The sequence below is a fragment of the Poecilia mexicana genome, unplaced genomic scaffold, assembly GCF_051168715.1.
Source record: "Poecilia mexicana isolate PSO_F unplaced genomic scaffold, ASM5116871v1 scaffold_2, whole genome shotgun sequence".
NCBI classification, from domain to species: domain Eukaryota; kingdom Metazoa; phylum Chordata; class Actinopteri; order Cyprinodontiformes; family Poeciliidae; genus Poecilia; species Poecilia mexicana.
Genome location: NW_028263371.1, coordinates 4,769,403 through 4,877,424, shown reverse-complemented (window position 1 = coordinate 4,877,424; position 108,022 = coordinate 4,769,403). Strand labels below are relative to the sequence as shown.

Sequence of the window (108,022 nt, the reverse complement as noted above, 5' to 3'; positions counted from 1 at the left end):
TACAGCAAGACTAAGCCTTTATAGTTGCGCTTTTAGAGAGTTGCGTCGAGCGAGCCGAGCAAGCGGCGAGTCTTTTGCACTTGACGTATACTTTGGTGCGGTACTCACTGGAAAGACAGCCTTCATAGAGGGATCATTTACAGGTGAAGCTGCTCTGCGAGAACACCTTCCAAACAGACAATTCTGAGGAAAAATTAGCCGATTACAAAAATGCAGAGGTGCACCACCAGAGTGTGCGAGGATGATTGGTCCACCATCTCTGCCTTGCACCCAGTTCAGTGCTTTAAAGGGGCAGTTTTATGTAAAATCTACTTTTTTGAGATTTACATCATGTTATAATATTCCCTCACCAAAAACATACCTGGATGTTGCTTTGATTCTTTCATGCACGTATGAGATATCCTTTGATCTCCATGGCAACCATTCAGTTGTGTAAAAGGGCTGGCTGAACCTAGCTCTGCCTTTGAGATGCAACTCCTCTGAGCTGCAGTTTCCAAGCTTCTGTCTCTCTGACTCAGCTCCTTCAGACTAGCCAGTCAGCAGTTAGCAAACACCTGGTGTAACTGCACATCTGCTGAGCTCATTGTGCTAGCTACTTCTCAGTGCAACACTGGTAAAAATGTTGTTAAAGTGTTAATAGAGGAACTATGTTGTAATGACTTCCTGAAGGAGTTTTTAAAGCAACAGAGGCCTAATTTCAAGGTGCTAAATTGCAAAGTAAAATTTCTTTTAAGTCATATTTGATATCATTTCTTTTAACAAGTAGTTAACACAGTTACTTGATTGTGCTATAATATGGCACTGTGAGTCTGGAAACACATAATACTGTCCCTTTAACTATAAACCCATCTTTGTTATCAATGTTATTGGTGTGTTAATAAAAAAAACCCTCCTTTTAAAATAAACGAGCAGCGCTTACCCTGGTGGTGGGGGACAAGTAAAGCCTGGTGGCCCGCCAGGCTTATAATACACTGGGGGAAACCCTCAAATATAATGTAACTAAATAACACCCAGCCATAAAATAGTACAAGAAAACATATTTTTTCAAAAAAAAAAAAAAGAAAAGAAAGAGGCAGCTTCTATGCCTTCTTGCCATTTAGATTGCCATATTACATCCAACTGGCGCCACACACATGCCAGAAAACAGAATTTGTTTTCTTTCACTTGATACACACATGCTGGGGAGATGGGGCTGCCTGTTTGTTGCAAATACCAGTTGTCCTAACAGCGCATCCGTCACCCATCTGCTCTCATCAAGCACACTTGCTGGAAGTGAAAGGAGTTTGCCCATTACCAACATAGACTCTCCGTTCCCATGTACGTCGCCATCGGCAACACGAGGGGGTGTTTGGTCAAGCTTTTGACCCCGCCCGACGTGATCGGATGGGGGGGTCAGTCAGCTGATGTTTTAACGAAGAGATGTGTTTTTTGCACGTAGACTCTGAAGACTGCGTCAGTACAGCGAGGTGAATGCAATGCACTTGACTGCATTGAAAAACACGTTCAGTGAAGTCGATCCGCTTCTCGAGGCCTTTCTTTTCCCCCTCTTCTGTCTTACACACATGCGTACAAACGCAGAGTAGGAACGTGTTTAAATGCAAAACCAACTTTTGAATTTGTAAAAATTCGTACTTCTTGCTTCAGTTTCTCCCAAACCTTCACAGCTTCCTTCTTCAGCTGCTTCATTCGCTCCTAGCCTCTCAACCCACGAAGGTCTCGAAGGTCCAGAAGCAACCAGCTCCACGAACCAACCACTGTTTCTGATTCTGTGATTTTTACGGCCCGATGTTTCACATCTGTGGAACATTAGAGGCGGCCGTTAGGTTTTTCCACATTTTCTGCCTTTAAGACCACAAACTTAATGTGTTTGGAATACACTAAAACAAAGTATGACATAATTGTGATGTGGGGGGTAAAAGAAGCAGGCTTTAGTACTCACCCTCCCTTGAGTCAGCATCTATTTCTGTCCAGCTCTGCCTGATTCTGCACATCGTTTCGTAGGTTTTGTCTCAGATTCTCTGTTAGGTACCGTTTAAAACTTGTGCATTTTCTTTCCTAAACCATCCAGTTGTAGTTTTGGCTGAACAATGGGGCTTGTTGTCCTCGTTTTCTAGCCTGTAGCTGGCTTTCCTTCAGAACCGCCCTGTATTTAGCTTTACCCGTCTTCCCATGTTTCATGATAGTAGCTGCGTTTCCATTACAAATAATATATATTACGACATACATGTGATCATAATGAATAGATAATACATCATACATAATTTCACTGAACTGATCCAGAATGGCACAGCATTCTGGGTAATGTAGGCAGAGCAAAGATTTTAGCTGCTCAACATTTCACGGCCAGCTTAGCAATTTTGGTGGCGTCAACTAACTCACTCACTCTTTGGTTTCCTAGCAACAACCTTTGAGTAACTTTTCTCTGAGGATGTATCAATATGAAAATTTGGGCCGATAAAAATTTGAACCGATATTGACATCCGATATTAACTCTCACATGACCAAACAAATACTGCATGACCAAACTCATCTCCCTCAACAAACAAGAGGAAATAATTAATGGTTGTTAATATTGGACCGACACCGAAATAATGAAAAATGATTAATATCGGCCGATACTGATGCTCTTGCTGATATATTGTCCATCCCTATAGTTATCTGCCATCAATAATTGTCTGAATGAAGGAGAAAGTGTAGCTACCTATTTAACTTTAAATATTTATTTAGCTCATTAAGTGGAAAGAGTTTGACCGTCAGACATTCATTTCACTCAAACTTACTCATTTCACTTCTTTGTGTTGCCACTTTTGTCCCAAATGATCCAAAATATTTTTTATTTGATGAACAGTTTTCCGCTCACATGATTCAAAATGTTTCTCGCTCTCTTCTTGTTCTTTAAAGCAAAAGAACCTCTGACGGTGATCATATTTTTGGACTCTCAGATTCTTTTTCTATGGTGCTTCCTGCTCTTCCCGGACCTTCCCAGTCCTCCACTCGGTTCTGTGTATTATACCTTTGTCCGCATGCATTGCCTTATAGCTGTGCTCCCACTCTTCTTGCTTGGCTCTTTGGACAGCTGTTAGATAGTCGCGACTTCAGCTTGGTGACTGTAAGGATCTCATTACTGTAAGAAGTTCACACTGTTTCTGATGTGTTGTTTTTTTATTTTTATTTTGAAGGCACAGACGTAGAGGTCGTATCTGTATGTTTGTTTTGTACCACCAGTACACCGCTGTTGGATTTATTCCGTTACACGAGAAGAAATAAGTTAACTACCTTAACCACGAATGAAGATGTCTGTCTCCTTTAATCTTTTATTTAACTCCAAACATGCTGTGAACTAAAAAAAAAAACAAAACAGCTTTTCTCTCTTCATGGAGGGATGATTTTCAAAATATTTCTCATGTTCTGTATCTTTCTTCTCTTTTAGGTGGTGGCGACACTAGCAATTGGTAGATGTTTAGTCTGGAAAGCGTTGCTTTTCTTCTCATACGGGGGTAGCACAACTCAACTTAGTGGCCTGTTATGTAACCAAATATAATCTCCTTAATTTTTTTTTTCTGCCCTTTTGAAATTTTTTGTAAATTCATGTTGTAATTTCCAAGTGCTGGATCAGCATGTATAGGACAAACTGAAGCATCCTCGTTTTAATGTATGAATCAAAAATACTCAATTACGGATTGTTGTTTTTTAAGGTTTTTTTTTTTTCATATTTGTACTGTATTTTAATACGTGTTTGAAATATGCATAATTATTTTTAATGTAAGGCTATTTGTTTGAATGAGCCATTGTTAATGGTCGTATTTTTTTTCATGTGTTGAGACTGCAGGTTTTTTTTAATTTTGTTTCGTTTTGTGGTTTTATGATGATTTGAAATGAGTACATTGTACCGATGGTGACGAGAAGAAGGCGGAGGGCGATAATGATATGAAAAAATGTTTGTGAAGCATGTTTTTGCAACCTCTTGCTGTACAGATAATGTATTCAGTGAACCTGTTACGTGTTGTTTTTGTGTTACTTGTAAAAGGCCTTTGAATAAAAGCGCTCTAAAAATACTTCCAAGGTTTCTTTAGTAAAATTTCTCAAACAAAGCCTGAAAGAATCATAGCAACGCTCCAGGTATGTTTTATTTATTTATTTAATAAATTCTTATAATTTTGGGTTGCATTTTATATCCAGCCTCCTAAAGTGATATTTTGTTGTTTTTTAGTAAAACTTCAGCTATAACACTGATTTTTATTTTATTTTGTTTATTGATTTATTTTGCCCATTCTTTGTAAAAAGGGAACAAGCTTGGTTAGTTTTAGAGCTTATGTTACATCAATCTCAATTGGTTATAGGTCTGAACTTTAACTAGGCCATTTGAGCACAAAAAGAGGCTTTAATCTAAACTATTTCACTGCAGCTCAGACTATATGTGATGGAAAACTGGGTAAAATAAGCACTCAGCATTTCGGTATTTTTCTCCAGTTATTTTTTTGTAAAATCGCTCAAGAATTACACACATAAATCAATGCAAATTAGAGCGCAAATGAAGAGATGGGTAAAAAAATAATACTACACAGATAATAAGTATTGAACACTCTTTCTTGTTTATCACCATTCGAAGACGTCTCCTGTATGGAGAAACTAGTTGGATGCATTGTTCAGACTTTCACACTAACTGTCTTCAGATGTTGATGGTTCTTTGGGTTCTTTCTATTCATTCTGGTTCTTAACTTCCTTTTATAAATCCAGCTGCATACAAATCAAGCGACTGACGGGGCTGTTGTCATAGTTTTGAATCTTTTGTTTGAAACCAGTGAAGAATCTCCTTGGCTGTGTCAGTTTGACAACTGTCTTGTGTGGAAACCAACACATTTATTTATTTATTTTTTTTGGATTCTTAGAATGTTCCATTACATTTCAGAACTCATTTTTTATTCAATTGTGTGAAGTCTACCAGGGAAATAGGCTGTACGACAGCCCAAACAATGTTGTTCCCATCTGCAGACCTCACTTGTTTTTGGGGACATATGTAGATTCAAAACCATCCTTCCTCCAAACATGTGCAGTGAAATCAAATGTTTAATTCTCTAGTGACCAGACTATAATCTCCCAGTATTTTACTGGCTTGTCCAAATCTAGAGCAGCACCTTTAAATCATGCTGTAGTAAGTTTTGTTTCTTCAGAAGTGGAGTCTTGCGTAACGCCTGTCCATAAAGGCCTTTTCTATTTAGCTTATGTACTTTTTTTTTTGCAGGTCTTTCTCAAGCTCTCTACAAGTTATTACTGTCTCTTAACACTAATAGTGTCATTTCATTTTGTAAAGTTCTCGGTGCTTTTACTAGTCATATCATTTTAATGTGTCGCATAGCTACATGAAAGCTTTCTAAATATTGACAGATGTCAACAACAACAACTATGCTGTATTATTCCAGCTATTAGACATAACTTTATTTTAAGATGAGTTTGTCATTGTGTGTGTGGATTACTTGGCTTGTTACCAACATCTGGTTGCATTTAATGTAAAAAAGGAAAAGAGAAAAACATATCTATGTTTTTATTATAATCATGGTTATTTTATCCATAGTATAAGCAGAAGTCATTAAAGTTCAACACCCAAATCCTCCACAGGGTGTCGCTGTTACACTGTTTTAGGATTGCAGCATTCTGTGTGTATTTTCAGGAGGACTGAGGCTTAGAGGGTTTTCATCTCTGTGTTTTGATGCTGCGATGAATAGTTCAAACAGCTCCTACCACGGCTGCTTGCTTTGTTCCTTTGCTGGTAGAGAGACGGTTTTGAAACATACTGTGTGTCATCTTTAGCTGTTTTCATTTGTATTTTTGGTCAGCATTCAGTCAGACCCACATGGAACCAAATTAGATGTCTCAGTAATAAGAGGCACCCTGAGTGACTCTGTCTATGTGTGTGTGTGTGTGTGTGTGTGTGTGGGTGTGTGTGTGTGTGTGTGTGTGTGCGCGCGTGCGCGCGTGTGTGTGTGTGTGTGTGTACCAGGTTTTCATATCCTTATAGGAACCTATTTCTTTCTACATGTGGGGTTATGGGGACCTTTGCTCCTTATGGGGACATTTTCTTGATCCCCATGAGGGAAATTGTTGTTTTTGGGTGAGTGGTTAGGTATGTGATGGTTAGGTTTAGGGTGAAGGTAAGGGTTAGGCTGTAGAAATTAATGGAAGTCAATGTGAAGTACCCACATGTGATGAAAACATGACTGTGTGTGTGTCGGGTTGGTTGTGTAAGTTTCTGTATTCTGAATTAGCAACTCAGTTCTTCTGATGTTTGTCTCATCAGAAAACATTTTGCAAAACTTTATAATACTGGGTGACTCATACTTAAACCATAACATTTAAATTACAGATTTTAGACTCTTTTTTCTATTCTGTTTTATTTTTTAGTTATTTCATTTTTCCAATCAATATGGTCTGTAAATAAAAAGCTATTAATGTGTAGAAACCCTGAATGTTTATTTCACTGTTACACATTACAAAAATTTTAAAGCATTGCTGAAAATATGTAGGTGTTTGTCGTATATATTGTTAATCTCGACAGTCATTTATCAAATACATGGCCTGGAAAACAGATGTGCTTGCTGTTGCTTCACATTACAACTAAATAAAGCTGCACAACCTGAAGCTCTTCATGTTTACGCAAAATCAATTTTAGGTTGATAAATCTTTGCAAATTACACGCGTGCAGTAAGTATGTAAGTTGTAAGCTCCAACTGTTGTTATAAGCTTGGTCTAAACAAACTTACAGTAACTCGTAGCCCTTCTTCTAGTCATGTTGCAGAAACGTTCTAGGAGGATAAAACAGAAAAAGCTGCTTGAGTTTGTGAAATTGGTATTATTATCTCCGTATTCCTCTTTCCCCCAAAACAAATTATGTGTCTGTGACCCAGTTTTGCATTAATTACATATTAGGCTTGTGTCACATCTGTGAATGCACAGACATGTGACTTGGCATGGATGTCGGCTTATAAAATGGCATGTGTGCATGCGGGCTTAAGGATAGGTTCAACTGTAAGTGAGCTGAGTCAGAATACAGATTATTTTGAGGTTTTGTCTTTGGTGCCTTTCAAAAGGTTTTGTGACCTTATTCTTTGGGGCCGGCCCAAAGAATAAGCTGCTTAGACATTGTTGCACGTTTCTCCTCAACTTTAATGCAGGATCTATGGAGAACGGTCTCGGATAATGAAGAATGAATAGGGGGTTCCCAATGAACATATTTATATGTGTACTGTATAATATGTCCACTAAACATATTAGTTAACATTTAGGTATATACAAATGTCAACAGCACTTCTAAAGTTACAAAACTAATCTTCATGTGAATATATCTGTGTAAATATCAACCTGACAGAACATTTAAACATTGACAGTTCTATTTTAGTCTGTACTGCTAAAGGCTTGTCATGTTATCCTCATGTGTTGTGTGATCATGTCGTCTTACTTGGTTCTCATATACAATATTCATTTTGTTGTTGAGGCATGTTGTCTTGGTTTGTGACTCCGGTTTGCTGTTTAGCCCTGTGATCATGTGATGTCATCTCCCAGGATGTATTATAATAATGCTTCTTTTTAATTATTTTTAACTGCTTAACACTAAACACAATATATTCACAAAATGAATGAAGTTGTTTGACTTTTGTAGAAAACGAATCTGTAAATCTTTGAGGGTTAGTTGTTTTCCATTTTCTTGGTATGAAAAATATTCAGTCTATTATCAGAAGCTACTGCAGGACATGGGACACTTTATGTGGTTTAATGAACACTAAGGTCCACTTTTAAATAAAAGTAAACCCTGCTGTTTAACAAGCTAATCTTGATTAATTAATTACACAGATTAATTGAACATTTTCTTTTTATCTTTTTTTAATATTCCGTAGTAACACTTTGGACACCTCGGTAGTCCCGTATTATAAACGACATGTCAGCGTTGATGCGGTGAGTGGTGGACGTCCCTCCAAATTAAATTCTGCTTAGGGCAACAACCTCAGTTCGGGTGACTAAGTTAAAAAAAAAAAAGGGTTTCTTTCCAAAACTCAGATTAACATTACATTCCACGTCCACAGCTAGCGTTTTGCTGTTTTTCGTCCACAGCCCTTTCAGTAACAGAGATGCACAAGGCGAGGCACGCGCTCTCACACACGCGCTCTCACACGCTCGCGCACCCACAGATCCATCACGGCCTTGTTTGTTTCGCGCAGCTGCTGGAAGCTCACCTCAACTCTCACCAGTCACGCTCCTCCTCCAGCAGTCGTCCTCATGGCAACGTACGCACGGAGGAGAGAGCAGCTTAGCAACGCAGAGACGGAGAGCATCCCCGTAGGTCGAGACAGCGCGGTGCCATCGATATCACACTCAGAGGGAGGAAAGAAAGACAGGACGCAGCAGCGCTACTGGAATCAGCTGAAGTCGACGTAAGCGTCATGTTTTCTCCTGAAAAAGAAAAATGACACCTCTTGTTTTCGTTAACACTTATTGTATTTGTCGTGATTGTAAGGCTCTTCGTGTAGCGCGTGTCCTCCTGCTCGTTGCGGTACGGAGTGATGCTGCATGTTTGTGAAGGCGATTGATCCGGTCTGTTTTCCTCGGCTTTCACAGGCGTGATGAAGTTCGTGGTGGTGCTGGTGGGAGCGGGCTCTCTCGCCTTCCTCGGCGCGGTCATCTGCATCATCGCCAGTGTTTATCCCCGAAAACGCGCCGTGACCGCCGGCGATAATGGCACCATGACCTCAGAGGCTCTGATCCAGCCTCTGGAGTCCGGGTCGGTGGCTCACGCCGGGCCGCTGGGAGCTCTGCACGGCCCGGGGTCTTACGAAGTGGACAACGGACTGGGCGGCATCGACCTGGAGGTCCCCACGCTGAACGAGCTGAATCTGGGGAAGGAGACGGCAGGCGGGTCGGCGAAGCAGTACAGCTTCAGTCGGCTGATTTGTACTCCTCTACCTGTTGGGGAGTGTAAGACCAAAGATCTGAGGCAGAAACGGGAGCAGAAGCAGCAGCAGGCGGATGAGCCTCCGTACGGGAACGGGGGAGACGAAGACCTCCGGACGACAGCGGAGAACCTCCGGCAGATGGTCTTACAGCAGAACGACCAAATCCTCATGGACCAGCGGACCATCCGGGAGCTGACGGGAAAGCTGAGTGAGTGTGAGAGTGGCCTGGAGGACGAGAGGACCACGCCGGCGCGGAGCGTCGGGGTGTGGAGCGGGAACCGCCGCGTGATGGCCGGGGACGACGTGAGCTCCACCTCGGCGGCGCAGCTGCAGACGGCCCGGGCGGTGGAGGAGCTGGCCAGGGCCATCATGGACCTGAAGGACCGGATCGAAAAACTAGAGGTATGTAGGCCTACGTTGGAGGGAGAAGGGGGTGGGGGGGCTTACATTTAAAAGAAATAAAAATGACAAAAACATGTTTAAAAGGTAGGCTAAACGTTCTTGTTGCTTTTCATAAAATATGCGAGTTTGAAAGAAGAACAAGCAGGCGTGTCTCTATAAAGTTTTGGAAAGGGACACTAATTACCCTGGAGCGACACTCTAAAACTAAGTCATGATATCATTTTTATCGTGGGAAATCAAAACTCTACACAACGCAAATCTGTTGGTTTCAGTAATTAGGTGATTGCAACAAATGGTATCCATAATTTTTAAATAAAGTCCTTTTTATTATTTTTCTGACCCAATTCTTGGTTTTATTCAAGTCATTTAAAAAAATATATGTTTTTTTATAACATGTCATCTTACCTAGTGTTTCCCGTAATTATTAATTACCAAAATTGTAATTATGAAACCTTTATTCCAGTTTTGAAACACAAAATGGGACTTTTTTAACTCTTCTGAGGCAGTTTCACCTCCTTAGAACTACATAAGCATAAAATCTACAACACAGTCAAGCCTTGACTTGATTATTCTACCCTGGTTATTAATTCTTTAGCTAAAATAGATTTTTAAAATTTCCCGTTTTGTTCTTGTTATTAGAACTGGATGTACAGTTGTGTTTCTAATCCTCGTTTTTAACATTCATAGCAAATTTTAAAGTTGGTTTATTATTCAAAAACAGTTTGATGTCTGTACTCCGCAGTGTCGAGCGCCCCCTGCTGGCCTGGAGGTCCTAAGTAGCATCCTAGTTTGCTTATTCATCAGGCAGCTGCTGGAAAAATGAGGCTAATAACTGAATCATCTCACAAAATGTTGTCGCACAGGCTGCCTGTCCGTCTTTATTCCTCCCTCTCCGCTCTACAAACCAACTCATATTGACACAAATGCTCATCATGCCTTGCTCCCGCTCCCACATGCTCAGGGGAAATCTTTCCACGTAAGCCAGTGCGCCCCACCTCCCATTATGTCGGCTGCCTGCTCAGCATCCAACACTTGGACGTTGTTGTAAATAAAACATGAAGCTGGCCGGACGGGAAAAAGGCTGCTGAGGTGGTTCGGGGTTTAGAGACCGAAGGCATGTGTGTGTGCTCTCAGATTGAGAAACAGAAGACATTTATCCACGCACATGTACGCATGTTTTGTTTTTCTACCTTCACATTGACTTCGGTTCATTACTAAAGCCTGACCTTAACGCTAAACCCAAAATAAACTAACATCAAAACTTAGCTGTCAACGTCACCCAACCCCAAAACTGCAGCTCTTCTTATCACGTCGGACCTCGTAAATCCATACAACGTTGGAAAAAATGGGGCCTTACAAGGTGCAGAAAGTCTTAAGCATGCACACACACACACACACCCCCCCACACACACACACACACACACCCCCCCACACACACACACACACAGAAACATCTGTGCATCGCTGCCAGCCCTCGGTAAGCGCAGTCACAAGGTTGTCTCCATCAGTGTGAATTTATATCCTTGATGTGGAGATCCACCACCTCAGCAACTCTCTTGATATTACACATCGCCCTCGCAAACGTCTCATCCACTGCATCGGATTTGCCTCTGTTTACAGCAGCCTCGCAGACACGTTATTTATTATTTTCTGTAGCTTATGCTCTGCATCTTATTAACGGCTTGAGTGATTATTAGTATGGCTGCAGCTCATTTTAAAACACTTACTTTGCAAAAAAAAAGCAGTTTTAGGAAGTGTTTTTTCCCCCTCATATCCAGAAATTGTAGACAACCACTGACCAGTAAAATGAGTTTATAATGTTGTTATGTGTAAGATTTTAATCTTAAGAAAGGCTTGACACAATGAGGTTTAATCCAAATCTGTCATTATAAGGCCATGGATCAGACCAAACAAATGGCTTGATGGAAATGAAATCCTAGAACATCAAATGAAGAGCCCATAAAAAACTTAGTTCTACTCCAGATACAATTTCTGAGAAATACAAATTTTAAAAACTGCCTTAAAACATTTTCACATTTTGTTATATCACGTCTGCATCATATAATCTCAGTATAAATCACAGAAAATTGACGCAGCATAATGGCATTATAGCATGTAGCACTGTTGAGATGATGAAGGCAAAAAAAGAACAGAATCGTCTTAAAGAGACACAGACCCGATTTCAAGGCATTAAATTTCAAAGTCAAATTCCTTTTTTATGTATGATACATATGTTTATGTAGCATATTTATAACAACTGAAGGTAGCATAGTTATTTGATTGTGCTATAAAATGGCACTAAACAAATGATACCTTTTAAAGGTTGTTCAAATCGAACAACTGGGGATCAGATTCAATGTTTAAAATAAGAGCAAAGATGCTGAAGGGTTTCCATATGTTGAGCCACACAGTTATGATTAAAATTAATATCAGTTTGTTTGTAAGGTTTGTACTTTTCATATCATCTATTGTTCAGGTTTATTATGTCAGCCCTACAGGCAAATGTCTTACAGAGCTAAATTGGGGCCATATGTTTGTTCAAAAGAAAAACAATTTGTATCTGAAAAAATAACTGAGACTGGAAAAAACATGTTTGAAATTGAAAAGATTTGAAACAGAAAATTAAGATTTGAAACTGAAAAATATTTTCAAAACTACTTTTCATATTCAAGTTTTTTTTCAGTTTCAAAATAATATTTCAACTTTTTTGTCTTTTGAACAAACTTTATGGCCCCAATTTAATGTCATAGATTCTTCTAAGTTTTCTGTTTGTCCTAGCATAAAGATAATCAAGCTGAAACTGCTGGTAAAAGCCTCGTCTTTGTTTCTACATAATATATGTCTTTTAGTACATCTGTTGTTTTCCCTTCTTCTTTGTTAACTTCTGTACGTGTCTGACCTTTTGTTTCTCTGCACTACTAAAGACTATTATCTTTCCCCTCCACTCTACAGGCGGAGATAGGTCCCGGAGCCCTGAACCTCACAGATTCATCGGTCGTCGGTAGCAGCAGCAGCGGTAGCCACGGCAGCGGCAACACCCAGACCGGGGACACTGGCAGGACTCCATCTTCGTCGGTCGGCGGCTCTCCATCCCCAGCAGCGGGGGGTGCCCCGGGAAGCCGTCGTCCTGCTTCCCCGCACTCCCACGGCTCCAGGCCGACTTCTTCCAAAGGTTCCCCCGGCCGGGGAAAGAGCGTCTGGAGGGTGGAGGACCTCGAAGGGGAACTGGAGAGGAAGATAAAACTGCTGAAGAAGGAGCGCCAGGGCATGAGGAAGGAGACGCAAGATCAACACGAGAAGATCGACAAGGGCATCGACTCCGTCAACCATCGCATCATGGAGCTGGAGCACAGTGAGTGTCTGTGGGAGTAAACCGATACCCACGAGGAAGCGGATAACCGCATCCGTGCGCTCTGACATGAAAGCACCGAGAGCGGCGCCCGAAATGAAAGTTTAACGAGCGCCGCGGGTGAACTGGGTCATCACAGCAGTGGAAAATACACCGTGTGGATGAAAATAAGATGGCTAATGAGGGCTGAGGGTTGGGAAATGTCAAGCAGGGACAGGGGGCGCGCAAATAATACAGCTATAAATAGAGTCCATTAAGTTTGGATTTAGTTTCGTCGTTTAAACCTCTGTTTCATCAAATCTCAGGGCAGAAAACCACTGGAAAACCGAAAATGATAAATAGGTACATTTCAAACAAAAATCTGGGAATTTAAAGGATAAAGAGAGAGATTAGCAAAGGCAGAAAGCTTCAAGAACACTTACTTAGTCCCTTTTAACCAAACGGTTTTATAAAAATCAAAGTTTATTATTTATCCAAACACATTTTTAGCACTAAACGTGGGCTGGTTAAGGTACAGCAAGGCTTTGTAAGTTTATAGTTTAAAAAGTCTTAACATGTTTTCATCACACCGTTGCTAAGATACAAGGCCTGAGGAGGGACCGAAGTTTTCTCTAAAAGTAAGAAAAGGACGTCTTCACCCTTTCTTTTTTTACTAGAGAGAAATTTCCAGCTCTTTGGAAAAGTGGTGTAAATACATCAGTTGTTCTGGTGTAGAAACAAAAGTAGCGCTACCAATCTCTCTTATCGATGATGTATCAATGTTTTGCTGCTACAGCTGATAAAATACCGGGAAGTTGAGCAGCTAGCTGAAGGTTAGCTACTACAGCAGATAGCCCAACTAATTAGCCACCCAATGTGTGTGTTACTCTATGAAGAGCAGATTGGTACACACATATAGGTTTGTCACTGAAGCAATCACCTGTCAGCCCATCTTTTTCATTGTTTCTTGCTTTCTGACGACCTCTCTTCATTTCCCCTGCTCTGTGTCTCCACAGCGCTGACAGAACCTTCGTTTCCCGACGGCTTCGTCCTCTCCTTCCCCATGCGGACCAGCTACATGCACGGCTTGGTGAGGAAAGAGATCACCGAGATGTATGCCTTCACTGCCTGTGTGTGGCTCAAGCCCAAAGAGGGTGGCATCGGGACCCCGTTCTCGTACTCCGTGCCTGGGCAGCCCAACGAGCTGGTCCTGCTGCAGGGAGTACACAATCCGGTCGAGCTGCTCATAAATGACAAGGTAGAGAGCTTTTCTCACACTCATCAGTCGTAAATGTTGCTTAACCCTCAGGGATGCAGCGATCCACTTTTTTCCCACTTCCGATACCAATATTTATATCTGAGGTTTAATCTCAACCGATACCGATCCGATAGGACTGGAAATGACACGCTACAGAAGAAATTTGCTGAAGTTGAGCGGAGTAAAAGTCCTAGAGGTTTCTTTGAGCTAAAGCTGAATAACGGTGAGCGTCACAGCCACGCTTTCCATGGTGAGACGTTTAAACACCCTCACTTTTCATGCAGTGTAGCTAAAAAAAGCTGTGTTTCTACGGCGTTGTCTTCGTGTCACCAAACTCAGTGTGCGGTGAAACCGATGTGAGTGCATAAGTCTTTGTAAGCAAACAATAACTTGCTGCGTCGTGCGTTTTAAGTTTCACATTCGGTTGCTAAATTTGCGTCTGACATGTTGCGCTCCTCTCTGACGTTCCTGCTTCTCATGTATGGAACACCAAGAGGGCCAAAAAGCTGTGTGATTTTTATGTCTCTGTTGTATGAAAAATATTTTGTTAACATGCAAGCAACTGCGTTCGCAACTTAAAGCGTAGGTAAATAAACCTCACCACCAGCTATTAGCAGACAGATCGTTTTCATCCAGTCAGAAAGACAAAAAAGTACTTGAACTTTGCAGCCTAATAATGTGCTGTTAAGCATGTTACACTTACTTTGTGCATTTCAGGTATCATCTTTATATTTAAGTTACTATACGATGTGATAGCCATATGATAGCTACCTGCCTCACTTTGATTAAAGTAGAAGAAAATGTCAACAAAGGCAACTGTTACTGTTTACAGCTGCAGGAGGTGAAACAAAAGTTATTCACCACCATCATGTGTTTTTCTTTTTGTGTGTGTGTGTGTTTTGTTTTACCTTCAGGTGGCGCAGCTTCCTCTGTCCCTACCCCAGAATGAGTGGCAGCACATCTGCGTCAGCTGGACCCTGCGAGACGGGGTGTGGAAGGCCTACCAGGGGGGCAAGATGAAGGGCAGAGGAGAGGGACTGGCTGCCTGGCATCCCATCAAGCCTGGGGGAGTCCTGATACTGGGACAGGAGCAGGTGGGCTGGACGGATGGATGGATAAAATGTTGGAGAACAGGCCATTTTTGTGGAAATGATGTTTTTGTAATGAATGAATGAATAATAGCTACAGACACAGTGTCTCCTCAGAAAAGTCTTACATTCATGTATCTAAAATTAAGGCTGTAAGATGTCAACTTCCACTTTTAAAAAGTGGAAGTTGACCTTAAAAATGTTAATCATAATTCTTAAATTTTGTTGTGGCAGAACTTTTAAAGCTGCAGTGTGTAACGTTCATAGAAATTTTTTTTTTACATATTTGTTGAAACTGTTCTATATCATTACAGAATGGTTTGACTTAGGTAATCTGTGAAAAGCTCCCGTGTCTTTTCCCAATGCTAGCTAGAAACAACCAATCACAGCCAGGAGGCGGGTCTTAGCACTCTTTGCTCTTTGCTGCACTGCAGCTAGCGTAGCATGTTGTGAACTCTCAGGCTAGTCAGCATAGCCACCGACTATGGTGGATGAACAGTTTTTCTGTGGCAGTAAGTTGTTTCTCTGCCATTAGCACATTGAGTAGCATTGACTGGCAGCGCTAAGACCCTCCTCCTGGCTCTGATTGGTTGTCTCTGACTGGGAGCGATGCATGTGACTTACTGCAGCATTAATCTGGTACATTCTATGTACTTTTTTCCTGTGAGGCAAAAGTTTGAATGCCACAGAAATCTTTAACTGAAAAAAACAATAGGTAGACTACGTTGATCAAACATGTAAACATGAGGCAGTTTAGGCAACTGGTAACTGGCTGCTAATATACCCTAGCTAGCTAGCTACCTTTTTATGTCTGTCATGAGGTAGCGTAAATTTAGCATCGGTTGGCTGGAGAACGTTCGTCTTCAACATTGGCTCACTTCTGTTGCCCATCCACACGAGGCTGGGTGCAATCTGCAAAGAAACCTTTTCACTATGTGGGTTAAGGCTGTAGAGAGAATCACAAAACATGCTGTTTTCTAATGTACATTTCTGTCACTTTAAGACCATTAAACGTCTGCAGAAACCCTGTAGAAAAGACTTCTGATCAGCAGATGAGAAGCTGGTGCCTGATGAACGTTAGCGATACTAATCCGTACAGCTGGTTGCCACCCTCCTTCATTAGTCAGTCAGCTACATTACATAACCATGATCAAATCTTGTGTTAACCCTCCTCGCTGCTGTCAAAGAAACAACCCAATGCTCATTCTGCATCGCATCGTCCTTTCTCTGAACATGTGAAGCACACAGCAGGAGCTTCCAATTCAATAAAGCGATGCGCCAATGCTAAACAAGTTGATTTGATGGGTAGGTTTTCGATGGCACTAGCACTTTATTAATCTCTGCTGTAAACAGCTGATGGATTGTTGTGTGGATGTGTTGACTAGATTTTATTGGAAAATCCCCCCACGCTCCCCCTCAAGAGGCAGCCCTGGAGTAGAATAAACATTTTTAATCTTATTTTTGTAGAATCATCATAAATCAGTGCTTCTCAGCGAGGCTTGGGATTTTGATCCCTTTTCATTACTATTTAACCAGGAACGAGGACACAGTAGTAGACCTGACAGCATTGCAGCTCGACAGACTTACAGTAGGTCAGTGTAAGCGTGAGCTGATGATGATAAAAAAGGATTAAAACACAGTTTTTTATAACCCCGATAATCGTCTTTTAACCTCTCTTCCTTGATGGTCACGTTTTTTTTTTGTTTTTCAGACAAAATGTATCAATGATCAATTCATCCACTTCTACTGTATATAAGAGTCGCAGACAAATGTTATACATTTACATCATTTCCTACAGTTTTTATGCTTTTTTATCATAACTGTTTATAAGTTTGTGGTGCTAAAAGTTCACTGGATGAATATATTGGCAAAGCTCTGCTTATGATGAAATAAGCAAACATTCAACTGACATTCAGCCATTTGTTGGTTACAGTGGTTTGTTTTTCTACTCCAGGACACGCTAGGCGGGCGTTTCGACGCCTCCCAGGCTCTGGTTGGGGAGCTGTCCCAGTTCAACCTGTGGGACCGGGTGCTGAAGCCCGCCGAAGTGGCCGCTCTCGCCGACTGCAGTTCCTCGGCACTGGGCAACATCGCCCCCTGGACCGATCAGGACATAGACGTCTACAACGGCGCCACCAAGGAGTCCCTGGACCCGTGCCACGCCGCCCAGAGATCCAGCCCCTCCGGCCCCAAGCAGTGAACGCTTCACGGTGGGGGGAGGGAGAAACCAGCCAATCATTGCTCTGTTTGGCGGTCTACATTCAGATGTTTAAAGGTGTACCAAACCGGAGTTTAGAGTATATTTTTGCTTCAAGGCAGGTCTTGCTGGTCAACTGAAGGGTTTGTGCTACTGAGCTGTAAAGAGTGGTGTATTCGTTTCGTTCTTTGTGTTGGTGTACAAGCACGTGTTTACTTCTGCAGCGAGATACGGCGCCTTCAGTCACAGAATCACTTGTAAAGGCAGAACAGTGGATGAACTTCTGGCTTTTACAGCTTCAATGAAAAAGCTGTAAAAGCAAAACTGCGTTTCCATTGACCATACAAGTGCGCAAATTGGAATTCGCTAAATGGAAACAAGAGGCAATTTCGATGAAGCTTACGTTTTTCAGTAAAAACGTTTTGCGATAGGATGAGTTGCAAAATTTCGCAAAACTACAGCAGGAACACTGTAGGTGGTAGGAGGACATATATGGCGTATCTTTTATCGACTTATTGTGTGAACAAACGTATTTGCGCGATTTCAATGCCGTTACTTATTTGACGGCAACACAAAACTTGCGAAATTGTGTTTCTTTTCCCGACAATTAGCAGAAAATCAAGAAATTTTTGCGCACATTTGCAAGGGAAACGCAGCCGGAGACACGTCTTGTCATTTAACACTTAGGGGATTGTACAGGCAGAAGGTCTGATGGCTTCGTGTTAGGGTTAACACGAAGGATTATATTATGTATGAAGCTGCAGTTGTTCCATTTCTAAGGTTTCTCAGACAGCACAGTGATGCCAGGTTCTGTCTCCGCTCATCATGGTCATTCAAAATGCTTCAAATGAAACCTGAGACGCTGTTGTGCTAATTTTTGACTTTTTCACTAAGATTATAAAAGAAGAGTCGTTTTGTTTTGTTTTTGTTTTGTTTTTTTCTTTTACCATATATGATTCTGTTGAGTAACTGTGATTTTAGGTTTTCTATAGTGCACACCACAATTTAGTAAAACATTTGACTCTAAATGTGCAAGTGTAACGTCCTCTTGGTAATGTTGCTCTGTTCTTAGTCCGCTCTCCTGCTTCGCTGTAAGAATGTCTCACACTTCACCGTCCCACAGTTCAGGGGACGAATTAAACTCTGCTGCTGCACAACACATATATCTCCTCTGACTTCTAAGAAATAAACACTTTGCCTCCCAGACTGCGCGTCGGACACAAGCGGTTACAGCGTGTTTGGTGAAACTGTGATGCTCCCTGAATGTAAACCAGATGAAATAAGTATGTCTGCATGAGTGTTTCCTGTTTGTAAAAAAAAGAAGAAAAAAAAAAAACACGAAAAAGACAAACTTGCAAATGAATCAGATTTTCCCATTAAGAAATATTTCAGTAGGAAATTATAACCTCTCAGAGAAAATGCTTAGTGGTAGTGGATTGATTGGATTGATTCTTGAGTTATGAAGAAGAAATCTGTTATATAATTGGCTGTTATGTGGAGAGAAAAAAAACGCCTTTATCTCATGCCTTTATCTTACTGAAGAAGAAAAAAAGAGAAAACAAGCAAATAAACAGAAAAGATGCTTTTGAAACACTGCAGCCTTTCGTCCTCCACTGTGTCTGATTTTCTCAGTTTCTCATTTCCACTGACTTCACGCTGTGATAGGAAAGTTGCATATTTATATTTTCCCTTGAAGTTGAAATCACACATAACCTGACAAAATTAGAACAATCAATTTTCAAATAATGTTTTAATTTATTCAGAGGTAAAACAAAACAAAACTCTATTACCTAGTCAACACTCTGCTGAAAAATGACAGCTCTGCTTTTCCACCCCAAAAAAAACCCTCCTCTCTTACGTTTTGTTCTAAATCGTCGCCTTCGCTTCTTTTACTCTTCTTTCTCCATCACCTAATTTGCATCATCGGGAACCTTTTCTGTATGTTCCTGTTTTAAAATAAACAGAAATTAAAATATAAAACCATCACAAGATCGTTTGCGGAGCTGCAAACATAAAAACAACAATGAGAATCCAGATGTCCGCTGCAGGCTTAGACGCGTGAGTAATTTCATTTAGCTGTGGTGGGATTACAACATAGACATGTTTAGAGCATGAGAACACATGTGCATATGTGTGAGATGGTAACAGCGCTCATTAGTGACAACCCCAGAAAGTCTGTCTGGTGCTGGGAGCAGACATACGCCGTTACTCATGACTTTAACTGGGACCATGTTGATTCGTGACTGCTGGTCGGCCCACACATTTCTTGTCCGTTGACAAAGCAGCCTCCCGCTGATAACACACCAGAAAATAATTAATCTCTCCCGAGATTAATATCCTTTTGTCCTTTGCAACTAATTGAAATCTTTCAAACGAATACATTAATACTTAATCTGTTTTTCCCAATATGAGGCTGCTTCTAGTCTTTGACCTTCTGAGCTCATTTCTTGACATTCTTATAGCTCATTACAGCAAAAGTTTAATGCTGCAGTGTAACTTTTATAAAAAAAAAGAAATGTTTTACATATTTGTTAAAAGTGCCACTATGTCGTGATAGTATAGTATGAGTCAGAGAATCTGTGAAAAAAATCTAGCTCCTCTGCCTTACCCCCAGTTCTCCTCACTCTCTGCTATGCTACAGTGTCTTCCCGGCGGCTAGCCCATCATGAATGCTAAGCTAGTTAGCATAGCCGCCCATGATTTCGATGAACGGTTTTCCTGTAATAGTAATTTCTTTTCTCCCTCCATTAGCACATTGAGCAGAGTACAAGAGGATGATTGACAGCGCAAAGACCCGCCTCCGGGCTCTGATTGGTTGTTTTTGGTCGGGAGCTGTGTATTTCTTCAGATGGTAACAGCAGCTCAGAAAGAAAGTGAAGATGATACATTTTTCATCACATATTATCTGTCATAATATAGTGGCAGTTTTAACAAATATGTGAAAAACATATTTTCCATAAAAGCTACGTGCGTCAGCTTTAAGTGTGAAGAAGAAGCGTCTAATTCAGAAGACAAAAAAATGAGTTAGTCACCTACAGTCATCAGCCAGTCACTCGGTTAGATAATCAGTCATTGCAGATTTTATTTTCTTCACAGCCTGGTTGATATTCTTGGCTCCGTCTTTCTGTTTATATCGCCTTTGTGACAGCTCGCTAGCAGAGTCACATGGGGTCTTCCTCTCCCCCTCCCCAACAATCTGCTTCCTCTGCTGCTGAATTATGGATACGGCCCACCTTCATTACTTCTCCGAGGGAGGTGATTCATGATTTTAAAAAAATATGCTTGTCGCCTCACCCAGCTGAAGGAGCTCAAATATTCATTTCTGCTGCAAATATTCATCACTGAGTTTTCTTTCATATTGCCTGCGGCATTTGAATGGGGCATGAGGAGTTGAAGCTTCCTTCAGATTACGAAGGTAACAGATGGATTTTAGTGCCAGTGAACACCTTACCTCACTGCTGTAAAACCTGCTGTAAAGCTGCTGTTATAACTATGGAAACAACTTCAGTGAGACACTTCTTACAGCCGTCTACCAGTCTCTGACTGTGGTCAGAATCTCATTAATCTGGGCTTTGACTCACCCAAGATTGCAGTCCAGCCCTTCTCTGTTGGACTTCCTGGTATGTTTTGGAATATTCTTAGTGAGGGGTACCAGAGTAAAGGGGCCTGAATACAATAAAAAAAAATTTCATAAGACAATAATCAATAATCAATAATTTTGTTTTTCTTTTTGCTTAAAGTGATTATTGCACAAAAAAACCCCACCAAGTTTTTTTTTTTTTTTTTTTTTTTTTGAAAAAGACGTTTTACGGGGGACAGGGGAGGGAAGGAATCACTTTTGGCAAAAATTACATAAGACTAAGTTTTAGTCCCACTTTTGAAGTCGTATTCTCAAAATATAAGCCATACCCTTCATAGCAGGTTTATACCACTTGGGGACCTGCAAACACCTTCCAAATCGTTCAGTATGTGCGGAAGGTGGCGCGCGCCCCTCCGCGCCCGGTTTACCGCGTCAACTATAAACATAGCTTTAGCTTAATGCCATTATTTTGGGAAGGTGGCGATATTGAAGTTTGTTTTAGCATCAGAACATGTGGAAAAGTTCAACTTTGTATATTCTTTCAAAAACAATCCTTACAACAATCTACTTTTTAACGTTTATTTCCCTCGCCACTGGATTTGTGGAAGTGCATAGAGGTCGCTGCAGAGCCACAAAATATAATATACACAATAAAAATGGGACAGTGGACTCCATCGCCTAATTTAAATTGGACTTGAACCAGTGAGTTTGTCTTACCTCGAAATGAAATTTGTTGTGACGTCAGTGTCACATTAGGTATAGCTTGTCATTGAAAACACAACACCATACAGTCTGTATTTGTATTTGTGCTGTAAATAAAAGTTGTATTGACTGTAAACACACATGGCTTTGTTGATGTCATATAAAGCAGAAGTCAGCTGATGGAGATTCCTGATTTCCTCATATAATGCTATTCATCAGAGGTGTACATGAGAACACAGTAAATGAGACTGGTGGAACTGGTTTATGAAGGCAAACTGCAAAAACTGGAATGGTCACATGTCATGCTAAAAGACCTGCGGTGGTTAATGTGTGCCAAGTTTTCCGAAGCCTTTCGAGTCCCAACAATGTCCTGTTGTGATCTACAAAACTGCTTAATTATTCACCATTACTGCTGAAAAAGATAATCAGGCAGCAAGATTTCTCCTGAGCCCAGCTCGACCCATTAGCCAGGCAATGGCTTCACAGCAGCCTGTTTCATTAGCAACGCTGGAGAGAGGAAGTAAGAGAAATAGCATTTCCTTCTGGAGCTGAAGAGACAAAAAATTGAGTAAGTCTAAATATATTTAACTGAATTCGCATTCACTGTCAGGGTTCTGGTATGTCACAGTGTCACACCAGGGTTTGTGTTTTGGTTTTGTTTTGTGTTACGTACTCCAGAGTTTATCACTGATAGAAAACACCTTACCGTATTTAGTTATTGTTGGGTTTTGCTGTATTGCTTCACTCTATTGTGTTTAGTTTCTTAGTTTCTTCCGGCATTCTGTTCTGGGTACGTTTGGATTGATTTCTCTTAAATCGGTGTTAATTTCCCCCACTTGGTGTCTAGTAAGGCTGGGAGTATTGATCTAAATATTGATACTACCAATACCACGTTGAGTATTGGTATTGGATCAATACTAGAGTGATAAGATCAATATATATTTTTTTAAAAACATTTCTTTTCAAGAAAATCGAGGTAATCTCTGTCAAGAAATCAGCATGTTACAATGACCAAGGTGTGAGGTAGCAAATTGACGATCTTTTCAAAATCCTACCTGGACAAAACGGTTTCGATTTTGGTCATTTGTAGACCGAACTATGTCTCAAATTATGTATAGAATTTAATTGAATTTCATCCTCAGACCGTAAGCAGTGAGTTAAAGAGTCACAATTCATATGGTGGGTGTCACAAGAGCCACTTGAGTAGAAAACTATTACCTCCTTTTTTAATTATTATTATTGAACCTCAAGAAATTCAGAACCTTGCACACTTTTATTCCACTTAGGCATTTCAACAAAGGATAAACTTAGTGGGAATTATGTTAATTGAGAGCATAGCAGTGAAATTAAATAGCAAATGTCCTGAAAATGGAATCAAAGAACAGGAGATATAGAGAAAAGAAAGGGTCTTAGTATTCAGCCCTGAGGCTCCCCGCAGTCACAAGACACTGCAGACTACAAAAACTCGCTCATGCGGACGTAAAAATTGTCAGTCAGGTGAAACCAAGTCCAACCCAAGGCTGTACCTTTAACACCAACGCAACTCTCACAAGAAGAATCTGAGCTAAAGGTTTAAAAGTAACATAATTACCAGTATCAGTTGGTAATTATATATCGTTAAAAGTTCTTAAAAGAGCAGATTCTCATTTGTGAATCTTTTTACAACCAGAGTAACACCTCAGAATACCAGATTTGTTTTCCTCTAGAAATTAATTTTATCATGTAAAAAAATTACCTTGTCCCCTGTATTACTAAATGGAAGTAAAGTTTAGAGATTGTTCTAAAATAATAATAATAATAAAAAATTGATCAAGGATTGTTTCTAAATCAAAGGCAGCACAACAACATGCTTTAAAGCTCCAGGGACTAAACCTGTGGCAATACTGCTTTTAAGAACAACCTGGAGGACCTTTAGTTTTAAAAATATCTTTAAAAAGGGGAATAGTAGGGAGGGGGAATCATATCACCAGGCAAATTTAAAGGTTTTGTTTGATCAATAAGCTCCTTCAGAACTGTGATAGACACAGGCTCAAAGCGGTTCAAAGCAGCAGAGCAAGAGGCTCAAACAGAGCATTTGTATGAAGCAGGTGAAATGAGTGATGTGCTTAAGGAAACTTGTTCATCAAAGAAAATTCTTACAGATTTCAGATGAAGGTTCAATCTGACAAACTTTGACCCATTAATGATGGAGTTTATAGTGTTGAGGACAGCACATAGCTTTTGACAAATAATATTTGAAAAACATTATTGTTGTTGATGAATTATAATATCTGTCTTTCAACAAGTCAAATCACACCTGAGGCTTGTCCCTCTTGCACCTGGGCTCAGTTCTCCTGCAGGCCCATCTGGCAGAACAAGTGATGTTGATCAATCATGGTTGATGTGTTAGTTTGGGATAATTGGAGTTTTAATGGTACCACACTATTACATGACAAGACACAAAAGCATAAACGCGTCACGCCAACTCTTCAGTATCTCTGAGAAAGCGAGAGATACTGAAAGCGATACAGACTACAACACACTTACTCTGTGTCATCCTTTTGTATTACTTCCATAATATTTGTTTCCCCCACTAAATTTTAAATAATAATAATAATAATAATAATAATAATAATAATAATAATAATAATAATAATAAAATCTGTGTTCATAATATGCCACAAAATTCGTACCAATTCATTCTAAATTTTGGGAAGGCCACTAGTGTTAAATATTTTTGTGAAATCTTGTGCGGAAAATTTTTATTACATTGCTATGTTTTTATTGTCGGTAGAAAATAGACCACTGGCTAGTATGATTCATTAAAAGCTGCATGTCATTGCCTGGCGAAAAATAAAGAACGTGTGCATTTAAAACATCTTTTCCCCTTTCCTTCTTATTTTTTTTTCTTTCTAACAACAATATATTCTACTTATCTCAAATAACTACATTTAAAAAAAAACAAAAAACTTTATTACAAGTTTGGGGACGACGGAAAAAGAGGAAATCCGCAAGAGAGCGTTGCTTGTAAAGTGGGGCGGGGTTTGATTACGTTGACTTTTACGTTGAGTGACAGCGTTTTAACCAATCAGAACCACGCATGGCTGTAACGGGCGGGGTTTCCTGCTTGCTCCCTGTACCATGTTTGAGATGTCTCCTTAACAACCGATGCGAGTCAAACAGGAGAAGTTTTCTTCGGACAAACGTTTGGTACGTAAACCTTTTCAGTCACACATTACGTCAACACTCTATGTAAAACATGAGCTAAGTCCTTATGCTGCAGCCAGTTTGTTTAAACTTGACGAGTTAGAGGCAGAAAATACCCCCCTCCATCAGCTGTTTGCTCTAAATACAAGCTAAGCTAATTAGCTAGCTAGTGAAACCTTCAGTTACTGTTATTGACATGTTACGGTCAGTCCAGCTTTACAAATTATCAGTTGTATTGGCATTGTTAAAGCCATAGACCGTAAACAAGTGCGTAATGTTTATTGTTACTGGCTTGTTGAGACTCAGTATTACAAGCTAACCTGTCGGCTCATGTTTTAGCATCGTTAGCTTCTAAATTCTCTCTGACTTCTGTGTTGCCCAGTGAGTCCATATTCCTTATATTATTAGTATTTCTGTAATAAGACAGAACACCTGTTATTTCAGGAGTCGGAATGGCTGGGACTGGTGAGGGAAAGAAGGAAGAGGCCGACTACAAGAGACTGCACAGCTTCCCTCTCATCAGAGTAAGACAGCACTGCAAACTTCTGCTCATTTTTGCCTAAACACGGTCAAAAATAACATTCGATACATGCATGTTTACTTTTGTTAATAAGGCATTGCAAAGCTGTATGAACGAGCTCTAAAAGATCCACGTCTTTTGGTTTAAAACTGACTTAATTTAGGAGCAATAAAAAAAACAAACATCTTGCTGCAAAGCATCCTGGACAGATCCATTCAATAAATTAGACATCAGAATTTAATATAATAAATATAAATGTATATCAGGAACATTACATATAGGTCAATTACACACATATGAATTAGTATTCACATGTATTCAAAAATTGCCTAAAATTATGGCAATTTTTCCACTTAAGGGTAATGAAAACATGACTTTAAACATTACATCAGACCAATAAAAAACTAAACATTAATGCAGAAATGCATTATCTTGAATAGGTTTTGCTTCGCAGTCCTCTCAAGGCTTCCCTATTTTGACTTTACAGTTATATGCTAAAGATAATTTGCATGATGTTATCATTCGCTAAATTTGACATGGTTGTGCATAATTGCGAACCAGTGAATTGAAACATATTTAAGTGCAAAACGTAACTTTATTTTGGAAAAAGGAAGGGTTTTATTTTGAAGAACGCTCAACAGGATCTGGTTTTGCCTCTTGTCGCCATCTTCCCACCTGTTGTTTTCAGTTACTAGGATACAAACAGCTGTCGCCGTTGTTTCTTCAATAAAAACCGACCATGAAATGTTCAGCAAAGATATCTGAGCCTCCGTTATGATCGCAGAAGCTTTCACTGCCTAATATTCCCCGTATTATGTGAACCTTTTTTTAGCCGGACTTTTTCCTTCCACCAAACTATCTGTGAAGATGCTTAAATATGCATATGGTGAAAAAATGTTTCCATAGTAAAAAAAGAAAACATTTTTTCCCCCTTTTTTATGTTGTTGGTGTCATTCAACATTTTAATTGACATTGAAACTAAATGAGGGTTTGCCATCTTTCCTGCACCAGCCTGTAAAGCTCTGTAACGTCGTGTTTCTCTCCAGCACACAGACATGCCAGAGGAAATGAGGGTTGAGACCATGGAGTTGTGTGTAACAGCCTGTGAGAAATTTGCTACCAATAACGAAGTGAGTGCATTCTCCTGTTGTTCTTTGATATTCCGATGTTGACCAGAAGTTACTGTTTTTATGTTTTTGATATTGGTATTAGCCATTCAAATCACACAAACCCAGTACTTACACAGTTAAGCTTAATGAAACTTCATGAATTGATGGAGCACAATATTTTTATATTTATGTACAAATGGGCGTGTCACAATAACAGATTTTTCTGGATGGCAAATTGTCCCAGAAGTTATTGCAATAAACGAGAAAAGCATTACAATGAAGCAATTATGACATTGAATAAGCTGCTTCGTTGGGTAATTTTCATGTGAAAAGGGAGAACATAAAGTTTATGCTTCTTTCTGCCCCTTTTAATTTCTGATTTATTTTTTGTTACACAAGCTATTCATATTTGTTATTGAGTGAATGAAATAAAGAAAACTGTAACAAAGCAGAAAAAAATTTAATTGTTTTTTTTCCCTTCTAGAGCGCGGCTAAGATGATAAAGGAGTCCATGGATAAGAAGTTTGGAAGCTCGTGGCATGTGGTGATTGGCGAGGGCTTCGGCTTCGAGGTCACACACGAAGTGAAGAACCTGCTCTACATGTTTTTTGGTGGGAGCCTGGCTGTCTGCGTGTGGAAGTGCTCTTAGTGCCGGTCCACTCTCCGTGCCCTCCGCCCCGCCGACGCGCTCACCACGCTGGGAATCGACGCCGGCCCAGACGCCGGCTCCGTTTCACCCACGGCAGATCAGTTCGTCCGAGCTACCAGCCACTGTGGCAGAGAAAGGAAGTACTTGTTCATGAATAAAATATCGTTATTTCACCTTTCACCTTTCAGAGTTTGACTGCCACTTTGGTCTGGTAGAGATAAAAAAAAAAAATAGCTTCCTTCCCTCTTTTTTTTTTACCACTGTTCATTTTTTATTCTTTTTACCCTTCATTTAAGCCATCTTCTGTTCTTGAACGTCATTTTGAATGCTTTTGAGCTTGCGTGTTCAAGTAATTTAAAAAAAAAAAAAAAAAGAAACACAGCCAGCCAGGGTCTCCAAAGTCCTTCTTCCTTCTTTTTTCTTCAGGGGAGTGCACGTGAGTGAATGACTGATTTCCACGATGGTGTGTGCTGGACACACATTTTTTCCGCCTCTTAAAAACCTTATATCGCCATTTTCCTCATTAGTTTCGTGTGGCATTTATTTAAACGATTTTCCCGTCCACGTCGTCCAAAACGTTTCACACGTGTCTTTCTCTCTACAATGGCACTACTTTCAATAAATTTTGTAAGATTTTTTTATGTGTACATATTTTAATGCAACTTGAGAGGCATCTTTTTAAAGACCGCTGTTGTTTTTCTTACGACTAAGGGCTCAGAGTCTCCTGAGCCAAACAAACACTAAACCTGATTCACTTTTTCTCCTTGCTGAGGTGTGTGTGTGTGTGTGTGTGTGTGTGTGTGTGTGGCCGCGTGCGTGCGCGCGTGCGTGTATATGTGTGTGTGTGTGAATAGCCTGATTAATATCACCCGTCTGAGTGACAATAGCATTGTGATTGTCTCATGTTGATGCCAGTTATGATGATCCAGTGCAATGGACCATTATTTGTGAACCTACTTGATTGTACAATAAACTGAAACTTAGAGAAATTAGAAGTCAGAGTATTTTTTTCCTTGAAGTGTTAATTTTAAAGGTATAATTGTATGGATTTTTTGGTGCACTGATCTGACCTGACAATTCCACTCTTTGCTGATACCGATTCTTTTTTTTTTTTTTTTTTGTCTCTGAAAAGTTGCTAAATACAACTTTATTTTTCCTCAGTGAGGAAAAAACTTTTGATACATGGAAAAGAATATGCTGCTTGAGTTTGTCCTCCTTGGTGGGTAATGTCACAGTTTTAAATAGGGATACATGATATATCGTCACTGACATCGGTATCGCCTGATGTAAATAAAACCAGGTTGATATTAATCAATATTTATTTCCATCTTGTTGCTATTTGTTTCTGGAGGCGTGACGGTGGTCATGTGGTTTTTGTTTGGGAAGTTTGATTGAATTATAAATGCAGTGGTAAAGTCAACAGAATAATTTGGTTTTTTTTTTCCTTCCACGGTGTCGAAAGGCAGGTTTAAAAGAAATGTATAAAAATATCAGCCAAAACGGCAACATAAAATATCGGCTATTGATATCGGCCCAAATTCTCACATCGGTGCATTCCTAGTTTTAAAGCGTTTCCTCCTTTGGTTTTATAGTGCTTTATGTAAAATTTGCCGCACCCACTGAACTTTTTCACATTTTGTTTGGCTGCAGCCACAACTTTCAGTGTATTTTATTAGCATTTTCTCCTGTAATTATGAATTAGTTGAAAAAAGACAGGAAATTTTAGAGCGTAACCTTCAGATATTACCCAAGTATTACACAGAATCCACCGGAGTGTCGTTCAGAATCAGTTTAGCTAAATCTGTTCCGTGAAGCAGCCATGTTGACTTTGGAGGAGCTGCATAGAAAGACCTAGAAAAGTGGGTGGGGTTTACAGCAGGTCAACAAACCGCCAACAGAAAGCAGAGTCACAGATTAGAACGGTCAAGTCAAAGTCCAGACCGTAATCCAATTGAGAATCTGGGGAATGACCAGATCACAAATGCTTTTGATTTAATCTGAAGTATTTAAGTTGAAATGTCACATTTGAAAAAGAAAGCACGCGCTTCAGAAATCGAACCATACCAGTATGTGAAACGGCTTTTTTTTGAAAAGAAGCAAACACAAAGGACTATTTAAAAAAATAATTATAAATGTTTAGAGTACAAGCAGGAAAACTGTGTGAAAGACATGCCAGTGAATGAAGAGAGATTTATTTTAAACTTGTTTCAAGAAGCTGCTGAATTTCAGAACATATCATTTCAGTTCAGCTTTTAACGACCTTGTAAATAGAGAGAGAGAGAGAAAAAAGCACAAACACCTGCCATTTAGATGAGGATGGCTTGAGTTCAACAAATCTGTTTCTTTATTACTGCTTGTGAAAAATGTGCATTCCTACACAAAATCAACCCACCTGCAGCACAATCGAAAAAAATTGCATCCCTTAACCCCCGCCAAACCATAAATGATGAAATGTGACTTTATTTGATTGTGTTTTTTTTCTTCTTCTCAAAGACAGGAGGGCTTTGCGACCCAGCAGTAAAGCTGCCGAGGCCATCAGTGTTGACATATCAGCAGAATTTGCCAACTTCTGTCATCACCATAAACGCAGGTCAGGGCAGGTCAGGTCAGGTCATCCTGCTCTCTGTGCTCACTATCTCTTACCCTTTTTTCTGCAAGTCGCATTAAATGTGATCACAAATATCCTGAACACGTTGGGGTGAATTTATTGCCACCTCTGAGGCCAATAACATGCCATATTATCTGGATTTCTTCTTCTCTGCTTAATTCAGAACCTTTAAAAGTCCTCATTGTTTCTCTGTTTCTACCAGCTTTATACATTTAGAGCATTTTGTAGTTTTTGTTTCCTTTTTGTTGTTGCAAAATTCAGTCAGACTGAATGACAGGTGACTTTAAACATTAGTTTTCATGTTTATACAATTAGATCCAGGTCTGACTTTGAATAGGCCATTCTAACGCATGAATATGCTGCAGTCTAAATAAGTCTGTTGTAGCTCTGTCTGCATTTTTGTAGGTAATTGTCAACTGGAAGCTGAACCTTTAGTTCAATCTCAGCTGTTTTGAAGCTTAAATTGTTTTTTTTTCTCCTAGAACGTTTAATAGGATAACAGAAAAAGTTGATCCACTGGCTTTTTTGTAATGTTTTGGATCGGTTAAACCACTCAATTTGAATTACAATCAATCAAAAACAGATCCTTACTTCTCCATATTGCTTCTGATAAAATGCATGTCCATGGCTCACAGCGTTACTGTAAATGGAGGACAAACATATTATCAGTCTTGGTGATATTTGAAGAATGCCGTCTCCTGCTTCAGCTTTCTGTGCTGTGGGATTGACATTTGATCTGTACATGCTGATGGAAGTAGTTAAAATGGAAATCATAAGCTTCTTGTCCTTTTGACCTGCAAAAGGCGCCTGTAGCTCTGGGAGACTGAACAACCACTGCTGACACCCACACAAGGCACGAAGCGCCAGAACTGGTCAACAGTTTGTTCTTGTGGTTTACTCGCTCCACAAAGTTTATTGTGAGTTTATTTGCATCGACAAAACTTTGTGGGGACACTTAGACTATCTTTATTTGTTAATTGTGAACAAATAAAGATTACTCTGTAGTAGTGATAAAACAATGAGTGTCAGAAAGAGCAGGAGCTTCTTAAAGAGACAGATGCCAATTTCGAGACGTCAAATTGTAAAGTCAAGTTTCTTTTAAGTCATGTTTTATATGTGCAGCATTTCTATAGCATCTGAAGGCAACATAGTTTCTTGATTGATTTAACATGTAGGGTGAATATCCAAGGCTGATGAACTCCACGGTTTGGTACAGTTCTGCTAAAAACAAGTTCGTTCACCAGATTTTGGATGTTGACTAACAGCCCCAGTTTTCCAATCGCTGACCCAATTCTGCATACAAACACCCGAGCGTAATGACTGAGCGTGTTTGACAGGGATACCGTGGGATTGATGGGATTGATGCCAGCATAATACACTGATAGCTTTCACCTGGATTTACCTAGTTGACCTATTTCACGGGGAGAGGCCATTACATTCTGCAATTACTGTAACAGCGCCGAGACTAATCCGGCGAACAGTGTGTCAGTGAACATGCCTCCATCACAGGCGTGGCCTCATCCATTATTAACCTCAGAGACTTTTTACGTAAAGCCCCACCTCTTCCTTGTGTCTCCTCCACGTGCTTAAATATTTATGCAGAGAGCCACAAAGTCACACAAAACACTCTAGTTTGTTTGGTCTGAAAATCTCTCCCCAGTGTGAGTGCAGAGAATGGAAAATCTTTCTGAAAGAGGCTCTTTGGGGCTTTCATTGAATTAATAGTCACATTTCTGTGTAGGGGAAATGCTGAAAGGTGTCCACACTGCTCTGCATGGTTCTATTTCTGCTGCTGATCTTCTCTTCCTCTTTGCTGTTTTTTCCCCAAATTCTGTTTCACTAATGTTAATATTTCTGATTTGACTAAAATTTGCTAAGCAAACCTTTGTCTCAATAGGCAGTCAGATAAATAGATATAAAGATGGAGCACTACAACAAAAGCTAGCTTAACATTCAGCTAAGTTGCTACAAAGATGATAAGGTAGGTGTTCAGTGGGATAATTAAAGATATTATCTTATTGAAAAATCCATCATGTACCATTATCTACATTCCCTGGATGTTTAACCTGTTGTTTGAAAGTGTATTTGCTACTATGTTCAGTGGGTGAGTAACTTTGTGCTCTTGGCGTGAGAAATAGCGGCCCTGTTTCCTTTGTGCTAGCTGAAGTTAGCATAACCGTAATTTTAAGCTGACAGCCAGAAATAAATATCTATTGTTTTCTTAGTAGAGATGCTGACAAACATGTTAGCTATATCACTGCTGTAGAGGAGGACAGAGGTAAAAAATAACATGTAGTTAACCCAGGTGTTACTTATTGTTCCAGCTTACAAGCTATCGCTAGCACTACAGGAGGTTAGAATGGGTGAGAACAGGCTTAGGCTGTTAGGCTCCTTTTTTTAGAGGAGCCTAAAAAAAGACTCAGTTTGGAGTCATAACTTGCTTCAAGACATGTTCATTATTTATTGCAGTGTATATTGTTATTGTTTAAAACTGTCGATTTAGCCACCACGATTAATGCGCCTTGGTAATTGGTTATATGATGTTTCTTATTCTCCATCCTTATCAGATGACCTTGTTTCTCAATTTGCAGTGGACGGTCTCAATGAATGTCAAATGTTATTTTTAGCATATTGGATTTCCATGCAAGGTGTTATATCAGTATATTTGAGGGAGTTTGGGATGCAATGTATGGAAGAGTACAGATGGAAGGCAAGCTTCGTGAGATGCTGCTGAAAACACAGCATGACCGAGCAAGGAGGTACAGAATGATGTGTGCAGTGAGGCCGGTAGCCAGACAAAGGTTTGGATTGATCTGCACGTCTTAACTGCACTAACGTCTTTCCTAATTTGTCCTCTGTAAAACTGGTTGGAACATACAGAGACAAGTTCACCTGCAAGAAAGTTTGTGTTTTGATCTGCTCCATTGCAATAAGTTGTCTGAATCCAGATAAATGTGCACTGGCACTAGCAGTTCACCACCGTGACTGAAAGCAAGACGGTAGACAGACATTGCTGACTAAGGAGTCTCACTGTTTGTTTGTTTTTTGAACAAGACCTCCTGCTGCTCAGGTTTGAAAAGACGAGGCAGCCTCTCCCCTCCCAAACACTGTCTGATCTGGCACATTTGAAGGAGGTTAAGATTTCATCAACATCAAGACAGCCACTGTTTTATAGAGTTTTAATATAAAACCATAGAAATGAGAAATGAATGTTTCTCGTCAATTACTCAAATTTTGGGTTAAGACTAATTCCAGGCGTGGTTGTTTTGAAGGGTTGCGATTGGCTGACATAGGTTTTAGCTTTGCCCCACATTGCCCCCTGCGGGTTTGACAATGTTTAAAGCAACACTCGGTAGTGTGGATGAACACTTTAGTTGGGCCGATCGGGTGAAAACGAATATCTCCGCTACGTCGTCGTAAAAAGACCACGTGTGGACAAGGCCTCGAAAAGCAAAATGCCGATTCAAATGTCTGCACTGGTATCAAAGTTAGTCCTCTACTTGTTGATAGTTTTGCTTCGGTGTCCTTATTCAAAGCATGCCTTCGAGCAAGAAAAGCCTAGTGTTGTATCTTAGCAACCGCCTGACCACCTGTGATGACAAGTGGAGGTGTGGAGCTTTCAAGAGTGTGAGTGCAAGTGTGTTATTACAGCACAAATGGGGGAATGAAAGAAGATGAAGGCATCAAGGCAGACTAACTCCTACAAGTCAGCGGAGCGATTAAGGGGGTGGTGATTTCCAGAATATTCTGATTTTAGGGGTTGTTGGAAGATGAAGAGATTTTGAGGGCAGATGGCTAAGAGAAGATTATTTGAAGGCAGCCAAGAAATTGGAGACTCGAGGCATCAGAGGGGCAGAAATGAGAGGAGGGGATGAATCTTTCATCTGGATGCCACCACTGGGATTCTTTTTTTAAACTGAGAAATACAAAACACAATCCATTATTAATGTGCATGTCTCTTTCTCTGTGAGGGTGCATAAGGCAAATGCTATTTTTAATTTGAGTAGCTGTACCTGTGGAAATTTTTGGCTACAATGTCTACTGAGAAAAAAGGGGGCACAGAAAGCTTTGGGGAAATTGAGGGAAATAGAAGAACAAGAATATGCAGATGGAAGGAATAAAAGATGAATAATTTCTATGGATCAAACTTACCATAGCTTGTTTATAATACATCACTCTCTGTCTCTGGCGCACAGAGACAGAGAGTGCAGCAGACAAAATCTAGTTAGCAGTAAGTAGACTCCAGAGAGACTCATGGGTTATTTCATGTAAGAATTATAAAATACTGGAAAGAAAGACATTAAGTTGGCAGCTTTGATTCTGCCCGAATCTTATAATTGATTCCCCCCCACCCTCATGTCTGTGATAACTTTTTTTCTCTAAACATATCAAATTGAAAAAAATAAAGTGAAAAAAAGTAGAGAACAGTCTATTCCACTTGAAATGTGCTTTGGGCTATGATGAAACATGGTGTACTTTTAACATTATGCTGTTGCTTTAACCTTGAAAATTATGTAAGACATAAATCATTCGGGAATTCACTGAAACACAAACAAACAAATAAAACTCTTACTTCACCAGCAATCATATGAATAACACAACTCATAGTTCCACTGTCAGAATGAGAAGTTAACAAAAAACTTACAGCTTTAGTGAATGTTTGATCAGTGTAGTCAAATTATTTTAAGACTCATGTATAAATATGAGGGGCTTAAAAATAAGCTTTGGTGTCAGAAGGCGGCCATTCCTCTTGCCATACAAAGGTCTTAGGTTCAGATGTCAACCCAGGCCTTGAAGCTGCATGTTTTCCTCTCACAGTCAATAAAATACTTATGATTACTGTCAGAACCACATTGGCTGTATGATGGTTTGAGCTACGTCTCAAAATATATCTCAAACCATCATACAACCAGCATGCATACTGCTTGGCCTGTCAATGCATATTCAACACATACCAAGGATCTCAATGGAAGCCACCGTCTATTGGTTGGATTTACATCAAATGTTTTTAGGTAGAAAACACTGGAGTCAAATGGCTTAATTGCCTCCTTATTGTGTAGATCAGTTCTCCAGAGTCCTGCTAATGACCTAATTATTCTATCCAGGTGTGGTGCAGCAGAGGCACATCTAAAGGTTGCAGGACAGCGACTCTCCAGGCCTGGAGTTTGACACCTCTGGCCTAGAAGAGAAGTCATTCAGCTGCAGTTGTTTCAGAACACTGCTGCTGGTGTTCTCATTAAATCTAGGAAAGTGGAGCAGATCACCTCAGTTCTAAAGTCCTTAAACTGACTCATAGAACAGACATTGTATTATTTTTTTTACCCTACTTAATCTAGAACAAACTTCCAGAAAACTTCAGAACAGACAAAACGCTGCGTCCCTTTAAATGAAAAGCTAAAATTCCACCTGTTTCGTGTTGATTAATGACAACTGGACCAATGATCAATATTTGATTTGCTTGATAATTTTGATGATGGCATTAGACGAAATGCAATGTTTATTGCTTGTTTCATAACTGTCTTATGTTTTTATGGTGTAAAACACTTTGAACTGCTTTTTTTTTTTGTTTGTTTGTTTGTTTGCTGAAATGTCCAATACAAGTAAACTCCACTTGATTTAATACTTGAGGCATCCTTCACTTTATCAGCTTGCATCATTGCTGCTGGCCACCCACAGGCGTCTCCTTTGCTGCCATGGCAATGACCTTCAGGTCACATGTCCTAAACATGACCAAGCCATATAGTATTACAGTATAAAGAGTTTTCAATGGCTACTTTTTATTTGCACTAAACTCCAGTGCACTTCTAGAAGCTCTAGAAGTGCCTGTGTAAATTTCAATGCTCATATTTGGTTATCCTACACAGAAACCCAGCGCTGCTGGAAACTCTTAAGCCCATAGATTTCTCTTCTTGATATCGACTTGTTTTTTTTGTTTTTTGCAAACACTGAGATAATTACCAACCGAGTTCTCGCGCTGTTTTCACAGTCCTACGAGGTGAGGAGGTGTTTGTGAGTCCTTCAATTTTGTTGGTTTTATGGTTTGTTTGTTTTTCAATGGTATATTTATTCAAATCTCCTGTGGTTTCGATTAGTTTGCATTCATAACATGTTGTTACCCAACATCATTTATGATGTTTCTTTACAAATGTCGGTGAATAATGAATGAATGTGACCAACTGTGAGGAAGAAAACCAAGTCTAGTGCTTTGAGCTGATATTAAATGAGTCACACGCTGTGATTTTTCATCAATTTATTCTCAAGAGTGTCACATGGCTACGACACACAGCACGTGGAGCGGGCTGAGCGAGCACGCGCACAGTTATAAAACATGCAGACACACACGCACACACACGCACACACACACACACACACACACACACATGCACACTTTAAAGAGCCCGACTTCACAGGAGCGCCATATCTTTAGGGATCCTCGAGGCCTGGCGAGCCTGATGAAGTCTCAGCGCAGAACATGAAACCTCTGTCTCCCAGCTCTTCTGGTTGACAGCTGCTTCGCTTACATGCTATTTTTTTTAATATATAATAATAATATAATTTTTTTTAACTAATGTTTCCTTTCTTTTTCTGGTTTTATGGTTTTCTCTGCAGCTGCTTTGAAAGCTGCAGTCATTGCAGTTGCTCAGCAAAGAGGAAAAAACCAAAGTTTTTGTTTGCGCGTGGTTCGTGAATGGAGCCGATTTAAATTCCTGTACGCATGCGAGACTGACCGTGAGTGGTAAAATATTCATCGTTTTGTCAATGGTTGCTGCGGAAGCTTAAATAGATTAAATCAACTAGATTTGCATTCAAATGTAAATAATGTATCTTTTAAGGATGAAAATCTTCTTCTGGTCTTATATGTTGGGTTTAAAATATGAAATAAGTTGTGTGTTCAATAATTCATATGTATCAGGCATTAAAAAACAAACAAAACAGAGAAAAGTCACATTACATAAGACAAACAGTTTTAAAGAGTAATGAGCAAACACATTGATCTGTGCCCAGATCACTCTAACCTGGCAGCCCTCCCAACATGCAGTTCTGTGAAGTTAGAGAAACAAATAGAGAAAAACGTGATGAATGGAACCCGGGTACAACACAGCGTCTGGTCTGGAAAAGACGCCGACACGAGCAGACAAGTCGCAAAACAAAGAAACATGTGAGTATGTCTCCTGCAGCATGCCTTGCCTTTTTACTCTAAAATATTATTTACAAGGAAAAAAAAATCTTAAAGACCTTGTTAAAATTCTGATTACAATTTTGGTTTAGAAGTTTGTTTTTCAAGTGTTAACTACACCATGGTTGCTCTTTCTGTTTTTATTCAAACATTAGGCGCTTTGCTAACACATCCAGAGAACATGAACATTTACAAAACTTTCCAAATCGCAACCACGATGCAGCATATGGGGATTTTACATGATAAATCAACACAAAACAGTGAAAGTTTCTTACATTGAATGAATATATAATGTGTGAAAAAGGAGGCATTCATTTTGGAGAACTTACTGCAAATATTAATGAAGTGTTTTTAGTTACTCTGTGTCTATAGCTTTGTTTTTTTCTGCCAAACCTTTTGTAACGCGGGGCAAATTTGTCAAATCAAAAAGTTCTCGCAGGCAACGAAAAAATAAAGATAAAATAAAAAGGAAAATCAAGCAAATGAAGTAGATTTTTTCCCTTCTTTTTTGTAGGTAAGAGATATTATTCATCGTAAATTCAAAACCTGAAAGGATTTGGCACATTTGCTGTATTAAAAGAAAGACATCTGGTTTTCCAAGTAGTTTTTGACTCAATTGAGCAAATGATAAAAACAGGATTTGTTTCACTTTCTTTCAAAATGCTTACTATTCTTATTGTTAAAAAGAAAATAGGTTTTCAGTAAAAGTCTCTGGATAGATGTGATTCAACTCCTTATCAAAGCTTGGTTATAAAACCGGGGATACTGTGTGTTGTACTTAACATTCTCTATTTTCTGTTTTACCTCCGGTGTTCCCCCCAGAAAACTTGCTAAACCTGGTGCTTGGGGCTCTAGGGCATTCATGCAGCAGTTCGATGTGATTTTGGGTTAAAATTGTTTTAAAGTTCACAGGAAATTTGAAAATATCACTTCATAGTTATGTGTTATTGAAAGACTGGAAGATTAATACCTAAACTCCAACTATGAAAAGGGCAATTGTTTAAAAAAAGAAAAAAAAAACTAAATTAAATAAACAATACTAAGCCTGGTGGGGGCACAAGTAAAGCCTGGTGGCCCGCCAGTTTTAGACTGAGTGAAACCCTGACCCCGATTAAAAATAAAAAGTCTCCATTTGCATTAACCACCAGTGCCTGTACATGAATGGGCTAAACTGCAGCTGGCAGCCACAAAAAGTAATCTAAGGGGCCACAGATGGCCCATGGGCTGCACTTTGGACACCCCAGATTTAGGGTAATTGGAACATACAGTAATGCTAACACACTTTGAAAACCATGTATTGTTTTCTTCCCCTCCACAAGTATTCCAACGTCTTTGTGTTGCTCTGCCACATAAAATCCAATAAGGTTTTGTAATTCCGAAATGTGAGTTTAAAGAGGTATGACTGCTTTTGCTGTTTATTTTTATTCATTCAGACATTATTGTTCGTGAATCTTTTAGTGTCTGAGCTATTTCTTATCCCTTTGACCCTCTTGCCTGTCTTTTCAGGAGGATGACATGGTGCATGTGGCGTCGCTCCAGGACAATCTGTCTCTCCTTGGCTTTCGTGACCGTTTTCCTCCACCTCCTCCTGGCGCTCGTCACACTTTCCATCCCTCACCTGCCTTGTGACGCCCCGTTGCCACCCGAGATGCAGTTCAGGGTTTTGGCGCGCAACGCTAATGCCTCGGCGAAGGTCAGAGGTCACGGGGAGCCACCAACAGACGTCCTTCAGGGGGATTCTTCCAATCAAGACGGGAGAAGGGAAGTAAAAGCAAATGTTCAAAGGCTTCCTTACAAACGCTTGACATGGAAAGGAGACAAACAAGCGAAGGAGAACAACACAGAGAGAAATGCCAACCAAACGGAACGCTGGGAGTCCAACATGTTGAAGCTGAAGGCGCTGTTCGACCATCCGCTCTACAACACGCCCAGGCCAGCTGTTCCCGAGGACGACTGGCTTATGAAAGTGAAACCAAAGATCAAACCGAGTCAGAGGAGCTCCCAGATGTGGTCAGTATTATAGTGTTAAAAGAGAGAAAATAATCTGAGAATGTCAAGGTTGAAGAGAGAGAAAAAGATGAGTCAAATGAAACCTCAAACACATCTACTATATTCTTTTATATGTGTAATTTTGCTAACGCTTTTCTTAGTTTCCTAGCTTATTCCTAGCATGTACAGTAGGAGATTCTACCAGATGGGTCAGACTGCAGGGAGCAGACACAGATCTCTGCTCCATGATGGAGCAGTACACACTGCACTGAGAAGTAGCTTATATAAAGCTAAAAAAAGCCAATATTATACGACATTGTTCTTTTGAACAAACCATAATCCTATGCTGTATCACTATCACTGTCACATGACCAAACAAATACCAAATGGTCACATTCCTCTCCCCCGTCTGAAACACAAATGGCAACAAGATGGAAGCCAACATTGGTTTTTAATATTGGTCCAGTTCTACTCATCTGAATGATACTGATACATTAAAAATTGTCTGCGACAGACTGGCGACCTGTCCAGGGTGCACCCCGCCTCTCGCCCGGAACATGAGCTGGAGATAGGCACCAGCACCCCTCCCGACCCCACTGAGGGACAAGGGTGAAGGAAAATGGATGGATGGTTGGATATATATATAAATATATATCAGTGATTCTTGAGAATAGGGACAAAATGGGTTTTAATTTTCCCATATTTTTTTTTTATTATTTCTCAACCTTATGTATGCAAATATGACAAATAATGTTTAGAAAATATGAAGATGCTAAGGTACAGGCTCCCAGTTGCGAATTTTTTTAAAAAAAATTACATTTTTAATCGACCTGACCCAAAACTTTGTCATCACCATCTGACAAAAATAAATCTAAAATGATTTTTAAAATACCCCATTAGTGATATTTTTACTCAATTTACAGACAAATGCTTCTCAAGAAATAAAATAAATATTATTTAAAACAAAAAACAAGAAAAAGTCCATCTGATGGAGTTGACAGTGCATGACGGAGTTGACACAGAACTGAAGGTGGTGACAAACTAGTGAGTAAAATGAAAAACTTGGTACATGTGAAGTAATGCAATTCATGTAAAATACATTAAAATGAATTAGTTGCACAATTAAGTGAGATTTGACAACAATTTCACTGAAAGAGTCAGAAAAACTCTGACGGAGTTGACAAAAAGCCAAACTACCTCAATTTATATGATGTTATTCTGAAGGAGGCCATATTGTAGCTCGTCAGGTCCATGAAATCTTTACATTATACCAAAATTAAGCTTTTATTTCGCAAAATTTCATCAAAGTTTTGTAAATTGTCAGTTATGGAGTTGACACATCATGGTTGTGACAAACAACTTAGGAATAAAACAGAAGAAAAAACTAAAGAACAACTTAAGCTAACCGGAGCTAACTAGCCCTCCTAGCAAAGGAAGAGAAAAGACAACGTCATGGGGTCCTCAGAAGTTCTGGTGCCCCCCAATAATGCCTGATTTTTTTACATTCTTTTCATTTCTGACGGTGTTGACAAAAACTAAGGACAAATTTCAACGGAGTTGGAAAATATCTAACAATTATTTTTAATTCAATTTATTGATACTTTTATAATTATTTATATGACTACTTATACTTAATTGTCATAATATATAATTTTAGTATTTCTTTAATTGTTTTAAACTATAAGAATGTGTTGAGTTCTGCTCCTGGACAAGGGCTTTTACAGGCATCATCCACCGACTACAATGTTTAAAATAAAAAAATATTCAGCAAAAAAAAGAAAAATATACATTGTTGTGCTCACATGACCCAGGTTAGTTTAGTTAGATATTTGAAAAAAATATATTTTGTGTATATTTTATTCAAATTTCATGCTTTATCCATAGGACCCGTTTTGTCCCTATTCTCAAGAATCACTGATATATATATAACACTACAGGAGTTGCATGTGCCACTCATATGTGCAACCTCCATTTGAACATGTTTTAGTGTTGAAAGTCTAAAATGTAGAGTTTGTCTGTTATTAGCATGTTTTGCTAACATCCTGGTCATTGAGTTAAACAGTTGCTAAATCCAGCTGGCAAGCAGAACAAATCTTGGTTGGGTGTGATATTATTCCTTCATCTAAGCCAATGTGTCAAAGACAAATAGTCGACAGCATAAGTATCCACCAGCAGATGTTTTCAGTTCACATTCTGGAAGATTTTTGGAGTATTTTCCCATAAAACTACAGCTAGCCAAGTTTCACCAGTGGTAGTCATACCACAGTTTGACAAACACAGGCCTAAAATATTGTAGAAGTCTGCACAGCATGACAGATCCGAAACTGTTTGCTAGGGGTATGTTTTTTAATTTGTTTATTTTTACAGGGAAAGCGACACTCAGGACATATACGACAACGTCCAGTGGAACAGCAGCGTTAGCAGCCAGCCTCCATGGTTACGCTTTCATCTGGGCATCACACGCTGGGACCTCTACCCACACCGTGACCCCAACATGGAGCCTTTAACCCAGCAGCTCGCCACGCATCGCATCGTCAGCGCAGGTAGGGGCATGTGCACTGCTGGCTTTCCATATTTATGCAGTGTTCTTTTGCTCTCCTGCTGAATAATTAAAGCAGAGGGGCTGAAGCTGTTTTACACACCCAATCAGGCGTCTTGGCTGAATTTTTAAGTGAAGAACAAAAATGTACTGATTTTAATTCAGATGGATAGACCTTTGAATCAGACCCCGCTGTGATTTTAAACGGAAACATCATTGGTATTCTTAGCCAAATGTGTGGTGGCAAACTAGGGGCCGCAGAGAGTAAAGAGTCAGGCTGGAAAGGAGAGTTCTGGTATTCCTGCAACACCTGAGGGTTGGGGCTAGACTTTCAAACAGAGGATGACTTTGAAGTTCTTCTCAAATGAGAGAGACTGAAGCTTTGGGGGACCTTTGAGGTTCAACACAGATGGAAGAGGGTTCAGCAGATGATCGCCAGGGATACACGAGCTGCTGGCTTTGCAGCAAACTTCTCCATGTCAATCATGTGAGTTTCTTCACTGCTTAAGTTTTTTATTGTTATTATTTGGCTGAACCCTTTCGAGGTTAACCATGAAATCCAGATCTGGACCAGAGTGTTTCTTAAAAAGGTAGCTGAAATTATCCTCTGCATAAGCATTGCTATAGTAGAAAAAAGCTTTGAGAATCTTACAAGTGTTTATGGAATGGCTTGCAAAACCAAAATTCTTTGAGCTCCATGCAAAATGTGTGGATAGAAAAAAACAAAGACCTACATGATGCATCATGCTGTGTGGATGCAGGTGATGGGAAGATGGGTGGAGATGAATACAGTCAGAACTACGATAGAATGGCTTAAATAAAGATACATTCATGTGTTGAAGGCAACGTGTATGAAATGATGTCCTTAGTGCACATGCTGAATTGCTAGACTAGAACAGACTGCTACTTCTGTAAAGTTTTACTTAAACACATTTATCCACTTATGAAAAGTGGCGTAGTGTGTCATGAAAAACAAAAATAAATTATTAACACCACTACATTGCATTTAATATTTACGATGTAAATATTTGAACCCCCCAACAATCTTAAGAGATTTTGCCATGTGCGCAGCCTGGCGGGGTCACACTCTTTTATGAAGTTTTCTTTATGTGTGGTTTCTTTACGTCCCCAGTTTGCCTTGCTCTTTAAAATGGCCCAGTCAAAGTCCTAACTTGAGTTAAATTTGGAACGTCAGTCAAACCTTGAACATTGCTGCTCACAGACATTTTCTCTTTTCTATCAAATCTGACTGAACTTCAAATGTTTCTCAAAGATGAGTGAACAAAAACACGTTGGTCTGTCACAGTACAAAACCTGTAGTGTCACACTCCAAAACGTTCCAGAACATTATTATTAAAATAATAATGTCCCGATTAGGGATAGATACTGCACTGCAAACCTGCGGATACCTAAAGACTCTCCTGTTTAAGTTTATCTAGAAATATGGGAGCATCCCAAACCTTTAAACTGAGAGCAAAAGCAAACCATCTGCAACAATTATGTAACTATTGGGAATTAATGTGTTTGGGAAACTCAGGAGGAAATTGGCAAGAAAGACTCAATGAAAGCAGCAAAAAACCTGTGTGTGTGTGTGTGTGTGGGGGGTGTGTGTGTGTGTGTGTGTGTGTGTGTGTGTGTGTGTGTGCGTGCGTGTGCGTGCATGTGTGTGTGTTGCGATGGTAACACTCTCTGTGCTTGTTTTTCAGTGCAGAAGTCCGGGGGGACGCAACTGAAGCTGGTAATGTCGTTTCCCAACTACGGACAAGCTCTGTTCAAACCCAAGAAGTGAGTTGGAGAATGAAAAGAACAAGACAAACACAATGACCGTTTAGCAAAGCCTGCACTAAATGTAATCTTCTTGAAATGGCTCCAGTAAATAAACACCAGATTTAAGGAAGAGCATTGTTGGAAGGAAATCCAATTTCATGTATTATTCATTCACCAAAGGGAGGCTATATAGCTGCAGCATGCTGCATTCCAAAGACAGAATAAGCAAAGAAAGAATAAAAAACCCTGAATAATAATAATAATAATAATAATAATAATAATAATAATAATAATAATAATAATAATAATAATAATAATAATAATAACACAAAAAAGCAGTTAGAAAACTGCTGGACAGAGGAAGTGTCATGGAAAGTGCCCCCTTCACACGTATTGGCACTCCTAGAAAGTAAATGTATACAAGTATTTCTAGTGACATTTCAGACAAAAAATTAAATAAAATAAAATTGGTATTGGCAGGTAGGAAAACTGCAATTGGTGCACCCCTAGAATATATGGCGATAAAATATATTTCAAAATGTAAGCTCTCCTGGCACAAACTCAACAGGAAATCTTTAAAGGTAGAAAGCGAGACAAATTGTGCTGCAGTCTAAGGCCTCCGACTGTGACTGCACAGGCCCCGCTTTTTTCAAATGGCATAGTGTTCTGTCTTTAGGGGTTGTATACAAATTGTTGGATGAGACACATTCTGTCAAACAGAACCAGAAGAACTGAGTCGAACTTACTAGAACCTGCATAACTGAGTTCTTCTTTTCCCGAACAGACAGGAGAGAGACGAAGAGACCAACTACAACCTCTACTACTTCTCCGACTTTGAGCGACACAACGCGGAAATTGCGGCCTTTCATCTGGACAGGTAGAGAATTGCTTTTTTAAAGCCCATAAATCCGCCCCGCTGCCACAGTGAGTGTCGTCAATTAAACAGCAACGTGATGTATTGACTTAATGAACGCGTGTTATGTAACGCTGTGTCTCAGATCTTTCTGCTCTTTTCTTCACCCCCTTCCTTCCCCGCTTTCCTTTCTGTACTCGTCTTTCTTCTCGCCTCCCCTTCATCTCTCTGCAGGATCCTGGGCTACCGGAGAGTCCCTCCTGCAGTCGGGAGGCTGGTGGACGTGGTGAAGGAGATCAAAGATGTCACAACTGACCGCAAATTGGCTAAAACCTTCTTTAATTCCCCTGGTACACACACTCCTAAATTATTCATGCAGCCCGCTTGCAAGGCCTTTGAAATTCTGAATATAAACAAGTGGATTTGAACCACGCGAGTCCTCTCTTCTTTTTTTTTTTTCTCGCTTTGACATTGGTGTCTCTTTTTCAACACCGACCTCTATTTTTCTTGTCTGTGCGCCTCTTTCTCCCTCTAGTGGGCAATGTGTGCTTCTATGGCCAGTGTTCCTACTACTGCTCCACGGAGCACGCGGTGTGTGGAACCCCACAGGACCTGGAGGCCTCGCTGGCCGTGATGCTGCCAGACATGTCCCTGGCCAAACGCAGGAGCTGGAGGTCTCCATGGAGACGCTCATACAGCCGCAGCAAGCTGGCGCAGTAAGTAGACCCGGAAAGTCGAGCTGTTTACAATGAGGAACTTCAAATCATACCAAATGTATTGCGATTTCAGTCAGCGAGGATTTGTTTTAGAAGAATATTAATTTACAAGGAGTACATTTCTGACAAAATACTCAGAAATGTTGAGATTATTGTCAGAAATGTTCTAGAAAAAACAAGGACATTTCTGAGTTTAAAATAAAAAAAAATTCCATAGAACACAAGGAAATTTTCTGCGCATGAAAAGTCAAAAATTTTCTAGAAAAAAACTGAAATTTTGAGATTAATCTCAGAATTTTTCTAGCAAAAACTTGGTTGTAGAGTAAAACATGTTTCGACATTTTGGAAATTTTCCAAGATTCAAAAGTCTGACATTTTTAATTTTTGGAACTCCAAAATTTCCAAGTTTTTCTAGAATTTTTTAAAAGATTTATTTAAAAATATCCTTTGGGATTAAACTCACAGAGTTTTTTGTTTCTTTTGGCAGAATTGTTCCACGATTGCCCTAATGCTGAGGAAGTGTTGGTTTTTGGAAAATATGACTTTCCGTGTGTTTCAGATGGGAAACAGATCCTAATTACTGCGTGAACGTGAAGAAGACCCCTCCGTATGACAAAGGCACAAGACTGGTGGACGTCATAGATTTGGTCGTGTTGGATTTCTTGATGAGTATGTTTGTTCAAGACGGTGCTGCGTTACACTTCTGTTTAATTCTGTTTGTTCATATCACATCCAGTCACAACCAAACTCATCAGAACCTATCAGACAACTTTAATTCAGTTACTTGCTTTCTAGTTCTAGATACTTAGTATATTTTACTATAGATAGAAAGCAGTTAAATCACATTTTAATGTCAGTTGGAAAATGTTATAAGCCCAGTCCGTGGCATTGGGTCATTGGCTTTACAGCAACCCTCAGCAAGTATGAGGAGAGTGTGGAGAGGAATAACTCGACCCGAACTCAACTCAGGATAAGCCAACGTGGAGATTCCGGGATTTAGCATCATTGCCTCATAGCTTAAAAAAGAGCTGTAATTTTTATGGGTCGTTTTTCTCCAGGTATTCTTTAAATAGTCCAATAACATTCATTGTAGGTGGGTGACTCTTAAGTACCTTTGATATTAGTCAGCTTTTTAAGCGAAATGTTATCAAGAGGTAATATTTGTGTATTATTTTTTAAAAACACAGCAATAAGTTTGAATAATGAAACTTATAAATAATGAAACTTATAAAGCTAATAAAGTATAATAAGTATACTTTATTAGCATACTTCATTAACGTAACAGCAAAACATTACACTTTTCTCTTATTTACCCAAAGCAAATTAGATTGTGTTAAACATGTTTTTTTTTGTTTTACTTTTTGCTAGCACCACGACGCAGAGCAACTGCTGCATTTTTACTAAATGTAGAAGGTCAGTCTGACTAATGCCTGATTCCCTGATGGCCTCAGGCTGAAAATGACTTTTTACAGTTACTGTATTAAAAAAGAAAGACTCAAGGTGACAAACAGACTTGATCTGAATGCTGTCTAGACGGATGACATCAAAACATTTAAAGCTTTTTATACGAATCCATTTGGTTTTCGTGAACTTCATGGAGTGGTGGAGCAGTAATGAAAAGCTGTGTGTACATTTCATCTTTGTAAGCAACAGTGCAAAACTAAATGATTATAACAATATGGGAAAAAAAAGCATTCAATTTCTGTAGAGTTTAGATAGAGTCTGTTCTTAGCAACTTTTCATTATTACTCCATGCCTCCCTGAAGTTCACAAAAATAGAGTAGGATATACTTTACTGATCCCGGAGGGGAAATTGGTTATTAGTTGACTACTCCATCGAAGGTGTTAAATATTAATAATACAAATGCAACCATAAGAGATCAAATATACCTGTATAAAAAAATATAATATATAAATAAATAAATATACGACATGTCCTAATTGGAAAAAAAAAGAAACAACCCTCATCCTTTATGTATTTTTTTAAACATGTAAAATATCATGTAAAATCAACTTTTTATTTTCTTCTCACACTTTTCTTCTGATAAAAGGATTATGATAATGAGTGGGACTTGTTTTTAAAAGATTGTCTACATTTTTTTCTTAAAACTTTATTGATTAGCGTCTTCAAACAGTGGCTGTCACAGTAAAACGTAAATCACTATAAATAGAGAACGGTTTCTGAAAACAAATATACTTCAACTGTATGAGCAAATGTATTAAAATTCCAACAAGAGCATAAGGAAGTTCTCGAACAAGGGATGAAATTAGGTTTTGTTTAAAAAAAAATTAAGGCTACATGTCTGTTTTCACTCATCCTTCCACGCCTGACAACCTCCCGTCAACAGAATTCACTGCGCGTTACCATAACAACGAGCTTGTTGCCATGGTTCCCTCACAACTTTTTCCTGCGCAGGTAAGAGAGAAAGTTGCTAAAGTGTTTTCTTCATTTATGTATTTGTAATTTGTTAGCGAGAGTGCGTTATGTTTCAAGTAACCGTTCAAGTTCATAATAGACACTTTATTTTATTTTTTTTATTTGTAAACACTGATAAATTAAGAAGCTTTATTATTATTATTTTTCTCTGCGAGTCGTCGTCTGTCGTCGAAATGCTAGCATAGTTAGCTAACAAAAACGCAGTGAAAACTCATATTTAGCTTAGCATGGTAAATTTTGTCACGCAGTAGTGATGGGTAACAGACAAAACTACTGTAAACTACTGAAAAAAACAGCACTATTTAGTGGAAGAAACTTAATATAGTGGTAATACAGGTGTGCTGTGAGGTAATTAATGCTTGTCAATAATTTAACCAAACTCTGTCATCCGTTGTATTACATTCACTGTTATCTTGCTTAGTTGACTATTTATTTAATTTAAATATTTAAAGCCACAGTGCCAACAAAATTCTCACTCTGAACGTTTTCACACTTTGCCACAAACTTTCATGTATTTTTCTGTGATATTATGTGGTGCACTAACATGAAGTAGAGAAAGGCAAAGCATACGTGCTTTTTACCTTTTTTTTCCAAATAGCAATCTGGAAAGTGTTGTGTGGAAATGGTTCAGTATCTTTTAAGATATCTCAAAATCTTTTAAGATTTTGGGATATATATACCTTACTACCTCTGAAGGTAGTATTGCCAACTACCTTCAGAGGTCAACTAATGAATAAACAGAGTCCCTTTGTTAGAGAACAAAACTTTATGTTGGATGAAAAAATATCCCAAGCTTTTAAAAACACACAGGTGTAAAGGTGTGTTAGAATGACACTAGACTTGAAATTTGTGTTTACACACACTTTCCATTCAATCTGATTAAGCTTGGGCTTTTTTGAAGCATAAATTAGCAGGGATTTTTAGAGTGAAAAGAAACCCCAAAACACCTGCAGCTGCAAATGGCAATAATACAAAGTATTGATTCAGGGCAACCAAGTATAAACTTTTCAGATTTGTATTTGGTAAAACCATTGAAAATCATGTGTGCTTTTTTGTCAACTTCATCTGCGACGCTGTTTGTGGCTACTGCATGATACAGCATGGCTGTAACCTTTTCTCATTTCTTTAATTCCCTACAGAAACTCACTGTTGCAATGCAAGGTCGATTTTGTTATTCTTACACCAGCTAGTGGTGTACACAAACAAATCAGCAGCATGTTTGCTGGCTCTTCTCCGATGTGTCGTAGAGACAAATCAAAGTCTGGACCCATAGTTAAGAAAAAGGCCCACTCCCCTGAAAGAACTTTACTGCCTCGGTTCTCTGAGAAATGCTTCCCGACATCCTCCGGGTCAAAAGACCTTTTCAATTTCACGTCTTTCACCGAAAACCTTCCATCTAACAAACCCGAGTTGTTGTGGAAACCACCTCATTTCATCGGTCATGCTGGTTCACAGAGAGCCTTAGCTGAGGCAAAATGGGCTGAAGGACTTCGACCAGTGACCCCTGCCTTAAGAGCTGACACCCCCACTGCAATTGCTCAGCTGAAAGCAGAGAGGTAATATTGTTTGGTAGTTAAAAAAAAAGAAAAAATGAAATAGCATTTTTGTGTCTAAATGCTGAGCTTCAATGGAGTAACGCTGAACAGAAGGTTATATTTCTAACTGAAATCCTTTTATGAAAAACTGACCAATCTCAAAGGGTCAAGAATTTCCCCTTCGAGTCCTAAAGAAGTTTCTCTTTTGTTGATTCTTCTTTGTTGCTTCAGTCTTGCAGCGGATGATGAATCGATAGATGTGTCAGTGGGCAAGGGCAGAAGAAAAATGAAAACCGCTAAAGGAAGTAAACGAAATGCATATCCTCTGACCGGCATAGAGGTTTTTCAGTTGTTTGCAGAGAGGAAAGACCTGGAGGAACTGTTTTACCTGAAGGAAGTGCATAAGGATACATACAGGTAGAACTGACACTTGACTCCTTTTGTTGCTTGAATGCTGAATGTTAAAATGTAAATGAGCGTGTAAGTGTAATTTTGATTTGTAGGCCTTATGATCTGCGAGTGGTCCAGGCCACAGATGCTGGAATGGACCACTACGTCTTCTGTCCTAATTCTGTGGTTCACGTGACGACGACAGGATTTGGTGGAGCTGTCAGTCTTGCAGAGTGGTACAGAGAGTACGTGCTATGGACGACTTTGCAGAGAATCAGTTTTTTCAGAAACTTCAGAATGAGCAAAACTTTTTCCAGGTAAAGTGCTTCAACTATAATTTGCCTGTCTTAATGGGGGGTGCACCAATCGTAACTTTCTGGCCAATCACCGTCTGCCGATCTTTAAAAACCCCTATTTCTCACCGCTGGGCTATAATATGCAACATTATTTATATGTATTTTTTTTTTCATCGTCTCTTGCGCGTGGCAGATGGCGTAAGACAGTACGCAGGATACATTTTCGGCGCAAGTGCGACGAGCTTCAGGATCTGCTTCTGTTAGCTGTACCTCAGTTCAGAACTGCTCTACATCTGTTATCTGGGTAAGTTAGAAGTAACTTCAGTTTGAATAGTGATATAAATAATACTGGAACATTTGTGTTGAAGGCAAACTGTCTTTAACGCTTAGGTGAAGCAAACAAAATTGGACTTTTAAGCCACTTTGTACTCCTTGTGCCTACAGAGTAATTGAGGAGCTACAAGGAATAAACTGGATGCCTTTGGATGACTCTAAAAGCTTTTCATTGCTAGAATTCAACAAAGTACTGATGACGAAAAACAATGAGTGTTTTCTGACTCTACAGAAGTTATCCAAATATCAGGCCGCGCTTCTGAATTCGGTATGTCTTTGTTTTACAAAGACATCTAAAAAAAAATTCAATTTTTGGCTCAGCATGAGTATTGTTTTTGTTTTATTAATTGAAAAACGTCTAATCCTCATTTTTTTTTTAATCTTCAGGTAAAGGATGAGACTTATGAAAATCACAAGCAGCTCCAGATGCAACTAGAACTTTCCAAAAAGATCAGTAATTCTTCTGAACCCATTTATCGGCTCTTGGCCTGCCGACAAAGGATAAAGAAACAGCTGACTGAGTCGAAAAGCATTTTGAAGAAACTGGGAAACTTTGCGCTGCTGGTCCATCACATCATTATGCAGAATCTTGTTACTGTCGTTCAGCAAGATGCCAATTCTTTTCTCAAATTCTTTAAGGTATTAAGAGAACATAATACAAAGAGCACTGCAAAAGTATTCATTTAGCGCAAATGTTTTTATATGGCGTGAAGTTAAAAAGCACAAACTTTATCGTAAAAAGAGAGTATGCAAATTTATTCAGTCACTCAGGAATTTGTTTGAGAAAGGTAATGGACTAACAGCATTATGAATGCCAATGAACAGAGCAATGATAAAGTTGTGGAGCAGTTTAAAGTTAGGTCAGGCTATAAAATGGTATTCCAAGTTTTGAATATCTCAAAGAATACTGTTTAATCCATCAAATTATCAGGTGTCTGTTCTCTAAAAAGTCTTAAAAGTCTTAAATTTGTGTACATAAACATAAGGTCTTAAAATATCTTAGATTCATTTAAAAAATATATGTGTGCCTTAAATACGTTAACACAGGTTCTAAATTTTAAAGTCAAGACGGTTTAAACTAACGACTGCTACCTGCTAATATGTGCTTGCTAGATAGCTTTTTTTTTAAATCATGGCTAAGTGCAGACCTATTGCCATTTGGCTGGATGGCATTTTTTTCCTCCATTGGCTCACTTCTTTTGCCTACCATTATGATACTTGGTGTGCTCTCTGTGTTAAGGTTGTAGAGAGCCATATGCAGGGTGAGAAGCACAAAGCCACTGCCAAGAGCTTCAAACAGAGCCCAGAAATCTCATAGCTTTTCTATGGATGAATGATGGTAGTAGAGAGGGATCCCTCTAATATTCCATATATTTATAGTTTTTTTCAGTCTTAAATTTCATTCGTGGTGACATTAAAATGGTCTTAAGTTTGACTTTCTGAAACCTGCAGATACTCTTGTTTATAGAGTTTGGCACAACCAGTTGCAGAGATCCACTGCTTAGGTGGGGTAACATGTTTGTAGGACAGGTTTTTGTAATGCACTACCCAAATCTGGCCTTTGTGGAAAGCAGAATTACACATCAGTTTCATTTGGAATTAACACTGGACAAAAACAAGTCACCAGTCACTTTCACGTTGTCTCCTCTAAATTTTATTTTCAGAACTAAGACGCATTTTTCACCTGTTAACATAAACGGGGACGCAAAGCTATTATGAAGCTCATCTTTTAGGAGTTGATACGCTGATGTTTATTGTGTTATGTGTTTTTCAGAGAGTTTCGTCTAAGCGGCGCGGTATCTTCCACACTGAATTGCGTTTCACTACCAATAGTCAGTTAAGCACTGACCCACCAATCTCTGAGTTTCACAAAGCACTGACCACTTCCTTCCTGAGGGCTAACACCATTGTTCAGGTAGCTAAGCATTTAATTTAATACAAATTTTATGATATTTAAATTAAAATATGTATTGTATGGACATCAACTCTTTTCATCCCTGACAGATATGTGACAACTTAGGATTCTTCCTGGAGACCAGCAGCAAACCCTGTGACTCAGATCAGGATTTAACCTCTGATGAATGTTCTACTGTGACAGGTATGGTCATTTCTTTTTGTTTCTATTAATGTTGTATTGTAGTAACATCATGTTGCTTTGTACGGAAGCCAACAGCAGACATGCTCTAAATATACTTATTTTCCCTTGGTTTTCTTGTGATGACTTAATTTCCCGATGGTTTTCTCAAGTAAACCTTTCACCATTGGCATGAACTTGAAGGATGGATTCAGGTTTAACACACACCTCGATTAACTCGTTAATTTGAGAAAACCATCGTGAAATTAACTCACTACCTCAATTAAAACATTGTGAAAAATACTCATCTCAAGAAAACCATCCGATGAATTTTTCCCAAAAAAAACATTGGAAAAATTAAATCATCTTAAAAAAAACTTTTGTGAAATTAACTTATTTCAATAAAAACATTGTGAAACTAACTCGTTATCTTGAGAAAACCATTGACAAATTAATTTATCTCCAGAAAACCATCTGGAAAAAGTACATGCAAAAGATGTCCGCTCTCAGCTTCCATAGCTTTGAGTTGCAATTTTGTAAGAAAAACAAGTTTTTATTGTTCTCCAGAAGCAAATGCAGTTGCAGTGATTGATCAACCAGCCTCTCTCATTCAGCTTCTTTGACAGTGGAAGGCAAAATGGTGGATGGCTGCTACTATCCTCTTTCCAAAGCCCAGCTAGAGTGGTACATCAACATCAATGATGTTTCAAAGCAAGTTGACACTGAGCATGCCAAGATCATCAAGGTAAAAGTATCTGTTTTTATGACCACTAGAAGCTGATCTTAAATATTAGTAGTCTGCTCATATCTTCTCATGTCTCTTCGGACAGGACTCCAAACTAGAAATAGAACAGTTCTATACGTATTACTCATGGCTGAAGAACATCCATTTGTTTGTCAGTCAGTGGAGTTCAGCCTTACTGGAAACCATTAAAGATCAGCCTGTGTCTGTGTATGAGGAGCTCATTAAGCAGCTGCGCTGCTGGGCTCAGAGAGTCCAGACAGTGACTCCATCAAGCCGCACATCCAACAAGCTGATCATCATCCATGCTACCAGCACAAAGCAAACTCTAAGTATGTCACTGTGCGACAACAAAAAGCTTCCTTTTCATGAAACCTCAAAGTGCAACTTTTGGCTTCCTAAACTGAAAGTCAGATATTAATATTCTGGGGTTTTGGAAACCTTTCCAAATGTTAAATAATGTAAAGCACTGAAAACTGTAAAAAAAAAAAAAAAAAAAGAACAGGCAATACATTTAAACACCTTTCTAAATTGATTTGATTTTGCAAATTTGTGTGCGGTATCTGTGTCAAGCAATACATTAAACTAGATTTGTTGCAAAAATTGCACACTCTTAACATACAAACCACCAAGATGCTCTTTAAGCTTCATGAAAGGTCTGCTAATGTCTGTACGGTTTGAGAAATGTACTTTGTGTCTCATGATGAATCCTCTTCCTCTCTTTCCTGTTGTTTCATCAGTGGAGGTGCTTAGTATCATTAAGGAGGAAGTGCAAAGCCTACTTGTCGACCAGATGAAGAGGCAGTCAGAAACCCTCATGGAGGAGCTGGAGAGGATGACTGCTGAACTCAAAACAGAACCGGACGATGTGAATGACTTCTCTCAATTCGTCTTTACGGTAAAGAAACATTTTCAAAATAAGATGCTTACACAAAAGAGGACAATATTTGAAAGTAATGGTTGTATGCCTTATATCAACGTGAAATACAGTTAAAACCTGATACTTGCGTACACCCAATACAGATTTTGTTTTCTCTCACTGTCAGACGTTAAATCAGACCAAACTTCTCTTGTTCTAGGTGACTTGGAATGACCGAAAATATTTCTATTTGCTAAATCCCAGAGATGTTATGAAGTTGTTTTTACCTCTTTTTTCACCCACATTACTGTGTGTTCTGGCAAGATAAAATAATTACATATTATTGTACAATCCTGCTGGTTGTTGCTATGGAAACAGAAAGTTGTGGGTTATTAATTAGACATTTTTCATCATCTTAAAAAGTAAAAAAATAAAAAAGTGTTACTTTTATATTGACTTGTTTGTTAGAAGTACCAACAGCAACTCTGGTAAGTTGATTAAAAACAGTAATTTCTTCACCATGAATAAGCATATTCAAATTAGGTTGGATCTTTGCCAGGATGGCCTACAAATCTGTTTATGTCTCTAAATTAAAGACAATTTTGTTTGTTTTACACTTAAAAGAAAGGTTTATGAATAATAAGTGTCATTTTAGGCCATCTTTTTTTACACTTTCAACCCAAGTGAACAATTTATCCTAAATATGTCTTTATCTTACTGTGGCAGATGCTCCTTTATGCACTGCTGTTTCATATTGAAAACAAAGCAATGTGTCTATACATCTTTTCTCTATTTTTAAAAATTTTCCATTTCAAAGATTTGATGTTTTGCCACATTTATTTTAGCATCCTTCTGTCAACCGACATCTCAGCTATAGGGAAGTGGTAGAGGGAGGAGAGTATTTTAATCACAGTTAATGAAGTTGTGATCATTTAAAATCTGTTTGATAAACAGGTTGTTTGTTGCCCCTGTGCAGGTCAGGGAGTTGGAGAAGATACTGGCTGACATGCAGAGGCGTTTGGAATACATTCTCTCTCTACGTGACACAATTTGCATGATCTATAGGAAGATGACTGAGGAGGAGCTGGCTTTAGAAGAGAAGGTTAGTTGACAGAGATGTGAAAATTATGCCATAAATAAGGCACTTCATAGACGTGCTCTCTGTTTATGTGGATAAACTTGAAAACTTGCAACTTTTTTGGTCAGATCTCGAAAATATAACTTTTTCATTTGCATCCGTTTGTGTTCTTATATTTAGATGATGAGGATATGGGATAATTTTATTGCCCATCTGAAACAGGCTCATGCCCTTGTGTCCCAAAGCCTTCCCACTGTGGCCAACGCACTGGGCACAATGTTTTCATATTTGTCGTATGACCTTAGACATATAGTCCTTAAGGCCACCTCTGGGCCTTTCCTTGACCCGAGCCAGAATGCCAACGAGATGGTGTGTAAACTGAAATACATGGGGACACGTGTGCAAACACTCAGGACCAAACTGGAGGAGCTTAGTAATTGCAGTCAAACTATGCAAGGTGAGTCTAGATAAAAATATTTTGTATGAGAAAAAACAAAAAGAATAGGCATCTTTAATAGTTATGCAACTAATTGAGAAATAGATGTTATCAAGTTACTAAACCTCTGACTCTTTGTGCGTCCCATTAGAGGAGCAACTGGATCTAGCTAGTCTGGCAGTAGATGTCAAGAAAATCCTTGCCCGTGGAGAGTTGTGGCAACTTAAAGCTGAGTGCACTGCATGGATGGAAGAGTGGAATCTACTGCAACTCAATGATGTAACCTGTCAAGTCATTCATTTTTATTTTATTACCAGAGAAAATGAAATAGCTACAATATGTTTTTTTATATGAGTTACTCCTTAAGTCAATTTTAATGTTCTTCAGCCTTAAGTGAATTTGTGATTCTTTTCTGGCATCTGTTCATTTCTTTGGAGCTTAAATAACTTGTGTAAACCTACACCATATAACATTTGTGAATGGAGTTTAGGCCTGTTGTAAATGATTATTTTAGTAATTGAGAAATTTTTCCTATGAGAGTATCAATAGGTACTGAGCAATTAGAAAATATGATTAAAATATGACTAAATGCAGCTACCATGATACAAATCAGACTTCTATATGTGCCTGGTATCCTAAAGAAGTGTATTACAAATGGGTTTGTTTCTTAAGAGCAGTATTTGTTGTTCTGGGGCTGTGACTGCTCTGCCATGCAGTCACAGCCTTACACTTACCTAAAAAAGAAGTAATAAATAGTTCTTATGGCCAGTTTTATTATTATCACTATAGTACTACAAAATATAAAACTTTTAAGTCTAGAAATCCTTATTATTCTATGATGCTTCATTTATCTCCTGATTTGTTTTCATTGTTAGGTTTCAGTGCCACAAGCTATGGAGAAAATTATCCTTTGGAAAAACCAAGCACTGTCTTTGACCAGTATCATCCCTGCTGATGACGCAGTGCTGGAAGAAACATCAAGAATCCTGAAAAAGCTAAGCCACCAGGCTGAGGTCTTGGCAAATCTGAAGAAGTCCATGCTTAAGGAGAAACACTGGAAAATTCTTCTCCAAGGTTAGTGACTTTGTGTATGTATGTTTTACCACATGAATCACATCTTATACAGTGCTTTGCAAAAATAATCATTTCATGTGAATTTTTTCACTGCTCACTATTGTTTTTTCCTACTGAGATAATTGATTTTGGGTGGTGGGGTTGATATAACAGAATAACACCAAGTTGTGCATAATTGTGAAGTGGAAAAATAAGACTGTATAGTTTTCAGCATTCTTTGCTTATTGAAATTGAGAAAAATGTCCCATGGATTCATATTCAACACCCTTAGTCAATACTTTGTACAACCACCAACATTTGCCCTTCCGACTTTTCAAGCTAGCCATATTAAATGGACAGCCTCTCTAGGGCAAGTTTCAAAAATTGTCTCACATCCTCTTGATTTACATACAATCTTTGACTTTTCCATTCCAACACAAAAAATGCTTTGATCTATACTACTCCATTGTATTTTGAATGTGTGTTTAGGTTCATTTTCCTGCTGAAAGAATTGTTCTACATTGAGGCTATTTTGACTTCTGCAAGGCTTGTGTCAATCCATCACTCTTTTGTTTCTTTATTTTAACAATGACTTTCTTTTTGCTGTATGTTTTCAAATATTATTGTTTACTAATTTTTATGATTTTATTTTAAGGTTGCATTGACTTTTACGCGAGGTTATTTGAGTCATGGTAGTAAACACCTTATCTCTAAGGTTTTTATTTGCAAATTTAGAAAGCTCTATATAATTTTTTTCCCACTTTACAGTTAAGTGCTACTTTGTGTTTGTCTGTATCATATAACCGCTGTAAAATACACAAGAATTTGTATTTGGCAAAATGTGGATTTGTTTAAGGGATGTAAATACTTTTACAAGGTATATATGATTCCAGGGGTCATATAAAACATTAATAAAAATGTTGTGTCACACAGACATGGGCCTGCTTGATGTTCAAGAGAACAACCTGACTGTCGGTACATTCATGTCTTTCTTTGACTCTGAAACCCACCATACACTTTTGGAAAAGGCGAGTAAACATTTCAGATTATATGCAGTCTGGTACAGTAGTGATTGAATGGCAACAAAAGACAAGATAACATGTTTTGGAAATCAGGCTTAATAATTACTTAATGTAAACCATCCTTTTTTAAATTTTTTACTATTTTCAGACATGCAGGGACGCACAAAAAGAGAGGGACTTGGAGAAGGATCTCCATATGCTTTGTTCACAATGGAAACAGAGAGTCTTTCAGTTACATGAGTTGGTTCTCCCTGCTTGCTGTCATTGTCCGACTCCAAGTAGTTTCTACAGAGAAGAGATTTTCATAGGATCCATCCGGTTAACTGTTAAAACTACCAGCCAATGCTTCTGTAATGGTACCAGATTCACCATTGTTGGTATGGCCAAATAAATTTGACCATTTCGGTATTTCACTTGAAAACTTTGATTTCACTGCTTCTATACCTCAGGAGGTTACGCTATAGCAATATTCTCCTACTTTCTCTCTCAGGTCTAGAAACACACTTTGTTGAGATCCAGAAGGACTTGATAACACTTTCCACTATGATGAAGTCCCCACACAGTGTTGAGATCAGGCTACAGCTGAGAAAATTGGCTGAGTCTCTAAAAGTTCTTGGTGAAGTAGTGATTAAGAAAGTATCTTAAAAGATTTTCTGTTTGTCTTCTGCTCTTTAAAATAAGCTGCCTTTTTCCTCTTTATTTATAGATAAGCTGCTTGATTTATTTGAAAGATTTCAGCAAATTTGGGTCTTCCTGACAAAGGCATTCATAGAAACATCAAATTGTGACCGAGAAAATCTGGTAAGTTCTAATGCGTACACAAGTTGAACATGTCTGATTTTAAAAGCTTTGAAACTAAGTATGTTCATATGGATGTTTTTTTCAGCTGAAGCATTTTCAACCAGTTGACGATGCTTTTAAAAAAATTATGCAATCAATCTCAACGGACCCTCACATGTGGACCTTCGTGTGCTCTGAACTAAATCGCAAACATGACAGTGAAAGCCTTTGCAAGACTCTCATGGACGGTTTGTTTACAATGGAAGATATTTCCAACCAGATGGAGAATCTTTTTCAGAACTTTTGTGAGCAGTTTCCAAGATTGTCCTTTTTGAGCGAGAGTGAGATAATACAGCTCCTCTCTTTTCACCCATTGGTACTGAAACAGCAATTCTTTTTGCGCAAATGCTTCAAAGGCGTACATTTGCTTGAAGTGGATCTTAAAAGATTGTCACATACAAGCATTTTGGAGAGCTCTGGGCCTTCATCTGAAAATCCCAAACAGATAAAAGTTCTGGGTGTTTTTGGCAGCCTCCGGGAACACATTGCTTTTCAGCCTCCTCTGGAGTCGAACCCTGACATCTTGACTTGGCTATGTGAATTTGAAAAACACTTGAAATTGTCAATGGTAAAACTCATAAAACAGTGCACAGTGCTGAGAAGACAGCTTGAGCCGGTTGGTCAGGAGCTAATGTACATCAGTAACGTGGAAGACTCTGAGTCGGGCAATGCAGACGAGATGAACGATGCACACCCATTGTTAGATTTGTTTCTGGATTTTCCACTTCAATGTCTGCTTGTGGTAGAGGAGGCATTCTGCTGCAGTTGTGTTCTCAAGGCTTTCCAGGAAGGAAGTCCACAAGCGTTGAACGATCTCAAGACAAACAACAATTTAAAACTGACAATCCTTTGCAATGTTATCAGGAATAGAGTCCTGGGCTCTGAAAATAAATGTTTGATTTCCAAATATGCAATGATGTGTTTGCGGGCCTTGGTGCAACTTGCAATGAATCATGGACAGCAGCTGTCTCGACTCATGGACCTACCAGGGGTACCCGAGTCATCTTTTGAGTGGCTAAGCATGATGAAATATCATATCAACACAGAAGATGAGATTCTGGATTGCAGCGATAATCCGTCATGTTATGTGGATATTTTGGATCACCATTTCCAGTACGGCTTTGAGTATTATGGACCACATGACTGGTTGTTGGTGCATACTCCCACTACCGACAAGGCAACACTGGGGCTTGTTCTTGCTTTGATAAGGTACAGGTCTGGGTTCATGGGTGGACTTTCCATGTCTGGAAGAACAAACACAGTAATCCAGCTAGGAAAAGCACTTGGACAGCTGGTTGTGGTTAAAGAGTGCTCTCCAAGCATGACTTCTGCTGTTGTTAAACGAATGTTGGTGGGTGCCATTCAGGCAGGAGTGTGGCTTCTGTTGGAATCTGTGGACTTACTATCATATGGTGTCCTGACAGTGCTACAACAACTTCTCAGTGACATACACCACTGCTATGTGGATGTACAGAAAAAAAGGAATCAAAAGCTGATAGAGGAGTCAGAGTGTGGAACTGCACCCAGAGACACAGGTTTCATTGAGATTTTAGATCTAGAACATCATTCTGAGCTTCTAGGGAAAATAACATTTTTCAACACAAGCTTTGGATGTGTTCTTACCTCATCTAATCAATATGCAGCAAAGATTCCAGATTGCCTGCGATTTGCTGCCAGACCTATTTCATTAGCACACCCTGATTACAGAATTGTTGCTGAAGTGACGCTGGCTTCCATTGGATTTTTAGATGCATTGTCTTTAAGCCATCGTCTGTTGTGCCTGATCACCCTGATTAAAGATTCTGAATGCCTCCCTGATTTATTCAATGACAATCAAAGCTGTTTTCTTGTTGTCTTGCAAAAGCTCATCTCTGCCTCAGAAATATACTTACACCATGCTATAAGTCAGCGAGAAATTTCCATTCGGGATCAAGTAAGTGCTGCTGAAGAGAGTGATCCTTTGTCAGTGGAAATACCGCCTGACAAACATTTTGTGAAAGACAAAAAAGAAACTACAAAGTTTCCAAAGCTACGCAAGGCTCTGCTGTGCACTCTACAGGCTTTGATGGAGGAAACAGCGATTGTCAAAGCTATTCTTTCTGTTTTGACACCGGAGCACAGGAAAGCCTCCCAGTTCTACACTATTCTCAAGGACACATTCCCTTTAGCAGTTCAGTTTCCATATTTTCAAAAATTTATTCAAGAAAGCGAGAAAAGACAACTTCAAGATGCTATTGTTGAAGAGCTGCAAGAAGTACACCTCTGTTGTGACAAGGAAATAATAAAGCAAACCCTTGCTGTGTACCAGACCATGAAGTTCTCTCAAACGGTCATTCTTATTGGCCCATCGGGTAGTGGAAAAACTACTTGTTACAGCATTCTGGCTGGGGCATTAAGTAGACTGGCAAGCACAAGTATAAACAACAAAGGTACCTCACATGGAGAAGCAGAGATCATTTCATTGAAATGGTGCTATGTTGACACTGTGGTCCTGTTTCCTAATGCCATGTCCCACAATGAGCTATTTGGATGTTTCTGTGAAAAAAGAGGATGGAAAGATGGAGCTGCCGCAAAAGTTCTTAAAGATTCAGAACGATGCGATCGAGCATGCCTTGAAATCTTTACGGATGACGTAGACAGCGAAGAGACATCACTTGCGAAGTGGTTGGTGTTGGACGGAGAGCCTGTAGGTCAGCCTTGCTGGTTAGATTACTTAACCACACTGTGCAGTTCCCAGGATCCACATCTGTGTATGTCAACAGGTGAAACAATCTTATGTCCATCACAATTCAGTCTGCTTCTGGAGATGACCGACCTATGTGATGCAAGTCCCTCTGTTGTGACCCGGTGTGGCCTTGTTTATTTCACACACACTGATCTATGGAAGGCCATATGGAACAGTGAAATGGATGCTATCTCGAAAGAGTATAAACTGGATGAAAGAGTACAGAAAATGTGGAAACGACTGGCTCAAGATCTTTTCTCCAAAACGTTGAGTTTACTTGGGCAACATGGTTTAACTTCTGTCAATAATTTTGAAAGTGGATCATGTGAAAATCATGGCCTTCAAGAAATCACATCTTTTGTTAGGATCCTGCGAGCTCTTCTGCAACATTTTGTAAGGCACCCCCCAAAAGACAAAAAAGGTGTGTTAATCACAAAAGATGAGCTGATACACTTGTGATAGTCATGCTAGTTTCCATTGTCCATTTTGTGTGACTTACCTGTCTATCTCATGTGACTTTAGATGAAACCGATGACCGAAAAAGCAATGATCTAACAGAGCAAGAGCTGCTCTTCAGAAACTTTTTCTTGGTGGCTTATGTTTGGGCATTTGGTGGACATCTGCACTTTAGGTACACAGATCTTAATGGAGCCTTTGAAATGTAGTTCTTTGTGTGTTGACCAGTTTTACATTGCTGTGTATCTCTTCTAATATTTGTAACAACTTTTTTTAATCTGTTTGTTTTTTTGTTGTTTTTTTCAGGCATTGGCCACAATTCGACTTGTTAACCCGCAAAGTGCTGTTTGCTTCTCGGTACAAAATTCAAGTTCCAGAGCGAGAAAGTTTATTTGAACACTTTTTCAGTAAAGACAGTAAAACGGATCCCAGTGATATGCTGTCAACAAATACCGTTACTCCAAAGGTTTGTTCATTATATTGAACCAACAATTGTGAAAATGAATAAAACATTCAGGTTATCATCTTCTGGTTTTTGAATCTGTTTATTCTTAATTCCAATTTATTACAACAGTTTTGGACATACTGGCATCTGGTGGACACAATGTTGGAGGCAAACCAGCCAGTGTTGATCGCAGGAGAGCCGGGTTCTGGGAAAACTACTCTGAGCAACAGCTTGTCAAGTTTTGACCTGCCACACATTAACATTGCAGCAAGTCCACTCCTGACCTACAAAGACCTGCGCCTCATACTTAAAAATATCTGCAGGCAGAAATTTGGAAAAGATCATGTGTATTCAACCGCAAAACCTCCAAGTCTCTTTTTGTTTGTGGAGGATTTGCATGAAGCCCCCTGTGGTAAGTAAAAATAATGACTGTTACATTTCATAGATAAAAAGCTTTTGAAATTAATATATTTTATTTTTGTTTTAAGATGTCTTTGGGAGAGTATCAACGGCCTTGGAGGCACTACGTCAATGTATGTCAAAAGGAGAGATTGTGACACTTGACTCCTACTTTCTTGAGTCTCTGAACTCTGAAACTGTCAGCTTTTTGACTACGTCTAATATCTCCAGACTGGCTGATCATGATCGTGAGAGTGGTGGAATATCTTTGCGACTCTCAAGACTCTTCTCCATCGTTGTGCTGCCTAGCCTTTCTGAAGATGCTATTTTGTCTTTCCATTCTGCATTTCTAAAAAGGTGGCTTAGAGAAATGCCACTAGATTGCTCTGTCGAGAAAATGTCAACCTGTATAGTCACTGCAACTATGAGTCTTTACAATGCCGTATGTGATCATTTTCATCCCACTGGACAGAGGCCCTTCTTTATATTCTCTTACCATGACATTCAGAAGGTGTTTTCAGGGATGTACTTGTGGCGGCATGACATTTTAAACACAGAAAACCAGAAAGACAGAAAAATACTTTCAGGTTTCCTGCCGTTCGCACCAACTACTTCAGTACCTATTCTTAGCATAATACATCTCTGGATGCATGAGTGCATACGCACCTTCGGTGACAGGTTCTGCTCAGAGAAGGAAATGAATACTTTTCTGACACTTGTTGCCAAGACAACATTAATCCACTATGGACGTGAGTTTATGGAAGGAACCCATATAGACATTTTGGAAGCTGACGAAATCCAACAATTACTTGCAGTAGGTCAGAATGTTGATTCAACACAATTTCATCAGAGGAGGAGTACAGTTGGACAGTCAGCTCTTCAGAATGTCCAGGCAGAATCTAGAGCTTTCTCCACAGAGGAGACAAGCCTTGAAAGTTGCACTGTTGAACCAGAGTTGTTGAAGCTCATCGTGGAAGAAACAACCAGGCTTGTGTGTGCTCCTGAGTTCTATCCTGCAGCGGAAGCTGTGAAGCATCACTCAAAGATTAAACCCACCTCGTATCAGCAGCATGACTTTGATGTACTTCAGCAAAAGGTGCATGCGGTCATTGATAGAGAAGTCGATGATATCTATAGGATAACAAACAGATACATTTTGCACACACAGGGAATGATGCAGCTACTACACATCCTCAGGGCTTTGCTTCTACCTGCAGGCCATGGAGTGCTGATCGGCTCAGACAGGAAAACAGGACGTAAAACTGCCGTACGTTTAGCTGCGTACATCACAGGTTATGAGTTAATAGAGTTAGATTCTAGCAATGAGACCCAGTTCCATGACATCCTAAAAAAAGCAAGGCACAGAACCAATCTGAATGACACTAATGCCATCATACTGGTCCATGAAAACATCAGTCCGGCTGTGAGAGAAGAAATACTGATGCTTATGGCACAGAAGGCCTCCCCAGTGGATTACAAAGATGAAAAACTGAGTACTCATGTTTTCAGAGTGACTTCTCTGAAATACTTAAGTCGATACCGCATGGAAAGTTGGATAAATGAAAAGTAAGTGGAAGATAAAGTTTATCACTTAGTCATTGTGCGTCATTGTGCAAAAAGCAGTACTTGTTCAAAGAATAAAGTCCAGCAGCACACCAAGCATACCCATCTTTATGACTAAAATAGGCATCCTGATAGGAAATTGTGATGCACTGTTTCCTGACACTTTTTTGTCTGCCAGCTCAAATTCTTTTAGCAATTTAAGCTAAAGTACCTCTTTTTTGGCATGAAGGACAGCTTTTCCAAAGCTTTTCAGGGATGCTTTGTATCAGTTGTCTAGTCCTCACAAATTAGCCCGTTTTAAACTTGAAGAAAACATGCTAGCATGCTTCTTTTTCCTGCTCCAATTGAAGCTGCAGTATGTAACTTTTACACAAATGTCCTTTTCTATATTCATTTAAACTGTCACTTTGTTGTGACAGCAAGGTCTGAGACAGATAATCTGTTAAAAAAATCAATTTCTTCCACCTCTTCCCAGTGCTGCTTTTGCTGTCTAAAGAAGTGCTCCGCTCCTGGTCAAAAACAACCAATCAGATTCTGGAGGAGTGTCTTAGCGCTGTCAGTCACCATTGTGTACGCATCAAAAAATGTGCTATTGGTGGAGAATCAACTTCCTGTTAAAGTAAAACCGTTTATCCACCTTCCGTGGCCATGCCTTAGGACTTGTGGCAGGCTATGTTTTGGTGAAGTAGCTGTAGCGTAGCAGGAAGCAAGGCGGAATGGGTGAGAACAAGAGTGGATGACAGCACTGAAACCTTCCTCCTGGCTCTGATTGGTTGTTTCTTACTGACTGGTGTAGTTCTGCAGTTAGTATTTGGACCATTGGGAAAAGGCAGGGGAGATTAGTTTTTCTTTTTTTTTTCATAGATTATCTGTCTCATATTATACTGTTATGACATAATGACAATTTTAACAAAAATACGTAATTTTTTTAAATAAAAGCGATATACTGCAACTTTAAGAGGAAAAATATGAACTTTCTGCATAGTATTTTGTAACATTTAAGATATAGGATGATGTACAGGTATTTAGTTGGATGTAATTAATAATGTTGGATGTAATTTAGTGCCTGATAAATGTTCCTCTTTTGAACTGAGTTTCTATTTTGTTTTAATTTAAACATTTTTTAAAATCTTATAGCATTGTGAATATATATAAGTATATACATATACATGGCATGGAATTGTTCAAAACTTACTGGTTTTTGTGTATGAACTCTCATTTCTCTGTGATCCAAAGGTCTTTTGGTAAAGCTTACAAACATATCCACGTGATCCTGTTGATGTCTTTCACGAAAGTCAATGATTTACCTGAAAACAAAGAAACACAGCCCTGGAATGTAAGTGCTGAAATATTAAGTGTGTCAAGTAAACTTTGTATTGACTGTCATAAAAAATGTATTTTATGTTCACTTTTATAGATAAACAATCCAAAATACATACCTTATTTTAAAACATTGTAACAGTAACTTTATTGTCAAAGTTAAAGATGTCAGATCTATTGTATTTACTGTACATGCAGTCATTAGGAAGATAAAACCAACATCCTGGGCAAAAAAATGGAATGTTCTGTGCAACAATATTTAACTTCTTGCATATTTTTACATTCTAGGCCCAATTAACCAAGGCCCTGAAGCTCAGCTGCTGTGTGGAAGTCTACCAGGCATGGTCCTCTCAGTCTTTGGCAGAACTAGCTATTCAGAGCCTCAAAATGTGTCCTTTTAATAGTGAGTCCTGTCAATAGAACTCATCTAAACCTAACCGTGTTTTTTTCTTCTTTTTTTTTTTTGCCTTTTTTTGCTCCTTGTGAAAAATTAACTCTGGCTTTATGTGGTTGTGTTTTATCCTTTCTTTTTTTTTTTTAAAGCACCCATAGAGTTCTCAATGGATAGCTTGTCTGTGGCCATGGCAGGAATCCACCAGTCTTCTTTTAAGCATTCTTCTATCTTTGTTAAATCTCGTCCGTTGACCCCTACGACTTATCTGGAGTTCGTTACCTGCTTTGCCCACGTTTACAACAAACTGTACAGCAAATGGCAAAGCAAACATGACAGGTAGCTGTTCTGCAGTATTGTTGCAGCTTTTTATCATTTTAAGGTTAAACCTGAATTGACAAAAATATGACATTGACTCACTCAGCTACATAAAACATAATAAGGTGTATAGCTTTTCCAGAAAAAAAGATGTGCTATAAAAACATTCAAACATACTGACAATTCTGATAGCTTTGACTGCAAATATACTTAAGTCTTTTAGTATACTTAAAGTACAGTACATTTGTACTAGGGTAAAGCAGAATCAGAATATTTTAAACAGTTTCAGTTCTTGTGATAATGGATTGTAAACAATAATATTACACTTTGCTTTCCTTTTTTTGCTTATTGAGAACAAAATATAATATCAAACAAAATAAAGTGTTGTGCATCAAACCAGACATATGGTGACTGTTACGAGGGTAAAATATTTAAAATCAAACAATTCTCTCTCTAATTTTAATGCTATTTCCTTAGTTGCCATAACATTTGTAATTATGTGTATGCTGAGAAGTCTAACATTCAAGTCAGGTTCTGCTTTTTCCTTAATGGAGATAAATATAATATATCACACATGGTTTTTCTGGACTGAAATATAATGCAGTTCTATATATTTCTTCCAGATTTGCTAATGCTCTGACACGCTTGGATGATGTGAATAAAACATCTGAACTGTCTAAACAAATTTTACTGCGACTGGAAGAACAGATGGCTAACGCACGGAAGGTAATGCAAAGCAATTTACTGCACTTCTAATATAATTAAATTCTACTGCAGTTTTGTTTGTTATTAGAATATTTTTGAATGTTTATTATAAACAGTTGTTTACCTTTGGAGTTTACTCTAGTAATGAGTAGAACAGAACATTTGCAGAATTCGCTTGAAGTGACTTTTTTTTTCAAATTCTGTTTCTCTATTTAAAAGCTTGAGTCGGAGCTCATGGATATTTTACAACATTTGAAGATTGAATATGAAGAAGCTGTGGAGAGTCGCATTGATGGAGAGGAAAAACTGGGTCACTTTGAAGAGATGGTTTCACAGTTTGAAGATATGGTAATGTTTTTTTTTGTTTGTTTTAATATCATGGCAGCATTTTCATAAATATAGAGCTGAAGAGTCTGGTGTATATTCAGCCCACCTGAGTCAATACTCTGTTGAACCACCTTTTGCTTTGTTCGTTTTCCCTCACACATTCATGTAGGCCAGAAAATTCAGTTTCAAACATGGAGAACCACACTTAGTGTTATACCTCACTAATCGATAAACTCCAGTTAGAGTATGCATTTTGGAGTACTTATTACTTTAGACCAGAGGTTCCCAAACTGTGGGGCGCGCCCCCTACGGGGGGCGCTGTGTCATTGCAGGGGGGGTGCGGGAAGCAGTCTGGATGAAAGAAAAAACAACATGAACACTGTATGCGCTGGGTTTTTACCTTAGAATGACCAACTCTCTGTTATTCCTATGTCAATTTGATACAGTAGAGGCTTCCACACTTCCCATATTTGTGTCCTCTGTCACTTTTATCAGCAGTTAAAACTGTTTAGTCTGTTGTTAACATGTTGTAACCTGTTTTTCCGAGCCGCCTTTAAACGCAACATGAGCGCTACGACGCTCGCGCTGGGTTTCCACCTGTGAAGGAGACCTGCTGCTGCTGTGCGGAGCTAAGTAGGTTTGTGTTAGAATCACGGCAGCAAATCAGCAAAACGCAAAGAGCTTTTCACAGCTTTTCCCTCCAAACTAACCGACTGAGTTGAGTAAAGCTGTTGGATGCAGGTAATGTTAGCTAAAAGATGACTAGCTAATATCAATACAGAACCTTAAGCTTAACAAGTACCTTGTAGGCTACCGATGTTGGTGTCTATTTTCAGCTACGTACATTCATTTTGCCCCCAAAAAAGTCGATGCCCCACCCCTCCCCCCGTCACACGCGTCGTTTCAACCAGACAGCCATTTGTAATCCATAGGGGGGGTGGAGAAAATGTTTGGAAACCTCTGCTTTAGACCAACATTTAGCTTCATACTTTTAATATTGGAGCAAGACCCTAGAGAAACTCCTGTTAGTTTACAAATTGTGGAGTACTTAGTAACCCAGAACAAGAATCAAATATGTAGAACCAACATTTAGCTTTTTTTTTTTTTTTGCTACTCTTACCTTTCTGTCTTTCTTTTGGTTTTGTTGTTTGGTTTGTATTATTTTTTTCTAATTCATGTAAAGCACTTTGAACTGCCTTGTTGCTGAAAATGTGCAATATAAATAAAATTACCTTTAACTATTACTTCAAACCACCTTAAACATCTCCACAACTTTCTTTCTGAACTGTCTGCTGTGTTTCTTCTCCATAGCTCTGTTGTTCACGACTTTTCTCTGATAAACCTTTCAGGCCTTCACTGAACATCTGAATTGATACTGAATTTAGATTCTCTTTACAACTTAAGTGACTCTAAAGCAGAGATGAGTGTTTATTGTATCGCTCATCATTTATCCTGATAAATTTCTTATCATGATAAGATTTTAAACAATTGTTGCCACAATAAATTCAAGTCAATTATGTTTAAAAATGCTGTTATTGTTGGAATTCATTCTGCTATTTTTCTCCACCGTTCAACAAAAGGGGCATCAATAGATATCAAAAAATTTAAAATATGGTTAAATACAGTTACAAATCACAATTCTTTATGTGACTTGTGTCCTAAAGAAGCCTACGGCGATGATTGCTGTCATGCAGTCACAGCCATACAGTTACCTAAAAAAAAAGTAATAAGTACTTCTTATCGTCAATTTAATCGTTATCACAATAGTACCACATATCATATTGCCCACCCATATTCTGATGGCTTTGGCTTGCTCTGGATACTAAAGTTGGCTGAATACATACCAATTTCTTTCCATCTCGTTGCTATGCATTTCGGTCTAATAAAATTCACTTTTTATATACATGAAAATGTTTTGTTTAAAATGTAAGAAAATACCATTGCAAGACACTGTATAACATTTGTCCAAAACTACATTAATGCCCTTTGTTTTGTAACTTTGTGTTGAACATTTTGGGACGTAGTAGTTTATGGTTGTTCTTTTTTGATTTGTCTTCTTCAAGATACAATCAGTTTTCATGGCAGGCCTTGAGATTCTGAATTGCTTGAATCAAGCTGACCTGGAGGAGGTGCGTCACTACAGGGATCCACCAGAGGGGGTGGTGAAAATTATGGACGCTATGTGTTTGATGTTTAACCGTCCGGCAGGCTGGGAGAATGCCAAGCATCTCCTCGGACAGCCCAACTTTTTTCAGGTGCGTGAAGGGAAAGTGTCTTGGAGTAAAACCTTCTTAATATCACACACAATGCAATGCAAATCAAAGCAGTGCTCATTCATCATCATCTGTTCATACGCCAATGAGACAATCGTTTTTTTGCACTTTTGTTGAATGCTTTGGACAGTCTTTTTTTTTTTACACAGGAGCTGCAGTTCTTTGATCGTTCCAGTATGACCGGTAAGCAGCTGGAGCAGCTTAAAGAGATAATTGAGAGTCCTCTGTTTGAACCAGAGGCTGTGCGAGAAGTCAGCAGGGCCTGTGAGTCCCTGTGCCGATGGATCCAGGCCATGTATGAGTGCTGCCTTTTGCAACATAACCTGTTGCTCAAGAAACAATTTGAAGGTAAATCCGGATCTGCACGGCGTGTGCTGCACTTGTTGAGGAAGCGAGAGAGAGAGACCAACGAGCACTTGGAGAACTACGAGAAACAGTTTCGAAACATTCAAAATGAGCTGCAGGACCTCCAACGCCAGCTGTACAAATCTGAGGAAGAAGAAGAAGCTGCCAGCAGATGTGCTATGCGTGTGGAGATGCTGTTCCAAAACTGGAATGCTGAATTTCAGGTGATACAAACATGCTTTCTAAACCCACACTTTCTACGAATCATTTCCCCAGATTTTTAAAAAAAAATTTTGGCATTTATTTGCTATGTGGTGAAAGAGTATTTGTCCCCTTACATATTTTTTGCCTGCTTCATGTTGTCAGGCAGATTTAGTTTAAGTGATAACTTGATTCTGGGAGTAACAGTGTCATGATGTGGTTGTGGAGGTGGTGAGGAAGATGCAGGTAGGCCCAGGTAGTCATGATGAAATGATGTTTAATGGTGAAAACAGGTAACAAACTCAAGGCACAGGCAGAACTGGGAGCGGACAGACAACGAAACACGACAAGGACCCGACAAAGAACACAGACATCAGGTGGAACTAAATCACAGGAACAAGACACAGCTAGGATCAATCAGGACAGGACGGCACAGAGACTCACAGGAGAACAGAACTAAATACCGAAAAACCTCAAAATAAATACACAGAAAACACAGATACAAACAGGGTGTCCCCACATCCTTAAAAAGTCTAAAATTAAAACTGATAACTGATAATAAAATAATCAGTTATTACTGACAGTTCCTCGGACTCGACTTAAGAGGAAAAGGAGATCGAGCTTTTTCTGTTGCTCCTGTTTTATGGAATAACTTACCTTTCCAGATTAGATCTGCCCACAGCCTGGATCATTTTAAATCACTTCTTAAAACTCATTTTTACTCCTTGGCATTTAATTGATGTATTGTTTTGTGCTCTGTTTTGTCATTTGTGTTGTCGTTCTTGTACAGCACTTTGGTGCAATTCTATACTTGTTTTAAAGTGCTATATACATACATTTGACATTGACATTGACATAAAATTAAGCCCTTAAAATGTCTTAAATCAATTTAAAAAAATGTATGTTGGCCTTAAATACATTAACTACAGGTTTTTAAATTTGCTGTAACTATATCAGTTTTTTTTTTTTTTTGTTTTTTACGGCGCTTTTGTGTCAGGCCATCATTTGAGTCTCATGCTGATATCACTCTCTGCACTCTCTGTCTCAAGGCCATTAAAGCTACTGGTAACCAGATGCTAATACTTGCTAGTAAGTAACTAGCTTTTTTGCTCTTTTCATGGGTAAGCGTAAATTTATCAGCTGTTGGCTGGACGACGTTTGTCTTCAACACTGGCTTATTTCTGTTGCCAACCCATACAAGGCTACATCCAAAGACCACAGAAATTTTACTGTTTTGGTCCCCTGGTAAATAAAGCATTACTTTTGTACATTTCTGTTGTGACATTGATCTTAAATTTTATTCATAATGGTCTTAAAAAGTCTTAAATTTCAGCCGGCGAGACCTTTTGAAACCCTTAATTCGGTGTCTTGGTGGCTGATAAGACTGAACTGAAAAATGTGGTCAGTCATTGTTAATTCATTATTTAGCTTTGGGTTAGATATAACATTTCGCAAATAAATAAAATAGAAACTTTTCTCCTTTTTTTTAGGTTACCTTCCACTAATCTTAAAACTAGTTTTATGATCTGAAATATCCATTAAATCTGCAAGGAGGCAAAACATTTTTCACAGCACTGTTAGGAGCGGTAACAAATTTCTCTTTTATTTTACCTCAGAAATTGGACTCGCGTCGTCAGAAGATAGCTGGTGACGCCCTTATTATTTCGGCCACCATCTCATACTTAGGACCGTTTGGGGCTGCTATACGGTCAGATCTAAAGGACAAGTGGATGGAACTTTGCCGGACTCGACGTATTGACGTAAACCCCAAAGACATCAGAAGCTCCCTGTTTACCGACAGAGGCACAGAAACCATTACTCCCCCTCCTGGGTTTCCCATCCCCGTGACTGAGAGTATGCCGCTGCCTCTGGGTTGGCTTTTAGAAATAAACGACTGGCAGCTTGAGGACACGCTCTCGACCAGACTCAGAGTGAAGCTGTTGCTATGGGGCTACAACGAGGCCTGTGTTTTCCACTGGCCTCTTCTGGCAGACTCTTACCAACACCTCCAACTGAGCTCTGAGAAGTGGTTCACAAGAGGTAGGTCCTCTCAGTGTTGAACTTATTTCTGTCTAACCTGAACTGATCTAATGCAAGGAGTCACAGTCGTTAGGCACAAAGTTATTTTAATTTAATGGCATTAACATTTTTATGATCGGAACAAAGCACCATAAAGAATTTGCCACTTTTGTTTTCTGATTAAAAAAATCTAACTATATTTATTTTTTGATCATCTTATTTGCTGTTTCTTATGGAGGGAATGCAGTGCTTTTTAAAAATATTCATACCATTTGAACATCCTAACACTATCTCAATTTACAACAACAAACATCAGTATTTTTGCTACTTGTCAACATTGACTTTCAAGTCGTGCCACACTCTTAATTGGACCAAACGATATGCTTTGATATAACTTCAAAGTTAATAACGGCTCTGTGTTTGTCTGCTGGGTTAATAGTCACATCACATCTTGTGCAATTCACTGAGTCTCATTTCTAAGTTGTTTTGAAACCTATTCAAGTCTGTGCTAGGAGTCAATACATCTCACTTACCTCCTGTCCAGGAAAGATTGCAACTCTTGAGAGGGAGTTAGAGTGTGATTTGGTGCTGTGTGCTGATGATCCGGAGCTCAATGAGAAGCTGGATCTCGCTGCTGAGAAAGGTGATTCGAATAACCAAATAAAGCACCTATTGTTCAAATAATGAAGTGTTTTTTTATAAGTCAAATACTGATGCAAACCTTTCTTTTTTTTTTTTTTTTTTTCAGGATTGAATGTACTTGTTACTCATGTGGAACGTGCCAAACCTAGTCCTGAGTTTCTGGCAAAACTGGTGCCTCCAAATCGAATTTGGTTTTATAGACGAGAGCAGCCTCCTCAACCCGTTCATCCAGATTTCCGCCTCTTCCTCAGCACACCTCTGCCTGTCAGACTGCTTAACAGTGGTAAGAACATCTGCTGCAGGTGTCTCAGCTGATATCATCTGCACCAGCAATTTTTCTTACATTTAGTCCTGTCACGACAACAAATTTTGCTTGATGATCAATTGTCCCAAAAATTATTGCGATAAATGTTAATATTGGTTTTTTGAGGCTGTAACATATTGATAATAGAATAATGATGCAAGTACATGCTCTCTCAGACTAACAAAGTTTGATGATGTAAAAGCAGCTGGTAACACGGGAACTGGGAGATATTTTAAATATCCAAAATAAAACAAGCAACCAAAAACAATAAATAGAAATAAGAACCACAAACAGCTGAAACCTTAATTAAAATGGATTATAAAGTTTCTGTTTACAGAAGCTGTAAACAGAAACAAATTATAATCTGTTTACAATGTTGAGTTAAACATATTACAAAATATTAATCCTCAAAATAGAAATTATCTTGCTCATCTTAATGTATCATGAAATTAATTGATTAATTGATTATTGTGAACACCTTCCTTACATTAATATTAGACTAAGTGTGAAGACATTTGTTTTGATGGGTGGCTTTTATTCATGTCCTAACATGTAATAAATTCCACCTCTGGAGCTGTTTCACATTTTTTCAGGTAAGATCATAACATGAAAACCCTCAAGGCGTGCAAGTACTTTTACATAGAGCTATTTTTATAAACATGGCTGAATCTTGAAGGGATGATAAGGTTATAAGGACATCTACAACCCGACATGGATGCAGGAAACAGGTTGACTTTGTGGTGATGACCTCTTCCTGCGCATTTAAAAGTAATAACTCAAGGTTTCGTTTACTCCTGTTCCCCAGGGATCGATCCGTCCATCTTGGCTCAAGTGCTTGTGGTTGACCTTTCTCTGAGCTCAGAAGAGATCCGGGAGCTGCTGCTGACACAGCTGCTGCAGTCTGATTGCAAAGTGCTGCTGATGCAACACGCGCGATTCCAGAATTACAATCAGTTCCTGCAGGAGAAACTGGTCTCAGCCGAGGTGACTTAGGCAGACTCTTTGTTTCTGGGTGTTTCTGTTGTGTTGGCTTATTGAAAATTGTACAAATTTAGTCTTGGAAGTTATTTATTTAGAGGTCAAGCTTTAATCAAGGTTAAAGTAGAGATGCACCAATCTGACACTAATATCTGTATCGGTATTGAAAAATGTATCTATGCTTTGTCAGGGTTTCCCTCAGAAAACTTGCTAAGCCCGTTGGCCAGGGTGCCGAGGCGGTCCACCAGGGGGCAACATGTAAAGGCGCCGGCTGTGTGATTGGTCCGCTCTGCCAGCTTTAAATGTATCAATTATAAAACTCTCTTTTAGGAATACATCTGCTCTCCCAGTGAAACGCTCAGAGCAAAAGAGACGCTTTCAATCTGGCTTACATAAAAAAAAATATATAATTTTCCTAAAAACAAAAACGAGCAACGCTTAGCCTGGCGGGGGGGCTAATAATGAGTGACATGAGTGACATCATGATTTATTATTTATTTGAGTTTATTTTTTACATATTTGACCAAGATAGTTAACCTATTGGTTTTGTCAGTTTCACTTTGTCATTTATTTCACATTTGCTGTTCTACTCCTAAGTGCACTGACTGAATAAATTAAAGTTGTGTCGCTTTTACATATTTGACCAAGTTTGGAAGGTATTGGTGTGTTTAGGTGTGCTGAACTGGTGCAGTTAGCAAATGTGTAATTCAGTACATCTTTGTTTAAAGTAATTTGTTTTAAACCAGTTCAGCACTGATTTTCTGTATCGGATCAGTATCGGCCGATATTAAACCTCATATATCTGGGTTGAAAGTGAAAACCGTGGATCAGTGGACCCCTAGTTTAAAGACTGCCATTGTGCAAAACAATCATGTTAAATACTGATGAATTGTTATTCTGTTACGTTGTATTTGTACTTAATGTTCTAATTCTTCTCCTAGGAAGGACTGATAGACTACATTTTACAGAGTAATTGCGCGCTGTTCAAAGATCATAATTTTCTGCCTCGTTTGGATGTCTATGAAGAAGAAATGGAGTCTTTGCACGATGAGAAGAATAAGTTAAGAGAAGAGCTGGACTACCAGGAGTCCCTGTTGGCCGACCCTCGTCTGTTAATGAATCTGGGCGCCGCCCTCTACCAGACCGTCCAGTCTGTGTCCCGTCTTTCTCCTGCATATTACTTTTCCCTGCAAAAATTCCGGAAAGTGATGCAAGAGGCTTTCAACGAAAAGATCAGGCCATTAACATCCTTTCCAACTGGGAAAGTGGGAACGATCATGCTACCAGAGGTTATGAACATGATGGCGCACCACCTGCTGCACAACTACAGACCACGTCTGTTCAGGAGACACTTTGCCGTTTTGAAACTGTTGGTGTCTCTGGAAATACTCCAGCACAACCAGCTTTGCACTCAGGTAGAGAAGGTGATCTTCCTCAGGGGTATCAAAGACATTGCAGACAGAGATGCTGAAGTAAAATCCTTAGACCTACCCAGCTGGATACCTTCAAATGTTCACTCAGAGCTAATCTTGTTGGAGAAGATTCCCTGTTTCAACAAGCTAATTGATTCGCTCCGCATTGCTCCCACACAGTGGCAGGAATATCTGCGCTTCACTTCTTCTACTATAGTAGGGAACGTTCCGCGTTGCTCTCACTCTCACCTTTCGCTGCTGCAGAGGGCTATCCTGTGGAAAACCATCCGCACCAACTGCCTAAAGAAACTAGGGGACGCTATGAACGCCTGCTTGCTTTTACTGTCTTCAAAAACGGCAGCAGCTCCAACCTCTGGGGACCCAGATGTTCTCTCAGAATATGTGACAAGATTCAACGCACCCATCATCTTTACACTGCCAAGCACAGAAGGAGATATGAAGATAAGCATCGATCCTCTTGATTTCATACGTCGGTTGGCCCACAAAGATGGAAAAAAAGAGGTGAGCTGTGTATTTAATTAGTTAACTATTTTATCAGTTAATTATTTCAGTTTCTTATTTGCATAAATTCAATTCCTTTGGATAAAAAATATTCCCCTTGAACAAAGGCTGGGCAATGAATAAATAACAATACAAGTGTCAATAGATACATGATCGGTATCAGTTGGTATAATTTTCAATAATTTCACTGAATTCTGATCCAGAACTGCACAGCATTCTGGGAGATGTAGGCAAGCAGGATAAAAGCTTGGAAGGTGGAAAGAAATAGAAAAGGTTGCATCACTAGTTTGACAGTGTTTTAAAGTTTAAAAATAAAAAAAAGTATCAATAATTATCTATATCGACTGATCTAGAGCTCTTACATCATGATACGTTTTCCAGCCATGTTGTCCTGCCTGACGTTGAACTTTTTCACATTATTTACACTAAAACAACAATGTTATATGTTTAATTATGAGAGACCAACACAAAGCAGCACATAACTGTGAAGTAGAAGTGAAACTCTACATGTACATCTTTTGTTGCAGTTGCAGTAGCTGATCTATTGGTTTTTGTCACTATCAGCGTTAATACTAATATTTTTTTTGTCAATTGTTCTTTGCAAACATGATCACTGAACTAAGAACAACTGGAATCAACAGCTGATTGGGCCTTTTAAGAACAAGTGGATATGCTTTGATTGAAGATATTCCATTGTAGTTCTTGCTTAAAACTTCAGTGTGTAACTTTTAAAAAATACATATTTCTACGTCTTTGTTAAAACTGTCACTTTACGGTATGAGACAGATAATCTGAGAAAGAAAGTGAGCTCCTCTCCTTTCTCCCAGTGCTAACAACCAATCGGAAGCAGGAGGCAGATTTTAGGACTGTTAGTCGTGGTCTTGTACGTGCACAATATCTTTCTGCTATGCTATACCTTCTTCCTGGTTGCACAGTTTGTCATGAACACTAAGGCTAGTTAGCACGGCCATTGATGATGGCAGATAACCAGTTTTTCTGGGGCGGTAATTGATTCTCTGCCACTAGCACATTGAGCAGTGCATACACAAAATGATTGACAGTGCTAAAACCCTCCTCCTGGTTCTTATTGGTTGTTTGCAACCGGGAGCGGTGCATTTCTTTAGACGGCAATAGCAGCACTGGGAGGAGGTGGAGGAGCTCGACCATTTCACAGATTACCCGTCTCATATAAAACCGTCACAACATGGGGACAGTGTTGACAAACATGTAAAAACGTTACATCCTGCAGCATGTGTCCTGTCTTCCTTCATGAGTTGCTCTGTATCATTTCAAATCCCAATACGTTGGATCAAAATGTATGGCTTAATGTGACAAATGTGAAAAAAGTTGAAGGGCTGTGTGAATACTTTTGCGAGGCACGGTGAGTGCTTCATTAAAAAGTTCTAATTTCTTTCATTTATTTCTTTCACATCTGTTTCGGCCCAGGTGAGAGTAATTGCATTTGGGGGACTGTGTGATAAAGAAGAGATCCTTTTAATGTTGGACAAAGCCAGCAGTGAGGGCCACTGGCTGGTCTTCAACAACTGTCACCTGTTGGACAAGTGGGACAGTGAGGTGGTGGTGCGCCTCAGACAGCTGACCCCTTCCCTCAGAGGTAAAGTCGTTCAGCAGTTTCAGCAGCAGTCCATTTTATCCCCCACTGATTACAATAATTGCTCTCCCTTTCTTTCTTTTTTTACTTTTTGTTTTCAGATAGTGACATTTCCATTTCTTATGGTAAATGAAATAAATACAGACTTGTAGGAATGACTTCAGTAAAAACACAAAACAAAACAAAAAAAAACAGCCTTCATTAATTAGCACATGACAATCTTTTTCTTCTCTTTTTTCTTTGTAAGAATATAAATGATACAAAAGCCAGAGATATGAACCATAACTGGTGTCGCATTATGTGGAACTATAGATCAACAGTACAATAGATTGAGTCCATGAATCTTGGTAATAAAGTGGAAACTAGAATCAAGTGGCGTCCTTAATGTTTTATTATTGTTCATTTCACACAAACCTTCCAAATTATTGATGGCAAAAAACTCTAAATAAATGTTCTCAGTATGTTTTACGACATTTAGCAAATAGAAATAACTTAGGTAATTCTAAACCAATAAATTTGGTCTGATTTAACTTCAGACAGTGAGGAAAACGTGTGTATGCGTGTTTTTATTCGGTATTTGTAAATATATACTTTCAACTGTATTGTTTGGAAAATAATTTTATCTTAAAATTGACTGTGAAGGTTATTTCTTCCATTGTGTGAATATCTGCCATCTGCGCCTATTTCTATTTCTTTCTGCTCTATTGTAAATTCAGAACATATTTAATAGATATTGTGGCTAGTTCCTCTGTTAATCCGTCTGTTTTTCTATAAACATGCTTCCATGACTTCCAGAGGACACTCTCCTGGTTCATCCGTGCTTTCGGTTGTGGTTTGTAAATCGAGAAGATGAAGCCAAATTTCTACCAGGTATAGTTCATATATGTTTCATGATGGTCTGTTTCTTTATGAATATATTACAGTAGCTGCCATTCAAAACAATTCTTCTCTATAACCATCCATGGCACTTGGCCTTATGACGACAGCTATGTCGTCATAAGGAGTGCAGTTTTATTTACATTTTATTTTGTTCACAGTCCCAGTGAGAGTGGGGGCCCTACCGCTGTGCTTTGACTCCCCCTCGAATCTGAAAGAGGAGCTGAGTGTTTCCTTCAGGCAGGTTTTCTCAGTCAGTCAGCATCAGTCGTGGTCACATGATGCAGATGACATGAAGGTGCTTCTCCGCTGTGCCATTTTTCACTCAGTTCTAATGCAAAGGCAGACCTATAAATATTTGAGCTTTGGAAGAACGTATCACTGGTAAGTAACAACATTGTAATGAAAACGGGAAATTTTCTCAGTTCTGAATGTGCAGTTTTTTTAATACCTTTCATAAAGGTGTCAAGAGGACCTCATTGCTTTATTAGATGCATATATTTACTTCACCGGTCGGTGCCATGACAAATGGAACGTTTTACGCTACATAGCAGGTAAGGCGTGGAAGAATACAGCGGTCTCTCTAGTTCAGAGCCCGCTTTAACCGCGTTTTGCTTGTATTTGCAGCCGCTGTTGTTCACGGCGGCCACATAATAGACTCTGCAGATTCAGAGCTGGTGGAGAGTATCGCCAAGTGTTGCTTCACTATAGAGCCGTCCCTTTCAGGCAACGGACCGTGCATCCTTTCAGAAATGATCAAGGGCTGCTCCCATTATGGTAACTATGCAACCTTATTGAGATGCCGTTAATAGACTTTAAATATTTTAATATTCTTTCACCATTGAGCAAAAGTATTTTCAGTCTTTCGAAATTGTACACATTTTGTCTTGTTACATCCATGTAGTTTATCGCTGCGTTTTGTGATTTTACGTGATTTTACGTGTGAAACGAAAGGATAGCTTTTGGATGTGTTTTTTATACACTTTGTACACAATTATTAGGCAAGTGAGTATTTTGACCATATTAATTTTGTGCATATTTTTTTGCTACAACTTGGATAAACAAGTTGTATCAAGTTGCACCAATATGAAAATAATTTCTATCAATAACATAATTACAAAATGGCAAAATCAGGCAAAAGAAACACTTTTCCAAATTGATTTCTTTCAATATGCAAAACCTGCAGGTGTGTGTCAAGGTGAAGTTTTGGTTCTTCTTTCATTGAAGTTACTGAGAGTGGGTAGAGAATCCAGAAATTTTACTGAAGTAAGAGCATCGATATTTCATCATATAATTATTTAAGCAAAGGTAAACAGTGCAGCATTGTAAAAAGACTCCTATAATTTCCCTAAAGACATGAAGGTTTGTGGCTGTAAAGTGACAAAACAATTTCAAGCGGCAAAGCCCTCTCTGTATAAAGCATTATAAATGAGCACAGCTCAAATGTTAAGAGTCTACTTAAATAACTTAGACAAGAAGTAAACATGTCAAAACTATTGTACTTCTGGAAATATGCTCAGCATTAACACAATGTTATTGTCTTCCTTTCATAGATCTACCAAGCCTGCTTCATGTTTTGGATCGACGTTTTCTGGATTTAGCCATCAGCAACCTGGTGATGCTCGGCTTCAGTGCCGATGTGGCCCCCGAAGTTGACAAAATCAATAGCCACAATCTAAACGTATTCCTTCAGGACTCCCAATCACCGTTGGGAACAGGGAGGAGCCTCAGCCCTACTCAGGATCTGACTGCCAAACTGCCAACAGACATAGCAGAAAAGAGACTCAAAGATCTGAAGAATTACCTCACACGCAAAAAAGACAGCAGATTTAAAGAAGAGGCCGCCGCTTTCCGCAATCCTGTCCGTGACTTTCTCCAGGCCGAATGGGATGATCTCATTGATTTGGTGTCCGTGCACCTCTCACAGATCCAGCAGTCTGACCAGTACACTGCGTTCTCTGCCTCCCTGTTGAAGTTGACCGACTTGTCTCGGTTGGAGGAGAGGGCAAAGCTGCTCAGTGCTTATCTTGGCTACGACCGCGCCTCACATCCACCAGATGCTTATCGACTGGCAGCTTTCAGAAAGCCCAGAGGCTTTCTGCTGGCGTTGATGCGAGAGGCTGCTCTGGAAAATTACAAATATGTCAGCGATATAATACTACATTTTCAGGTTGAGGATAAAGGTTTCAGATGTAGTGCAGGATTTTTAAAGTGAGTTTCTTGTCTTTAAAGTACTGCCACACGTTCAGGTTAATAATTCTGAACACTTCAACGTAGGATGATGTCCACACTTTATTCATTACTTATTTTACAATTTTTTTCCTACGTTTTTAACTGTAAAAGATACAGTTAAGTGTCACAAGTTATATGTCACATTAAAGCTGCAGTGTGTCACTTCTATATAAAAAAAAAGTGTTTTCCATATTTGTTAAAACTGTCACTAGAAACCCTCACCTCTCAACAGAACCTCACTTCAAAAATTCTGAACTCCTGCTTCAATAAATACAATGGATTTACACCCAGGTGACTCATCGCCGTAACGTTTGTTGTTTTTGCCTCCTCAGGTTCTGCCTGAGGGCACGTTCCCCGTCTTGCTTCGTGCGGACGCCGTGCGTCTGTGTGGCTTGCAGCTGATAGGGGCGTCGTGGGACCCAGAGACGGGAGCCCTGCAGGAAGCCGTCTCCCCTCTGCCGTGCGCGATGCCGTTTCTCAGTGTCAAGGCTCAAGTCAGGAGCAGAAGAACTGCAATAGATACCTTGTCTTGTAAAAGTTCATTTTTAACAGATGCAGGCAATCTTCAAGCCACGCCGACTGCCTCGCATTTGCCAGTCTACTACTGTCCCATCTATGTGAGCGAGGAGGGAGAGAGCGGGACCTGGGAACTGAGCGATGTTAACATAATCACTAAAGTTCCTCTTTGTGCCAAGCTCAATCCTGCTTTGTGTAGCTTGAGAAGGGTGAGATTAGTGAGCACACTCTGACTCTTCTGAGCCGCTGTGACTTCTGTCCCAGAGTGAGGTCGCCTAACGTCTGCTTTATCGTGATGGGATTCATCCTTTTAACTTAATGTGAAGTGTCAAAATCTACGGTTATGTAGATTTCCTTCAACTTTGTAACGTTTTAAAAGGAGGGTTTAATTAAATTTTTTTGTTAAAACTGGGAGTTTCTCGTTGTTTTGTTGAGTTTTCTTTAATTCCTCTACAGCAAATGATTGAATGGTGCATGAGTAAATAAATAGATAATTAAAAGAATCACCAAAAAGCTGTTTTTTTTTCTTAAACAGGAGAACATTATATGAAAAACAATGTATATCCATTTTGTAAAATGAGAAAAATGGAACACATCTTTCTTCTTTCCTAGGTAACCTTGACAGGCATCATTATGAAACCTTCGAGAAGTTTGGCAACAATACTTTCCTGCTGCATCTCGACAATGGGAGAGCGTGAGTATTTTACAGGTTTTTAATGCAGATTTTAGCAGTTTTTTTTTTGTTTTGTTTTTTTTGCCAGAAACATTTTTATTCACATTTGCTACTTTTATTTTCTTGTGGATTCAGATTTGGGCGTCACTCAAAAGATGAACCTTCGATTCTAGCCCCACTACGACAGTGCTGCAGGTATGACAAGAAAAGAGAGAAAATGATTAAATCTTTTAAGTTTGTCCAAATTGGGGGAGCGGGGCGGGGGAGTGGGGGGTATTATATAAACTCAACTTTTTCCAGCAATCTCCAAGCCGTGCTCCCGCTTCACTCCCCCACTCAGCTCCATCAGACTAGTGGCAATTAGCAAACACCTGATGGGACTGTACAACTGCTGAGCTCCATAGGAACTACTTTTTAGTGCAGGGCTCCTAAAAACATTGTAAAAAGCTTTATGGAGGCCTTCTGTGGTGACGACTTCCTGGAGGCAGACTGTCAGAAAGAGCAGAAGCTTCTTAAAGAGAAAGAAGCCCAATTTCGGGGCATTAAATTGCAACATCAGATTAATTTGATATATATACAGCATTTTCATATCAATTCATGGTAACATAGTTACCATAGTTGATGGCTCTATGTGCTTGAAAAATACATAATACAGCCCTTTGAATAAAATTTTCTTGTCAAAATCCAATTAAAAATTTGTGGCAAGACTTGAAAAGTGCCGTTTACACACACTGTCCATCTGACCTACCTGAGCTTAGGCTGTTTTTTTATGGAAGAAGAATAGGCAACAATGTCGGTCTCCAGATGTGTAAAAATGCTAGTTGCAGAGAGCGCATGCCACACCTTTCGTTTTTTTTAATTTCCGATCAATCTTAAAAGCCATGTATTTTCTTGCAACTCTACAATTATGCATCCAATCACACCTAAACTCATTAAAGTCTTTGTCACACCATAAAATTGAAAGGGTGGAAACACTGTGGAACATTAAATATCTGGTTTATTTTCGCTCCCTATCTAACCTCACTACTCTCCTCTTATTTGTCCCTTTTGTTGTGCCGTTCTCAGAATCCGCCGCTCCACTTGGCTGCGCCTCTGTCTTCTGTCTCTGCCTCAGTACCACATTAGTGACGTCATGAGGGCGTCGCTGTCGCAGGACCCGCTTCACAAGGTGGCCCCGCTGCTGTCCGAGCCTCACCTCGCCGCTCTGAGTCGACGTTTGAAAACCGTGCTGGAGACTGTAAGTCGTTGCCAAGAGCAACATAAAGACGACCCGGGGGCCGAAGATGTCATCTACGACGACCTCGCAGATGTGAAATAAGAGAATGAAAACATTATAAGGACACAACCCATATTATTTCCAAACATAAAGTCAGGATTACATTTTGCAATTCCCACAGTTGCAGTAATGTATATACATAATCCATGGACAGAACACAATGTTGACCATGAAATGCTTTTATGATCAGTATTTGTCGCACCTTTTGCCATAAAGCCACTATAATACGGTAGAACTGGAAGTAACAGTCTGGTTTGTAGGTTGCAAAATACTGCCACATACTGAAGTCACACAACACCCCTGAGATTTGATCACTCTGTCAGCGGCGCCTCGGTTATTGTTTGGAAACTCTGACAAGTGCAATGTGCAATCTGACAAGTCTGGACCTCCAGCGTCAATGTGCCAACTCATCAAACTTTCATATTATGGATAGCACTCTGCTGTCTGCTTCCTCTGCCCACCGATTGTTTTTTTTATTGCTATGTTGTGGTTCAGTATTGAAAATACAGCTTTCCTGCACAGAATGGCAGGATTTCACCTTTCAGCCGTACTTTCTCAACGAGTTAGTGGGTTTTATTCTTATGAGTCTTTGTCTTGTACATTTTGTGTCGTTAAGATGAGATTTATGTTTTAAAATAATGACTATTTAAACGGGGGCTGATATTCCTTCCATGACTTGTACGTTTTCAGTACATTTCATTTAGGTTTTATCCTGTTAATTTGTGTGCTGTCCTCAGAAAAAAGACCTAAATATTTTGATGTTTGCCTGCCTGATGTATTTTGTCAGTATTTATTACCATTAGATTTATTTAGGATTATGATGTTCTCTTAATGCCTGAAGGAAATGTTCTAATATGTGTTAAATAATTGAAACACATTAAAAGGGGATGTCAAATTGTTCTTTTTGCTCTCTATTTTGTGTTATTTACATAAAATATCAAATATATAAGCAGGAGAAAATAAAGACATTATGAAAGATGTTATTTTTATAGCACATGGTGAGCATTTAAAAGTTCCACTTTGTCTGAATTGATTGCAAGAATGTTACTATTACCACAGTATCCACGGCAACATCACATCTGAAGTTTCTTTTTTCATCTAAGTCTGATTTGATTGTTATTTTAATTATTGCAAAGGACTGCTGTGGTGCAAGATTTGCTGACTAATGCTATTTTTAAAATCCGCTTGTGAGCAACAAAGTTTCCCGTCTAGTAGAACTTTTTTTCTGCCTTTTATGAACCCCAAGAAGCCAAATTTCAAGGATATCAGTTGATATTGTGAAGAGAAATTAAAGGGGTTGTCATGACGATACTGCTTAATCACAGTTAAAATCTTTAGCATAATTTTGCAATTTTATTTCTGCTTGTATGTTATTGAATTATTATATTTTTCATAATCATACAGTAGTGAAGACAGAAAACATAAGTTGCTTAAATTAAGTTTTCTTAAATTTTGCAAACCACTGATCTGTTTTTGGCGAATTCCAGCTAATTTCAGGCTACAATTGAGGAAAAATCTTAGCAAGGAACTGTTTGAGTGACTCGTTTTCTGCCTCCTCATCGTGTCGCCGGCTGGTTCCACTCCACTGCAGGTCGTCCCTCAGGTGAGTGGATTCATATGTCATAGAGCGCTCTCCTCTCCTCTCAGGTCTCAGTTTAATATTTCATCCAGTCATATGGCTGCCACCTCCTCCCTTTTCTCCTCTACACACATGCTTGCTCTCTCTTTCCATGAAAACAGGCTCCCAGTTAAGAAGCTCACTGCTGAATGACTAAAGAAGGGACAGAAAAAAGTGCTGCCAGCTTTTAGCCAGCAGAGAAAACGGGTGGAACTCCAGTGACTTTCTCTGTAGACGTCTAGAAAGGGCCTTCAGATACTTTTTTTTTAGAAACTTGAATGGGAGTGCAGACTTTTTACAGCTGACAGTATTTTTGGTGTTTTTCTGTTCTTCCATACCTAAAGAATCGGTCACTATGTCGGGAGTGAGCAGTGATCAATTGCACAAATCAACTTTGAGTGTCTACTCGGTAAGTTTATGATTTTTTTTTTCTCCGTTGTGAAATAACAGCTAAGTGTTGTTCTGTCTTTCTGGTTCATAACTATATCTCTGTTCTAGAGCCTGATGGAGCATTTCAACCCGGGTCTTCAGAAGCTTGTTGCTCTTGGAAACAGCTATGTTAAAGCTTTTCAAGGTCAGCGAGTTGATCAGTGCTGGCATGGAAATAAATATGTGTCTTTGTTTTGGTGATGCTTTACTCTAAATTTCCAGTTTCGTGAAAACAAAACTTTAAAAAAAATAGTAGAAATTCATGATAAAATACAGAGTTAATCACATTTTACACAAACTATAGTCACATATAAGTTAGAGAACCAAGCAGGGAGAAAATTGGCTGGCTGGCCTTTGTTTTAAATTTTATCCAATAGCAGAAGACTGCTGATAGTTATTATTTTATTTATTTATTTTTTCATATCAGGGCCCATCCTCTCATGTTTCTTTGAAATTAGCTGATCAGAATAAAGATCTGAGCTGCAATTAACATAAAACAGGCTTAATTTGAATTAATTTAGAAATATTAAATAATAAAATCAAATTATGGGCAAAATTTTAGCATTTTATTTTTAAAATTTCTCCTAATACTTTAAAGAAACTCAACAAGTAAATCAGCTGATATGCAGTGCTTAAGTCTATGGATAAGAATGAGTTTGTTTTGGGGTCAAATGAAACCAAAAGACCCTCAGACAAATTCAACAAATGGATTCGCTATAGGTTAGATCTAATCTGCATTAAAAAAAAAAAAAAAAAAAGGATTTTAAAATGTTAACTCGTGCTTGGTGCAGGATTTTAACCTAATTCTGCACCAGAATTGATCTCAACATGCTAGTTTAGATTTAATTTCGTGGCCTTCCTTTAATCTGGATCGTAAGTGAAACACAGGTAACTGGGAGAGCGGCATGCATTGTTAATGCGCCTCTCTTCCTCCTCTTGAAACAAGAACAGGCCTTCAGTCGCGGCGGAGTGTTGTAATACAAAACCCTTTGGCACGAGTCTATTCCTAGACCAGGAGCACGGATCAGGTGTCAGCACTTCAGGGTGTATTTTCCTAATGAGTAAGAGCAGGGCTGCCAGGTGACCCAATAAAAAAAACAAAAACGTGTGAAGTTACAGAAAAGCCGATATGTCTGTCTGTAATGTTTCATGTGTGAAATGTTTGCTTCACTGTGTGTCTTTTTTGCAGCCTTGTCCGGTTGCAGTGAGGCCTACTTCAGCGCTCTGGCTAAGATGGGTGACCAGGCACTGCACACGCTTTCCTCTCATTCTCTTGGTGAGACAGTTGTCTGTTTTAACTTGTAATGAATGAATTGATGTATTTTAACATAATGCATCACATTTATTCCCACGAAGTTGCACTATGGTAACGACGCCGCACTCCATTACAGTAGTTTTATTAGTGACGGTTGTTTTGTTACTTCTTTGTTTGTATTGATTGCTTAAAGGTTAGCGCAGCATGACAAATGTTGTTCTGCTTTCTAAGGTCAGTTAGAGGACCACAGTCACCACACACCCTATGGCGTCCTTTGAATTATAGATAAAGACAGTTGTTCAGTTACACTCGGTTTAGTAACTTAAGCACAATCTATAAAAGCAGAGATACCTTGACTGTAAATGCTTTGGGAACGTGGCATTGTGTCGACATCATATGTTGAGTCTTTACATACGGACAAAATGAAAACCACAAACTTCAGTTTGTTTTATTGTAACTAATGAACTAAATTACTCCTGGATATCCAACATTACAAAGGTATGTTTGTACTCAGCTTCCCTGAATAAATAATTTGTAGAACCACCAATTTTATTTATTTATTGCAATAATAGCTTCAAGTTTTTGGGGTTTGTATTCTTTAACATTTTGCACATGTGGATACTAAAATTTTTGTGCCTTCCTGTTTGCTAAATTTGTCAGGCTCAGTCAGATTGGATTAGTCAGAGTGTCACCAAACAGCAGTTTAGAGTAAAGCAAGTGTCCTTCAATCACAGTCATCATTTCTAATTTGTTGTCCTGCATTTAGTATTATAAAAAAAAAACAAATTACATATACAGATTTTTTTATTTGTCAAACCTACATGCCCATTCAGTAAATTAGGATATTATTTAGAAGTCCATTTATTGCAGGAACTTTATCACTAAATGAACAACATTGTATAGATTTCATTGAGATTTAGTGACACAAAGGTGAAATCTGTCTATCAACTAGAAGAAAGTGATTTGTTGTTATATTTATAGGTGTCACAGTAAATGTTGCTGACTACAAAACCATGCAAACCATTTTAGAGAGAAAAAAAAGACATTTGATGTTGAGTGACAAAATAAGTGCAAAGCATATAAATACATCCATAGATCACCATTAGAGTACTGAGATCCTCATGAAGAAAAGAAACATTTTTGCTGATAATAAAATGACGTGTCAATGTTTGTTCTGTTGGAAATATGAATTCAACATTTATATGTTTTCTAACTTGGATAAAAAAAACCATCTTAAAAATCTAAGCAGACCTTAAAAAGGGTCATAGCATTAAAATAATCAATCTTTAACACACATATTTAGGATATTTTCTGTTATTCTTTTAAACAGGCGACGTCCTGGTCCAGATATCAGAAACACAGCGAAGGCTCACTGCAGAGATGGAAGGGTTGGTGAGTACATTTCCCATCAAAATAATAATAATAAAAAAAAACCTTAATCTTGAAAGTGTCTGCAGAATTAGGTAATTCAACACATTTTTTGAAAATACTGGAAAACAAACGCCTGAAGGTTTACCAAACCTTTGTAAGCATGGCTGACGTAGATTGAGCAGCGCCGCTTTTCTTCCTGCATCAGTTTCAGTGGTTCCAGATAGAGGTGCTGCAAGCCATGGAGAAGAACGTCAAATTGGACGAGGAGTACATGGAGGTGAGTCCGCTAGGCCGTACTGGACGGGACAACATTTTAAAATGAGGAACTGTCACTAGAATTGTTTTTGCAAGAGTTAGTGTTTAAATTGAAACTAAATGAATAGTTTGGTCAAGATCAAGTTTATCTAGACGGTATGTAGGGGACCACCAGATTCAGCAGCAGGTTTTCTGTAAATGTGTGATAAATGTTATATCCAGCACAAATCACTGGAGTTGAACGAACCCAAAAAAGTAACAGAACCACAATCAAATTTTTGTTTATGATCAAGTTCCAAAAAGACAAATTAAGGAGTGGCAGAACTGGCTTTCCGCTGTTGGTTTGTCATTCACTGCATTCTGCCAGCCTCTTAATGAGGGAAAAGTTTTTACAGAAATGTTGATTACATTTGGAAAACTTGCGACGTGCAGCCTCACTGGGATTAATGACAGCCAAGAGGAGCTAATCAACACGAGCATGAGCATCACTCATTGGACCGCCATCGGGCAGATTCAGGAGAGTTTAACTGTTCAACTTGCTGCAGGGCAGCCGCAGAGTGTATGAAATGGAGGTGAGAAACCAGGCCGAAACTCTGGAAAAACAGCTTAGAAGAGGAACCTTCAGAGACTCTCTGGTACGTCTATGATGCGCAGAGACGGTGCCAAAGCGAAACCTCTGCGCCACTTTATCAAAATATTTTTCTACGAGTCTTTTTTTTTTTTTTTAGGAGAACAGTGAATACATGGTTTACCTCAGGCAGAGCCACCAGGAGATCTTGAAGGAGGAGGAACGAAGGTATCGCTTTCTGGCAGAGAAGCACTGCGGCCTCACTCAGTCCCTGCTGTTTCTCATAAACAAGGTACATATGCTCTTTCAAGTCCCGCTCAGTATGCTGCAGGTTTATTTCAAGTGTGCAGTAAATACATTTCAGGTGTTTTTATTCATAGTTTATTGTTTTCATTTGTTTAGATTTATGTCATTTATACTGCTGCAAACATAACCATGCTTCAGAATTTAAGACCTCGACTTTACACCCCACATTTCACGCATATTTGAGACACTGGGGACTTTGAAAAACACAATTTAACTTGTAAAGCACTTTGAACTGCCTTGTTTCTGAAATTTGCTGTACAAATAAGCTTGACCTGATCAAGCAAATCATTTCATTCCAGGTGTGTATTTCCTCACACCCACTATTTAACATTCATACGGTGAAATCTGATACACACAAGCATTTAGATGTTTAGAGATACTCTCTATCTTGGGCTGCAGTTTCCACTAAACACATGTTGTATTAGTTAGTATGTTACTTTTCAGTGACATTGTTATAAATGTATATGTTGTTTGCTGCTGTGGTTTCTTGGTTCCCTGTTTTCTTTCTCTCTCTCTGCTGGTGTAGATAGAAGCAGATTCCTATGGGTCTTTCTTGTATTCTCTTTATCCTTCTTCCTCTTCTATAGTCCTGTCTTCCTCTCTCCCTTTTAACATTTTGCCCCACCTGTGTTCCTTTCTTTTTTCTCTTCTCCCCTTTCTTTTCCACCACCGTGTCTATTGCTTTTGGATTAAACCTGAACAAATTTCTAGTTAAGTTTTATAATGAAGGGCGTCACTTAAATCACCTGCAAGACTAAGACTAGACCAAGACGAGACATTGAGCGTTGACCATTGGCATTGATCCTTTGGAAAAAGGAGGAGTTCCTTGTGATTGAATGTCAATTGTTACCGGGGGTGACAGTGGAGGTAGTGATGTGAGTTGTGGTGGTTGTGCCACTGCTGTAGTAACTTGCTGTGCTGAGGCTGTCAGTGCAGTACAGTGTACTGGACCTGGGGCGATGGTTCATGTCTGCATAGAGTCTAATTTTTGCCTTTGCTATGTGGTCTGATTGTATGGCCACTATTGTTCCCCAAGGCATGGGACAGGGTCAGTGTCTTTGTGTGTATCTCATATTATCTCTGTAGTCCTGTGTGGATACTTTGACTGTCTGATACTCAAACTGCTTTTTCCAGATTACACATAAAAGGCTCAGCTGTTGAAGTTGATTGAGGCCATAAAGGAGCTGTGTTTCTGTGTTTGCAGCTCATGTGTGTTAGGAATTTAGAGACCTGACCACTGCTGAAAGGAGGTGCGTTGTATGTGTTGAGGACTCTGAGAATCCCAAGCATTAAGAATATCTTGCTTCAGCTAATTTGTATTAGCTGAAGCAGATCTGACAACCTCCACTACGGGACAATGAGTGTGCTCTTCCATGATCACTGGCCAGTCAGGAGTGGGCCGTAGAAACCTGCTCTGACCATGTGAGTTTCATCTCTCTACGAATGGGCATGGCTACTGTGTCTCTCACCATTCTTTCCGAGTTTTTAAAGGATGAATCCTAGGCCAACTGGGGATTGAGGTGTGGTTATTTTCCTGGATCAAAATACAACATGATCTTCTCGCTGGTCAAACTGTCCTTAAATGCCTGCAGTTCTCTTGCGTGGGCCCCTGTGCCATGGTGTGTCTTTATTAGTCAGGTCATGGAGCGGTGCAAAGTCTTTGATAAAACATGAGCAAAATATTGCCATACCCAAGCAGTCTTCTCACCTCTGTGGGAATGATCGGAGCACTCGCTTCCTTTATGGGGTTTGCAGATATGTCCTCAGCCTGAAAAATGAATCCAAAGAATTCCCAGCTGAACTTGTGTTCGTTCAGGTTACGGCCTTTCTCTTTGAGTCTAAGAAGAACTGCTGCTGCTTTGGTATCATTTTCTATTTGGGTTCATCAGGGCCCATGAGGCTTCTGGCACCGTATCTATTTTACCCCTTCTGTGTTCATTCAATAGCATGACAGAAAATGTTTTATTGAGACAGAAACCCAGTTGGTAATGTGTATGTTTTTAAATTTATTGATTCTGATCCCTATTTTGCCAGTCAGGCGTGTTTGAGAGATTTTGCTGCAGCCTCAGTACTGCTGCTTTCATCCTGCCTTCCTGCAACTTCTTAATCCAGCTAACACATTGATTTTTCTTTTTTTTTTCTGTTCCAGCCATGTAATATCATGTTAATTGCTTGCTTATCTAATAAAACCCCACTCTCAATGTGCAAATTTCAAATTTACTGATGCTTATGCACTAATCTTGTTTCACCCTTATTATTTTTGTGATTTAATGAGGCGCTCGATTCCCCCGTCTGCTTTCAGACCGGCGGATCCCTCCAGCAGAAGGCAGATGGATGGAAAGAGAAAGTGAACGAGACCAAGGGGTCCAGATCACGCACTCCAACTCAAGTAGATCAAGAGGTGCAGGTGCTAACACCGTTATTGTTTTTTAATGTCAGTTATTTTTTTATTGACCACAGTTAATACTGCTTTGATAAATAAGTCTCCTAAGATAGATAGATAGATAGATAGATAGATAGATAGATAGATAGATAGATAGATAGATAGATAGATAGATAGATAGATAGATAGATAGATAGATAGATAGATAGAACAATTGCTAGCTTAATACTTAGCAAAGTTGCTCGTCAGATAATAAGCTAGTAGCATGATTAGCAGGATTATTAAGCCTGTTAACTCACTGAACTCACAACAATGTATCATTATTTGCATTCATTGGATGTTTCACTTGTTGTTTAAAAATAAATTTTTCACTGTGTACATATGTAACCATGGCAACTTAACCGTAACATTAAGCTAGCAGCAGGAATGACAATAATGTCTTTTTCTAAGCAGAGCTGCTGACACACATGTCGGCTGTACGTGATATATCCATCTATAGACAGATGGATGTTTCACATTTATAGAAGGTGGAAACATGAAGGACTGGAATTAAAATTTCTTGATAATCAAGTAAATGTCACAGCTGCCTTTGATTTTGTTAAATGTTTCTTACTGTGAAAGTATGTCAGGGAATTCAGCAGGTACTCTCGCAGATGAAGAGATTGTGGTATGGACTAAGTTATATCATCACTTTGTAAAATAGTTCGGTATTAAAGTGAACACAATCTCCAAAGGTCACTTTCCCTAACATCATGGATCAAATTCAGCTCATGTAATTTACATAAAAGCCTTTTAACTGAATCTAAAGGCCCTGAAAAGAGAGGGTTGAAAAAAGTAAAGCAGTTTTTCAAAGGTAGCCTAGATTTATTTTTTTATTTTTTGCTTGGTACATGTTCCCTAACTAAATCCTGCACCCACTCTACATTTAACTTCTATGAACTTATCTCTAAAATACAATCTGATTTTTTTCCTGATTACCTATAAACCCCCTGCATGGACACAGAGTTCGTCTCATTTATAATCTGTTTGGTTTATGTGCAAAGCTGCGAGGCTCGGTCAGCTCTCTGCTGCAGACAGTGGCCAGGGATGAGGATATGTCCTGGGCCAGGCGGGAGCAGTTGGCACTGGGAAGAGTGCCATCTAGAGGTAACAGAGGGAGCTACTGTTGCATCTTAGTGTGCATTATTAATGGATGACATTTCAACCCAGAAAAGTAGCAAAAATCCTTCAAGGCTTTTTGTTTTCTAACTTTATGATTTCATCCCTGTGTTCACTTTCTCCAGCACCGTCTCCCCTTCCCAGTCGCTCTCGCTCCAGTTCAGTGGGGGAGTCTCTGGGTTTGGGAGGAGGAAGGCCCATGAGAGCCCTGGTCTCTCACCCCTCCTCATCCAACCCAAAGCTTTTGCCTTTTAACAGAGGAGAGACTGTCATCGTGCTGGTCCAGGAGCCGCGAAACGGCTGGCTGTACGGACGCGCAGACAGCAGCCTGCGGTGAGCTGGGTCATTATTGATCCGTGTGCCGACAGACGCATCCAGAAGTGACAGACTGATTATAGTTCATCCTCATGTTCATTGAATTAACCTGTTTTGTACAAGGATATAGAGACAAGGTGGCTGTTCACCTTTTGACTCATTCTTGTGTTTGACAGTGAAACAATGTTTCTTCAAACCTGCACAATGTAGAGGCATTAATTTCTATTGAATGCATCCTGACTTCTCATTGATATGCACACAATTCATTTTCCACAAAAGCTTAATTAAATATCTTAACAGGGCCTTGATAGTATTCACATGTACATTAAACTCTGATTAAGCTGCAATCTGACAATCTGCACAAGGACTAGAATATCGCTGGTCATAGATGCTCTTCCTGTAAGAAGCACAAAACTAGTAGATAAATATCCCAAAACATGTGGAGCTGTAATTACAGCAGAGCATGATTATGCAAATAAGGGAGCTGAGTGGAAATGTGCCCAAAATGCATCAGATTTAGGACTGTGAAAAAAACTGAAAAAAATGTAAAAAAAATAAAAATAAACAAACATACATTTTGCTCCCCTTTTGCCTGATCTGTTTTGTTTGGTGTCTCATCAGTCAGGGCTGGTTTCCTGCTGCTTATGTGGCTCCAGCTGAAGATTTCTCCAACACTTTATCAACCAGGTGGGAACTTTGTCTCTCAGCAATCCTCATCTTTATGCATTTTTTTTAATTCCACTGTCAAATACTTTCTCCTTCTCCTCATCTTTATTCAATTATATGTGTAAATGTGTATAATGTGGGACATGATTAGATAAGACAGTTGTGGGTAGGATTTAATGAGCTTTGCCTTCGTCCTACTCCTTGATGTAAAAGGTTTGTTGTTTTATGTTTAATTATTATTATTACACACTTTTTTGTTTTCCAATAGTTTTATATTTACTCTGACATTTTACTTGTTTGAAATAAATAAAAATGTAATTTCCTTCCATTCTCACCTTTCTCGTATTCCTTCTCTCCAAGGAAAAAGTTCAACTATATATAATATTTCCTTTTCCACACATGCTTCCTTTAATGCAGCAGCGTTTCTCTCAGGAGTCACAGCATGAACAACCTTCTGGACACTGACGCTCACACTGAACAGCCAGAGGTCAAGGGTTACGGCGACATCCCGCCGCCGGCGACACCCAGCCGCAGGGCGTCGGTGGACGTCCGGCCGGTTTCCCCGGCGCCCGACAGGCGGACGGAACCGGCGATGGAGACAAAACCTCCACCTCCGCCTCCGCAGCAGAGTTTGAACCTCAGAAGAAGCTCTGTGGACGTTCGATCCGTCTCCCCCGTCCCAGACATTAAGGGGGACGTGGCAGCTGATGTTCAGGTACTGTGGTTTTAGTTACATTGTCTGTTTTCCACAAATGAACTGTTCTATTCTTACTCTGTTTTTTTGTTTGTTTGTTTTTTATACTAGGCGTTGTCTCCACATGGGCAGCCTGATAACCCTTTGTTTCCAAGGTAAATTTATATCTGAAAGCAAAACCTACACCAGAAAACATTTGGTATTGGGGGATTTTCTGGGTTAATTTCTCATGTTGGAAACAAAAGTAGTGAAAATATGAATGCAGTTCAATATTCGCTCCTCTGATCAGAGTAAAAGCTTTTTGTGTCCCAACAAAGCTTGTGGCAAACTGCAAGTGGAGTTTCTTATTCCATACAAACTAGTTCCTTTATTTCTCTTCACATTTGCAACAGTGACCTGTCATTTTAGTAGTAACTTAACCTGAACATTTACAACTATTGACTCAAATGGTTTGTTCTGTAAAACACTTTGATTTTGTGGTATTTCCAGCTACTGTAAACCCAAATTAGTAATCCTCACTAAAGCAGCACACAGCAAGTGATTGCACTGGAAGGTCTAGTTTGTAAAACAAAAAATATCAAAAACCAAAACAATCCAACTCTGTTTCCATAAATGCTTGTGTCCAAGCTAATGCATTACTTAAGAACTCAAGGTTTAAAAACTAGAGGTTGCGAGTAAAATTAACTCAACCATCAGTAATCGTTACTCATGTTTATAAGTGTTCACTTCTCATGTTTTAATTGAATTGTTAATTAAAGCAAATACTCGTTTTGAGTAGTTTACAGTTGGTCTCCACCTTCTGCAAAACAATGAAAATATCGGCATCGATAGCTCAACTCGTGCAAAAGAAGGTTTGTGTTTACAGTGCGTTCTCAGCCCTAATCCTGACGGATCATTTCAGACTTTGGGTTGCAGCAGGTCGAACGGCGCGGCCTCCCGAATCAGAATCCGCCTGCCCCTCGTGTTTGGATCGTCGTGGTGTGGATTTCCTTACCTGGATCGTGTGGACGTGTTTGAATACCTCGCCAGCAGGAGCCAGCTGAGCGCGTGCGGTGTTGTGTAACATTTTCCATCACGCTCTCGTTTCAGGGGCACAAACCCGTTCGCCACCGTGAAGCTTCGTCCGACGACGACCAACGACAGATCCGCTCCTCGGATCCACTGACCGGCCGTCACTAGCGCGAGCGGAGGTCTGTTTCTCAAAGTCTGACGTCGGGTCATGAAGGCAGCGATGTGAAAGCCCTGAACTCTGATGGACAGAGAAATGCTTTGCACGGTGTAGAAAATGCAAAGCGAAGCTGTGTTATCTGAATTATTTAAACCACAAACCGGAGAAGCTGCTCTGGTCTCTGTTTAGTAATTAAGACTTTATGTTGTTTTGTTTTTGTCTCCTGTAGTACAGATGTAAGAGGAACATTTAGACTTACTGTTGTCTAAAAGTACAGTTTTTTTTTTCTCATTAAATGGGAGAATATTGCTTGCTGTTTTTTTATTCCCTCTGCCTCACAGTCAGTCAACATACTGCATCTAAAATTTGTATTAGTTTGTTAAATCACGTACAACCAAAACAAAATAAACTGAATTCCCCGTCTTTTCAAAAGTTTTAGCTGCTTGCTTTTTTTTTTTGAAAGTTACCTTTTATGAGCACCAACAAGTGAAGACACGGTATCTCAAATGTTTTTTTTATTATCATTTTGTTCTGGTGACTTCTTTCTTCACAGTTCTCCTTACATACGATTCTTTTTTCTTTATTTTTTAACCACATCATCTGATCAGAGTTTGGAAGTGAGGAGGAGGAGATGGAGGAAGGGACAGAGGAGAGAAGATGAAGGTCAGGGAGGGTGGAGGAGGAAGAGCAGTGGGAAGAAAGTGATCTGATGCACAAACAGCCAGAAATAAAACCAGCGAAGAAGACAGAATGCACAAGAAGTTGAGCTTAAAGGATGCCTTGAACATCTACACCACCTACAGCACTATCACCACCCTTTTCATACCACAAACTATTCTCATTTGTCGTAAGTAATGATTCCTAAATCTGTACAGCATGTTTAGTTAGACAAATATATATGTATATATATATATTAAAAAAAAGATGATGAAGGTGACACTGATGCGCTGCCGGTGTGATTCTCTTCGGTGTGACTCCCAGGCAGCCCGTCACTGTTAGCGCTTCGAAGAGAACGGGCCTGGCCCGACTCCGTAAGAGGGGTCCGGAGGGAGGCAAGAAGGGTGTGGAGGAGGGCGTTTACAAATGAGGGAACGAAGAGACAGAGGAAGAAGAACGGGGTTGGGGGGGATTTCAGACATCCCGCCTTTTACTCATGCACCAAGGCCTCAAACTCTGAAAATGCAGAGAAAGACAAGAAATGGGTCACCTGCACCGCTGCCCTGGTGTACCAACACAACTCACTGCAGATCATGAATAAATGATTTCTATGCGTAGCACCAGGGCACTGAAATCACACCTGAGAGTGATAAGTAGGGTTTTCTAAAAGAGTTTTTAGACTGTATGGAACTTATATTAATCCAGATGAAAGATGGCGGCAGCACTTTTCCATTGTTTACAAGATAAAACAGATTCAGATGTGGAAATGTTTTATAAAACAGCAATGAGGCGGAAGCTAGACACCATTTACCAATCGTTTTTATTACGTTATTGCTGTTTCTTAAGCATAACAGGTTATAATTTAACAGTAGCATGGATATTTGTTGATTTTCTTTGTTGAATGAAAGCAGTTGGATCAACTTATGCAATTCATCTTACATATCTGCCTTAATAAGTGGAACTATGGCATTCACTCAACGATATCATATTGTAAGAACATCATGCCAGCCCATGCTTTGTTCAACTATATTTAAAACCACCACACAGCTTTGCAGCTTTAATTTTTATCAAGCTAAATGCTTCATAGTCCTTTTTAAACTGAAGTGCCAAATAAGTGAAAACCAAAGAATCATAGAAAAATACTTTGTAGTGGGAGAAAATGAATTCAGTGAAAGGTTCTTGACATAAACAATTTTGAAACAATTTGATTAACAATGAATTGCTTTGATTTTCGTACTCCTGTCGTGCAGTTTTGTGTTTGCTTAGCGCTTCACTAATGTGCAAACATGAGTGTCTTTAAATAAACAAGACTCCAGTATAAACTTTGTGTTTCACACAGTAGCCCCTGTAACTGGATCACTGGGCTTCTGCAGAGATGTCAAAACAATCAAAACGTTTAGCATGTATGCAGACTTCCTATATATATGTATATATATATATATACATATATATAGGAAGTCTATATATAGTCGTGGATAGCCATCACTGCGACAAAATTCTCATCCCTAATGTCTTACTAATGACCTGCAGTAACATTATCTAATCTCGTGCTGCACTATGCAGATGCTCTGTCTGCGCTGACGACTTGCCTGAGCATGCTGAATGTTTGGAGTGACTGACATGGCAGTGGAGTTGGGAATGTTTTCAGTTTGATTCATCTAAGAACCATTTGACCACATGGAGGCCCGAACAAGCTGCACACTGAGTAGTGAGCATTCAGCCCAACACGGTGGAGTAACCATTAAACTTTACGTGTATGATAGAATTTTATATTTTAAAAAATGTACTTTGTTATGAACCTAAAATGCAGTTTTAGTTGGACCAACATACATGCCAAAATATGAAACCATGTGATCACAGGTTGAAACTGGTTCTTGTTGTATTTTTATTGTTTGTTTTTTTTCATATAGTGCTGTGTTTAATTACATTTTCTTTTAATCTAAAAACATTTTGTGGCTTCCTTTGCAGCCGTTTGTCGTCATAATGTTGGATTTCTAAACATTTCATCAAGAATGATTTAAGAAGCTGCCTTAAAGCTTAGAACATTATAATTCATTGCATCTGAATTATAAATCTGAATCCATTAGCCACTTAAATCTAAGAAAAAAATCTCTTGTGCTTTGAAGAACCCCACTTTGTTGTATCACTTTATTCCTTTCCCGGTAATAAAATGTGTGATGTCTTTCTCTTCTCACCATCAATGCCAATTTTTCCATCTCCATCTTTGTCTGCGGCTGTGATGAACGCTTTTGTCTCAGCATCCGTCAGGTCCCTGCCGTCCTTTGAAAATCCCTTCAGCACAAACCTGAGGCAAATAGACGTTATTCCAAATAACGATCACACACAAAGTGCACAACATATGGTAATATCTCGTGTGCGTCTCATTTCAAAACAGCCTTATTTTCATGTTTGGATCTCACTTGAGCTCCTCTTCCTCTATGAATCCACTACCGTCCACATCCAGAACCTGGAAGACCTTCTTGACGTTTTCAGCTGACATGGCCTTCATTCCCACCATCTCAAAGAACTTCTTTGGGTCAAAGGTTTCCGCTAGGAAAGTTGAAGGAAAAGACACATTGAGTTTTTAGAGTTCCTGGATTGGCTGCATCCTTTGGAAGAGGCCTTTTAACCCTCTCGCGATCTTAGAGCGACGCTCAGGAAAAGCATGGCAGATGTCACTGTCGGACACCAGGAAAGCGGGGTTGACTGTCAGATCATAAATTCCCAAAACCACACACAAAACAACTTGTAAAAGCGCACGCGGGCTCAGTGCGACCCCCGCCAGACTGCGCCACAGAATGAAAAGCTTGTGGAGTCCAAACGACCCCATTTCTTAAGACTGTGGGAGGGTTAAAACAGTATTCTGATCAACGGTTTTATCTGGAGAGAATAAAACGGTAACAAACCTGAAAAGGCATCAAGAGCTTTCTTGATCTCCTCAGGTTTTAAAAGATCTGTCATTACCATTCTGCCGGCTGGAGAGAGGAGAGGAGAAGACATTTAGGGTGCAATTCAGGCTGAAATTTTGAAAACTTTCCTAAACTCTGCATGTTTTTAGTATAAGTGACACAAAGAAAGGAACACTCCTGCTCTTCACAACAAAAATGAGACATGTTGGTTAGAACGCTGTCCTTTCCACATCTTTTGAAAATAAAAATAAAAAGACAAGTTTTTCCATTCTGCTGCAGTAACCTTCAGCTCTCAATAGGTGTCACAAACCATTAGAGGGAGTTCTTGCTTCTTGATCAGGGTAATGTTGATGAATTTATCTGGTCTGTCTCAAACAACTGAGTCTTTATGTCCTCAGAGACCAGAAACATGCGTCTCTGTGCTTTCTCACTCACTATGGAGTCTTGGGAAACATATTTAGGCCTGACACACATAAGTGTCTCTGTTGGGGACATGTCAACAGTCCCTCTGCAAGCTGGACTGTCTGGAGTCCAACAAACTGTCTCCCCTTCCTGACCAAATGACAGAGTGACAGAATAAGCACAGGAATGTACAGCCTTCCTCTTTCTCTCCCTCCTGTTTACTTGTTCTCAACTTTCTTGACACCTATCATATTTCTGACTTTTGGCACCAAAAGCCAATTAGTGGGGATCCATTTGTGCATTTGGACATGTCTAGAAATCTAATGCTTTTTAAAAAGAAAATTGTAATGATTATTATTCGTTAATGTCTTGTAAACAGAACGTCATTGTAGGCCAGACAGTTCAGACAGAAAGCTTCAGCTAATTTCACCTGGAGGGAACTTTTACCAAAACAGTGTCAGGTTGCGCTGGATCTTCATGTGCTGTCAGGGTGTGTGAAGGTAAACACGCTGGAAATAATACCAAGACGACCGGACATGTTCTGTGGTCAGCAACTCAAAAAAGTTAGAAAACTGTAGAAAAAATGATTAAAAACAACACGTTTAATTCTTATGTTTGAAATTGTCCGCAGGGAAAATGGCTGAAATAAAAACGTAATCATGTTTCTTAGGAATTTTGTTGATTTTTACATTCTGGAGCGTTAACATGTAATGTTTATGTTGAGTCAATGGAGGAAATCTAACAGATCAAAACTTCAGGTTTACAAGCTAAACTGGTTGTATTAAACGTCTGAAACTCAAAAGAGAAAATGGGAAACATTGATCACCTTTACATTTCTTTTTCACTTATCGGTGCTTAAAGATCAATTTACATCTATAAACTGATCTTGAAAGATGTAAATTTGTTCAAGTGTTCATGCAACATGAACAAACTTTTGAAATCACACATTAAGATCAAAATATACACTTGATCATTGCATTGCTAAAGCCATTTGTGTTCCACATTTTTCTTCACAAAGGAAAATGTAAAATTAACCCTGGAAAATACACAAAACCACAAAAAAGAGAAGAAAAATTCAGAATTTTTTTATTAATCTCAGAATTTTTTTTAGAAAAATAATCTTAAAGTTTCAGAGTTCTTATTTTCAAAAATGTACTTTTTCTATCTACAATGGATAAAACAACAACAAAAACTACACGACAGTGTATTAGAATAAACAAAACAGACCTGAATTAGATACAACATTTCTGCTGATTACTATTTTTTTTCTCTCTGGCTTAAAGAGGAAAACACCAGCTGACCTCAAGCATTTAAAGGAATTCCAGCCCACATTATACTTGCATAGCAAAATCATTACTTCATAGCTAAATGGTTCAATTGGCCTGCCTGGTGTTCGGTCCTGCCAGTCATCTAAAGCATTTAGCAGTCAAGACCCTGAACCTTCAAGCAGCTGAAATCCAATATTAGGCAAGAAATAGAAAGCAGCTCACTGCTAACCTACAGCCTTTTTCTTAAAGAGGATATATGTCAGCAAAGCATATTTATTAGGATGTATTTTAAATTACTTTCAACAGAAATTACAGTTTATCAAAAGAAGAAAGTGTCCATGTCTGGGGACCACTAAAGAAATTGTTCTTTCTCCTTTTGTTTTCAGCTTTCAGGTTGTTTTTAACTTTAATGAAGTGAGATAACTGCTGTGATAAAATATCCCAGTCATTCTTCATCCTTTCTCCTCACTGGAGCTAACAGAATTTTGCCAGCGTAGATGAGTCTGCAACATTTCCTGCAATGAACAATACAAATAGTGCCTGTTCAGATTTTTACCATGAGGAAGCCTGTTTAAATAACTTTCATTACACTTCTACAACATCTCATCTTGATCGAAGGTTGCAGATAAATCAGCTCGGACCAACTTTTGCAACTCTAACACTGAGCGAAATGCAAGTTTTCTTAAAAAGGGCGGAGCCTTCATGTTGAAACGCCATAAAAGAACGGCTGCACCGAAAGCCGAGATCCAAGTGTGATGGCTCTGCGAGGAAACACCTTCCACTGGCGACCTTTGAACCAAAGTAAAACCTGCCGGAGAAATACGTCCACCTGACATCACCATAGCAACAGGTGGTTCTTGTTTTCAGGAAAAGATCAAACCGACACAACAGCGTGTATGAGATGTTGACAGAACAATTTCACAAATTCAGTCTCAGCAAAGATTTTAAAGTAGCTGATTTAAAAAAGACTTATTTGTCCTTTTCCACAGAAGAATGGTGTGATGCCGCCATTGTGGATACCTGAGTCCATTTGTGTCTCATTCAAGACTAGTAATCAATGTGTTGCTCCACTTGTATGACTTACAAGGTTCAATTAAGCTGTGCTGCCTTACAGTTGTTAAATCAGCTGTGCTAATAGACTTTGTAGCACCTGAACCAGCTGCAGTATCCCACATTGCTTTTGTTGATCATTATTGTTTCATGCCTTGTTTACGACGACCTTCATCCCGACTCGGTACTTTACCGATTTCTGACTTTTTTTTTTCATCTTTTTGCCTTCAAACAGTTGTGCTATTGCATTTAATATATGACGAGTCTTACCTGAATGAATAGATGGCTAGCTGCAGAGGAAAAGAAAGCAAGAGGACAGGTGATGGATGGATGGATGGATGGATAGATGAATGGATAGATGAATGGATGGACAGAGGGAGACGGGAGAAGACAGAAGGCCTGGAGATTGAGGGTAAGATGAACAAGTGGAGGGACGGAGGACACAATAAGACTTTTATAGCTGCCTCTGAACACATACACACTGGTCGTGGGCACCGGGCTCATCCCCACCTCTCTATTTTCAGAAGAGGGGTTTGTCAAGACATGACGCAAACACTGGTGGCCTATTAATAATACCTCTTTATCTTACTTCAGCTGGACCTCTTCTCCACCAAGGAGACAGACGTTTTTGCTCTTTGTCTGCTGGGATTTATTCGGATTGAGTCATTTTGAGGCTGCCTTGAACAGCCTAAGCGTTCCTCATAAATGGGATGTTACCTAGGTTACAGCCATTTTAATAGCCTTGGTAGTAATAACAACAACAAAAAAACATATATGTTTTATGCCGTGATTTAAGATCAAGATCAAGTGCAAACGTTACCTTGAATTCATCCTGACAACCTTACAGTGACTGTAAAAAGAAAGCTCAGCCTGTGTGGCTCTGATGTACCGGGCTGTGAATAAGTAGCTTCTGTTTTTCTCCTTGTTTGTCGTTTAAAGGGGTAGTATTAAGTAAAATCAGCTTTTTGAGCTTTTCGTCATGTTACAACGTTATTCCATCATCAAAAACATATCTTGAGTGTTTCCTTGATTCTATCACGCATGTTTGAGAAATAATTTAATCTCCATGGCAACCATTCAGCTGTGCAAAATGCCTGGGTGGGCCTAGCCCCGCCTTCGAGGCCAAAGCTCCTCCTCGGAGCTGCAGTTTCCAAGCTTCAGAGGTTCCACCTCACATGATGCATCCCCCACTCAGCTCCTTCAGACTAGCCAGCAGCAATTAGCAAACACCTGGTGGAACTGAGCATCTAATGAACTCATTATACAAGATACTTCTCAGTGCAACGCTGGTAAAAACGTTATCAAAGGGTTAGTAAAGGAGCCATGTTGTGACAACTTCCTGAAGGTGGAGTTTCAGAAAGACCAAGAGTTTTTAAAGAGACAGAGACCCAATTTCAAGGCGTTACATTACGAAGTCATTTTTCTTTTAAGTCATATTTGATATATATATATCACATTTTTATGACATCTGAAGGTAACAGGTTATTGTGATTATGCTATAAAATGGCACTATGTGGCTGGAAAATACATAATACTGCCCTTTGAAATGTTGTAGATAATAAGATAAATTAGAATATCAGATAAATATAAGCAGAGTTAATACAAAAAGGAGTTTCCAAATGTTTTCAAGAACTATTCAAATCAAATAGTTTGATTTGATTAGGTGGCAATAACAGTTATTGCCCCCTAATTCTAATAGATTTGGGATGTGGCCATGTGCTGCCTCTGCTATTCTTGGTGGCAACAACAACCATCAGTCGTTCCATGTTTGCTCCATTTGTCGGTAATGTGTTGCACTGCGGTTCACTGAAGTCCCAATGCCTTAGAAGTTACATTTTAATCCTTAGATGCCTTTGTGTCTTTTGTGTTCTTGAATGCCTTTAGATCGGAATATGACATTTTGTTTTTTGAGACCTTCAACCTGCTTCGTGTTGTCAGAAGACGGTAATAAACAAACATAAATGTGACTCGACAGCAAAAACCAGAAGACAAATACTTTGTCACATCACTGTATTTTTGAACCATGTAGATTTAAAATCAACTTCAAGTATGCAGTCTCAAACGCCACTGACTCTACACTGCTGTTAAATAAGGACGAAGCCAAAATGGAGTCAATAAACACAACTATATACATACACGACAAGAAGCCTAGATAGATAAAATCATGGACTAAAGGTGTGTTTTCTAATCATGACTGTAAAAGTACTGAACTTGTGTTTCACAGATGTACAAGCTAGTTATCAGAGACGTCTACTGTCACGAAATGTCAGGAAATTACAGAAGCTTCCAGGTTTGAATGACTTTATTTCAAAACTGGTTGCTTAGTTTGAGCAACAGCTTGCATTTCCCAAGTCTGTCTCAGCATTTGCAAGAAACTAGGACAGCATTGCCTTAGTTCCACTTCAGAGCCGGACAGTAGCTTTTCTACTGGTTTAAAATGTTAAAGGTTCATCCAAAATTCACTTATTTATTGTTAAAATCCCTTTCTTCACTCTTTTGAGCAGAAACGGTTTTGCAAACTCATTAGAAACTTAAATAAGGTTTGGTTTTATTCTTACTTGATAAAATGTTTGAATTACTCAAAAAGGCACCTATGTGTGCATCATATATTTTGTATATTTTGAAGTATGACATCAAAAAAAAAAACACAACTATACAAATTTTGTATACAAATATTTCCAAATAACATGCAGTACAACCAGTTACCCCCAGATGTCACCTGAGCAGAAAATGGATTACCAGTGTGTGAAATTTAATCTTGGCATTAAATTACTTCTGTGAAGTAATTATCCACTTCACAGATCTGACTTTTATGAAAGAGAAAGAAAATAAAAACCACCATTACTGAAATAAATCCCGTTTCAATAAAAAACGTGGAGAAAGACGCTTTGGAAAGCCCATCATGACAAATCGTTGTGATAGTATCATACTGTGGGGTCTATCAACCAAAATCTCCCCCAAAAATTATTAGCTTTGTTTTCTGAAAGGTGAGAAGTTCAAGGAATAAAAAAATATATATATTTTCCATCTGCTCTTTATGTTTAGCAGAGGCCTTTGTGACAAAATGCCCTCGTTTCTATATAGAAAACCAACCAGTAAAAATCAGTATAGTCAAACTGTACATATAATAATAAATGTCCATGTCTATTTATGTCCCGGACTAACCCCCGGTTCTGCCAGGCTCTTGTCCCAGGACTCTCTTAGGTTTCCTGTCTATTGAATTACTGCTCCTCAGCACTTTCCAGCATTGTAAGAAAATGTGAAAGGGAGGGGCGAGGCGGCGAGGACGACATGCTGGGAGGATTTGTTGCAGGGGAGAAAGGATCAAGGCGAGAAGGCAGTGCGGGGTCAACGAAGCCCAACAGATAGGTCAGGGTAAACCTGACGAGAAGGACGTGGCCAAGAAGCTACAGACGAAAGACGAAAGATGAAAAAAGTGGCGATCATCGTGAAAACTTAAAGGGGAAAAAGTACGAAAATAAGCCTAAAGGTTGAAGTGACAATGAAAAATGATTATGAGCTGTGGGAGTGCCCTGCTGGGGGATAAAAGATAGAAAGTGTGACCGGCAGATCAAACTAAAATTAGAGAGAAAGTGAGAGGAACAGTGACAGACGGACGAGAGAGCGACTGAAAGGAATTGAATGTGTTTTTAATGACCAATGTGCTGCTCAGCAACAGGTGGCGCATTAGGTCAGCCATGACAGGAGCAGCCCTGAGCCAAGACTGTGTGTGTGTGTGCGTGCATGCGTGCGTGCGTGCGTGCATGCGTGCGTGCGTGCGTGCGTGCGTGCGTGTGTGTGTGTGTGTGTGTGTTGTGTTAGTGACATTAGAGGGGTATCCCTTGTCTGCTTATACTCAAAGATTAGCAGACATTAACCCTAAAAATAAATGCAGGGGGAATCCTCTGGCGTCTGCGCTCGCAAATGAGAGGAGCATTTAGACTGTGAGATCTGCGCTCCAACAGAGGAAACCGAACTTTTACAGATATAAACAGCAACTTTTACCTGTGACAAATTACTGCCATGTTTGTGCATGAAGCTAAAATTATATACACTTAAAAATAACAATGTTTTCCAGTGTCGAAAACTGGATCGTATTGAATTTTTGGTCAGTTAAGACGCTGCTCCTTAAGGAAGACGTCACATCAACATTGCTCTATAAAACCATTCACACGCATTCTTAAGAGCCCTGAGAAGCAGCTCCTATGATGAGCTCAGGAGACTCACAGCTCCACCAGGTATTTGCTAATTGCTGCTGGCTAGTCTGGAGGAGCTGAGTGGGGGAGGAACGGCGTAAATCTCAAAAAGGTCGATTTTTACGTGATAACTCAAGATAAGCTTGTTGGAGGACAATAAGAACATTTTACCCATGTCCTCACGTCATTCAGGCTTCAAAGCTGATTCTACAAAGTAATGACATGTCATAAACAGAAAATAAAAATTCCACCTAATCTAACACAGAAAAGGTTTAGTCTGATTTAATGTCAACCAGTGAGGGAAAAGGATAACGCATTTTCAGTTCGGTATAGAGACACAATGTCTGGTTTCAGCTTTATGTTCATTTATAGTTCATAATCACAACTAAAGAATGCATCTGACTCAACATCTATGAGTATTTGAGAAGTAACAATAGCTCAGGTGATGAGGATGATGATGATGATGATGATGATGCTTCCTTAGTAAAGTGACAATCCCATCATGACGCACTTTCATCACTTCCCCTAACGAATACAGAGCTGCTGTAAATCTTAAGCTGATAACTCACAACCTCATTAGTTCAGTACAGACAAAAATACTGAGAACAGTGGGAGGAGGAAGTTTTGTATTTGTTTTAGACGCAGCTGATTACATTAGCTATTAGAGTTATATGTAGTCCTAATGTGTCTGTGTTTGTGTGGGTGGGCATGTGGGAGAGAATGTTTTTTAAGGAATGGAAGTTTTTAGGCCAGTTAAGCAGCTTGCTAAATAACGAGACACCAAGTTTTAATTTTACACCCGGTGTATTAAAATCTGGTGTTTATGACAGCAAGTCTTCATGAGAACGTCGGAGAGTGGTCAGCTGGTGATCAGATTTATTTATTCAAGATGCAGCCGGTCGTCCTTCTGCCTGGTGTAATGAGCTCCAGTTAACAGAGTGCATGCAGTTTAAAATAATTCACAAATGTAATTATTTTTGGATTTGTGTGAACTTTAGCCTCAAGGGAATAAATGTTTTACACGTCTATCTCGCTACGATGTTTCTCCATTAAGCCGTTTACATCCGTTCATAGGAGCGATGCACTGAGAAGTGGCTCCTATAATGACCTCAGGTGTTCAGCTCCACCAGGTGTTTGCTAATTGCTGCTGGCTAGTCTGAAGGAGCTGAGAGGGGGGAGTCATAGGAGAGCACCGCTTTGAGCCAAAAGCTCACCGTGGAGACCGCGGCTCTGACTGCGGCGCTCAGTGGGAGAAAGCGTTCAGGTGACCCCCGAATGGTCGCCATGGAGATTCAAGCATGAAAGAAACAAAGCAACACTCCAGGTACGTTTTTGATGAGGGAATAACTTTTTGACATGATGGAAAGCTGAAAAACGTTGATTTTACATCACACTGCCCCTTTAAAGAGTTTTTAAAAATTGTGAAAGAAGTTTTTCACTTCTACTTTTAACATGGTTTCCATTTGTCTGATGTTTAACATTTCAAACTGGTTTGGAAATATTTTGAGAATGTTTTTGATTCAGTCATCATGTCTCCCCCAGCGTCCGTCAGAGAACAGAGAAGTTCTCATCTCCGGCTTTTCCTCTTCCTGCCGCTCTTCTAGTGTTCCCATGGAAACCAGCTGTCAACATGGCCAACACAACCCAGGCGCTTGTTGAGGCTTTCTGTCAGTCTTGCTTCTTCTATTTCCGTATACGTGTTTGTTGTGTGTGTATGCATGCGTGCGTGTGTGTGTGTGTGTATGTCATCTTAAGTACTTATTAGATTTCACCAGCAGACATTTTTTGAAAACACACACACTCACCTCGATGTCTATTCACAATCCCTAAATTCTCTCTCTCTCACACACACACACACACACACACACGCACACGCACACACACACACACACACCAAATCACAGAAGCACAACAGACTTCAGCAGCTGGCCTGACCTTGAAGATAAATACAACCTCAAAAAATGTTTCTGCAATTTATGGCTGGCGATGGCCTGACATGCGATCAGCCTTTCAGCCCATCCATCTCAGGCAACGTGAAACTAGATACGGAGTCAACAAACGCTTCGTTCACACTCACACACACTTTTATGCACCGATGTATTTCAGTGCACTTGTTGGTTTGTTTGTTTTTTTCTGACAGTCAGCCAGTTTCAGTCAAGCAAATTCTTACATTCATTTTTTTCCTCTCACAAGCACTTTTTTCTTGTAGGATAAATGATTGGACACTTCACTCTGACATCAGCCTCTTAAACAAATATTAAGACTTTAAAGTGAGTGGAAATAAGTCTGAGTCGGGTAGAAAGAAGAAGTGAAAGCGAGCCGGTTAGCACACCCAGAACACGTCGGCCGCAGCCTCTTTTGCTTTCTGTTTAGACAAGCTGGTAGCGATGAAGTTCTGCAGCTTTAATAAAAACCAAAACACTGATAGTTCAATTTTTAGGTTTTAAGCAGAGCTGATGTCACTGAATGAGATCAAGAAACCAAAATCAGGAACCGTTTCACAGCAGATGCCAAATCACTGGTTCTACTGAACATCTGCCTTCGGCATTTCAGCAGCTCTGCTGACATCTAGTGTCAGGAGCGTCTGGTTGTCCGACTGTCACCACATTTCAATTGTTTCACTTTTAAATCTCACAGGCTGTCTTCTGTTTTTTCTGGTGTCAACAGGGGACAAAAAGAGGTCAGAGGTCAACACTGGATCAATTCAGATTGAAATAGTGGATTCAAGAAGTGTGTGTGTGGGTGTGTGTGTGTGTGTGTGTGTGTGCGTGCGTGCGTGCGTGCGTGCGTGTGTGCGTGCGTGTGTGTGTGTGTGTGTTTCCCTTCAGATGAGGAGGAAAAAAAGTGGAAATATGAGGTCATGTTTCAAAGAAAACACTGACATTGGATAGAGAAGTTCCAAAAAGTGACTCCTGTGTTTAGCTTTTCAATCTGCAGAACTAAATTAGAGCTTGGTTCTGGGTTAGATACCAACTTATCACCTTTAGTTCTGAAATCTGCAGTTATAACAACACTACATCTACTTCTTTTTTTGCCTCACCACTCGTCTTCAAGACTCTGGAACCTTGATTTCAAAACAAAATGCAAAATTGACTCTCATCTCAAAACATCTGCAAGGG

At 39.2% G+C, this 108,022-nt stretch overlaps 6 protein-coding genes across 9 annotated transcripts; 5 read left to right on the top strand and 1 right to left on the bottom strand.

The window, feature by feature from the left end:
- The first annotated feature begins 7,744 nt into the window (after positions 1–7,744).
- Positions 7,745–18,813, top strand: nptxrb (neuronal pentraxin receptor b). The gene is made up of 6 exons (XM_014969007.2): positions 7,745–8,423; positions 8,608–9,344; positions 12,297–12,696; positions 13,689–13,930; positions 14,845–15,024; positions 16,973–18,813. Exons 2-6 carry the CDS (start codon positions 8,613–8,615, stop codon positions 17,216–17,218), a joined length of 1,800 nt encoding a protein of 599 aa, XP_014824493.2. The 5' UTR covers positions 7,745–8,423; positions 8,608–8,612; the 3' UTR covers positions 17,219–18,813.
- Positions 18,814–21,792: 2,979 nt separating this feature from the next.
- On the top strand, positions 21,793–44,559 carry LOC106919771 (uncharacterized). The gene is made up of 8 exons (XM_088009359.1): positions 21,793–22,065; positions 36,575–36,728; positions 38,253–38,756; positions 41,103–41,278; positions 42,981–43,059; positions 43,830–43,918; positions 44,129–44,244; positions 44,430–44,559. Exons 2-7 carry the CDS (start codon positions 36,646–36,648, stop codon positions 44,182–44,184), a joined length of 987 nt encoding a protein of 328 aa, XP_087865485.1. The 5' UTR covers positions 21,793–22,065; positions 36,575–36,645; the 3' UTR covers positions 44,185–44,244; positions 44,430–44,559.
- Positions 24,525–27,950, top strand: LOC106904600 (dynein axonemal light chain 4). Its single transcript, XM_014969016.2, has 4 exons — positions 24,525–24,686; positions 25,128–25,207; positions 26,250–26,333; positions 26,797–27,950. The coding sequence occupies exons 2-4, from the start codon at positions 25,136–25,138 to the stop codon at positions 26,959–26,961; spliced, it is 321 nt and encodes a 106-aa protein (XP_014824502.1). The 5' UTR covers positions 24,525–24,686; positions 25,128–25,135; the 3' UTR covers positions 26,962–27,950.
- A 730-nt stretch (positions 44,560–45,289) lies between the features above and the next one.
- Positions 45,290–82,161, top strand: dnhd1 (dynein heavy chain domain 1). Of its 2 annotated transcripts, XM_088009356.1 has the most exons (46): positions 45,290–48,603; positions 48,814–48,999; positions 49,086–49,289; positions 49,462–49,572; positions 49,713–49,869; positions 49,989–50,240; positions 51,376–51,516; positions 51,606–51,699; positions 52,290–52,420; positions 52,506–52,749; positions 53,158–53,315; positions 54,253–54,378; positions 54,535–54,811; positions 54,942–55,069; positions 55,666–55,864; positions 56,777–56,871; positions 57,014–57,242; positions 57,356–57,481; positions 57,572–57,666; positions 57,752–60,851; positions 60,953–61,061; positions 61,193–61,352; positions 61,461–61,743; positions 61,820–63,296; positions 64,530–64,629; positions 64,902–65,016; positions 65,157–65,343; positions 65,946–66,048; positions 66,247–66,375; positions 68,418–68,609; positions 68,777–69,196; positions 70,790–71,213; positions 71,737–71,835; positions 71,941–72,117; positions 72,944–73,122; positions 74,058–75,050; positions 76,497–76,665; positions 77,458–77,532; positions 77,700–77,922; positions 78,001–78,092; positions 78,166–78,315; positions 79,092–79,708; positions 80,103–80,495; positions 80,899–80,980; positions 81,095–81,154; positions 82,025–82,161. In XM_088009356.1, exons 1-45 carry the CDS (start codon positions 48,263–48,265, stop codon positions 81,130–81,132), a joined length of 13,380 nt encoding a protein of 4,459 aa, XP_087865482.1. In that variant the 5' UTR covers positions 45,290–48,262; the 3' UTR covers positions 81,133–81,154; positions 82,025–82,161. The 2 variants fall into 2 exon arrangements, with proteins under 2 accessions (XP_087865482.1, XP_014845832.2); XM_014990346.2 differs by lacking the exons at positions 80,899–80,980; positions 81,095–81,154; positions 82,025–82,161 and having other exon boundaries at positions 80,103–80,700.
- A 123-nt stretch (positions 82,162–82,284) lies between these two features.
- Positions 82,285–94,853, top strand: baiap2l2b (BAR/IMD domain containing adaptor protein 2 like 2b). Of its 3 annotated transcripts, none has more exons than XM_088009348.1 (14): positions 82,285–84,262; positions 84,352–84,427; positions 85,472–85,558; positions 86,868–86,929; positions 87,114–87,185; positions 87,709–87,798; positions 87,892–88,023; positions 90,340–90,438; positions 91,464–91,566; positions 91,704–91,911; positions 92,515–92,580; positions 92,977–93,274; positions 93,365–93,408; positions 94,343–94,853. In XM_088009348.1, exons 1-14 carry the CDS (start codon positions 84,209–84,211, stop codon positions 94,416–94,418), a joined length of 1,467 nt encoding a protein of 488 aa, XP_087865474.1. In that variant the 5' UTR covers positions 82,285–84,208; the 3' UTR covers positions 94,419–94,853. The 3 variants fall into 3 exon arrangements, with proteins under 3 accessions (XP_087865474.1, XP_014845838.2, XP_087865466.1); XM_014990352.2 differs by having other exon boundaries at positions 90,340–90,444; positions 92,980–93,274; XM_088009340.1 differs by having other exon boundaries at positions 90,340–90,444.
- Positions 94,854–94,921: 68 nt separating this feature from the next.
- Positions 94,922–101,154, bottom strand: pvalb7 (parvalbumin 7). Its single transcript, XM_014990355.2, has 5 exons — positions 100,978–101,154; positions 97,985–98,053; positions 97,499–97,628; positions 97,274–97,383; positions 94,922–95,594 (listed from the first exon to the last, which is right to left on the bottom strand). Exons 2-5 carry the CDS (start codon positions 98,043–98,045, stop codon positions 95,569–95,571), a joined length of 327 nt encoding a protein of 108 aa, XP_014845841.1. The 5' UTR covers positions 98,046–98,053; positions 100,978–101,154; the 3' UTR covers positions 94,922–95,568.
- Between the last annotated feature and the right edge of the window lie 6,868 nt (positions 101,155–108,022).

Excerpts from the sequence above, each read along its gene's own strand:
- LOC106904600 (XM_014969016.2), top strand. The coding sequence starts at position 25,136 with ATGGCTGGGACTGGTGAGGGAAAGAAGGAAGAGGCCGACTACAAGAGA. Across the intron at positions 25,208-26,249 it reads ACAGCTTCCCTCTCATCAGA|CACACAGACATGCCAGAGGA; the intron begins GTAAGACAGCAC and ends GTTTCTCTCCAG. Across the intron at positions 26,334-26,796 it reads AATTTGCTACCAATAACGAA|AGCGCGGCTAAGATGATAAA; the intron begins GTGAGTGCATTC and ends TTTCCCTTCTAG.
- LOC106919771 (XM_088009359.1), top strand. The coding sequence starts at position 36,646 with ATGAATGGAACCCGGGTACAACACAGCGTCTGGTCTGGAAAAGACGCC. Across the intron at positions 36,729-38,252 it reads GTCGCAAAACAAAGAAACAT|GAGGATGACATGGTGCATGT; the intron begins GTGAGTATGTCT and ends CTGTCTTTTCAG. Across the intron at positions 43,060-43,829 it reads GCTCTGTTCAAACCCAAGAA|GAGAGAGACGAAGAGACCAA; the intron begins GTGAGTTGGAGA and ends CCGAACAGACAG.
- pvalb7 (XM_014990355.2), bottom strand. The coding sequence starts at position 98,045 with ATGGTAATGACAGATCTTTTAAAACCTGAGGAGATCAAGAAAGCTCTT. Across the intron at positions 97,384-97,498 it reads ATAGAGGAAGAGGAGCTCAA|GTTTGTGCTGAAGGGATTTT; the intron begins GTGAGATCCAAA and ends TATTTGCCTCAG. Across the intron at positions 95,595-97,273 it reads TGGAAAAATTGGCATTGATG|AGTTTGAGGCCTTGGTGCAT; the intron begins GTGAGAAGAGAA and ends CTGCATTTTCAG.
- baiap2l2b (XM_088009340.1), top strand. The coding sequence starts at position 84,209 with ATGTCGGGAGTGAGCAGTGATCAATTGCACAAATCAACTTTGAGTGTC. Across the intron at positions 87,799-87,891 it reads GAACCTTCAGAGACTCTCTG|GAGAACAGTGAATACATGGT; the intron begins GTACGTCTATGA and ends TTTTTTTTTTAG. Across the intron at positions 90,445-91,463 it reads AAGTAGATCAAGAGGTGCAG|CTGCGAGGCTCGGTCAGCTC; the intron begins GTGCTAACACCG and ends TTATGTGCAAAG.
- dnhd1 (XM_088009356.1), top strand. The coding sequence starts at position 48,263 with ATGTTTGCTGGCTCTTCTCCGATGTGTCGTAGAGACAAATCAAAGTCT. Across the intron at positions 50,241-51,375 it reads CTTTTCTCAAATTCTTTAAG|AGAGTTTCGTCTAAGCGGCG; the intron begins GTATTAAGAGAA and ends TGTGTTTTTCAG. Across the intron at positions 61,062-61,192 it reads GGTGGACATCTGCACTTTAG|GCATTGGCCACAATTCGACT; the intron begins GTACACAGATCT and ends TGTTTTTTTCAG.
- nptxrb (XM_014969007.2), top strand. The coding sequence starts at position 8,613 with ATGAAGTTCGTGGTGGTGCTGGTGGGAGCGGGCTCTCTCGCCTTCCTC. Across the intron at positions 9,345-12,296 it reads ACCGGATCGAAAAACTAGAG|GCGGAGATAGGTCCCGGAGC; the intron begins GTATGTAGGCCT and ends TCCACTCTACAG. Across the intron at positions 15,025-16,972 it reads TGATACTGGGACAGGAGCAG|GACACGCTAGGCGGGCGTTT; the intron begins GTGGGCTGGACG and ends TTTCTACTCCAG.